Source organism: Mustela erminea, chromosome 1 (assembly GCF_009829155.1).
Source record: "Mustela erminea isolate mMusErm1 chromosome 1, mMusErm1.Pri, whole genome shotgun sequence".
Taxonomy (NCBI): Eukaryota; Metazoa; Chordata; class Mammalia; order Carnivora; family Mustelidae; genus Mustela; species Mustela erminea.
The window spans coordinates 66840756-66984934 of NC_045614.1; the positions used below are offsets into that span (position 1 = coordinate 66840756).

The 144179-nt window shown below is 40.2% G+C and overlaps 1 protein-coding gene and 1 pseudogene across 3 annotated transcripts; one reads left to right on the top strand and one right to left on the bottom strand.

Annotated features, from left to right (window-relative positions):
• Positions 1-31455: 31455 nt before the first annotated feature.
• Positions 31456-112010, bottom strand: PDCD6IP (programmed cell death 6 interacting protein). 3 transcript variants are annotated; one of them, XM_032360679.1, is made up of 18 exons: positions 111668-112010; positions 90186-90240; positions 88242-88311; positions 84314-84441; positions 80854-81007; positions 79579-79679; positions 77002-77133; positions 71576-71798; positions 70441-70564; positions 68227-68404; positions 59861-59972; positions 57960-58129; positions 50496-50744; positions 50023-50157; positions 48508-48602; positions 37294-37417; positions 35986-36176; positions 31456-35061 (listed from the first exon to the last, which is right to left on the bottom strand). In XM_032360679.1, the coding sequence occupies exons 1-18, from the start codon at positions 111874-111876 to the stop codon at positions 34887-34889; spliced, it is 2625 nt and encodes an 874-aa protein (XP_032216570.1). In that variant the 5' UTR covers positions 111877-112010; the 3' UTR covers positions 31456-34886. The 3 variants fall into 3 exon arrangements, with proteins under 3 accessions (XP_032216570.1, XP_032216652.1, XP_032216736.1); XM_032360761.1 differs by having other exon boundaries at positions 77002-77118; positions 111668-112009; XM_032360845.1 differs by lacking the exon at positions 77002-77133.
• Positions 112011-141325: 29315 nt separating this feature from the next.
• LOC116600753 lies at positions 141326-141709 on the top strand (annotated as a pseudogene).
• The last annotated feature ends 2470 nt before the right edge of the window (positions 141710-144179 follow it).

Sequence of the window (144179 nt, forward strand, 5' to 3'; positions counted from 1 at the left end):
TTTTTTACATTGTGACATGGTTGCATAAGATGTCCTTAGCAAACAGTAACATCTTCCATAAAACATGGTATCACAGGCTGGTCATCTGATGATCCTAGCTACTCCATATAAAGCTCTTAGTTGGACCATCATCAGTGGAAGACAATGGAGATGAAGTGTTAGGGAAATTTCCAAATTTCGGGAGCCTCAGCTGCCTTTCTTTCTCTTTTACCCAAAGTTACAAGAGAGATTAACTCTGCCTAGAGATAGCCACAAACAGAATGGAAGGGGACATAATTCTGCTAGGAGAGGGACTTTCTATCTGTGGCCAGCAATCAACATTGACTGGGAGTTGAGTACTTTCATGCCCTTGAAGAATAAAAGACAAGGGAGAAATCTCCCACAGGCAGAGCTGGGGGACTTTAGCAGACAATAAACAAAGGCCTTCTCCCCAGAGACCAGAAGTAGGTGACCTGAGTGGACTAATCATGAAATGTGGTCTACAGCCAGAAAAGGAAATATTTGGGGGTGCCTGGGTGGCTCAGTGGGTTAAAGCCTCTGCCTCTGGCTCAGGTCATGATCCCAGAGCCCTGGGATTGAGCCCTGAATCGTCGGGCTTTCTGCTCGCTGGGGAGCCTGCTTCCTCCTCTCTCTCTGCCTGCCTCTCTGCTTACTTGTGATCTCTCTCTGTCAAATAAATTAAAAAAAAATCTTTAAAAAAAAAAAAAAAAGGAACTATTTGCCATTACATCCCAGTGTTATCTCTGCCAATGTCTACAGAATTTCACTTTTCAAGATGGAATTTGGATTGTGATTGTGCTGTGTTTACTGAGTCATATATATTGACCACGTTGTGATTAGATCATTTCCTTTTTAGTTTCAAGACCACCAGATGAAGGGAAGCCTATTGTGATCTGATGGACAGAACTGTGCATTACCCTAAAATCCTAGGCTTTGCCCCAGATGCAGGACCCAGTGGGACTCTATTCCCTTCAGGGGATGGATGAGTATGTTCTACATTAGGAAAAGGTACATGCAGATATTTGGCTAGCCAAATTAATTGGCTATCACAGAAGCTACTAATGATGGATATGTCCCTAATGTAATAAATATATCTATCTCAATTTCTTAAACCAGCCTCCTGTTTAATGAGAAAACACAAGAAACTCCCATTAAAGTCAGGGACAAAACAAAATGCCCACCATCACTCTTATATTTTAATATGATTCTGGAAATATTAACCAATGCAAATCAACAATAAACAGAAATAGTTTTAATACAAAAAAATTCTAATGAAGACAGTTATCCATAATTGTACTTGGTGGGATTATCAACTAGTAAAAGTCTAAGAGGATTACAGAAATCTATCGCAAACATCTATGAAATAAGAATGAATCTATACAGTGTAAATATACAGCAAATAAAAGTTTTAGCAGGTTGAATAGATACAAAATTAATATACCGAATTTAATAATAGCCAGTTAAAAGGTATCAGGAAAGAAAAATCTCACATGTAATAACAAAAAAAAGATAAAAATAGAGAAATAACCCAATATGTGCAAAAATCTATGTGAAGAAAATTTAAATCACCCCTGAAGGACACAGACCAAAAAAAGACTTTTAAAGTAGGTTCCATGCCCAGCATGAAGCCCAACGCAGGGCTTGAACTCATGACCCTGAGATCAAGGCGTGAGCGGAGATCAAGAATCAGAAACTTAACTGACTGAGCCACCCAGGTGTCCCCCAAAAAAGACTTTTTTTAATAGGAGGTGTACCATAGTCTTAAATAGGAAGTGTCTCATTGAAAATTTAAAACACACACACACACATACACACACACACACACAAATTCTCCAAGAAAAGTCTCCTTTTAAAAGCAATATAAGAAGACAGCCAAATATTAAGATATATTACAATACTGTAGGAACTAAAATAATTAGGTATTGGTGCATGAAAAGATAGACAGATCAAAGGAAAGAATTTGAAGCCCAAATAAAGATCCATGTATACATGTGCGTGTATATAAATGAACACTTAATGGATGATGAAGATGTTTTGAATCAGCAAGAAAAAATATTTCTTCAACAAAATGATGCTGGGGATGGCCACAGTCGCCACACTGTGGAAAGAACCAAGATACCCTTCAACAGACGAATGGATAAGGAAGATGTTGTCCATATACACTATGGAGTATTATGCCTCCATCAGAAAGGATGAATATACAACTTTTGTATCAACATGGATAGGACTGGAAGAGATTATGCTGAGTGAAATAAGTCAAGCAGAGAGAGTCAATTATCATATGGTTTCACTTATTTGTGGAGCATAAGGAATAACACGGAGGACATGGGGAGATGGAGAAGGGAGTTGAGGGAAATTGGAAGGGGAGATGAAGCATGAGAGACTATGGACTCCGAAAAACAATCTGAGGTTTTGAAGGGGCGAGGGGTGGGAGGTTGGGTGAGTCTGGTGGTGGGTATTATGGAGGGCACGTATTGCATGGAGCACTGGGTGTGGTGCATAAGCAATGAATTCTGGAACACTGAAAAGAAATAAAATAAAACAAAATAAAATAAAATAAAATGGGGGGGGGGGAATGATGCTGGGAAAACTAAACAACCAGAGAGCAGGCCTGCCACATCACAAATATTTCTTCTTCCTAATTTGTGATTTGGGGCGGTGGGGGGGGGGGGGTGGTTTGGTTTTTGTTTTTACTTTGTATATGGTGTTGTTTGCAACTTGGGTCTTTTTTTTCTTTTTCTTTTTGTTTTATGGAGTCAAATACATTGATCTCTTTTACTGTGACTTCTGAGTTTGCATCATTCTTTGGAAAGTCTTGTCCATTTTGAGGTTAAAACTATTCTCTTATTATCTAGTCATCCTTTATGCCTTAATTTTTTCAATACTTAAATCTTTAATCCACCTCGACCTTACTTTGATGGAGGATGTGAGGTAAGGTCATGTTTATTTCCCCAGTGTGTTCAGACAAGAAGAGCAGCTCTTCCTCTGGTTCAAGGCCAGGAACCTGTTTCCAACAACAGGAAATCAAAGAGCCTGCCTTGGTCAAAGCCACCCTCTTCAGTAACAATTCAGAGAATCTTCCCAAAAGCACGAAGTGTCTATCACCAGTGGTCCTGCATTGTCTCCATGACAAAGGCAAAGGCACTCGGGACTCTGCCTTGCTTTTCACGCTGGTCTCACTGTGGCTTGCTCCCTGCCCCAGAGCACCCTCATTACCTGGGATGAAATGCTTGTGCCCATTGAAATTCACTCTTCACCACAACTGATGTGCTGCTCACTCATTTTTCAAATCTAAACCCAGCCATTACCCTTCGGCTGCCGTGCCTTACACATCACACACGAGCACACATTCCCCACCCACAACCCTCCGTCTGGGCCGCATGTACAGGTACATGCCCTGGATCCCTCCCACACACCACTACCAAAGCAGCAACCACATTCCACATTGTGCTGTTCATTATTGTGAGTCTTCCCTGCTGGCCTGCCGACAAATGTGTCTGCCACTTCTGATATCCCTCCACCCAGGGCAAAGGGATGCTGCAGAAATGATTCCCGAACCAGTGAGGATCCCCAATCCTGTTCCATTTGTATTTTTCTAACGCCAAGAGTGGCAAAATCATCAAGGAGGTGAAGTTCCTAGCAGTGGTATATATAGTGTCCCCAAAAATGCAAGCTATAAATGCTTAACTGAGCTGACAGTCGGCCAGCCCTTCTGCTATACAACAGCGTGGTAGTTTGCTACAAAAAGGGCCCAAAGTCTTCTCTTCCCCCGTACAGACACCTCTTTTCATTGTGATTTTTGCAGAGGTAGAGTCGGCTTCCTTTTCCTTGAGTCTGGTCTTAGGATTTGCTTTGGGCATTTAAGTGTGGCAGAAGAAGTCCTTGTGTGTCTTTCTTTTTTTTTTTTTTTAAGATTATTTTTAAGAGAAAAATAATGGTTTTTAAAGGGTGAAAACCTTTATTTTTAGCATGTAGGAGGCATTTCCCCTCATAATTTTGTTCCCCTTCCATTTTAGCTGTCTCATGGACCACAATTTGAGTTTTCCTCAACCATTTTAGGCTAATTTTTATCTCAGCCTAATGTTTATGTAATCTTATTTTTTCCTCACAAATCAAATGGATGGACTGTAAAAGGAATAGAAATTGTGATCTCTCATGAATAAATAGCATATATAGAGGGGTCAGGATTCACTAGCTCTGTTCCTAGAGCTTCTATTAGAACTCTCAGACATGTTTGAATGTTCCTGTGTCTTCAGTCTGAGGGAGTAGTAATACCTTGTGGATCTAAACATATGGCAGATCCATGAAACCCAAGACGTGTCATGAGTTGACGCGTATGTGGCAGAGTTCTGTGCTCCTTTCTCAAGCCTCAAAATTTACATACGTAACGCTCTGAGAAGTTACCTAACACAGACCTGCTATCGAGCTGGTGTGTGTGTATGTGTGTGTGTGTGTGTGTGTGTGTGAGAGAGAGAGAGAGAGAGAAAGGATTCCTCTCTCCAGTTAATTAAACACATTTGTCACCTCACATTTTGTGTGTGGGAGAACATTTAAGCTCTACTCTCTTAGCAAATTTCAATTAAGCAATGCAATGAGAGCAACTATGGCCGCCATGCTTTACATTATATCCTAAGGCCTTAATCATCTTATAGCTCTTATAGCTGATGATCTGTACCCTTTTACTGACCTCTCCTTATTTTCTTCACCTCCCCCGTGTCCTTGGCAAATTTTCTACTCTCTGTTTCTAGATGCTGGACTTTGTCTTTTTTAGATTTCACACGTAAGTGATACCATGCTCTATTTCCCTTGCTCCATCTGGCTTACGCCCTTAAGGTCCACCCATGTTGTTGCATATAGCAGGATGTCTTCTTTCTTAAGGCTGAGCCATATTCCATTGTAGGTATATACCGCATCTGCCTTATCCATTCATTCATTGATAGCAACTTAGGTTGTTTCCGTATCTGGACCATTGTGAACAATGCCACAATGAACATAAAAATGCAGGGACCTCTTCCAGGTCCTGTTTTCATTTCCTTTCAATACACACCCAGAGGTGGGTTTGCCAGATCATATGGTAACTCTATTTTGAATTTTTTGAGGAATCCCCATACAGTTTCCCATAGTAGTACCAGTTTACATTCCCACCACCAGTGCCTAGGGTTTTCCTTTTCTCCACATCCTCAACACTTGTTACCTCTTATCTTTTTGATGAGTAGCCATTCTAACAGGTGTGAGGTGGTATCTCACTGTGGTTTTGATTTGCATTTCCCTGGAGATTAGTGATGTCGAGCACCTTTTCATGTACTTGTTGGCCATCTGTATGTCTTCTTTGGAAATTTTTCTATTCAGTTCCTCTGCCTATTTTTTAATCAGATTGTTCATTTGTTTGCTTTTGGTATTGAATTATATGAGTTTTTTATATATTTTGGATATTAAGCCTTTATCATATGTAAAATTTGCAAATATTTTCACCCATTCTGTAGGTTGCCTTTTCCTTCTGTGGCTGGTCTCCTTTGTTGTGCAGATCTTTTTAGCCTGATACAGTCCCTCTTGTTTATTTTTGCTTTTATTGCCTTTATTTCTGGTATCCAGTCCAAAAACTCATCACCAAGACTGATGTCAAGGAGCTTGCTGTGTGTTTTCTTCTAGGAATTTAATGGCTTCAGATCTTACATTCAACTTAATTAACCCATTTTGAGTTGACTTTGTGTTTGGTGTAAAATAGTGGTAAGTTTCATTCCTTTTCATGTGACTGTCCAGTCTTCCCAGCACCATATATTTAAGAGACTCTCCTCTGCTATGTATGCCTGTGCATGCACACAAATGCACACACATGCACACACACATGCATACACGTGCTCACACGAGCACATAAGCACACATGTGTGCACGTGCACACGCACACATACCTGTTGGTTCCGCTTCTCTGGAGAATGTTGACTAATACAACAGGTATTTTTGCTGGAAATAGAATTCCAGCTTTACTTTTTTTCTTTTTTTTAATATTTTATTTATTTATTTGACGAAGAGAGATCACAAGAAGGCGGAGAGGCAGGCAGAGAGAGGAAGGGAGGCAGGCTCCCTGCTGAGCAGAGAGCCTGATGCGGGGCTCAATCCCAGGACCCTGAGATCATGACCTGAGCTGAAGGCAGAGACTTAACCCACTGAGCCACCCAGGTGCCCCCACTTTTCTTTCTTTTCAACAATTTAAATGTGTCGCTCCATATTACTCCCTTTCCTTTTTGTTTGGATGATTTTGAGAAAAGATTGCTGTAACTCTTAGCCTTTTTCTTCTCCAGGTAACATGATTTTTCTTTTTACCTCCCTCTGGCTTCATTCCTAACTTTGTCTTTGGTTTCTGCAGTTTGTATATGAAATGTCTGTGTGTGTGTATTTATCTTACTAAGCATTTTATGAGATCCATTGATCATTAGTGTAACACCTACCACTATTTTGAAAAATTCTCACCCATTATTTCTTCTGCCTCTTTCCCTTTTACTTCTCCTAGGATTTCCTGTTTTGTGCATGTTAGGGTGGTGGCTGTTACGCCATCTCCTGGAAATTGTGTCCTCTGTTTTCTTTCCCTGTATTTCTCTGCATCTCACTGATTTGCACTAGCCAGTTCAAACTCTATTTCTTTCTTCAACTGTGTCAGGCCTAGTGATAAGCCTGTTGAAGGCATTCTGCTTTAAATTTCTGTACTTTTGATTTCTGAGTGTCTTTCTTATTATTTTTATAACTCTGCCAAAATTACCTCTCTGATCTTGCATGTTGTCTGCAAAGACTTTAACATAGTAAGCGTTGTTACTAATCCCGTGTAGTAGTTCAAGCATGCGTGTCACATCACAGTTTGGTTCTGAGGTTTGCTTTTACTTCTGAAAATGTGGTTGTCCTGACATTTTATTATTCCTTATAATACTTTTATTTCTGTTCAAGATGGAGATGTAAGAAGATCCTGAACTCATGTCCTCCCACTAACACACTGAGTCTATATAGCTCCATGTAATACTATTTCCTTTGAAAACAACAACAAAAATAAAGATCACTGACGTTCGGTTGAGTGACAACTACATATTGGGCAAACAAAAAGAAAACCACAATGAAGTGGAAATGGAGTCTAGAACACAATCTCACCATAAACCCCACCCTGACATGGTTTCCTACAACTGGCAGGAAACTCAAAACCCCAGAGCTTCCCCAAGAGGAGCAAAGGGTTCAAATCCCATGTTGGGCATCTGAACTTTTAAGACATACTGTTGAGAGAGGAGCTTCCAAAGTACTTCACTTTGAAAAACAATGGGAGTCATGTCCCAAGACCTATAAAACTCTAGCAGTCTGAGAAACCACTCTTAAAGGACTCACCAGAGTGCCGCCTGCACTCACCCACCTTAGGGCCCAGCTGACAGGCAGCAAATCACATCCAGACTTAAAGTGAAGGAGACTCACCTTCTTACATTAAAGCTTCAGCTTGAAGGTCAGGCATCTAATTTAACACATACATGTAGGAGCCTGCTGGAATAGTCTCCAGGAACACAGACTGGCAGGTGCCATCTTTGCATGCTCACTTTGACGTGTTTCAGAACCAGTATCTCCCAGAAGAGAGATTTTACAAGCAGCTGGTGCCCTGATTTTTAAACCTGCCACCTAGGGGGCATCTCCTGATTGCTTGGCTCTGAAAGCTAAGGAAATTTGGATTCCTGGCACCATGAAACTGTAATGACTGGTGTCACCCAGAGAGGAGGTCATACCCTTGCCTGGCACCTGATTTTCACAACTGCCATCTGGAGGCACCTCTATATTGGGGCTTATACTTTCGGACCTCACAGGACAATAGCCAGTGAAGAAATATTGCTTAAATAGCTCCCACCTCTAGGACACTGAGGAGGCAACAGATCCAGAGGTTCAGACTGTCTGTGAAGAAGACCTATTAGCTAATCATTCTGACCATGGTTGATGGATATGCTTTTTTTTAATTTGCTTTTTTTTTTTAATTTAAATAAAAACACTGACAGGTCATAGCACATCCTCAGCTACTGGGAGCTGTTAAAAATATAATAGGCTGCTTTGATAAGAGCTGAGCTGGGAGTCCTTTGTTGTGAATATTATCCCATTTGATGTTGTCCTATAAGTCTTTTAAGCTATCTTCACTCTTTTCACCCTTTTTTCTTTTTCCTTCTCTGGTTAGGCATCTTGTCTGCTGTCTTGTCTTTGAGTTGACCGATCCTTTCTTCTGCTTCATCCAGTCTGCCGTTGAACGCTCTAGTGTATTTTTCAATTTGGTTACTATATTCTTCAGCCCTGCAACTTCTTTTTGGTACTTTCTTATATTTTCTATCTCTTTGTTGAAGTTCTCACTGTGTCATCCATTCTTCCCTCCCACGTGGTGAGCATCTTTATAACATTACTTTGAACTTACTCTCAGGTAAGTTACTTATCTCTGCTTCATTATGGCTTTTCTTCTGAGGTTCTATCTTGTTCTATCAATTGGAACATATTCCTTTGCTTTTTCATTCTCCTTGACTCCCTGTGTTGGATCTATACAGTAGATGAAACAAACACCTTTCCTAGTCTTGAAGGAATGGCTTTGTGTAGATGACTCTTGTTCAAAATTGCCTCAGCTCTTCATTGTGTCTCAACCTCTGCAAATCAATGTGATAATCACATTAATAAAATGAAGAATAAAAATTACATGATCCTCTCAATAGATGCAGTTAAAGCCTTTGAGAAAATTCAATATCCATTTATGACAAAAACTCTCAATAAAACAGATATAGAGGGAATGTATGTCAATATAATAAAGGCTCTTTATGACAAGTTCATAACTAACATTATATCAATGGTGAAAAGCTAAAAACATTTCCTCTTTAAGATAAAGAACAAGACGGGGCACCTAGGTGGCTCAGTGGGTTGAGCCGCTGCCTTCGGCTCGGGTCATGATCTCAGGGTCCTGGAATCAAGTCCCGCATTGGGCTCTCTGCTCAGCAGGGAGCCTGCTTCCCTTCCTCTCTCTCTGCCTGCCTCTCCATCTACTTGTGATTTCTCTCTGTCAAATAAATAAATAAAATCTTTAAAAAAAAAAAAAAGATAAAGAACAAGACAAGGATGCCCATTCTCACCACTGTTATTCAAAATAATTCTGGAAATCCCAGCCAGAATAACTGAACAAGAAAAAGAAAGACAAGGTACCCAAATTGGGAAGGAAAAAGTAACATTGTCACTACTTGCAGACAATATACAGAGGACCCTAAAAACTCTATCAGAAAACTGTTAGAACTGATAACCAAATTTATTAAAGTTGCAGATAAAGGGGTGCCTGGGTGGCTCAGTTGGTTAAGCGTCTGCCTTGGGTTCAGGTCATGATCTCAGGGTCCTGGCATCAGGCCCCACATCAGGCTCCTTCTCAGCAGGGGGTCTGTTTCTCCTTCTACCTCCCCCTCCTCTGCCCATGTTCTCACTCTTTATATCTCTCAAAGAAATAAATAATTTTTCTAACTTAAAAATTTTAAAAAATAAAAACTAGCAGATCTGAATAGACATTTTTCCCAAAGAAGACAAACAGGTGGCCAACAGGTACATGAATAGATGCCTACATCATTAATCATCAGGGAAATGGAAAACCACAATGAGATACCAACCTCGTACCTGTTGGAACAGCTTTTATCAAAAAGGCTAGAAATAACAAGTGTTGGCAAGGATGTGGAAAAAGGGAACCCTTGTACACGGTTGGTGGGAAAGTAGATTGGTATAGCCACTATGGGAAATGTATGAAAGCTCCTCAAAAAATTAAAAATAGAACTATAATATAAGATCCAGCAATTCTACTTCTGGGTTTTTACCCTAAAAAAAAATAAACCCACTAATTCAAAAAGCCATATGAACCTCCATGTTCATTGCAGCATATTTACAATAGCCAAGATATGTGCTCGCTTCGGCAGCACATATACAATAGCCAAGATATGGAAATAACTTAACTATCCATCAATGGGTGAATGGATAAAGATGTGATATGTATATCATATATACACAATGGAATATTATCCAACCATAAAAAATGAAATCTTGCCATTTGTGGCCATGTGGATAGAACTTAAGGACAATTTACTAAGCAAAATAAGTCAGACAGAGAAGGAAAAATACAATATGTGGAAGCTAAATATATATATAACCAAGCTCAGAGATACAGAGAACAAATTGGTGATTGCAAGAGGTAAGGGGAGTTGGGGGAACAGGTGAACTGTTTTTGCTGTTTTTATCTCAAATAAACTATTTTTTTAAGGGACAGAGATGCACAAAAATGGAAAACCAAACAAAATCTGAATCAAAATGTTGCTTGTTTTCTTAGAACTCCATCCAGCCATGTGAAAAACCCAGACTAGCCTGTTGGAGAATAAAATATACATGGCCAAATCACTCCCATCATACCAGGTAACCTTGCAACACCCAGAAACCAATTATCTAGCCATCCGGAAGCAGACCACAGACACGTGATTGACCCTAGTCAAGATCAGAAAAATCACTGACCCCATCACAAATTACCAAAGCACAGAATGAGCTAAATGCATTTTTTTAAGTCACTACGTTTTGGAATAGTTTCTTCCACAGCCTAAGTTAACTGATAAGACTGGTCATTAAACTGTTACAGTTTTTCTGTATCAGTTAGTAAATATTCACTACTTAATTCCCCAACCACTAACAAATGGACCCCTGGACTGCTCTACATTCCAACAACAACAAATTTGGTGCTTGGTCCACAGGGGCCTCCAAGACTTGCTCTGTGTCTATAGCCTGGTCTATTCCGATTATTCAGTGTTAATGACAAATTGGTTGTTAAATATTTTGAAGACTATTTCTGACCAAAGGGGAGTGCCTATGTCACCTATAACATATCTGAGTATTATATTTTTGCTAAAAAAAAACTATGTTGAACCATCAGTCCATGAAATCATACCTATAAAATAATATTAAATGGAAAAGAGCAGGTCACTATCAAAGGGAACGTACCCATTGTAATATTTGTCTATTGTACATTGACTATTTGCACAAAATACAAATACTATTTGACAAAGGTGAGAATTGGAATTACAGTTCTAAAAGCTTGATGATATTATTCTCTGTAATTATTTTATTTTAGTGTATAATAAGAGAAAAACAACTATACTCTTTCTAAGCAGACTGTATTTAGAAACTTGTCTTTTTGAAATCGAGATCTCTCAGAGTAAATCCTAATGTTGGGTACAACTCATTAAGAAAAAAAAGTTGTTGGGCACCAGGGTGGCTCAGTGGGTTAAAGCCTCTGCCTTCAGCTCAGGTCATGATCCCAGAGTCCTGGGATCGAGCCTCGCATCGGGCTCTCTGCTCAGCAGGGAGTCTGCTTCCTCCTCTCTCTCTGCCTTCCTCTCTGACTACTTGTGATCTCTGTCTGTCAAATAAATAAATAAAATCTTTGAAAAAAAATTGTCATAGAAAGCATTTCCAAAAGGAAATGAAATCCCATTCTGTTTTTCAGGTAATATATGGAAAAGTTCATTTTCAAGGAGCCTGAGGTCAGACTGAGGATAATAAAGCTCTTCTGGCTATCTCAAATGTCTAACTCTTCAGTAAATAATTATATATTTCTTTAGCACCTTAAGTTTACAAATTATTTTCACTTTTGATCCTTATGATGGTTCTGAGGATGTATAAATAGTATCATTCTCCTTTCATGGAAGAGGCTACTGAGGCCGGAGCCTAGCACAAGTAACTAAAGTCATTAAATATTTAAGGTCACTATGAGAGTGGTGACAATAAGAAAGCCAAGGTTTTGACCAGAATATACTTAAGATCCCAACCCGGCCACTTCTGTGCCAGCTGAATGTCATTGGTACTGTTTCCGAACCATTCTCCATATGTACAAAGAGAAGATAATACCTATTTCAAGGACTTGTTATAGAATTAAATAAGAGAATTAAAGAACATGTCAGCACTTGCCAATAGTATACTGACAAGTATTAAACAACAGGCTCTGTGAAGAAAGTAAATGTCTGCATGTGTATATGAACATGAGTTTATTATAAATTGCTACTACCATAAAAGATGTTTAGCATACAATTGACAAATCATAATAAAATACACAATACTTAGCATTAAAAATTCTACATAGCCAATTGATGCTAACAGAAAGCTTCCATTGGTATTTTCCGAACTCTTATATTGGTAGCCAAATTATACCTCCAATTCAACCAGGATTTGACAAACAGAATTGGATCCCAGTCTGCCATCTCTTTCCCCAACTGATGTATCATCAATAAATCTGATATGTGACAAAGAAGAAAAAAGGAAAAATTTCCTATAGGCAAATTATCATTAATGTCTATTTAAATTTCCAACTTATTTTTATAGGTTAAAAATTTGCAAAATGAGGGATGCCTGGGTGGCTTAGTCGGTTAAGCCTCTGCCTTCGGCTCAGGTCGTGATCCCAGGGTCCTGGGATCAAGTCCCGCATCGGGCTCCTTGCTCGACAGGGAGCCTGCTTGTGTGCACTCGCTCTTTCTCTCTCTCTCTCTGACAAATAAATAAATAAATAAAATCTTTTTTTTTTTGATTTGCAAAATGAGAACAAATCAATACACTCTAGAATGGATCATACTCATTTAAGCAAATATTAATTCACTTGTGAATAACTTTACCTCATTAGCTTCTTATCCCCTTCTCAACATGGAGAAGAGCTCTGTTTTCGCCAGATCAGTCCCCGAGAATTTTGCAATGTAAAATCTAAAAGATGAATATGCCAGACATTGCCAGCTTCTTATCCAAGGTCTGTTCTTCCCTTCTTTATTAACATGACCTTGATTTTTTTTTACAATGTTCAAAGTAAACAATTATACTTATCTTCCCAGGCACCCTTGCAGGTGGTGATTACCATGTGACCATTTCTGGCCAATGAGATGTAAGTGGAAATCTACAAGATGTGGCTTCTGGGAAATCAACTGTTTTCCTGATAAGAACAACATATTCATCAGGCACATGTCTTTTGCCTTTGGCTAGTCCCCCTCTTCTGGCCTTGACTAATCCTTAAGTGCCCAGATCAAGCATTTTGAGAAAAGCAGCCCTGAGAGACTTTATCCAGCAGTTGACCTAGTTGTTATCAAATAGGCTGTGATGTCCCCCTGATGAAAAAGCAAGTTCATAGAATATCAACATCGGCACAGAACTCCAACAAGACAAAACAATACGACACCATAATCACCCCTGAACAGAGATAAAAACAAATACACTGTGCAACCACCGAACAACAAATCATTCCCTCCCTAGGATAACATGAGTCTCTATTTTTTTTTTAAGATTTTATTTATTGAGGCACCTGGGTGGCTCAGTCGTTAAGCAGCTGCCCTCGGATCAGTTCATGAGCCCGGGGTCCTGGGCTCGAGCCCCACATGGTGCTCCCTGATCCACTGGGAGTCTGCTCCTCCCTCTCCCATTCACCCTACTTGTGTTCTCTCTCTCACTGCAACTCTCTGACAGACAAATAAATCTTTTTTTTGAAAAAGATTTTATTTACTTATTTGAGGGAGAGTAAGAGAGTACAAGCATGAACAGGGGAAGGGGCAGAGGGAGAAGCAGATTCCCTGTTGAGCAGGGAGCCTGATGTGGGACTTGATCCCAGGACCCTGGGATCATGACCTCAGCCAAAGGCAGATGCTTAACTGACTGAGTCATGCAGGCATCCCAACATGAATCTCTATTGCTTCTTTTCCAATGGTATCTCTAATCCCACTCCATTCCTCCCACTTCCTAGATTGAAAGTTTTAAGATGTCCAGTTACCATGTCTCCAAAGGCAAAGGAAACAAAAGTGAAAATGAACTTTGGGGACTTCGTCAAGATAAAAAGCTTCTGCACAGCAAAAGAAACAGTCAACAAAACAAAGAGGCAACCCACAGAATGGGAGAAGATATTCACAAATGATACTACAGATAAAGGGCTGATATCCAAGATCTATAAAGAACTCCTCAAACTCAACACTCATAAAACAGATAACTATGTCAAAAAATGGGCAGAAGACATACAAATGGCTAACAGACACATGAAGAAAATGTTCATCATCATTAGCCATCAGAGAAATTCAAATCAAAACCACACTGAGATACCACCTTACACCAGTTAAAATGGCAAGAATTGACAAAGCAAGAAACAACAAGTGTTGGAGAAGATGTGGAGAAAGGGGAACCCTTTTACACTGTTGGTAGGAATGCAAGTTGGTGCAGCCACTTTGGAAAACAGTGTAGAGATTCCTTAAGAAATTAAAAATAAGCTACCCTATGACCCTACAATTGCACTACTGGGTATTTACCCCAAAGATAACCAAAGATACAGATGTAGTGAAAAGAAGGGCCATCTGTACCCCAATGTTCATAGCAGCAATGGCCACAGTCACCAAACTGTAAAAAAAAACCAAGATGCCCTTCAACAGACGAACGGATAAAGAAGATATGATCATATATACAATGGAGTATTATGCCTCCATCAGAAAGGACGAATACCCAACTTTTGTATCAACATGGACAGGACTGGAAGAGATTATGCTGAGTGAAATAAGTCAAGCAGAGAGAGTCAATTATCATATGGTTTCACTTATTTGTGGAGCATAAGGAATAACACAGAGGACATTGGGAGATGGAGAGGAGAAGGGAGTTGGGGGAAATTCAAGGGGGAGACGAACCATGAGAGCCTGTGGACTCTGAGAAACACACTGAGGGTTTTGGAGAGGAGACGGGTGGGAAGTGGGTGAGCCTGGTGGGGGATATTAAGGAGGGCACATATTGCATGGAGCACTGGGTGTGGTGCATAAACAATGAATCTTGGATCACTGAAAAAATAAAATAAAATGAAATTTAAAAATAAAATTAAAAATGTCCAGTTACCAAATTGCCCCACTTTCCAACAACACTATTCCAGAAAATATCCCTTATTTCCTTGTACTCAAATCACCAAACACAAGCCCAGATCCTCTATTAAGCCCCTCCAAGCCCCCTCTAACCCAGACCCCCCATGCTTATCTGCCGTGTTCTCCTTTTGCATGGCAAGTTACAAACACAACTTTAACTAGCGTGTGTTCCTGGGAACCTCTGGCAGATGGCTGTGGACCATCCCATCGTCTCTGACCTTCCCCAACCCAGCAGAACAAAATGCATATTTTTGTGTTTCCAGTGTAGACGTCCCGCCTCCCTGAACTCTGTTCAGAACAACACCCTGCAGCGACATTTCCTGCTGTGTTGCCATTCTTGCTGTAACTGAGAGGTCCCACGACCTCTCCCATAAGACTGCTTACTCCCTGGGCAGGCCACTGGGATGGCTGCGGAATAAATATCCCAACATTCCACACGCCAAAGCAGCACAGAGAACCTCTGTGCCCAGCACCAAATGGCTCCTAAGCGCTCATCCTTCTCCACCCCCGCCTCACGTGGAGCCAGAGCACGGGACCACGAGAAAGTTGCTCCTCATCAGCACTTCGGATGCGGCTTCCCATTTTTGCCTTACATGCTGTTCTTAAATTGGCCAAGTCGCCACGACCGCTGATCACTCATCGAGGCCCCTCTGTGACTCTAGCAGCCCCCGACGGTGCTGTGCCACTTTATTGAAAGCGAGGACAGCAGCAGCAGGCAAATAATGGGAATACGACTTAATGAGTTGATAACACCGAGATCCTTCACCAGAGGGAGGAAGGGAAGAGTCTTAGGGTTTAAATCACCTCCATAAAACATCTGCAAAGAGGAGCCGGAGAGGCTGCCCGGAGCCTCTGGTTCTTGTTTAACATGCACAATTAGCAGTTTTAGGAAGCAGCCTTTTGGAGACAAGCGCGTCCTGAAGTGTACCCTTTGGTTCTTTCTTCAGCTTGGACTCAGCGACCTGAAGGCAAGCGGCATTGGCCCTGGTCCCCGAGCCACCTAGCGCAGCCTCTCAGCATTCTGGAAGAAATGGCAGCTGCTTTTTTCCAAGGAAAACATCATGTTTCCCAGCTTTACTGAATGTGGAGCAAAATTTTTTAAGGGTCAAAAATATCAGGTTTGGTTGTTATGTTTTTTTTTTTTCAAGATTTCTTTTTTTCAAGATTATATTTATTTATTAGAGAGAAGGAGAAAAGAGCACGAGCAGGGGGATGGGCACAGGGAGATGGACAAACATACTCCCCGCTGAGCAGGGAGCCCAACGTAGGGCTTGATCCCAGGACCCTGGAGACATGACCTGAGCCGAAATCAAGAGTTGGCCACTTAACCGACTGAGCCACCCAGATGTCCCGCTTGCTTTCTTTTCTGTCCAAAATGGTTCCCTAGTTGGTAAGGTCAGTGCACATACCACTCGCTCACCCAAGTTCCAAATGAAAGCTTCATGTCTACCCACCGTGTCCTCACTTCTGCAGCAGCCTCTGCCCCCGTCCCAGTACCTGGTCCCATCAGGAAAGAACTGGTCTCACAGACAAATACACAGAAGACAAGGTGCCCAGCAGGACTCTGAAGTCAAAGGAAAGAAAGCTTTTCTTCTCTCTTTTTCCATAGTTGAAGGGAGGTAGGAAGATAACAACATGGTCCCATTTTTTTCAACACTAATTAATTCTGCCAGCCACAGGAAGACTTGTAAACCAGATGCCACTTCTCAACAGTTTAAGAAACATATGACCCGGGGGCACCTGGGTGGCTCAGTGGGTTAAGCCTCTACCTTCGGTTCAGGTCATGGTCCCAGGGTCTTGGGATCGAGTCCCACGTTGGGGGGGGGGGTCTCTGCTCAGCAGGGAGCCTGCTTCCCTTCATCTCTCCCTGCCTGCCTCTCTGCCTACTTGTGATCTTTGTCTGCCAAATAAATAAAATCTTAAAAAAAAATTTTTTAAAAAAAGAAACATATGACCTGTCACCCCTGAAGGTGAGGTTCTTTTTTCTGAGCCCAAAATCAAAGGAATATTACAAGAAACATTTATACAAAATCTTTCAAGTGCTTGTGGTTCTCGGGGGGTGGTGGGATGGTGGAGGAAGTGAGCCTATAAAATAAGCATCCAAAAATGAATGATGCAAGCTCTTACATGACACGCCAGAACTGATCTTGCTGCTTGTGTTTCCAGCACACCAGGGACAGGTCCCTCTGGGAGCACAGTCAGGGACACAGCTAGTTCCTGAAGTTAACCACAGCATGGACGGCCTCCAAGGAGTCAGAGAAGGTCTGGCCTCCTACCTCGCCACCTAGCCCTCCTAGGGCCCTCCTAGCTCTGCCTCCATTGCTCCATTGCCACCTCCCACCTCGGCTACCAGCAACTCCCTGCCGTCACTCCCCCCGAGACCCATCCATCATCACCCCCACATGATGGCTCATGGATCACCCCTGCATATAAAGCAGGGACAGACGGAACACAGAGGCCGGCCACACCAGCAGCTGGCAAGTCTGATGAACAAGGAAACTTACCAGGCTTGTCTTGGGTAGCGAAGGGATGAGCGGACCTCCACACTTGCCATCAGGATCTTAAGGTTTCTAGAGAGGCTTTAACGGGGTTCAGTCATGTATACCATCCAAAAGGTCTCAAAAATGCAGTGCACTCTCAAGGCTGCGTCCTTGAAAACAGCCCCACCGGGGGCAAGGTAGGCGGATGGTATACTCCAAGGACAGGAGGGGGTGAGGAGTCTCTGACTGCCCACGGGCAGCTCACCCGCCAGTCCACGGTCATGTCCTCTCCACGACCTCCTGCAACACCACCCCACCAGGACTCCTACACTGCTACCACTCACCATAGAATATCGAGGAACGGGGTCCAGGGACGAGAGACCACTAGTCTCAAATGCGTAGTAGATTCTCACAACCCTTTAACTTTGTCATCAGAACATATGTAACAAGTTCCTTGGGCAATACAATAATAATAATAGCTCAGCGTTGTGAATGCTTCCTACGTGCCAGGGACCACTCCAAATGCTTTGCATGTGCGAATTCATCACCAGTCCTATTCCAAATAGGAATAGGGGAAACCGATGCGCAGAGGGGCTCAGTGACTCACTTAAGTGCTGCAGCTAATAAGTGTCAGCACTGGGACTTAGCCCAGGCCACCTGGCTTGAGAGCCCACGCTCTTGACCACTTTGTCACACTGTCACCTCACCCAATAAGCCTATGACACTTATATGAAGGGTATTCATTAAGTCCCCTGCTTATTGGAGGTACCACCTCATAAACAGCAGAAAGCTGCCACAGCTCCCACTCCCGGCTGCTAACACTCGCCAGGGAACATCACGAGCTTCAGGAACAAAGCTATCATCTTTCCTAACAACTGCCAGGCTAGCTCGGTACTCACTTTGTTTTCTTAATTCTCACAATACTCCCATGAGATAGGTAATATTACTCTCATTTTATATTTGAGGAAACTGAGGCTCAGAGCAGATCAACAACATGCCTCCCAGTCATGCTGAGGACATACGTGAAAAGCCTCTATTTGGGTGGCTCAGTCAGTGAAGTGCCTGCCTTCGGCTCAGGTCATGATCCCAGGGTCCTGGGATCCAGTCCTGCATTGGGCTCCCTCCTGTGCAGGGAGCCTGCTTCTCCCTCTGCTGCTTCCCCTGCTTGCGCTCTCTCTCCTTCCATCTCTCTCTGACAAACAAATAAATAAAATATTTTTAAAAAAAGAAAGACCCCTACCTATTCAGAATGGTGGTATTTACCCAACATGTGCTAAGTAAGCACTCCGTGGCACACTGTAGAGCCACACAGCATTGTGGGGGAGGGGGAGCCCCTGCTGTGGCCCCAGCACCCGGGATGGTGCCGGAAAAGGCACCTCGCAATAGATGACGTCCTCAGGAGATGAGTGCATGCGTGCACGGGGGGATGAGTACACGGAACAGTACTGCCCATAATTAGGACCGCAAAAATAACAGCCAACCGTCGTCCAAGGCCGGAGAAGAAGGTTGTGTAGCAAATGTTACTTTTAGAGTCACTGCGGGAGGTGGGATCACAGAGCCAGCTGCAGAGTGGGAGTGACCCCACCCCCACCACACCCCACACAGAGACCTCTTGCTGGTGCTTCTTCAGCCTGACCCAGTTCAGCTCTAGGGAGGGCTTGGAGAGCTGTTCCTTGATTCCATGCTGACTTGTAAAAGTGGCTGCTGCCCTTTGCAATTACACAGCCTAGACCTCCATTCTGAGTCCTTAAACATATACAGTGACCTAAGAGCTGATGCGGCCAAAGGACAAGGAACGTGTGAAACTGTTCCCATTAAAATCAGCCCTGGGGGCAACCACTGCATAAGCAAGTGGTGGGGCGGGCCTGGCCCAGGCCTCAGATTTCTGTTAGGTTTGTGTCCCCTCCTCCCTCCCACACAAACACAGCACCTTCTCCTAACAGTCATTGAGTGCTTGGCAAACTTTTTGCAGCGTCTCTGATTGAGGGTCTGCGTCTACTAGAATAACAAACCGAGTGTACCGTCTGCTTTACAAGCCTGGGATTGGCGGGGGGGTGGGCTGAGAAGACAGCAAATGCGACCTGGGCACTCAACTTCAGGTCTCAGCTAGGCCTGGGAGGCTCTCTTGTTCATAGCACATCTGCCCAGATTCACAGAACAAGAATGCTTCGGCGCTTGGCAAGGTCTCAACGACAGAGCCTCATGACAGGGCCCCAATTACATTGCTAACAGTAAAGAAGAAAACTTGAACCAATTTTAGAACAAGAGTTAAAAAGGAATACAGAAAATTCCCTGCTGTGCTCTTCTAAAACATGAGTGGGGAAATATTTCCCTCTTGTGGTCGAACTGGGAATTGCTACTCTTACCCAGAAAGTTTTCCACTGCTTGAAATTCATAAAAGTTTTTGTGCCATAAACCATACCGGAAGGTAAAGCCAAGGGACCTTTTCCCAATTCATAAGTCAAAATACATAGAATTACAAGGAAAACCAATTAAATCTAGATTTGTTCACCCAATTATTAAATAAATAGGAGCTGTATAAATATATGTGCTTCTTTAACACAATAAATAACAAAGCCTTATTACCAAAACTCTTACTACCATAAATAAAAAGTAGTGATGAGAATAAATGATAGTTTGAGAAATCAGGGACAACTGTGACACAATATGCAAATAGCTAGAATTTGCGGGAGTGACAAAGTTATGGGTTCTGATACTACTACATAGGTCAGTGTTTGACCTTTTATTGTCATTTGCAACTGAAGGAAATTCTGTATTTCAATTAGAGGTCCAGCTCCAGTCCTTCCCCATTCCAGTGCATGGGTTTCCTGAGTTCATCCACAGACCCCAGGGGTCGGGGGAGCCCAGCTGGTCTAACCTAGCTTAATCTAATCAGTGAGCAGCTTTGCCACATGAGGCAAGGTTGCCAATTTGTAATACATCAGGAACAAAAATGCAATTGCTATCGCCAGGGTGTGTGCAAACTAGGGATGCTGAAGAAAACGGCCAATCCAACATGTTTAGTGTAACAGAAACGACACTGGTCTAAAAGCCAGAAGCGCTAGCTTCTGACCCAGCCTGGCCCGAACATGCAGGGAAAGGAAGCAAGATCAAGTAGACAGAATCAGAAGTCATAGAAGGCCAACAATCCCATCCAGTTCCCCACAGGTTAGGGGACATTTGCCTGTGTTAGTGATGCGGGAGTTCTACTCTGTTGGTGCCTGAGGTTCTTGGTCACAACGCTTGGAAGAATGAAGAGGGAAACCAGATGAAGTGTGGTGGGCAGCAGAGCAGAGTTCACTGAGCGACTGTACAGGATCCTGGAGGGGGAGGGGAGGCCCAGAGTTTCTTTTTTTTTTTTTTTTTTTTTTTAAAGATTTTATTTATTAATTTGACAGAGAGAAATCACAAGTAGACGGAGAGGCAGCCAGAGAGAAAGAGAGAGGGAAGCAGGCTCTCTGCTGAGCAGAGAGCCCGATGCGGAACTCGATCCCAGGACTCAGATCATGACCTGAGCCGAAGGCAGCGGCTTAACCCACTGAGCCACCCAGGCGCCCCAGGCCCAGAGTTTCTAAGTTTAGGGAGTTTTTATGAGCTCTTCTGTGGAACTATCTTAAGCAATCAGGGTGTGCTGAGTCGTGCCAGTCAGGGCTTTGGTCACGCATCTACCTATCAATATTAGGCTCATATCAAGTACGGATGGTCTTTTTTTGCTGACATCTAGGGGCTTACGTTTTAACTGCCCTTGCCCATGATAGTGACAAGTGCATTGCGGATAATTGTCTTCTTTTAGAACATTTTGCAGAAGTCATTCCTGCAAAGGCTGCAAAGCAGAATGTCAGTGTGTCCTGTCTAAGCCACAGAACAGGATGTCAGTGCTGTTTTGTCTTAGTTGTCCTGATTCTGTGTTGTCTTGTTGGGGACACTGGCCTGGAATACCTCACTGTCCAACCAACTGCCAACACTAGTAATAATCGAAATGGCCAAGTGTTGGAGCATCTACTGGGGCCATCTTTCAGGCATTCTGCCATTCTGAGGGAGGGATTATTACCTGTTTCAGCAACAAGGAAACGGGGGGCTGACAGCAGAAGTGTCTTGCTCAGAATCACACAGCCGGCTCGTGGTAAGGCCAGGACTGCAGCCCAGGTCAGTCTGGTTCTTACTACCAAGTCTTCAATCCCTGTTGGTTTGTAAAGCCAGGAGCTTCCCAGGTGAAATCCAAAACCGCCCCCCTGTACTCAGAGCGCAGGGAGAGGCCATAGAGGCCGAGCACCCCAGATCAGTACATGGCAGGTGGACAAGCCAAGGAATTTACGAGGCGTGTCTTAGGCAGCTGCAAAATGAGTGGATCTCCACACCCATGGCCGGAATCTGAAGGTTTCTCAAGAGGTCTTCACAGGGGTCAACTAGCTTATACCATCCAAAGGGTCTTACTGCCCTGTCAGAGCTGCACCCTTGAAAATGGCTCCCAGGGTGAGAAAAGTGGGCGGAATGTACATTTCGAGGCCTGAGGAGGGGTGAGGAGATTGTGAGTGCCCTCTCCAGTTCGTGGATCAACAGGATGACCGCCTCCAAAATTGTGCCCCGTGACCCGCTCTTCCAGTCCTACAATCCCCCTTACTCCACAGGGGGCCCCGAGTGGTGGCAAGGAGTTTCAGTCAGCGTGGAAATGGCTGGTTTGCAGCCCTCAGGCTGCAGTGGAGGCAGATACCATAGCAACAACACAGGCACGTGTAAGAAAACAGAGTAAGATAATGATCCCCCAAACAAGTAACAGTGTTTTCCATTAAGAGCTCCATGATCCAAAGCACTGATTTATGAGGTCCCTAAGAGTAAAGGGGAGTCCAATCCCTCACGTTATCCACTTGTATCCTCATGAGATGTGATAAGGAAAATGCGTCTGCAGACTCATCAGGTGTGAGCATGACGGTTGGGACGGCAGCACAGATGCCTCCTTGCGAGGCAGCAACAATGTCCAAGGCCATCCTATCTTGGAAGACAGCTTTTCTCGTTAAAGACATTTCAGTGTTCAGCCAAGAGAGGTTTCGTTGGCTCTCATCTAAGACTTACTGGGCGAATTCAGCAAGGGCTTCTACTTGTGTGATAAAGGCTTCCAGGCCAAGGGAGGGAAAAAAGACAGCAGCCAAATGGTTGTGTATATACGTGTATCATGTATAGTGTGTTTCAGCAGGTCTGGCTACAGCAAGACAACGGGATCCCAGGAGAGATGGAGCAGTTCCCTCTCTCCCTCACCCAACCTGGAGGGACATCCCCTTGCACATTCCCGTAGGTAAAACATTTCCCAGTCTCGATGGGACTCGCTGTTCTCAGCATCCTCGGCGAGAGTCAGGGCAACGGCAGTCTCCTTCAACTTCCATACCTTCATGGTGTTGGGTGCCTCGGCAGGGGTCTCCAGTGTTGCCTATGGGGCACCAGGCCCAACTGGTCGACCATTTAACGTATTAAAGCTTGAAACTTTAGTCCCCCGGCCCCGCCAAGGTGATTTTACCTGTTAGCAAATTAATCTGCTGCTTTAATATTCCATTTTTTTTCTGCTTGTGGGTTTTAGGGGACATGCATCTCCATTCAGTATCATGTTCTTCTGCCCAGTATTGCATATTTTGCCTTCTAAATGTGACCCCTAATCAATGTCTAATCAGTGAGGGTGTCCATACGTGGTACTCAGCTTCTCTAACCCCTCAGTGGTGGCAGGCCTGGTTTGCACAGCGACAGGAGAAAGCATGGGTTAGGCCAGCCGAGGTGCTCACATGCCAAGGCCTCTTTAGAACCCTCACTCAGAGGGAGAGGGCCAGTATAATCGATTTGTTGCCTCAACAGCTGCCTCAGTGGGAAGGACCCCAAACCCAATGGACCCCTGTGATAGCCACTACTTGGAATGATAAATTGAAGGGGAAGCCAGACACAGGGCAAACTTCTGTCCCATCAGTGCTTCTAGGAAAGGCAACATAGGAGCAGGACTTAGGTCAGCGGAAGGTTCCCCATGGAGAATGACCCAACAAACATGGCAACCAGGGACCTCCTAGCTAAAGGGTCTGGTCCACTTTCCACAAGCCTCTAATCGACCAAGCAAATTCCACAGCAAGTCCAAATGTGTCCCTTCTCCCCACTGGGCTGTCTAAACTTGGTCCCACCACATCTCTCTCTGCCTACAACCCTCGTGGGGCCTTTTATAGCCGGGTGAGGTCTCTCACCTGCTGCCCTTTCTCACCTCTGGAACTTCCCAAACATCGCCTTTGTCTCCCAACAAGCACCACTACCTGCCCCGCCCCCGCCACACACATGCGCGCGCGCACACACGCACACACACACAGTGAGGGGAAGCCTCTCTCGCTCATCTAGACATCACAGGAAGGAACGTGACTGGCCACACTCAGTACACCCACCCTGGATCCCACTCCAAGTCCTCCTCAGCCATTTCACCAACTACGGATTTTCTCTAGGGCTAAGAACCCTGTTCAATACCCTTGTGTCCTCCATGCGCATGCCGTGCCTCTTCAGGACCACCTTTTCTGAGGACGGGTCCGCCTGGTTCACCTCACAGTCCTTCCTGAGCAGGTCTCTCCCCACAGCATCCAAGCCACCCCACCAAGGACAGACTGAGGGTCACCCTCACCCAAAATTCAGGTTCCACAACCCATTTCCCGGGAGTCTGAAGCACATCTCCATTTGTTGGCCTACTCTATCAGGACCTGCTGTGGAGCCACCAAAACCAGCCTCGTTAACTGGTTCCCTTCACCCGCGAGTACGCAGTCTTTACAGCATCGGTGGCTGGCAGGTATGAGGTGAGGGTCTGTCAGTCAGAACCTGGGATGGGGTGTGCCACTCAAGTCAGGCAACACCTACTGTGAATGTACAGGCCTCGCTTGTAAATTCCAGAACTCTCCAAGGAAGGGCCTTCCACACCCTCTCAACTCATCTGTCGGTGCGAACGCCTTTCAACAGCCAGCTGTGTGCTCTGAAGGCCTGCTCTGGCTCTAAGGAGCAGGTCTCAGCAACTGAACCTTTGCTCCAAGAGCCCTGGGGGCCTGAGGACCTCACCCTTGGGATTTCATGGTCTCTTGGCCACCCATCGGCTGCACCTCAGACAGGGCCCAAGTAAGACTAAAAGACTTCTCCTGGGACCAAGCCAGAGCTTTATCTCCCCCCAAAACTCATGGTTTCTAGTGGGCTCATTTCTACCACAGAATAGCTATCCCCACAATTTGGGCAACCACCTGGCCTAGGCCTTCCATGGTATGACCAGACTAGGGCCATGTTAAGATCCAGGCACCTACCTCCCAGGCACGCGGCACCCTGCCTCCTGGGAATGCAAAAAATCAGTCTCCTCAGCCCTGCCACACACATGACTTACCTCCTCTGCATTCTCCCAGCCCCCATATCTAACCAGAGCACAAAACCATTTAGTCTTTTGAACCCCGTCTCATCCTGTACCGGACCGAGGACCTGAGAGCCTCCATACTTCTGCTGGCCAATCCTCCAGCGGGATCCCAGCCAACCCACCCAAATGAATGCGGTGCTGCCTGAGACCATGAGTGCGGGCGTGCACAGCAAACATCCTTCGCTGTCCCGGGGACAGCCCCGATGCGGCAGTAGGTGGCTGTCAACCACAGCTAACCACACCAGGTGCCCAAGGAACGTCCATTTGTTTAGACAGTAAAGCCCATCCCACAGGCTGGTGAGAAATTCAGTCTCAGCCATTACTGGCTCCCCATACAAATGCCAAGCTGGTGCCGGGTCCGGGGTCCCCACACCATGCCACACAGCCTCATGGACGCCCCACTTCACGTGCTGTGACACCCTCTCTGGGAAAGCTGCAATCCCTCTACAACAAAGAGCTAACTTCTCTGAGATTTTGCCACTTCATCTCCTGCTCCCAGAGACGCCAGGGGGGTCTGCACCCACCCCACACAGTAGGCAACCCCTGCACAGGAATAAAGGGCTTGGCTACCTGGCTGGAGCTGAAAACAGGGAGGAAAACATGGAGAGCACCCTCACACAAATTCATAATGTAACACCCACCTTAAACCCACCATTGTTCCCAGGTCAACTTCACTCTCCTAGAATAGAAATTCCTTGCAGACACAGCTGCATCCCAGGACCTCGAACAATAAGGAGTCTCTCAACATACAACGTTGAATTACTAGGGAGAAGAAAATGAATGGGTAAAGACATAGATGCATGTTGGCATCTATGCATTGGTTCAGGTCACAATCTCAGGGTCCTGGGATCAAGCCCCGCGTCAGACTCCCTGCTCGGCGGGAAGCCTGCTTCTCCATCTCCCACTCCCCCTGCTTGTGTTCCCTCTCTCACTGTCTCTGTCAAATAAATAAAATTTTAAAAAGAGAGAGAGATAGATGCATGTAAGAAATGGGAGCAAATGCCCTCTTATAAAACACACTCCAAGCAACAGGGGAAACTTCAGAACCTCTTTAACTTTCATCTCGATGAGGGCTCAGCTCCATGACATGCCAGCCCCCAGGACTCAGTCTCTCTGACCCTTGTTTCTGCCTCTCCTATAAACTGGGGGGAAGCTAGTGGCCACCTCGTAAGTGGTTGTTCAGATAAGGCACTGGATTTTGAATGCCTAGAAGAGAACCTGGAAGATGACGGACACTCAATGAACGTTAGCTATTTTTGGCGGCTGCAGCAACAGCAGCACAGAAGAGGAAGCGCTGCTTATCCTTAGAGATGTTGAGATCAGAGGCCAACAGGTGAGCGAGAGCCCAGGCCCAGCTCATCTATGAAGCAGCCATGTGACCTCAGACGAGTGGCTGGACTTATCCACAGCCAGTGACTCCTCTGTTTGGAGTGTGAATCAAATAATATCACATTCATAGGGTTCTTATGAAGCATAATGAATTACTATTGAAAGACAGAGTAGCGTGCCTAGAAGTTGAACTGGATAGTCCATGCTGAGCAAGTCACTATTAGATGAAACAGAGTAACTACTAGGAACACAGTGGTTGGCCATGGAGGGAAATGTGAAACTGGTAAAGACAGCAACAAAATAGATCTGCGGCAGCCAAATTAAATAGGCTTTGGAGATGGGGTGTGGAAGAGTAAATGCTGCAGAAAAAATGAATTCTGAGTTAGAAGTCTCTGATGGCTAATGTTACCTGTCGACCTGACTGGACCAGGGGGTGTCCACACAGAGTTGAACAGTATTCTGGGTGTGTCTGTGAGGGCGTTTCTGGATGAGATTAACACCTGAACCGGTAGACTGAGTAAAGCAGACCGCCTCCCAAATAGGGGCAGGCTTCATGGAACCCACTGAAAGCCTGAACAGAACAAAAAGCTGAGCCAGAGAGAATCTGCTTCCTGCCTCATGTTCTCGGAGGCAGGCATGTCTTCTCTCTCTCTGGAATTCCTATCGTCAGCTTTCCTGGTTCTCAGGACCAGAGACTGACGATCTTGGAACTGCTCAGCCTCCATAAATATGGGAGTCAATTTCTTATAACTAATGCAAAAACCATTTCTGGGGCCCCCGCGTGGCTCAGTTGGTTAAGCATCTGCCTTTGGCTTGGGTCGGGCTCAAGCCCCACATGGGGTTCCCTGCTCAGTGGGGAGTCCGCATCTGCGGACTCATGCATGCTCTTTCTCTCTCTCTCAAATAAATAAAATCTTCTAAAAAATTCTAAAAAAAAAACAAAAAACAAAAAACAAAAAATCATTTCGGGGCACCTAGGAGGCTCAGTCAGTTGATTGTCTGACTCTTGATTTTGGCTCAGGTCTTAATCTCACTGTTCTGGGTTCAAGCCCCATGTCCGCACTGGGTATGACGTCTACTTTAAAAATAGCAGGGAGGAAGGGGAAACCAATTCAAGAAAGTCTCCCAGAACTGAGAGAAAAAAAGTTTGAAGATTAAAATAATGGGTAAAAAAAAAATGACTAATATTATTGAATATTATATGCTAGGCACACAGAAAACATACGGGGGGTGGGGATGAAGCATCATAACAATAGGAATTCCAGAGGGCAATCAAAAAGCACATGGACGAGAGATCATTCTCTAAGTTTCAGAAAGGCTTGAGTTTTTTTTAAGAGTGTGCGCGCGTGTGTGCACACTCGCACATGCACACACAAGTGGGAGGAGGGGCAGAGGGAGAGGCTCTCAATCTGCTGAGCACAGACTCCTGTGCAAGGCTTGACCTCACAACCCTGAGATCATGTTGGGAGAGGAAATAAGAGTCTAGATGCTTCACTGACTAAGCCACCCAGGTGCCCCAGGCTCCAATGTGTTTTTATCAAAAAGTTCATTTGATCTCCAGTTTCTGCTCTGACATGTGACCACTCCACACACACAAGGAAAAGGCCGAACAAACTGAAAACCAACCATTCTTCTTAGAGCATTTGGAGCACTGAGGTCACAGGGGACACAGACTGGAGGCCCCAAACTGGAGCAACAGGCAAAGGCAAGAAATCACCGCTCCCCGGGATCTGGGAGGAAAATAAACAGGAATGGACCGAACACTGAAACAGAGCAAGGACTAGCTCAAGAGTTAAAAGCTCCTGGAGGCCCAGGCTTAGATGGAAGGGCCCTCCTATTTCATGAGTTTTGGCTCCAGGAGCCCCACCAGGTTTCCATGGGGAAGACTGAGAAAACCTCCTCTGACTACCAGCAGAGGAGAAGGAGATGAACCAAAGGACTGTTCCTTCTCTGCTGGCCCACAGGCGGAGCCGCGTCATCAGAGCCGAACCAGCTTCAGCAAAGGGCTACGCCCGCCGGGTTCCGGGGTCCTCAGCCGTCAACTCATTATTGCTTCTGCAATAAATGACCACAAACTTAGTGACTTCAGACAACATAAATTAAGGGCACCTTGGTGGCTCAGTTGCTAAGCATCTGCCTTCCACTCAAGTCATGATCCCAGGGTCCTGGGATTAAGCCCCCACATCAGGTTCCCTGCTCAACGGGAAGCCTGCTTCTCGGTCTCCCACTCCCCCTGCTTGTGTTCCCTCTCTCAGTCTGTCAAATAAATAAATAAGGTATTTTTTAAAAAGACAACACAAACTAGTAATCTTAGAGCTCTTGAGATCAGAAGTCCAAAATAAGATTCACTGAGCTACAGTCGAGGTGTTGGTGGAACAGTGTCCCCTCTGTCAACTCTGGGGGGGAATGTTTCCTCTCCTTTTCCTATTTCTAGAGGCTGCCGCTTTCCTTGGCTCATGTTCCCCTGGCCCCATCTTCAAAGCCAGCAGGGTTGATGGAGTCGAGTCGTTCTCAGGCTGCCATCCGTTTCTCTCTTGCCTGTCTCGCTCATTTCACTTTTAAGGCAACCTGTGATTACACGGGGCCCACCGGTAATTTAGGATCAAGTACCTATTTTAAGGTCAGCAGAGTAGCAACCTTAATTCTACCTACAACCCTAATTCTCCCACTTTGCAGCCTAATATACTCATGGGTCCCGAGGAATAAGACAGAGACATGTTTGGGAGGTCATTATGCTGTTACCACAAAGTAATATTAAATGTGCTTATGCTCTGTTCTTTTAGGTGCAGTTTATTTTCTGTGCTCCAATGTTAGAAAGTTTTCTTGCTGAATAAGTTAGGAGTCTGAAATACAAATACTGTCAGAAATTGTGAGATCTACTCTGGGTAATTATGAAAACTCATAAAGCATAATGGGATTAGAGATTAGTGATTGTTCAAGACGTCATTAGTGCAAATAATGCCAGGTGTATCTGCACTTCAAACAAAGTCGTGAAGTTTCCAGCTAAAAAGGCAGTCTTTGGTCTTTATGAAAGAAAGGAAGCCAAGGCAGATTTTGGTTTTAGATACAACTGTCACAGTTCACTGCCTCCCTTCCACAGAAGGTCACATCACATCTGCTGCTGGGAGTTGATAAGCCTAAAGACAATTTGAACTCTGTGCCTGCTGGTAGCAGACACTGTCTCCAAGGAAGGAAACTGGATGACACATTGTTTTATCACATGCCTTTTCTTACCTCTTGTAATTTATACCACGTGTATATACTTCCTCCAAAAGTACACTAAATTTTAAAAGAACATATGATGCAGCCCAATCTATTGTGGTGGGTGGTAAAGGTTGAAGGGATGTTCTTCTTTATCCCTTCTTCTAGGTTCTGGTAGAAAAAGGCGGCATTGGCCCTTCACAGGGGTCCCTTGTCTGGGATCAGGTGCTTACTGATAACAGAAAAGCCACAAGACTGGAAGCACTAGGGGATCTGAAGTAAGACAGACAACAAGATCAAACATCCTAAATGGTCAAAGGCCACCCCAAGATGAAAAAAGGAGGAGCCCAGCTCTGCCGTGTTAATGTATTTTGTAAACTGAGTAATATAAAACTGAAGAGAAACACAAACAAAACGCAAAGCCCAATTATTAAAATCCAGAGAGGATGCCTACTGTAAAAATAATAGTGCATTAACAATAGCAATCTAAATCCTGTTTATAAAAAATTTTAAAAGACAAGACTTGGCTGGGGGTGGTGTGGTAAGAAAAGTATTAATGTTCCAAATAACTAGAAGAGAGAAAACATAATCCAACCAATTAAAGAGAAGAAAAGGAAACAGAGAAGACAAAATATACCAAACAAAATGATCAAAAGATCATATAATTACAATTTTAACAAAGTTGCAAGTGAAACTTTCCTATTCAATTATCCACAAAAAAAAAAAAAAAAAGAAAGAAATCTGACTGGATCCAGTAACTATATCTAAACACCTGTAACTAAGGCAAGCACACACAATTTAGAAATTTTGCTAATGCATCCAAAAAGAACACAATGGTGGCAATTTTAATAACAAAAGATATTACAAGGTGGAAAAGAACAGTCATTTCATGTTCACAACAGACATAATTAACATGAATATGAATCACATGACTTCAAAATACATAAAGAGAGTTAAAAATACAGTAAAACTGAAAAGTAAATTAAATGGTAACAGACGTGAGCCTGTTCACCTGTACCACTTGAGTGTTCATTAGTTGAAAAGGAGGACTAAGCAACTTTTAAACGCGAAGGAAGAGTATCGGGAGCCACAGAACTGACAGAAGCCAGGGTCCCTTGTAGGCGGGATGCTAAGGCAGACACTCAGGATGTGCCTGGACTGATTATCTACACAGGGGAGCCTGGCAGCCAATGGGGACACTGATTGGCAGTAGCCTGAGGCTCTCTGGTGTACAGGCTCTGGGAAAGCTGAAGCCTGCTCCCTGCAGTTCCTAAGCCAGCCCCCTGCGCCGTGCTGAAATAAATGCTGAAGCCACCCCAGCACACGAAGCTGCTCCTTTCCCTTTAGACTGCAGCACAACCCAAGCACCAGGCACTGGCCTCTCACTGCAGACATCAATGTGTCCAAGACCCTAGTGTGAACTCTGTACTCTCCAACACAGATGCCAGATAACTAAAAACAGAAGTCAGATTTAACTATGCCCAGTTGATGTATTTAAAATTTACATAATAGGGATTTAGACTATTGATTCATTCCTGGAGCCAGCTTGTTCAACAAATTTGGAAGACATACAGCATCAACACATTTTCAGATAAATTGTGCATTGTGACCTACATAATAAAAGAGTTGCATCTGACCTTAAAACACGGAAGAAGTAGAAAGAAAATGTTTTAAAAGACGAACACATTTCAATAAATTTAAGAATAAAACATGAACACAATTCACCACCTCCCCTTTCCTAACCAACTGAATAATATGCCATACATTTCCAAAAATTAACCCCCCAAGAAATGACACCTGAAAAGATTCCTCACAGACCTGCACCCGTGAAACAAATAATACGTTATATGTTAATTTAAACACACACACACACACACACACACAAAATTACAATGGGTTTTGCTTGTTTGAAAAAAAAAAAAAAAAGAACTGGGGCAAATCACAACTAATGAAAAACATAGTCCATCCATGGATCAAGTATGGGGCTGACCACTCTAAGAAAACACTTAAACACAGTCTCACGCATTTAGTCAGATTGGGTATTTTTTTATTTCCCAAACCACCATCTGTCAAACTGCAGAAACTATAAAGCTGAAGGATAAACACTTCAAATAAGAATTCATACTCCAAGGAAGTAAGAATCTTTCAACTTTTATTTCTAGGATACATTCATCTGGAACCTTTTTGTTGCTTTACAATTTTCCCCCTAAGAGAAATGAATACAATAAAAATATAATCCAACTACCAGCAGTGTTTTTAACCAGAAAAGAATCTAAAATCTCTGGTGTGATAATATAGGATTTTTTTTAAAAAATATAAACTTCATACCAGAAATAAAGCCTGAATATTCTCTTTTTCTTTAAAAATATAATTTTTCCTTCTTAGCTCTTCCAGGTAAATCTTATAATCAGCCATTTAGTTCTACAATCTATTTTTATACTAGTAATTTTAACACTATAGCAGTTTTTCCCTACTTTGCATCCTGTTCTGAACTGTGAATCAACTAATAATTGCAGAAGTGTTTACAAAGAGAGAATGAGAGAGATGCCACTAGGTTGTAGCAAGATTCTTCAAGATATACCAATCATTAAAAGAAAAAAAAAAAAAATCCCCATTAGCAAACTGCAACCTACTGAACAAACTACATTTTATCATGTTTATGAAATTAGAAAATGTGTATAAAGCACTTTTGCAAACTTTGTAAAGCTCTAATGGAAACATTTTTAAAATCTGTTTTAACTAGAAAGGCTGCTGACTGGAATAGAGTGTCAAGGTTCTGTGAAATCTTGGTCTTTTTTTCTGTTAACTACTTACATTTGTGGAAGGAGGGATTATAAACTGCGAAGAAACTGGGGTTATGGGTACAAGAATGTCTCATAAAGACTGACTGGTTTGCAGTGACATATAACTGTTCTTCTCAACTGAGAATAAAAATCAAAGGACATGGGAGCAAACCAATACTTTACACCAGACTGAGAAGTCAAGCTATTTGTCTCCAACTAGGAACAAGAAATAGGAGAAGTGAGGCTTTTCCCCCACTTCTGACTAGCTCCTCCATGCAGAGCTTCATTACCTGCAGTCCTTTTAAAAACAGTATTCCAAACCCAAACTTAAATGGTCTGGGAATGGTTTCTTTAGTTTAGGAAAATTATCAAAAAGTCTAATTATAATCATAGGTAACAAAATACCTAAACCAGAGTTGACACCTTCCTACCTCGAGATAAATACCATTGTCCATAACACCTTTTTAGGGTATTCTGTGGAATATAAGAAGTTAAACAAAGGACAAAAAAGTTTGATAACAAACATAATCCCAGTGGGGGCTTCCTTGTTTGTTAGAATGCAAAACAGACTAACAGAAACTTCTTACCATGAGCTACCCTAATGAAACTAGAAACGCTATGAGGACAGCCCCAGCAAGGACGGGCTGCAGAAATCTGATCATCTGTACCCAGACAAAGGTGACCAAAACAACGCATCCACAGTTACCTAAAGATGAGTGAGCTGACCAGAGAGTGGGTCTGCATTACTGTGTAAAAAAGTCTTTGAGCGAGTCAGGATGATGGAAGAGGCTGCCACTTGGGGCTTTGGAGCCTCCTTTCTAACAGTTTCTGAATAATTTTCCCATGGATCTCTAGGAGCAGGCCTAGCTTAGCACATAGAATGGGCTAAGTGGCCTTATAACCTCTTTTGCCCCTCTGATGCTCTTACTCTTCTTAGTGCCTTCTTTCCCCAAGAGAATATTCAGGCCAATTTGTTTTTTGTTTTTTTCTGCATTAGTAAGAATAAACTAGCAATTTGGAATACCCCTAACTCTGAGTATCTCCTGTTAGTATAGGATACCATGAATAATAAGAATATTAAGAATGTAGAACTTTAATGCCTTTTACATAAGTGTCAAAAAAGCCTATGTCATAGTTTGATGATTCCACATTAATAAAATTTAGCTATGATATGTAAAAAACTACTTTTGCCAAGGTTTTAACTATTGGACTTTAAACCAATTTCAATATTCCATGGAAAGGTCATTTGTAACATGCCTTCATGTTTTCTACGTACAACAGCGAAGTAAGATTTTTTTTAATGTACATATAATTTTTAACCAATGCACTCCCTTTTACAAGCACACCTCCATTCCAACATTTAAAATATAAAACCAAAATGTCAATGAGAAGAACAGTGGACCAAATGACAGTATCATTTAAATGTAACAATAATGCAAGAAAAGGTGAGCATCAAAACTTAGAAAATAAACATAAACAGATTCATTGGAAATCTGCTCATATGCCTGATGTGTTCAGAAATGAACCTCACACAAAACAAATCCCACTATTAGACAACTCATACCTTTCTCTTTTACTCACTCCATGATGCATGTCTCACTATTTTTACTGAGGTTTATACAGTGATTAATTATCCTAACAGCAGAGCTTAATATTAAATATACAGCCTATTCCAGAATTGGCATATGCTCCCAACAATTGTTTTGTACGCTCCCTGAATTATAAAATAGTCTAATATTTTAGGAGCATAAAATGAAAGGGCTTAGATTGACTCAGATACATTGTGCATTAAATGTTCCTAGGTTAAGAGAGTAAGGTGGAAAAAAGGAATAGAAGGGTACAGCAAATTTTCTTTAAACAATTCCATTACATTAGACAGTACTGTCAATGATATGTATATATTTTAAATAGGTTATGAAAAAAAGGGAAAAAATTATCAGAATTTGTTTCAATTTCTTGGAGAGGCTAATAAAACTTTAAATATACATATTTATTTGTATATTTATTTGAATAATCTTTGGTAGCAATTGTGTTTCTTCCACATTATAGGACTTTTCAAAATAAATGTCAAAATTAATTTACTAATCAGCAATGAAAGATAAATTATGGTACCATTCTTTTGGTTTTCCTATAAAACTGAAATATTAACTTGCACTAATCATGCACTTAAACACAGTTATCTGTTTAACTTATGTACATATAAAATGAGAGACTAATACCAGAAAGAAATTAGACAGTAATGAGAATCAATGACAAAACATAACAATGACAACTGTTCTTAAGTAATTTATTTTTAAATTATAAGATTTACAACGCTTTGATTATGCAAAATAGTATAATGGAAATTAAACCAAACTGATAAACCAAAAGAGAAAGAAAACTTAGTTTTCTTGAATATCAGTACTTAAACCATCATTGTAAGTATCTGATGTCCCAACCACGTCTTACGTAGACATAAGTATAATAATTTCAAACGTTTCACTTGTGGGTTTAATTTCTCATTTTCAACTTTTATGCGCTGAAATGTAATTTATTTCAAATCCTATTATACCTATTATAGTGTTTATACTGCAACAGCAGCATCTCTCAGTGTGCAATCAAATGTGGAACTGGGGCACAGTTTTTAGCTTTCAGCCACAGACAGAAATTATACACTGTGTTCAGTATAACAGAGTACATTATATTAACCAGAACATAGAGTTTAGTACACTTATTGCAGGGTTGGTACTTCTTTCCCTTTGAACTGAACCAGCTGAGCTTCTGAGCTGACATATTACTGCTGTGGATAGTAAGACTGCTGTGGGGGCTGAGGGAAGGGGTATGAAGGCTGCTGGGGTCCTGGGTATGGAGCCTGTCCAGGGCTCTGGTGATACACTGGCGGATATGGCATATTATACTGGCCGTATGCATAAGGATTGTAGCCCATGGGCATGGGCATTTGGCAATACCTGATGAAAAGAAAACAAACAAACAAAAAAAGGGATTGGTAAATCAAATACTGGAAAATGAAATGTAACAATTATTCTAAAACCAAGTTTTTTTCAAGAAAGTCATTCTTCTCTTTCTCAGTCTAGCAGAGAAAACTAGGGAGATAAAAACAGCCATTTCAAGGTACTTATTAGAAAAAAAGTGTTCCTATTTGTTAATACTTGAGATAAAAGAATATCGAGTATTTAACACTATCCAGAAAATAATACTGTAATGGAAATAAGACTAAATATTTAACTATTAACAAACAATAAAAATTAAAACCCTTAATTTTAATGTACCAAACTAAGTACCTTCCTGATTCACAAGACTCAATACTCACTGTAATGCACATAAATTCACTGTTAACAAAGTTTTAGTATTTGGAAGACAGAATATACTTACAAAGCAAAGTCTGGAGCACATCTTAAGAGGTAGTCAAATGTCTGGATTTTTAAGATTAAAAAATTATCACAAAGAAAGATGTTCTTTAAGAAAGCACATGCCGTAATTAGAGTCGTGTTCAACAGTCTGTCAGAATGCCAGTATTTCAAAGTACAGGTACATAAGCAAGGCCTTATTAGTCTTGCTAAGTTCAGAAAAGGTGCCTATCCATTTATCACCAAAATAAAGACGACCAAGGAAACACATTCCACATCCCATACAGAAGAGATTTAAGATGAACCCAACATGTAAAAACTAAAAACATAAATAAGCCTGGGAAATAGCCATTCAATTGCTCAAATAAGTGCCTGTAAAATTATTTTCATTTCTGTGTAAGCTGACAATGCAGATTATTCATTCATGACACCTCCATTAGAGAAGGGGTAACCCTGTTTTTAAAAGTCTAACCAGAGCTAGAAACATTAATCAATTCATTCAGATATTCACAGTTGCAGCCTTACCCGGGATATCCTGGATAGGTAGGATATGGGGGTCCCTGGGCCTGTGGAGGGGGAGCTGCTGAACCAGGAGTGTGTGACGGAGCTGGCGGGGCGGTGCCTGTCCCCACTGGAGCTGGAACAGTAGCAGGAGGAGCTCGATTTGCCGGAAGCACAGGAGGTGGAGGCCGGGCTGGGGGTTGGGGCTTAGCAGGCTATAAGAAAAAGTCAACATTGACTACAAAATGTTTTATGTTGCTGTCAAATTACTGTCAGTTAAAATAAGTGAGGGTATATGAGAAACTCTAGAATCCAACCAAATATATTTCTAGTTTCCATTTTTAAATGTTGATTGTTGCTCTAGAAATGTAACAAGTTGAAGAATAATTCTCCAATTTCAGGAAACTGCACAGCTACTGCTCCGTTCCTAATGCCTAATCATTTCTGTAGCTCATTACTGCTCCCATCAATGGTTAGACTTTTGAGATGGGAGGAAGGAGCAAGTCAGGTACAGTTTATTACTGTAATCTCCTCCTAGCCACATTTTTTATGCAAACATTTTCAAACACTCGAAAACTTAAAAGAATAGTATAATAAATATAGTATTTACCAATTAAATTCAGTAATTATTAACATTTGGTCATGTTTGCTTTATCTATAGCTATATCCATATATTTATCTACCTAAATGTTTGCAGAACCATGTGAAAGTAAGTTGCAAACCTCATGACACCAGCCCTAAAGACTGTCATACAAGTCCTAATATTCTCCTACATAATCAAAATACCATTTCACTCTAAGAAAATGAACAGTTACTTCCTAATGTCATTGAGAATCCACTCCACATTCAAGTTTTCCTATCTATCACCAAAAAAAGCTCTTAAAGGAATTTTTATAAACCAAGATCCAATCGAGGTTCATGTACTACATGATTATTATGAACCTTTCCTCTTTTAAACCAGAATGTCCCACACCTATTTTTTTTCTTTCCATGACATTCACTTTTAGAAAAGACAAAGTGCCTCAGAATGCCCCAGTTCTGGATTTGTCCAATTATTTCCTAATGGCACAATTTAACTTCTTATTTTGTAACACTGTATTTGCTATAAACTGAGAGGTGGCTCTAAAGACCTGATAAGATTCAAGTTGAACCTTTTTGGCAAGAATTCATGAGTGATGCTGAATCCCTTATATTGCAAAACATCAAAAGGTTGGTCAATCTGATGAAAACTGGTAACCACCAGATCTTCACAATATAAAGCATGTTTCATTCTTCACAGCAAGCAAGCACTAATGTAAAACTTCCATTTACAAACTGTGGTTGCTTACTGACCGGCATGGTTCTTGGTGCTGGCGTTGGAGGAGCTGGCGCATGTCCCCCAGCTGGGGAAGACTGATACGCAGGTGTAGGAATTGACGGAGCACTAGGTTCCCTGGCAATGCTTTGTTGCAAGTCCCTTATTAAAGACAGAAGTGTTAGGAATTAACACAATTTTAAAAAACAACATATATAAAATACCAGATCCTTTTTTTTCATAGTTTTTTTAAATTTAAACTCAATTAATTAACATATAGTGTATTACTACCATCAGGGGAAGAGTTCAGTGATTCATCAACCTTATATAACACCAAGTGCTCATTGTATCATGTGCCCTCCTTAATGCCCATCACCCATTACCCCATCCTCCCAAATCCCTCTCCCCATCAGTAACCCTCAGTTTGTTTCCTATGATTAAGAGTCTCTTCTTTGGGGAGGGTATGTGCTATGGTGAGTGCTATGAAATGTGTAAGCCTGATGATTCACAGACATGTACCACTGGAGCAAATAACAGATTACATGTTAATTTAAAAAAAAAAAAAAAAAGAGTCCCTTGTGGTTTGTTTCCCTCTCTGATTTCATCTTGTTTTATTTTTCCCTCCTTTCCCCTATGCTCCTCTGTCTTGTTTCTTCAAGTCCATGTATGAGTGAGATCGTATGATATATGACAATTGTCTTTCTGATTGATTTATTTCACTCTGCGTAATACCCTCTTAGTTACATCCACGCCATTGCAAACACCAACATTTCAATTTTGATGGCTGAGTAGTAGTCCATTGTAGACAGATACCACATCTTTATCCATTCATCTGTTGATGGACATCTAGGTTCTTTCCATAGTTTGGCTATGGTGGACATTGCTGCTGGGGTGCAGGTGCCCCTTCAGGTCACTACATTTGTACCTTTGGGGTAAGGGTCATACGGTGCTCTATTTACAACTTTTTGAGGAACCTCCTTATTGTTTTCCAGACTGGCTGTACGAGTCTGCATTCTCACATGCATCCTCACCAACATCTGTTATTTCCTGATTGTTAATTTTAGACATGACTGTGTGAGATGAATACCAGATCTTTTTAAATTTTTTCTTCTCTTCATATAGGAAACAGAAAATAGACTCAAAACAATGATGGTATTTTAAAATATACTTCATTTCTGTTCTTGACTAGAACGAACTCAAATCTTTTTTCCTACTATTTAAAAAAATAAAATTAGTTCTTTTTCTATTTCTGAAGACTAGGAAAAGATCAGAGATTAGTTATAGAGTAAGGAACATGTCAAACTTGGCAGGCAGTCCTAAAAGACTGCCCACTATTAAGAAGTCACCCCTAGATGGAAACTCCTAATATACTGGCCTATCTAAAAGTTATCAGAATACCACAACTGTACACAGTCAGCCAGGTGTTTCATACTAGTGTTTTAGGAAACAAAACAACAAGTGAGAAATCTAACCTATTCAAACCATTATGCAAATTTCTTGGTGAAAATTTTCTGAAGATATTCAAAGAAATGCAGCACTGAGATATTTTATGTTAAAAGATAACCCTAACAGGGCGCCTGGGTGGCTCAGTGGGTTAAGCCGCTGCCTTCGGCTCAGGTCATGATCTCAGGGCCCTGGGATCGAGTCCCGCATCGGGCTCTCTGCTCAGCAGGGAGCCTGCTTCCTCCTTCTCTCTGCCTGCCTCTCTGCCTACTTGTGATCTCTCTCTGTCAAATAAATAAATAAAATCTTTAAAAAAAAAAAAAAAAAGATAACCCTAACATCTATAACTAAGGTAAATGCATGACAGACTGTTAAAAGGACTATTAAAATAGGGTATTAAATTTTAGGAAAATAATTTAAAGTCCCCTCCAACAGTAAACTGAAATCCATCCCAAAATCTCACTAACCAAAACCCTAAGGTAAAATGCACTCTATGAAACACATGGTATTGACCAATTCTATCTGAACTGAGTCATATACACAAAAAAGTAAATATGGCAACAGCACCTGATGTCCTGACTTAACAATTAACTGCAACTCCCAAAGTCCCCACCGGACCACACTTTCACCACTACCAAAACAGGGTCCCAGTTAGAAGATAAATTAGTCACTCTCTATATAAAGAAAGCTAATACACACTCATCAAGAAACCAAAACTACAGAGCAGCTGGGTGGCCCAGTCGGTTAAGCATCTGCATTCGGGGCTCAGGTCATCATCCCAAGGTCCTGGGATCCAGCCCAGCATCAGGCAGTCCACTCAGTGGCAAATCTGTTTCTCCCACTAACCCTCCCTCTCCCTCTGTGATCTCTCTCTCTCGCTCGCTCGCTCGCTCAAATAAATAAAATCTTTAAAGGGCACCTGGGTGGCTCAGTGGGTTAAGCCTCTGCCTTCAGCTCAGGTCATGATCTCAGGGTCCTGGGATTGAGTCCCGCATCGGGCTCTCTGCTCATCGGAGAGCCTGCTTCCCCCTCTCTCTCTGCCTGCCTCTCTGACTACTTGTGATTTCTCTCTCTGTGTGTCAAATAAATAAATAAAATCTTTTAAAAAAAAGGGGGGGGAGGCAAAAATAATTCCTAACATTTGTAAGTTTGTAATAACTGCTTACAACATAAATTAGAAGTTTTTAATCAATATTAAAATTCAAAAAGTTCCGATTTTTTTAAATATTTGTGTGTATATTTCATATATACAAATATGTTTAATCATATTTAATATCTAATACTTCCCTTATTATAATGGTTTATATAATTATAATTGATGAGATACTTGAGTATATTACAAATGCAATATCTAACATATGTAATTATATTATAAAGCCTTAACATAATACTTTTCTTTATCTTTGATAAACTCCAGAGATAGCTGCAATAAATAATATACTTACAGGACAACGGAGAATTTCCTAGCCATTTAGTAATAATTATATAACTCAGAGCTATTAAATCATGAGACGAATAACATAAAAAAGCAAAAACATATGAAATAAAACCCCACCAGTATTTCACTGCCAAAACCATCATTAATGACATTAGTTTCAAATCACTAGTGAAAAGAAGGTAAAGTTTAGAGAAAAATATTTATTCTTTTAGCACACTGAATATAAAGAAGACATATTAGTCATGAGGAAAATGAAAATTAAAACCACAATGAAATAACACTACACATCTACCAAAACAGCCAACTCTCATTCACAGCTGGAAGAAATATAAATTAGTACAACCACTTTGGAAAACCGAAAGCTTCAACTAAAGCTCCATATACATACACCTTCTCACCGAGCAATTTCACTATTAGATATATATCCAACAGTACTGCATGTATTTGCTCACCAAAAGCAGGACCCAAAACTAGCCCATATGACTATTAAACACCTGAAATGGGGCTAGTGTGAACTGAGATGTGCTGTAAGTGGAAATTACACACCAAATCGCTAAGACTTACGCCGAAAAAAGTAGTATGTCATACATATATTTATGATTATGTTTAAATTATAATATTTTGGATATACCAGCCTAAACAAAATATATTTGGGGGGGATTTTGTGAGGGTTTTTTTTAAGATTTTATTTATTTATTTGACAGAGAGAGAGAGAGGGCACCTGAGCAGGGGGAGTAGCAGAGGGAAAGGGAGACGGAGAGGGAGAAGCAGGCCCTCTGCCAAGCAGGGAGCCCAATGCAGGCTTGATCCTGGAACCCCTGGATCATGACCTGAGCTGAAGGCAAACGCTTAACCAACTGAGCTACCCAACAAAATACATTTTTGAAAATTTAAATTATAAAATGTGGCTACTGGAAATTTTAAACTGCATACATGGCTGCATAGTACTTTCACCATACAGACAAAGCTTTATTTCACTAGCCCTGGACATTTGGTTTGCTTCTATTCTTTTACTGCTACAGCAAAACTGGGGAATCAGATTTTAGAACATTCATCCTCACACTCATAATACAGTGGCTAAAACTATATACTATTCCAACACCCAACAGAATATGTATGTAACTTATAGCACATTTACACAATGAAATGCACCCAAATATGAAAATTAAAGATCTACAACTATACACGACTATACGGATGAGTCTCACAAACGCAATGCTGCCTGTAAACCAGATACCAAAGAGTGCATGTGACTCCAGATACACAGTGCAAAACAGGAGAAACTAGTCCACACTCTCACAGTAAGGATAATGGCTGCTCTGGGAAAATGGTTAACAACTGAGTAGATGCGTGGATGAGGCTTCTGTGGCTGACAATGTCCTGTGAACTGACCCAAGTGTTCAGTGCATGACTACACTGTTTGTGAAGAGTCAGTAAGATATACACTTATGCATACTTTCTCAAAAGATTTTATTTAGGGGAGCCTGGGTGCTTCAGTGGGTTAAAGCCTCTGCCTTCGGCTCAGGTCATGATCCCAGGGTCCTGGGATGGAGCCCCACATATTCTCTGCTCAGCGGGGAGCCTGCTTTTCCCCCCTCTCTCTCTGCCTGCCTCTCTGCCTACTTGTGATCTCTCTGTCAAATAAATAAATAAAATCTTAAAAAAAAAAAAAAAGATTTTATCTATTTGGGAGATAAATTAAATAAAATAAATTTTATTTATCTATTTGAGCAGCAGAGGAAGAGAGAGATGCAGATGCCCTGCTGAGCAGGGAGCTGACCTGGGCCTCAATCCCAAGACCCTGGGATCACAACCTGAGCTGAAGGCAGGCACTCAACCCATTGAGCAACCCAGGCGCCCCTTATATATACTTCTGTTGTGTTTTTATTTTATAATCAATAAATATGTTTGAAGGAATTTAGACCCCTGGTATTAAAAGTGATTTTAACAAAATAAACCCTCAGATTTTTAAAAGCTAATGTTATGTCTATTTGGCCTACCTTTTTTTTTTTTTTAAGACTTTATTTATTTATTTGACAGAGAGAGACACAGCAAAAGAGGGAACACAAGCAGGGGGAGTAGGAGAGGGAGAAGCAGAATTCCCGCCTAGGACAGAGCCCGATGCGGGGCTCGATCCCAGAATCCTGGGATCATGACCTGAGCCAAAGGCAGATGCTTAACCACTGAGCCACCCAGGCGCCCTGGCCTACTTTTCCATCCTTCATTTACCTTTCAATCATCAAGCTAAAATCACCTGACAAGTTGATGAATGTTTCAGAACTGATTTTGTTCATAGTATATAGAGATACACATGCAAATAGTAACAAGCCTAATTTTCAAGTTAGATATTTGAAATATGAAATATCTGAAAACAAGAATATCCCCAAATGTCTTGCTAAGCCATGAACCTGTATTATACTACACAATTCTGAAGAGAGTTATGTTAGCCTATTTTACCCTAAAGATTTAAGTGGAAAAACAGTACAAACAACTAGAAAGTAAATTATCACAGGCAACAAAAGGATTTCAACTAGGAGTTGGCAAAATTTTTTGCATAAAAAGTCAGACAGCAAATATTTTAGGCTTTGCAGGATATAAGGTCTCTGTCACAAACACTCAAGACTGCTGTAGTCAGGGCAAATCCAGTCATAGCTAGTATGTACAAAAAGAACACAGCTGTGTTCCAGTAAAACTGGACTTTATAAGCAGCAAGCTTGACTTAACCTGGGCACTGTAGTCTGCCAACCTCCAATTTAAACTTAGAAACCCTTTTTTGGGGGGCACCTGGGTGGCTCAGTCGGTAGGGTGGCTGCCTTCAGCTCAGGTCATGATTCCCGGGTCTTAGGATCAAGCCCCACCGCAGGCTCTCTGATTGGCAGGAAGCCTGCTTCTCCCTCTCCCTCTGCCTGCAGCTCCTCCCATTTGTGCTCTATCAAATAAGTAAGTAAAATTTTAAAAAAGAAAGAAAGAAAAAAGAAACCTTTTTTGGCTCTCATTTGGTCCTGAGATACAGAATTTAAGGGTCCTGTACAGTCATCTCAGAAGCAGCTGCTTGCTTAGGTGAAGGAAAGGAAAGAGGGGCAAAAGGTCCTGCTCCAAGCCCCTCATCCCTCTTGCATCTGAGCCGGATTAATCTTTATCTGTTTTACAAACCAGGCTTCTCTGTAACACTAAGTTTGAGCAAAGGGTTCTGCAGCTTTAAAAAAAAAAAAAAAGTGAGCAGTAGGGAATGACTCTGAAAATTCAGCTGTACAGTCTGAAAAATAAAAATCAGACTACTTGTTGGGGCGCCTGGGTGGCTCAGTGGGTTAAAGCCTCTGCTTTCGGCTCAGGTCATGATCCCAGGGTCCTGGCTCTCTGCTCAGCGGGGAGCCTGCTTCCTCTTCTCTCTCTGCCTGCCTCTCTGCCTACTTGTGATCTCCGTCTGTCAAATAAATAAATAAAATATTTTAACAAAAAAAAAAAAATCAGACTACTTGCATGTGGCTATAAAAACATACGAAGACCCATTAATTATTTAATTTCACATAACTTTCTGAAAATGTAATGTGTTCACTTGCTTCAAAAACCAAAAAGTGAGTGAAAGATCCCTATCTGCAAGTTCCCGCTCCACCACTCACACCCCCAGATACACTATTCTTATGAACCTGTCCAGCATTACCTGACACATAAACCAATTCAAATGTATTTTATTTTCTCTTTTTTACACTAAAAGCATACTTTACACTGTTCTGTATCTTTCTTCTTTACCATGACTATCTTCAAAATCTCTCCATACTGAGTGGGGTTATGGACATTGGGGAGGGTATGTGCTTTGGTTGAGTGCTGTGAAGTGTGTAAACCTGGCAATTCACAGACCTGTACCCCTGGGGATAAAAATATATGTTTATAAAAAATTAAAAAAAAAAATCTCTCCATACCAATAAATAGAAAAAAAAGAAAAAAGAGAAAAACTGTACAGATATAGCTTTATTTATTTCACCAGCCCTAGATATTTGTTTCTTTTACTGCTACAAGCAATTCAGAAATGAATTGGTTAATGCCATTTCTAGCATATGCTAACACATACCAGAATAAATCATCAAAACCAGATTAACTGGATTAAAAGATGTACGGATTTATAATCCAGACCTTTAGAGCAAAACTGCCCCACACAAGGATGCACCAACATGCATTCACAGCCACAGATGAGACCTGTTCTCCCACATGTGCCAACAAAGCATGTTTTCAAAATCCAGATTTTTGCCAACCTGAGAAATGTTACTTCAGAATAGTTTTAATTTGTATTTACATTTATTGAATGAGGACGGGTTTCCAGTTTATTTATCTACTTTTTAGGTAAGTTCTAGGCCAAGTGGGGCTTGAACTCACAACCCCAAAATCAAAAGTTGTGTGCTCTACTGACTGAGCAAGCCAGGTGCCCCAGACAAGTAGTTTTTCATAAATGCTTAGGAACCACTTATATTTCCTCATCTGCCAAATTTCTGTTTACAGCCTTTACCAACTTTTCCATTGGGTTTTTCTTCTCCTCAGTAATATCTGAGTTCTTCACAAACCAGTTCTTCATAAACCAGTAAATTTGCCTTTCACCTCTGTGAGCAGGTTTCAAGTATTTTCCCCTAGTTTATTACAGAAAGACTCAGCTTATGTTATGATGAATTTTTCCTTTTTAAAAAATGGCTTCTAGATTTTAAGTCAGAGTAAGAAAGACTTGTCCCATTTCAGCTTTATAAAGGAATTATCTCATAAACATTCTATTTTATCCTACACATTTCAAGTTTGATCCACTTGGAATTTATTCTGGTATAAAAATAACTTTTATTTTCTAAACAGCAAGGCAATTGTCTCTAACATCTTCTGATTGGCTAGGATCTTTTTTACACTAAATTCACAATGTATCAGAGTCTATTTGTATTTTCTATTTGGTCTTTGGTCTGTCTAATCATGTACCAGTACCACTGTGTTTTAATTAGACACAATGTTATATATTTTAATATCTCATTGAATAAGTTTCCCGTACTGTTCTTTTTACACTATTTTCCTGGCTAATAATTTGACAGTTTTTCTAGCTAAGTTTTAGGATCAACTTACCTAGTTTTAAGTGAAAATCTGTTTATTTTAAATCAATAAATTATGTTGAATGTGTAAGAACTGACATCTTTATGAAGTTGAGTCATCCTACCCAAAAACATGACACATCTTTCAAATTCAAGCCCTCCCCTGTGCCCTTGAACAGTGTTTCAAAGTTTTCTATACATAGGTCTCATAGAAAACAAATTAATTCCTATGTATTTTATGGTTTTTGTTGCTATTACAAGTGGGGGTCTTTTCTTCCATTGTATCTCCTATATTTATTTATACGAAAGCTACTGTTTTCTATAAATTATATTTACAATCCATTGTCTTCAGTAATAATTCTATTATTTGCAGAGTTTTGGGGTTCTCGTGGATTTTTAAGCTGTATTATCATAAAGTTGTATAGTGAAGATTTTAACTTCTCTTTTCAATTTATCTATTTCAAATTTTACTCTTTTGTCTAATTATGCTGGCTCATACTGCCAGCATGGTATTAAATAATAGAGTTGATAGTGGACATTTTGTCCTTTCTTTTAGAAGGAATGTTTACATTGTTTCTCCATGAACCATGATGCTGAGTTTTGCGCAGATATAAAAAGACTGGTACACACACACACACAGTGTTAAGGAAGTATCTACCTACTCCTCTTCTACTGAATACCAGAAGACTTTTTTTTTAATTTAAATCAGCCAACGTATTAGTTTTTGATAAAATGTTCAATAATTCATGAGTTGCACACAACACCCAGTGCTCATCACACACATCACATCACGTGCCCTCCTAAATCCCCAACACCCAGCTACCCCATCCCCCCACCCACCTCCCTATTTGCAATCCTCAGTTTGCTTCCCAGAATCAAGATTCTCTCATGGTTCGTTTCCCTCTCTAATTTCTTCCCATTCAGTTTTCCCTCCCTTCCACTATGACCGACTCTCTGCACCATTTCTTACATTCCACATATGAGTGAAACCATGTGATTAATTGTCTTTATCTGACTGACTTATTTCACTTAGCATAATGCCCTCCAGTTCCATCCATGTCAATGTAAATGTTGGGTATTTATCTTTTCTGACAGCTGTGTAATATTCCATTGTATATATGAACCACATGAGACTTACTTTCTCAATTGTTTTTTCCTCACCTATGAAAACAATCTTCTTTCCCTTACATGTAAAAAAAATACTGAACCAATCATCGCATTACTGGAATAACCACCCTATCCCGGCTTGTTCATGGTTCTTTTTCTTTTTTTTTTTTTTTTTTTACTTTTTTTTTTTTTTTTTTTTTAATTTTATTTGACAGAGAAGAAGAGACATCTAGAGAGGGAATACAAGTGGGGAGTGGGAGAGGGAGAAGCAGGCTTCCTGCTGAGCCAGGAGCCTGATGCGGGGCTTGATCCCAGGACCCTGGATCATGACCTGAGCTGAAGGCAGATGCTTAACAACTGAGCCACTCAGGCGCCCCCATGGTTCTTTTTCTAACATACTGGTATCAATGGTTAAGTATTTTATTCAGGACTTTTGCAACCATATTCATAAGTGAAATTCATCTGAAGTCTGGTTTGTCTTATTCTTTGTCAGATTTTCTTATCAATAATTTGGAGGGTTTTTTTTTTAGTCTCTAAAGCCATGTTAAAAGTTCATTAATTATTTGCTTTTCAAATGTTTAGTAGAAGGGGTGCCTAGGAGGCTCAGTCGGTTAAGCATTTGCCTTTAACTCAGGTCATGATGCCAGGCTCCTGGGATCGAGTCCCACATCCGCATTCCTGCTCTGTGGCAAGCCTGCCCTATGTCTCTCTCTGTCTCTCATGGATAATTAAAAGGAAAAAAACATTTTTTTAAAAAGGGTTTAGCAGAAAAAACTCTAAAAACAACACTGCTGAGAGAGGTGGAAGGGGATAGCTCTTTGACAGTATCTCCAACAACTTCTATGAAAAACAGTTTAAATGTGAACAGAGGGGTGAATAAGGGTGGGGCTGGTTGAAGGGTTCAACAAAGACTCATGAATATAATAGTCTCTGAGTTCTTTACATTCATGACTATCCTGAAGGACAGTTTGACTGGATATAAAATCCTTGGCTCATATTTGCTTTCCTTGAGTTCCAGTAGCAATCACTCTACTCTCTCCTAGCACACAGTGCTATTAGCCTCAACTTTTTCACCTTTTTATAAATGGACTTGACTTTTTTGCCCAATTGCCTAAAGGACTCCGCCATTATCTTGTAAGGCTAAAAATTTATACTTGGTGTTGACAGTTCTTGTTCATTTTTCCTGACCGTAAGATAAACCTTTCTGATAAGCTTTCACTTATTTTAGGAAAATGCTCTTCAGTAATACTGTTAAGTATTTGTTCTATTCAGGGTTTTGGTTTTTCTTCTTTCAGCAGAATTCAATTTTGCAAATTTGGATCTTCTTTGACCATCTTCTCTTTAATCCTTAATTCTTTTTTTACTTTGGTTTCATTTTCTTTGATTTCCTCTTTTCTACTCTGTGCTCCTGTTGTCGTCTTCATGTCTATTCCCCTTTTCACTCCTTCCCATTTCATCTGGTTTCGGTGACAGTTTTATTGTTCTCTCTTCTACTTGTTTCCTAAATCCTGGCACCTCACATTTTATCATGTCCTGTCTTTTCACCTTCTTCCTTGAGTTCTAGCATTTCTGTGTGTGGCATTCCTCAGGGTGATTGCCTCCTAACCCTCTTCTCTTTTTTTCTTAACTCATAATGAAATGTTCATTCAGAATTTTCATCTGTTCTGTAACAATATGATTCTGGGGAATATTCTCCATCTATTAGATTTTATTAAATTTTGTTCATTGTTCACCATTTTTAATAAGCACTGTATCTTGTACCAATGCTGTGTCAACTCTACAGGTCACTCACCATGGAATAAGTCCTATGCTATGGCCCACCTTTCTCAGCTGCCTCCCTCTGAAGGGTCATAGCTGATGTTTTCTAAGCTATTCACCCGGTCTTCCCATATTCTGTACCTCTAGTTTTACATGAGGAACCTGTCTGCCATTTCAAGGTACACTACTTATGTTTATTATTAGCATTTCTGATATCTGCCACCCTGAACTATTGTTTTAGCATTTCTATGACATCACTGTGCTTCCAGCACCCGGCATTTCTGCTCCTTTTCATCTTTAATCTCAGATCTCGCAGCTTGCTTGTTATTTTGTAAATGTCCAGGAGAAAAGGGAGGAAATTGCTATTTCATACTGCCAAGTTCACCCCAAAGTCTCCACATACAACTTTTCAAAAGAAAAATACAATTCAATACACAAAATAAACTTACTTTAAGAGTTCATCTCTTTCTGTCTTGCGCGCAAACACTATATCACTGCATTTATTCTGGAATCTGACCAAGATTTCAGTCAGTTCATTGTAAAACTGTAAGCAAAAGAGAAATACAAGTAATAAACTAGAGTGATTTTTTTTAATCTATAGAGGAACATAATCTAAAGTTCATTAATCATGATTAAAGCTAAAGAACTAAAATAATCTTCCTAAGATAGTCATACCCCTGAGGTTCAACAACTTAATATTGAATATGACCTAACTAAAAAAAATTAAAATTAAAAAATTACTTTTAGAGAACATTTGTCATCAAAAATTAAATGGAACAAGTTGTAAGTTCCACGATGGTGACTATATTCCCAATTCCTAGAGAAAAGTCAATTACTTAATAAATCTATGATAAAAATATGAGACCTAATTAAATGGAAGGATTAGATTTGTATATTCACTTCAGAAATATAGGTATCACTTCATAAACCCTTAGAAGTATTTCCAAAGGCTCTCTGAAGAGTTTTCTCAGTTATCTATTTCAACAAAGCATTTTAAACCAAATAAACTGGTGTCTTACTCTTCTATTTTCAAGGCTGTATAGTATTTCTACACCCTGTTCACAGGGTTTTACATTATATCCACTGTATTTGTATCAAGATAACTGTACTCAGTGATCATTATGGAGTTAAAAAACCACAAGGTATGATGTACCTAAAAAAATTAAAAATCACCTGCTCTCTCAAAAGCAAAATCAATGGTAAAAATAAATATAATCACTTCCCTAAGCTATTTAAAGGCAAAGCAAAAAAGTACTTAACATACTTAGTAAGCACCCTAAGACTCAGGCAGATCACAAGTCTATCATCATCCATCAGCACCATCAGCAAAGAATATAAAAGCCATACTCCCCTCCTCCCTTCCCCACCACAGATCAACTTCACTTCAACTACTCCTGTTCCCTCATAATTCACTCAAAATAATCAACTTTCGGCACACCTGGGTGGTTCAGTCAGTTAAGCCTCCTACTCCTGATTTCGGCTCAGGTCATGATCTCAAGGCTGTGATAATGACCCCCATGTTAGGCTCCATGGTTAGCACCAAGTCTGCTTGTCCTTCTCCCACCCCCCTTTCTACTTCTCCCCACTGCTCACTTTGAAAAAGTTCTCTTTTCCCTCTCTCTCAAATATATAAAATCTTTCCAAAAAAAATTTTTTAATTAGTCAATTTTCTTTCTTTTCTTTCTCCTCAGAACGTATCATTAGCCTTTGACATCTCTGTGCTAATTCTTTTGCCTGAAATTCCTACACCCTTTTTGCCTGATGGAATTTACAATTCATTCTTCAACATTCCCATGAAATATTGCCACCTTTAAGCTTTCTCTTGCTCACAATAAACCTCTCAGAGACGAAAGTCATTAGAGCTAGGATTTCAAGAATAATGTGGCACAACTGGAAACACAATTTACTTCTCAAACCATATTTTTACATCTGTGCTGGTGAACTATTATTTTTGTACATCATACCTTCGTGCCCTCCTTCAAATTGGCTACAAGTTCAACAAAGTTGTCATATGCAGTAGCTAAATTCTTCAAAACTTCTTCTCTTAAGTTAGCTTCATTATTAGATTGCTTCATTTTTGAAAACTCCTGGTGTGAGACCTTGTTAAAGGAAAGATTTATTGACCAAATTAATATAGCTCATAACATTTTTATTGTTACTGTGCCAACTACATATGAAAATCGTATATGACTGCATGCCAGAATTACTAGAAATTTACCAAATATGTTATTTCTTCTGTGATAACACAGTTCTTTAAATCTTTCCTTAAAGTAAAAATCCCACAAATTCAGTGGGTATCAAACACAATCAACAATGACTGCAGATTTCTATGAACATGCATCACTTGCCAAAAAAAAAAATCCTAAACAGATATAGATTTAGTCCAGGTTTACCCTATTTTCTTTACATAAATCTTACTAAAGCATATAAACTTTACCTGAATATTTTTAAGAAGTTCTTCCTGTTTCTTTAGAGATTCTTGGACTTTGGCCGTAAGACCTCCATAGATTCGATCCAGTTCAGTGACAGAAAGAGCTTCTTCATTTATGACACCATCTTGAGCCAAAGCAGTCAAAAATTTGCTTGTCATGTCGAAGTTCACTGATTTCAGGTCATTCTCCAACCCTTCTCTTTCCTTCTTTACTTCATCAAGATTTGTCAATAAGGATTTTAATACATTTACAACCTAAACAATTAAAACAAAATAAAACCCCTTTGTTTAATTGCCCAAAAAACCCAGAAGCCAATTTCCAGAAGGGAATTATATACAAAAGTTCATTCAGAGTTGGATGATTTCTCAAAGAGCCAAGCATCAACTGTACATCAAGTTTACTTAGAGACAGACATTGTACCTTTAGTGGACTCAGCTTGTAACAGGAGGCAGCAATAATTGTAACAGCAGCAAGCACAACGATTTACTGAACATTTACTATGTCCCAGGAACTGTCCTAAACATTTCACAAATATAATTTAACGTAATCCTTCCAAAATTCCATTGGGTACATATTTATTACTTCTATTCCACAGTTGCAGAAACTGAGTTTCAGAAAAATTAAGTAAGCTGCCTAAGGTTACACACTACTAAGGAGTAGAGGTAAAATTTGAGACCTAAGTCTGCCTAACTCCAAAATCAATCTCTTAACCACTCAATACTATATACCATGTCCCTGTCATGGCTGCAAGGCAGAGGAAGGTGTGTTTCTGCCAAGTAAGGAGATACCCTATTTGCTGACAAAGAGAGACTGACAGACATACAGACAGACATGTAGATACAGATACAGATATATAAATATGGACAGAGCATCTTAGATAAAGAGAGCCAGAGATGCAGATAAAAAGCTATAAACCATGTGTTTATTTTATATACTGAGAGAGAGAGAGAGGAGAGGGCTCTTGTACATCTGTTCATATCATTAAAAGTTTTCCATGAGAGAAGGGGGGCAGCAGGGAGGCATCTACGTGGCTCAAACAGTTAAGCGTTGGCCTTCAGGTCAGAAAATGATTCCAGTGTCTGAAATCAAGCCCTCTCAGCAGGAGTCTGCTTCTCCCTCTCCCTCTGCCTTTGCCCCTGCTTATGCTCTCTCTAATAAGTAAATAAAATCTTTTAAAAAGGGGGGGGGGACACCTGGTGACTCAGATGATAAGCATCTGCCTTCCTGAAATTAGTTTAGCTATAAGAAAAATGCCACCTTTTAACTTTCTCCCAGTTATGTCCAAAAAAACTAGAAAGAAAAAAAATTAAAAATAGTCAATTAAAAGAAAACTGGGGGAGAAACAGGAATATGCAGAACTGGTTTTTAAAAAAAAAAAAAAAAAAAAAACTAGGGGCACCTGGGTGGCTCAATGGGTTAAAGCCTCTGCCTTCAGCTCAGGCCATGATCCCAGGGTCCTGGGATCGAGCCCCACATCAGGCTCTCTGCTCAGCAGGGAGCCTGCTTCCCCACCTCTCTCTGCCTGCCCATCTGCCTGCTTGTGATCTCTCTGTCAAATAAATAAATTAAAAAAAAAAAAACACTAGTCTACTAAACAAAGCTGAAAGTCAGGTACACTGTAACACTATTATCTACAGAGAAAGAGACTGGGTGCTTCTTCCACAGTATAGCAAATAAGAGCCTCTCATCAAATATTGCAGTGACAGTACCCCAAATTAGCTAATAAATAATAAGAGAAGACAGACACAGTTCACATGAATAAAACCTCCTCTTCACTGAGGAACACCACACAGGGCAGCAGAGTAACATGGGAAGAGAACCCCAGCAGAATCTGCAGAATCACAAGTTCTAATACCACTTCCACTATGCAGAAAAGCTAACTTCCTAACTTTTATGGTAGTCAGGGGTTTTAAAATCAGTGATAAAAAGGACCAAGTATGTATTTAGTAAGTCCTATTCTATTCCAAAATGCTATGATTCTAAGTCTCTGGGGGAAAAAATGGCATTTGAAGCAACCAATTTATAAATGAACTTTTAGACCACAGTACCAAGTGTCCTTATATGACAAGCATCCTCTTTTTTTATTTTTTTTCAAACTGTCATATATACTAGTTTAGCCATATTTTAGATTATATAATACCAGCCTTATTTTAAAAGTGACTACAGAAGAAAATGAATTAAACTGCTTCCACAAATGAATGACCAGAATAGTAAGAAAAGTAAACCACTACCTACATTTTCTTTCTTTCAACATCAATACATTTTCTTATTCACTCATTAAGTTTGAAGCTTAATGTGTCATCAAGTTAAAGTATATCGATAGTTAGAATCCCTCTGCATCTCCATGTTCACTACCGCATTATTTACAACAGCTAAGATATGGAAACCTAAATGTCCATCAATGGATAAATGAATAAAGATAATGTAGTGATATACACACATATGCATAGACACACACACACACACACACAGTCTATATTCAGCTATTAAAAAAGAATGAAGTCTTGCCATTTGCAACATGAATGCACCTTGAGGGCATTATGCTAAACGAAGTAAGTCAGACAGAGAAAGACAAATACCACATGAACTCATTTACATGTGGAATTTACAGAAAACCAAGCTCACAGATATAGAGAACAGAGAGACTACTGCCTGAGGTGGGGCATGGGGGTGGGCGAAAGAGATTAAGGTAATCCAAAGGTACAAACTTCCATTAATTAAATACATTAAGTCATGAGGCTATAATGTACAGCATGGCAATTATACTTAATAATACTATGTTGTGGAGCACCTGAGTGGCTCAGTTGGTTAACCATCTGCCTCCAGCTCAGATCATGATCCCAGGGTCCTGGGATCAAGACCCGCCATCAGGCTCTCTGCTCTGCACGGAGCCTGCTTCCCCCTCCCTCTCTGCCTGCCTCTCTGCCTACTTGTGATTTCTGCCTGTCAAATAAATAAAATCTTTAAAAATAAATATACATACATATATACATTAAGTTATGAGGCTATAACGTACAGCATGGCAATTATATTTAATAATACTATATTGTGGGATACCTGGGTAGCTCAGTCGGTTAAGCATCTGCCTCTGGCTCAGGTCATGATCCCAGGGTCCTGGGATCGAGCTCCATGTCAGGCTCTCTGACCAGCAGGGAGTCTGCTTTTGCCTTCCCTCTTCCCGCTCCCCCTACCCCGCCTTGTGTTCCACTTTCTGTCAAATAAATGAAATTCTCTAAAAGAAAATAATAATAATAATAATAATAATAATAATAATAATAATAATAGGGGAGCCTAGGTGGCTCAGTCATTAAGCATCTGCCTTCAGCTCAGGTCCTGATCCCAGGGTCCTAGGGTCAAGCCTTGCATCAGGCTCCCTGCTCAGCGGAAAACTTGTATCTCCCCCTCCCACTACCTCCTGCTTGTGTTCCCTCTCTCACTATCAAATAAATAAATAATCTTAAAAATAGTAATAATACGCTGCATTCTTAAAAGTTCTCACCACAAGAAAACAAATTCTGTAACTATGTGTGATAACTGATATTAACTAGATTTACTGTGATCATTTTACAATATATAAAAATACTGAATCATTATGTTGTACACCTGAAACTAACATAATGTTGTATGTCAATTATACTTCAAATAAAAATATTTAAAAATTTATTTCAATGTTTTAAAAACAGCTCCAATTACCTCTCAACTGCAATTAACTGAATCCCTTTATTAATAAGTTAGGCTGCCAGTAGTTATCACTGCATCAACACTTTTTGAATCCTTACATGTTGGGTACTGCTCTAGGTTCTAAAATACAATTATTAACAAAAGCAGAATTGGTTCATGTGGGGACAGGGGAAGGGAGGAGGAAATTAAACACACACAAAAAAACAGAGCAGTATAGTAGACAAAGACAAAGAAAGGCAAAGGGTGACATCTGGGGCTTTAATGAAAAAACTCATGGTAGCCATGGAAAGGGAAGAAAGACCCCAATAGAAGGAAAGCAAATGTTAAAGTCCTAAGGCAAAAACAAGCTTCCCATGTTCAAAGGCAAAAGACCAAAAAAAAAAAAAAAAAAAAAAAAGGCCTAGTATGACTTTAACACAGTAAAAAAAAAGATAAAAGGGAGAGAGATGAGGTCAAACAGAAAGGCAGGAATGAGATCACCTCAGCTGTCTATACTTCACCTTTAAGACCAAGAGCTACAAACTTTTCTTATAAAGAACCAAACAGAAGGGGAAAGGAAAGAACTATTTTTGGCTTTGTAAGCCATAGTCTCTGTTGCAACTATCTCTCCCTTTCTAGTGTGAAAGCAGCCACAGATGAAATGTGAAGGAGTATAACTATGCTCCAACAGAAGTTTATTCATGGATACTAAAATCTGAATTTCATGTAACATTCACATGTCATAAAACATTATTCTTTTGACTTTTTTCAACCATTTAAAAATGTAAAGGCATTCCTGGCTCACAGGCCACACGAAAACAGGAGGCAGGCTGGATTTAGCCGCAGACCATCGTGTGCCAGCCCCATTAGATGATAAAGCTCTCTGTAGCATCTAACAGCACCATACATACTTAGGCGTAGAACAAATACTCTCAATGAGATTTTCAGCTTTACTTTTCAGTCCCTGCCATTTTATTTTCAGAAAAGGCAGACATGAGAATATCTCAACAACAGAACAGTGGGAACCTGATTACACTTGCCCTACACTAAAGCAAACCTAGAGTTTTGCACCCCTCTCTGTTAGTAACCATGGTGCCATAATTCCTGGCATACAAGAGGCCTTCAACAAATTTTTAGTGAACAAACCTCAACACCTATCTAGATACTTCCTGTTATGAAAAACAGAGAGTAAAAGTAGCATTTGCAGTTCACCTACTAGATGACTTTGTGTGAACCAGGAAAAAAAAAAGGCCTACAAAGCTTTGGACAGTGCTAGTTTATGCACTATCTCTGAGGAGATGGACACTTTTTTTTCCCCAAAGGGACCCCTTCATCACCCAAGACAGATGAAATACTACAAGTATAAATGGATATCACTTTTGTACCAAAAAATAAGATGCCCCTTCCTCTGGGTAGACTCAGCCCTACACCAGGGCCAAGGCTTGGCTGGCCAAGTGTAGACTAGATTCCATCCCCTGCTGATCAGACGTGCACAGTCACAAGCAATGGTCCTAAGTATTTAAAAAAGGATCTTTAAATACAAATTACCCATAGTTTGCAACATTTTTCAGAGTATCTCAAGATGTAAAAACAGATGCCCAAAGAGACTAAAGATAAAAAGTAGAGTAGTAAGTCACTTCACAATTTAAATTTAAAAAAAGAAAAAAAGAGCCCTATCATTAAGACTGGACTTCTTAATAAAACATGTATGTCCTTTGTGTTCACTTTAATAATCAGAATTCAAATGACTATGCTTTTATCATAAAAACTCTGGCTAAAATGTGTCATCAACAACTATGACAATTACCTGAAAGAGCTTTAATAAACATGGTATTAATTAGTCTTTTTGATAAAGGCACATAATTAATGAATATATAGAGCACTGAATATTTTTGATTGCTTCTATCTAGAAAATCTAGCTTCAGTAAAATAACTTCATATTGATTATAAAAGTTTTCTTCCCCTATATAATATCATTACTAACAAAAACAACCGTGACAACTATATAAAATAACAAAGTAGTGCATGCTAATTCTGATTTTGCTCAGCAGAAACCATTTTTGCTTTTCTACTGAAAGCGGGAGAATCAAAGGACAAAAGCCACATTAAGTTCTGAGTCCCGTACAAGACACCAAAAAGAAAAAGGAGAAGCGGGGGTGGCTAGCTAGCTTAGTCAGTAGGGCATGCGACTCTTGATCCAGGGGGTTTTAAGTTTAAGCCCCAGGTTGGGTATAGAGACTACTTTTAAAAAAATGAGACAGGGCGCCTGGGTGGCTCAGTGGGTTAAGCCTCTGCTTTTGACTCAGGTTGTGATCTCAGAATCCCGGGATGAGTCCCGCATCGGGCTCTCTGCGAGCCTGCTTCCCCCGCCCCTCTGCCTGCCTCTCTGCCTACTTGTGTTTTCTCTCTCTGTGTGTCAAATAAATAAATAAAATCTTTAAATAAATAAATAATGAGAGAGAGAAGAGGATGGGAAGCAGGATTTTCTTTTTCCTAAAATAAAGAATTTGCTGTTCAGTGGGTCTGCAGACTCTGCTCCTCACAAATTAATCTAACCACCTTCCTTCTTCCTTCTCTCCTTTTCCTTAAAGCATCTAATTGATATTCTTTGCTCCATCAGGTTCCCCCTACCTTTAGAGCTTTGGGTTCTGCACACATTCAACTATGCAGTCTTCACTGTGGGGGCTCATTTCCACCGAACCTCTGGTAGCATCTCCGACACACCACTCTCTCGATCCTCCTTGGATTTTGTATGTGTACACTTTGTCTGCCTGTCTACTCTGTTCTCGTCCTGTGCCAATCTCTTGAGAGGCCTCTAAAGAGATAAGCTCCAAAATACTGGAATTTAAGTGCTTCATCATCTAAATCCTCACAGCATACTTTCTATAGTCATGACACATATCTACCCTGTACTACAGTTCTCCTTGTATAGGTCTAATCTTCCCACACTGGACCATGAATTGAGGGTAAAGGCTATGTATGATTCATTTGCTGATTTTTCAAAGTACCTAGCATAATGCCTTACAGAGCAGGTATCCAAAACCTTGGTTGGAAAAATGAAATGTTTCTGTGGAAAGGCAAGGCACAACACTGATAACTTTTGAGGACTACTATCCCAGGAAATTCACCTTTTTCAAGAAGTTTTCAGCAAACACTTTTTGCCCTTTGGCTTATTTTCCTATGCACTTCATTCAGGATCTATCTTATTCAATTAACACCTACTACAGTGATCAGCCACTAAAGCCTATTTGCACCTTTGGACTTTCTGACTGACATGCCCCACTACTGATTTTCCCCCTCCTGTCACAAAGAGAAATGCTATAATGATGTTACCCTCTTATTAACAATCACAGTTGGTTGATTTTTCCCTTTAAAGACAGTCCCAGTGGAATACAGTGGATGGCAATAGAGAATGATGTAACAAACAACAAAGAATTTATGGTCGGAAGAGCAACTGGTCAAATCCAGTCCTTTCACTTCAGGGAAGTTTCTATGTTTCCAAGCCTCTCCCTTTTATAAAACCTGAATGAATTGAATACTGAACTTTTTATAAAGTATCTAGAATATAGTACCAAGCTCATAGGAAACATTCAATAAATAGAAATTAATTATTATTACAAGATGGTAATATTATTAATCTAATTACCTATTACACAGTATATGTATCATGCTACTTCAAATATAACCTCAATTTACATCTGCATTTCTGAAAAGAGGACAGTAAGGAATTGGCAATTAATGTATTCATAATGGCTTGAACATAGTTTTCCTAAACAGATAACCACCCACATCAAAATGCATCTGCTTACCTCACTGCCCTGCATAGTCTTCGCTGGGTTAGCAGAAGGGATGGCAGCATTCAGTTCAGGCTCTGGCTTACACAGAAGTGCAATGGTGTCACGGTGAGACTGATAACGTTCTTTCACTTGCCCATCTGCTTGCACAGCTTTATCCAAAACGGCTCTGAAGTTGGTTCCCTCTGTGGGGGAAAAAAAATGTTGCCAGAGTAAGCAATGACTTTAATAGTAACATTTATAGGCTGATTATACTTTTAATTCTGCTCTCCAACTTTACTTTTCCCCCCTCTTCTATGGACCCTGATTCATTCATTATATAATGGAAACTGAGCTCCTGTCGCCCTTGGCATTTTTGTTTCTGGCAAAACACATGGGTATACCTAAGCATATATTTTTGGTTACTATCCACCAAATAAAAACTAACCGGCATTAGTCTAATCCTTTCCTACAACTCATTAATATAGAGAGAAACCATTCACTCCAGAAATTGTTGCAACTTACTTAAAAAGTATTCCCCTCTCAAAGGATCACTGACTGCTTCAACTTGACTTAAAAGAACAGCAGTTAACATTTTTAGGAAAAAATGTCTATAGTACTAATTATATAATAGTAAATAAATAAATAAGTCTCTAGCTACCATAAAGACACTTACCTTAACAAACACAAATCTTAGTAATTAAATTCTTAAAAAAATAATAATTTGATTTCAAATTAACTCACCTTCTACCACCCACTACTAAGTGAAATGACATTACAAAACCATATGCATATAATATGATCTCATTTAGGAGTGCCTGAGTGGCTCAGTCAGTTGAGCATCCAACTCTTGTTTTTAGCTCAGGTTACAATCTCAAGGTCACTGAAATCAAGCCCTGTGTCACACACCACATTCAGTGGAGAGTCTTGAGATTCTCTCTCCCCTTCCCCCAGCTAGCACTTTCCCTTTCTCTCACTCTCTCTCAAATAAATAAAATCTTTAAAAAAAAAAAAAAATACAGAACTGATCTCATTTATTTTAAAAATATGCTTAGAGCTTAATACCAGTTCCTGGAACCAGTGATATCTAGTGGTTATACAGATGCTCTAAGAAAAAAAAAAAAAGGCACAGGGCTTAGAATATGAAAAGAGAGATACAGAATCATTTCCGTTTTTACTCTGTATTTTTTAAGAATTCTTTAGAATTTGGGGCGCCTAGGTGGCTCAGTGGGTTAAAGCCTCTGCCTTTGGCTTGGGTCATGATCCCAGTGCCCTGGGATCGAGCCCCACATTGGGCTCTCTGCTCGGCAGGGAACCTGCTTCCTCCTCTCTCTGACTGCCTCTCTGCCTACTTGTAATCTCTGTCTGTCAAATAAATAAATAAAATCTTAAAAAAAAAAAGAATTTTTTAGAATTTGGGGGGCACCTGGGTGGCTCAGCCAGATGGGTGTCCAACTCTTGATTTCGGATCAGGTCGTAAGATCAAGCTCCAGGTCGGGATCTGTGCTCATAAGGAGTCTGCTTGAGATTCTCCTTCTCCTTCTGTACACACACCCCTACCATGTGCTCAATCTTTTTTAAAAAAGAATTTTTCAGAATTTTTAAGAATCTGAATTTCTTATAATGAACATGAATCACCTCTGTTATTTATTTTTTATCTCACCCTGAACTGAGGGGGAAAAAACCTGTGTTTTCAAAATAGCAGTTTCAGTAATAACAGGTTTACAACAGACCCTAATTTAATCAAGCAAAAATGTGGATCCAAACTGGGAATTTATATGGGCACCTGGATGACTCAGTCAGTAGAGCATGCAACTCCTAATCTCTCAACTGTGAGTTCAAGCCCCACGTTGGGTATAGAGATTATTTAAAAATAAAATCTTAAAAAAGAAAAATTGGGAATTTATTCAAGTAAAAGCCACTTATATACATTTTACCTGCTCTTAAAGGCTTATAGAGTTCATTAGATGGTGTCCTTTGCCAGCGTTCCTTGAATTTTGCTCTTAAATCATTGTCAGTTGCTTCTTCTTCATCTAACAATCTTAATGACTTTTAAAAAGAAGTAAAATAACAATGAAGTATCATTTCTGGTATAAAAAAATTAAAACATTTTTTAAATGATCAGACTCAATACTGGTTGAGAATTAATGGATGGGAATACCTCTACTTTACTGGCTGAACTATAAAATGGTACAATTTTTGTTGCACAAATCCAAGTTATAACATATTTAACAAACACTTGTAAAATTTAAGGCTAGGTTAGCCATTACCTTACTCAATAAATTAAAAAGTAAGATAAACTAAGAGATTATCGATATCCATACACAAAGGCTACTATGAACAAAGATTCTTTCTAAGATTAAAATAAATAGAAAGCCTTAAGACCTTAGATGCCATAAACAAAACAAAGAGAAAGACGTTAACTTATCCACATGAAAATCAAAGATTCAGACTTTTATCCCAGTACAACAAACTAAAAAGTAACATGTAGAAAATGGCTTCTGAATGTGTACCTGAGAAGACAGAATAGTCGGGGGCCAGAACACAAGAAAGTGTTAATAATCTACCAGGAGAAATAAGTGCTAAAGCACAGGTACCTGCTAATCCCTGGCATCTTAGAGCAGAAGTCTACAAACTTTTCTGTCAAACACTAGAGTATTTTAGGTTTTGTGGACCTTTGTGGACCATCTCTGCCACATTTTTTTTTACAGCCCTCTAAAAACAGATTAAAATCATCTTTAACTAGAGAATCTCATAGAAACAGGTCACAAGCCAGAACTGGTCCACTGTACATAGTTCACCAACTATACAGTTCACTACTGGCTTAGAATGTGAAGGTAACAGAACAGGAGCAAGACACAAGAAACATGGGTGGGGCTGCTATGAGTGGATGTCCCATCAAAGGCATTACCCTCCCACAGACTGGGATACTTCCACATGGGTGACACTCACTGGATGAATTTTTTAAAACGAAGACTGCCTGACAAAGGAACTTTACTTGTGTTGGCTCTAAATAGAAAAGAAAAGAAGTATCACCTAAGATTCCTATCAAAAGCCTATACTTAGGACTGGAAATCACACTACCTGTGTGAACAAAGCCTTAAGACATACCTCTGACAAAAAGGTTAACTACAAAATTAATAATAATAATAACAGTATAAAATAAAAAATAAAAATTCTCTAGAATAATTCACTTTAAAACCTAGACCTCAACGAATTCCCACATATAAAGTTCCAGGAAATGTGAATTCATAATTAAAAAAAAAAATCACTGAACATTAAATGCAACGGAGTATTTTGGACTAGATCTTGAAAAAGAAGGGCACTGATGGACTAACTGGTAAAATCTGAGTAATAATATTGTACCAATGTTAACTTCTGAGTTTTAACAAATGAACCATGGCTACCTAAGATTTTAACTCTAAGGGAAGCTTGGTAAAGAACTCTGTACCAGGGTGCCTGGGTGGCTCAGTGGGTTAAGCCGCTGCCTTCGGCTCAGGTCATGATCTCAGGGTCCTGGGATCGAGTCCCGCATCGGGCTCTCTGCTCAGCAGGGAGCCTGCTTCCCTTCCTCCTCTCTCTGCCTGCCTCTCTGCCTACTTGTGATCTCTATCTGTCAAATAAATAAATAAAATCTTTAAAAAAAAAAACAAAAAAACTCTGTACCAAATTTGAAACTTTTTTGTTAAGTCTAAAATTATTCAAAATTAAAGTTTTAAAATGTAAAAGCAAGAACACATACAAAAAAACCACCAAACTCAAGAGGAAACAAACCATGGTGAGCAAGAGTCAGCAAAAGGAACAAATCACAGAACCAAACCACAAAGACAAGAGATACTGGAATTATAAGATATTGGGGCACCTGGGTGGCTCAGTGGTTTGGGCTGCTGCCTTCGGCTCGGGTCATGATCTCAGGGTCCTGGGATCGAGCCCCGCATCGGGCTCTCTGCTCCACAGGAAGCCTGCTTCCCTCTTTCTCTCTCTCTCTCTGCCTGCCTCTCTGCCTACTTGTGATCTCTGTCTGTCAAATAAATAAATAAAATCTAAAAAAAAAATAAAAATAAAAGATAAAGATAAAATATATTTAATATGTGTTTAGAGTAAAAGATAAATTGAAAGTGTGACACAGGAGACGGAGAACAGAAAGAACTGAAAAAAGGACTAAGTTCGAATTTCTAGAGATGAAAAACATAATAAAATTAGGAAGCTAATCACTACTTAAAAGCTGCTAAGATTTAACTGAAAAGGATCAGCAAATGGGAGAATAGGAAGAAATTATAGACAATAAAGCAGAGAGCAACAGAAAATAAGAAGCTTAAAAGACATGGAAAATAAAGTTATGGGCTCCTGGGTGGCTCAGTAGGTTAAGCATCCAACTCTTGATTTTTGGCTCAGGTCATAGTATCAGGGTCCTGGGATCCAGCCCATTTCAGTCTCTGTGCTCACAGGGGAGTCTGTTTCTCCCTCTACACCACCCCACTAACTCTCTCTCTCTCAAATAAATAAATAAAATCTTCAAAAAAAGAAAGTTAAGAAGAGTCAACTTAAATATAATTAGCAACCCGGAAAGAATTACTAATGACAATAGGGAGAAAGAAATGTTCCAGGAAATGAAAACTAAGAATTTTCCAAGATGGATGAAAAGATTCAATTCCTCAAATTCACTGAATCCAATAAAGTATCAGTATCAAGCAAGTTAAATGGAAGAAAATCCATACCCAGACACAACATAATAAACTTTAAAGAAGAAAAGAGTCCACAACTTCTATGCAAGTTTAGAAAGAGAGAGAGAGAGAGGAACTATGCAATAAAACCAGGAAAAAGTGGAGATGGGGGTGGGAAAGAATAAAAGAGAAAGAAACATATAGGAAGAAAAAGAGACAAGTAGAAATTACAAAATATAGCAGAAAATGAATAATATGAATAATCAGTTAATATAAATGGACTTAACCCTCCACAGAAACATATAAAGGCTGTCAAACAAAATTAAGAAGAAAACTTCTGCTACGTGCTATTTACAAGACACAGCCACAAGGGTAAACAAGTTGAAAGTCAAAAACATTACAAGAAAACTACAGATCAAATATATAAATACAGATGCACAGTGCTCAAAAAAATACTACCAAAGCAAATCCAGCAGCAAATTAAAAGGATTATATTCTGGGACACCTGGTGTCTCAGTCAGTTATGCATCCAACTCTTTGATTTCAGCTCAGGTCATGATCTCAGTCATGAGATCAAGTCCTGGCATCAGGCTCTGCACTGAGCATGGAGCTTGCCTAAGAGTCTCTCTCTCTCCCCCTTACCTCCTGCCCCTCCCTACCCCACTTCCATATGCAAGCACTCTCTCTAAAAATAAAAACAGAAACAAAAGACAAAGGATTATATATCATGACTAAGTAGAATATCCTAAGAATGCAAGGATGGTTAAAATCGAAAAACCAATTAATATAATACTCTGTATTAACAGAATGAAGGAAAAAAATGTAAGAACATGTCAAGATGTAGAAAAAATATTTGACAAAATCCAATGTCCTTTTATGATTAAAACAACAACAACAACAACTCAACAAACTAGGAATAGGAAAGAACTTCCCTCAACTCATAAAGGACATCTATGAAAAACCCACAGCTAACGTCAACAGAGTGAAAGTTGGGAAGCTTTCCCCTAAGATCGGGGACAAGACAAGAACATCTGTTCTCACCACGTCCATTTAACACTGTACTGGTCAGGGCAATTAAGCAAGAAAAAGAAATAAAAAGACATCCAAAAAAGAAGTAGTAGAACAATCTCTACTTGCAGATTACATGACCTTAATGAAGAAAATTCTAAGGAATTCACAATATAACCATTAGAGATAATAAACAAACTTAGTAAAGTTACAGAATACAAAATCAACATACAAAATCTATACTCTATACACTATACTCTAGCAATAAACAATCCAAGAAGGAAATTAAGACAATTCCATCTACAATAGCACCAAAAGAATTAAATACTTAGGAATAAATTTAACCAAGGAGGTGCAAGACTTGTACATTAAAAGCTACAAAACACTGCTGAAAGAAATTAAAGAAAACCTAACTAAATGGAAAGACATTCTGTTCATATTCATGTATTGGAAGATTTAATATTGTAAAGATTGGCAATACTCTCCAGGTTGGTCTAAACATGCAGTGCAATTCCTATCCAACTATTAACTTTAGGATTTCCTATATATAAAGGTTAAATCAAAACCACAATGAGATACCACTTCATACCCACAGGATGGTTATAATTAAAAAAACAGAACAATCAGGGGCACTTGGGTGGCTCAGTCGGTTAAGCGTCTGCCTACAGCTCAGGCCACAATCCCAGAATCCTGGGATCGAGCCCCATATCAGGCTCCCTGCTCACTGAGGAGCCTGCTTCTCCCTCTGCCTGCTGCTTCCCCTGCTTGTGCTCTCTTTCTCTGACAAATAAATAAAATTTAAAAAAAAAACCTGAACAATTTAAGGGTTGGAAAGGTAATGTAAAGAAACTGGAACCTTTACACACTGCTGGTAAGAATGTAAAATGGTGCCACGGCTCTGGAAAAACAGTTTGGTAGTTCCTCAAAAAGCTGAACATTGAATTCCTGTATGACCCAAAAACTCCCCTCTTCTGTATATACCCAAGAGAATTAAAAACAGGTGCTTAAGAAAAAAAAACCTGTTCACAAATAGCATTATTAATTACCAAAAAAGCAAAATTACCAATATTTATTACTGACAAATAAACAAAATGTGATATATCCACACAATGAAGTGTTAGCAATAAGAAGAAATGAAATGCTGGTACTACAACATGGATGAACCTGGAAACATTATTCTAAGTGACAGAAGGTCAAAGTGCACATACCATTTCTGATTCCATTTATATGAAATGTCCAAAATAAGCAAATCCACAGAGAGAATCAGAGTAGTGGCTGCCAAGAGCAGGGGCAAGGAGGAATGAGTAGTAACTGCTAGTGAGTCTGGAGTGAGTGCTAGCGAGAATGGAGTTTCCTTGGGGTGATGGAAACTGAAATTAGACAGTGTTGGTGCTTGTACAATACCGCAGACATACTAAGAACCACAGTCCTGCACACTGTAAAGAGGTTAAAATGAATTTTGTTATGCAAATTTTAACCTCAAAAACAGACATGCAGTTGTGAAATAAATACAGGAGATTTTTTTAAAGAATCAGGTATGTTGAAAACAAGAGATATCAACAAATGAAAAACAACTTTCAAGGTGGCTGAAAAGCACAAAAAGCACACTAAATAACCAATTAATGAGCTGGAAGGCCAGCCTGAGCCAGTCTTCCAGGAAGAATGAGAGCACAAAGACAAAAAGAAGAAATGTTGAAAGATAGGAAAACTGATCATCACCAGAAGAACTACCACCCATCTGACAGAAATCCATTAAGAGAGGGCGGAGAAATAAAAGTAACTAAAGAAAAGAATCCACGGGCAGGAATCCAAGGTTAATAGGGCCCCACAGTTCCCTAGTGAAGATAAATTTATTATTTTAAAAAAAAAAAAAAGTGAATACTTAAATATTTTTGAAAATCAGCCCTAATTTCTAAAAGCTACCAGAGAGAAATAAACACTCAAAAAGAGGTCCAGCTTCACAACCTTACTTCTCTCAACTCACAACTTAATTAAAATGAGATTTTCCAAGTACAGCTGACAGAGTAACAGTGACTACTTCACAAGGCTGTTAGAAACATCAAGTAAGATAAACAAAAGTACCTCATATTAAGATAGGCAAACAACAGACATATACCATACACGCTAATAATGCCAGTTTTTAAGTATAAGTTTTTTACACATTAGTATTTCTAATGAAGATGCTGCTCACAACTGATACACAGCATTTCAATAGACAATGTTCTTTTCCAAAACTTGTTTCAAAATCAAATACGATTCTTCTAATCAATGACATCTTAAAATCAAGGATATATAGTAATATTTAAATAACTACTAAGCAGCAGGCACATGCCTGATCCTACTTCACAGCTATTTTATGTGATAAATATTATTATCCCATTTTTTTCCATAAGTAAACTGAGACATGAAGATGTTAAGTAATCTGCCCAGGGCCACACTAACAATAAAAACTGGGGATCAAGTTCAAATATAAGTCCAATATTCAATAATGGTTTATTATAACTTTTACCTACTAAATGCCCCAGACTGCTACTGACTTGCTATACCTGCATTTTCCAGTGTTTGTCTTTTCCCATCAGACAATTACTTCTTGCTGCTTTCACAAACTTGTGATCTTAAACACTACTCTCCATTTTTTTCTCTCTTTATCTACTATTCTAACATCCTTTCAAGTGCAACACCAGATAACAAGCTTGCTTAATCTAACAATCAACAAATTTTAAAGGACTATAAGGCATTCTCATGAATAAATCTATGACCTTAAGAGCGGTCTCTGTCAAATATTAATGTGCAGGGGTACCTGAGTGGCTCAGTGGGTTAAAGCCTCTGCCTTCAGCTCAGGTCATGTTCTCAAGCCCCAAATCGGGCTATCTGCTCAGCAGGGAGCCTGCTTCTTCCCCTCTCTCTCTCTCTCTCTGCCTGCCTCTCTGCCTACTTGTGATCTCTGTTTGTCAAATAAATAAATAAAATCTTTTAAAAAAAAATATTAATGTGCACATGGAACACCATGGGATCTTGTTAAATGCAGCTCCTAATCCAGAAGGTCTGAGATAAGGTCTAAGATTCTGCATGTCTAGCAAGCTCAGCACAGCAAGGCTTTGGTACTGAACTACGTAACATCAATTCTGTTTGCTTTCAATTTTCTTTTTATTGACTACATCTACATAGATGAGGTTGATAACACTGCTGGTGTAATTAATGTAGAACCCCTCATGAATCAGATTCCAAAGGCCAATACTGCAAGTAAGTTTTCATTTAAGTTTCCAATAGCTAATATGCCACTATCAATTTATCATTTAGTATAATCATAATAATCCTTTTAAAAGGCAATCCTTTAAAAAAAAAAAAAAGGGAGGCAAATACTCTCATCCCCAAGGTTCACACTGTCTCAAGTACAGATGACCCCTGCATAACATATTTTGAACTTTATAGGTCCACTTGTAGGTGGATTTCCTACAGTACAGTATTATAAACGTTATGATTTTTATGATTTTCTTTGATTTTAATAACGTTTCCTTTTTCTAGCTTCCTTTAATCTAAGAATGCCATATATAATATATGTAACATATAAAATATGTGACAGTCAACTGTTTATGTTACCAGTGAGGCTTCCAAAGTCAACAGCAGGCTATGAGTAGTTATGTTTGGGGGAATCAAAAGTTATACTCATATTTCTGACTGCATGGGGGGTTGCCACCCCGTGTTGTTCAAGATAAACTATACTTAAGTACTATACCCCGGCCCCAAAGTACTTGGAAATGATAGAAACATTCTTTGAAAATTAATTGAAAAATTAAAACATGGATTAAAGCACTGACAACAGAAGTTAACTAAAAAACGTGACTCCTAGGGACGCCTGGGTGGCTCAGTTGGTTAAGCAGCTGCCTTCGGCTCAGGTCATGATCCCAGCGTCCTGAGATCGAGTCCCACATCAGGCTCCTTGCTCCGCAAGGAGCCTGCTTCTCCCTCTGACTCTGCCTGCCACTCTGCCTGTGCTCGCTCTTGCTCTCTCTCTCTCTCTGACAAATAAATAAATAAAATCTTTTTAAAAACAAAACAAACAAAAAAAAAAACGGACTCCTAAACTGGTAAAAGCCAATGTAACCATTCTGACTATATTTATCACTAAAGAAAGAAGTGAATCAATGTGGGGAAAGACATGAAGGCACAGTAAAAGAATAATACTGTCAAACAGCTGACTTCAGCCAAAAAACTTCCTATTGATAAAAATGTTCTCTCTACTGAAAGATGGATGTGGTGGGCTTATAAAACACTTGAAGGCCTAACTTCCTTAGTCTGATTCCACATTTACCAAGAAATCTAATATTTCAAAGAATTCATTAGTTATGAAGGCTCTGAACAGTTTGTATGATTGTAGTTTCTCACAGTATCATGGTCCATGAGTTTCATTAATGTGCATTTATAAACCCTTAAGACATGTATGAACCCGTTCTCACTCAATGAGAATTCCTCTGGGAAGCTGAAAGGCAGATCTGGGTCACATTAAGTTCATCAGGATGGTGAGTATTACCCTACAAAACCCAAGAGAAGAAAGCATCCAGTCCTAATCCCTGCTGGACACCAAGTGGCAAACAGTTTTTACTTGAAAAAACAAATCTCTTAAAACATACCTCATCTAGGATTTCTCTATTTCTTTGTAGTAGTTCAGGAAGCTCTTTAATCAGCTGATCAACAGTCTGGATGCCTCCCTGTTCAATCACAGATGTGGACTTAGTCAATATAGACTGAGGTACAGTATCTCCAGATACATCTTCAATTGCTGCTGGAAGATTAAGGGAAGCTAACACCCTGAAAAAAAATGAGATACTGTGTCATCTAGAGGTCTAAATCATCTTTAAAAAATTAATCTCCTATATATCCTAATCAATAGCAATGAAGTTTTAGCACCCCAAAAAAGCTGAGTACCCTCATCAATGGAAAAATAAAGATAAAGGGGGAAAAAAGGAAAAAAAAAATAGTGATTGATAAAATGAAAACAAAACTGTCAAATAATTAAGTTCACAGTTCAGAATTAAAAACCAAAAAGTAAGAAATGCACATTAAAAAATACTAGCTACAGGGGCACCTGGGGGGCTCAGTGGGTTAAAGACTCTGCCTTCGGCTCAGGTCATGGTCCCAGGGTCCTGGGATCAAGAACCGAGTCGGGCTCTCTGCTCAGCAGGGAGCCTGCTTCCTCCTCTCTCTCTCTGCTGCCTCTCTGCCTACTTGTGATCTCTGTCTGTCAAATAAATAAATAAATAAAATCTTAAAAAAAAAAATACTAGCTACCTTGGGCTCACAGCTCAAACTTAACTTCTTTCAGTCTAAGTAATTAAAAGACAAAATCTGAGGCAGCTGGGTGGCTCAGGCAGTTAAGCATCTGCCTTAATGATCCCAGGGTCCTGGGACTAGTCCCCCACTGGGTTCCTTGCTCAGCAGGGAGCCTGCTTCTCCCTCTCCCTCTGCCCTTCTCCTTTTGCCCCTCTCCCAGCTCTTGCTTGCTTGCTTTCTCTCTCTCCCTAATGAGAATAAATACATAAAATCTTGAAAGAAAGGAAGTCTCAAAGATATGTATCTGACAAAGGACTTGCTCTAAAATACATAAAGAACACGAAAAACTCAATTTTAAAAAATGAGCTAAAAATTCAATGGACACTTCACAAAACATATATAAATGCTAATAAGTACATGAAGAGTTACTCAACACCATTAGTAATCACAGGAATACAAATTAAACCACAGTGTGATACTGCTACACACACGCACTAAAATGAATAAAAATGAAAAGACTGACAATACTAAGTGCTGCTGAGCGGGTGGGAATATGAACTGGAATAACCACTCTGGAAAACAATCTGGCTATTCTGCATAAAGTTAAGCATACACCAACCACACAACTCAGCAATTCTAATCCTAACTATTCACCCAGGGAACTAAAACATGTCCACACAAAGATTTATGCATCAGTGCTCACAGCATCTGTAATATCCACCATCAGTGAATACAGAATTAACAAACTGTTATTTAACTATAAAATGAAAACTGCTCAGTAATAAAAAGGACCAAACTGATATAAACATAGATGAATCTCAAATTATTATGCTAAGTGAAAGAAGTCCAACACATTCTGAGTATATACTGTATATGCAATAGGTACTATAAATACTATAGCAACACTACAATATGCTACACATTGTAATGTACATATGATATAATACACATGCTATAATAATTACATTTATAGTAAACTGTATAAAAAGTAAAACTAACCTAGAGTGACAAGGAGCAGAGAGCAGTGGCTAAGGGCCAGGGGAAGAAGGACTAAAGTGAAAGAGGCATGAAGGAACTTTTTAGGGTGATGGAAACGTTCTCTACCTTGATCATGGTAGTGGTGGTTACACGGGTATGAACATTTATCAGAAAGAAGTGAACTATACACTTAAAACAGGTGTATTCTGTTGCATTTTATTGAAAATTATACTTAAGATATTTTAAAAAACCAATGAATTATTTTAAGCCTTAATCCACCAGCAACAAAAACTGGATAAGAATACTGAATATACCATGTACTTTAACTTACAAGTATAAATATTCCCTAAAATGCAAATCAGTAGCCAAAACTACTCTCTTTGTTTCAGTAATCAAATTTATTCCAAATACATTTACTAGGACTTAATAAATACACAGCAGCCACAAGAAGTGCACATAGGTGTGTATCACATATTCTTGACATTCATCTGCAAGCTCAGAAAACTAAAATGTTCATAAACTATTTAGTTATAAAACACTCAAACAGAAACATTAGAACTTTAGAGATACATTCATGGAAGTTAAGCTCTACCTACCCATTTGCCAAAGTCGTGGCTTCTCTCATTTGAGCAATTGATCTGTTAACCAAGTCAGCTTTCCTCTGATTATAGGCAGCCAGTGACTGCTGTACTGACACAGGAACCATAGTCTCAAACAAATCTAATTTTAGGAATGAAAATTTCAACAAAATTTCAAGACAAAACACTTGTAAAGTGAATGTTCATATTCCCTTTCCAATATTCACATAAAAAGTCTACAAATACTTAAAAATCAAAACCAAATCACTATTAAAAGTACAATAATGAAGAGGATTTTTAGATCACTATATTCAGGGACAATGACAATGAAAGCTTTCTTTTTCTTTGATCTTAATTTTCTTAACTTTTTAAGATGTGTCTGTCATTGACATTTTAAGATCTTTGGTAAAGAAGACTTACATGTAAGAAAACACACTGTTCATTTGCTGATTAAGTAGCCTACAGTGCCATGGTTTGATTTCCAGCTCCTTCCACCACTTCCTAGCTCTGAAACACTGGGCAAAATTACTTAAGCACTCTGTGAATCAATAACCTCATCAGTCAACTGGGGATAACAGTACATATCTCATGGGACTACTGCTAGAATATAAATTCTGAGCTAGCATCTGTACTTAAGAGAATCCCTGGCACACAGTAAACACATCTTGTTTGCTAAGTAGAAAACAGTAAGATAATCATCCTTTCCCAATAATTTAGAATATTAATCTTGGGATTTCAGCTAGACTACTATATACTGAATGTATCTACAACATTCAAGGATAATATTTACTTCATACAACCATGACTCCATAAGTTTATATATTTAAAGTCATATTTATGAATGTTCATTTTTAATGGCAGACTCTTAAATCAATAACAAATGTTAACAAAATGACAAATGCTTCAAGTCTGTCATTACTCAGTTTCAAATTCTCTGACTGTTGTATACAGATACTTTATTACCATTTACTCTCCCTCTTGAAATTTCACTATAGATACACCACTTCATTTTTATTCTCATATTCATTTTAAACATGAATGCAAATCATATTCAAAGCATACAATAGCAGTTATATGATTTCAGCTTTAAAAAAACAGATTAAACTGGGGGAAAGATGAGTAACATTAAAGTGTATTTGAATACTTGACATACCAGTGAATTTCTGGCTGATGGGTACACTGACTGGGGTAGATTTCACAAGTGTGGCTTTGCCAATAGGGTCTAGATCTTTAAGGTCTGGAACTCGATCGTGATAAATGAAGTCATTATCCTTCTTTGCTGCAGAAAGGGCACGGCTGATTTTGTCAGAAAAATCTTTCACATTAACATATTCATCATAGCGAGATGCCACTGTCTTAATCAATTCTGCTGCATGCTAAAGAGAAAATGTTAAAAAAAAAAAAAAGAAAAAAGTTTTCTTTTTTTCAACCAAGGATCCAAGCATTAGTTTTTCAAAACAATCTTTGAGGACTTGTATTTCCAGCAATGTGGTCAACAGAATAATGTCGAAACTACCCCATCACAAAATACCAAAATATCAAAAATAAAGAATAAACATAGCCAGCATCCCTCTAAACACATGGGTGAATTACCAGTAAAGTAAAAGAAACCCATGGGCCAATAAGTATAAACTGACAGTGAGGGAGGCTGGCTGTCAAATATTTCTGTATCCCAAAAGACTAGCAATTAAAACGCATTAGAAGTGGGGCACCTGGATGACTCAGCGAGTTAAGCATCCAAATCCTGTTTTCAGCTCAGGTGGTGATTTCAGGGTTGTGGAACTGAGCCCCACATCAGGCTCCATGCACAGCAGGGATATTGCTTCTCTCCCTTTTTCTCTCCCTCTCCTTCTGCCTCTCTCCCAGCTTGTGCATGCACTATTTCTCTCTCTCTCTGATAAATAAATCTTTGTAACACACACACACACATTAAAAGCTCTCATGGAACCTGAAATACAGAGACATATCGATCTACTGAGAAACATGCCCTCACCTCACATAGAGGCAGGAACCTTGAAGAGCTACTCCAACAGTGAAAGGATGAATCATGAAAAAATGACCCAGCCAACACAGGAAGGCAACGAAGCAGCATGTTATCTCAGTATCAACAGGAGTATATATATATATATATATATATATATAAAATCATCATTAGGGATAAATTAAGTACTTAATGCTTAACATCTGCCAATTTGCCAGAAAGACATAAAACTTCTTATACTTTGCATTTAATAAATCTCTATGTATATAAACAATTAAAATGCAAAATGGATAAATCTACCCCTCATCAGAGGGGAAAACTTTAACATTCCTGTCTCAACATGACAGACCAAGTAAACAAAAAAATTATTAAGATTACAGAAGATCTGAACAGCACAATTAATGAGTTTGATTTATGAGATATTGAGAACCCTGGAATCCACAATTAGAGAATATATAATATCCTCAGACACAGGGAACATGTATACAGAATAACCACTGAAAATAAAGCAAGTATGAAACACCAAATTATAGAAATACATGAACGGCTTAATGATATAGAAATACAAGAATGGTTTAAGAAAACCTACTTCTATAATTCTCCAAATAATAAATTTTTAAAAATCAAATTATCTACACAGGTATTGAAAAAGCACTGATAATATTCAATATTCAACACTGATATTTTTGAAAATCTTGGTAAAATCAAAATAGATATTCAATCCCTTAACATGATAAAATCTTAACCCCCAAAGCTAATATACTTAGCAGAAAAATTTAAGAAACATTCCTAGAGTCAAAATAAAATGGTATCATCAACAACCACAGAATATGTCAAAACAAGACCAAAAAAAAAAAAAAAAAAAGAAATCAGACATATGAAATTTAAAAAAGGAAAAAAAAATCATCATTTACAGGTGATGTATTTGTATATCAGGAAAACCTAAAAGTCAACTACACTATTCTAAATAATGAGAGAGGTGGCTTAGATGCAAAATCAACAGAGCAAAACAAAAGCTCCATCTTCAATGGAAACTAGGAGACGGAAAATATACAAATTTAAATCACTTATCACATTTGATCTGTAAATATGTGGTCAAATAGCAAAGTTAGTACTACAGTATTCAGATATACTGAACACACTGGAGAAAAAAGGGACTACTAAGCTCCCCTCCCCCCATGAGCGGAAATGACTTTAAGCAAATCTGAAAATGATGAAATGAAATGAAGTAACAAGTGCCAACAGATGATAAAGGCAAAGCCAAATGGCCCATGTCAGCCACCAGGGGTCACAGGAAAAACCAAAGTGCTAAGGGACCTCATCCCAAGCGGGGACTGCTGAGAGCAAGAGGCTGATTAATCAAAGCCAGAGAGGCTGGGGGAAGTAGACAAGAGGAGTGAAAAGCAGGGAGAAAGAAGAAAGGGGGTAAGCACTCAGAAAAGGCCAACAAAATAAACTCTCAAAGCAGACACACCACTCTACAAAGCAAAGGCTGTGAGGGATTCAGGGAAACACAGATTTGGAGGTTAACAGTCCTTCCTCAACCAGTCTAGGTTTATAGAGACAAAGAAGTGAAACTGAGGAGGGTGCCCTTACACAAAGAGGCATGAAACACTCCCAAGGGCCATTCCCCCACTCAGGAGCCTCTTGCTATCTATCAGAATCAATCCTCATTCAAATACAAGTAACCAATACGGCATGCCATCTGCCTCAACACAAAGAAACCAAGAGGAAAAGGATGAAAATGAGCATATAAGTAAGTTTCCAACAGGTAATAAAAATTCACCGAAGAAAGGTTGTCACAAAGCAGATGAAAACAGCATGCTAAAAAAACTAAAATAAACTAAAAAACTTAAGGGTATAATCATAGTATCAAAAGAACACAAAATATGAACAGAGGACCAGATGGCCCAGACAACAGTGAATGAACAGCAGATAGCAAGAGAATGTGCAATAGGAACTGACAGAACTCAAGCAAGAAAATGAAGAAAAACTCAAAATCACTTTTAAAGATTGAAATATTTACACAAGTAACAAAAAAGAGATGAGACATCACAGACACCATTTAAGAAACACACAATCCAAGAAAGTGAGGAAAATTCAATATGACAGTCAAGGAGAGGGAGGCCATTACAAATTAAAGATTTGTAAAACACATCAATCAAATACAATGTGAGGACCTTGTATGGATCCTGATTTGCACAGACCAACTGTAAAAAAACAGTAAGAAAAAATCCGGGAAAACTAAACTAGGTCTGCATAATATTATATTACTAATAACAGTTATTAACCAGTTATTAATCTTGCTGAGTGGGATGACATTGTAGTTCTAGAGTTTTAAGTCTTATCTGTTAGAGATATATATAGTAAAGTACTTCAGGATGAAATATGTGAAATACTCCAAAAAAATAAGAGGGGAAGGGGAAATAAGTAAAACACAAATAGCAAAATACTGATAACCATGGGCACCAAATATTTGATGATTCATACATTACATAGATTTTTTTTTCAAATTTTCCATAGTAAATATTTAAATCAAAAAAAAACATATAGGGCGCCTGGGTGGCTCAGTGGGTTAAGCCACTGCCTTCGGCTCAGGTCATGATCTCAGGGTCCTGGGATCAAGTCCCTCATCGGGCTCTCTGCTCAGCAGGGAGCCTGCTTCCTCCTCTCTCTCTCTCTGCCTGCCTCTCTGCCTACTTGTGATCTCTCTCTGTCAAATAAATAAATAAAATCTTTTAAAAAAATATATATAGAAGCATATACAAAAAGATCAGGAAAATTCAGAAATGAGAGATGGATACCTATCAGGCATTAAAACACTCTAAAGAGTCAATGACTAAAACTGTATAGAACTAGAACAATGAAAAAGAATAAAGGTTTAGAAATAGACCCAAATATATATGACGAATTTAGTGTGTGACAAAGCCAGAATCTCAAGTCAGCGGAGTAAGAAAGTCACTGTAATAAATGGTTTGGGGAGGGGTGCCTGGGTGGCTCAGTGAGTTGGAGCCTCTGCCATGATCATGATCAGGTCATGATCTCAGGGTCCTGGGATCGAGCCCCCCATTGGGCTCTCTGCTCAGCCTGCTTCCTCCTATCTCTCAGAATGTCTCTCTGCCTACTTGTGATCTCTGTCAAATAAATAAATAAATAAATATGAATATATATAAATAAATAAATGGTTTGGGGACAAATGGGTAAGCCATCTGAAAAAAAGGAAAACTGGATCCATACTTCACATATCAGGATAAATTTGAAGTGGATCAAAGATCCAAGTATAATATACAGTAAATTACAGATGCATTATACTTTTATTATCAGCAATCCAATTTCTAGAAATTTAAGGTATGCCTGCTGCTGTGGACTAAACTGTTCACCCCGCCCCAAAAATTCCTATGTTAACACTCTAACACTGAAAGTGATGGTACTTGGAGATGGGACTTTAAGAGGATTATGTTCTGATGAGGCCATTTGGGCAGAGCCCTCATTATGGAATTAGTGCCTTTCAAGAGGATGAACCAGAGAATGTGCTCTCTCTCCTCCCCTTACCCATGTAAGGACACAGAGAGAAAATGGCCAACAGTCTACAAACCAGGAAGAGAACTCTCACAAGAACTCTCAACGAGAACCTAACCATGCTGACATCCTGGTCTCAGCCTCCACAACTATGAGAAAACAAATTCCTGTTGTTCAAACTCTCAATCTATGATTACGGAAGCCAGAGCCAAGACACCTGCTGAAATACAAAATGCCATGCGTACATAATTATTCACAGCAGTATTACTTGCACGAAACCTTGCAAACATGCAAGTATCCAGCAAAAGGGGACAGCAATAAACTTCTATTTATACAATGAAGCACACTTCAGCTCTAAAGAAAAATTAGGAAGGTGTCTCTACTGCTATATTATTATTGTTATTATTATTATTATTTTAAGTGCTGCCAAAGCAAGCACCGTATTGCTATATTAAAATGGAGATATTCAGGATATGCTGTTGCATGCTTAAAGCAAGACACACAACGCTATATGAAGCACAGTACCTCATATGTAAGAATGGGGAGAGTTAAGAACATGCATTATGTATGCAAGTGCATATATTTGCTTATATTTCAAAGAAAAAAATACTGAAAGGATTAAATGAGAATCTAATGGAAATCACCTTTAGGGCAGTGGGGAAAAAAGATGGAGGAAACAGACAGAAGGCAAACAGAGAAAGATAAAGTATACACCTTTACATATACCTAATTTTCCCAATTTTAAATTTCAAAAAATTTCTGAAAAAACAGAACAAGGAATAATAATAGAACCACACTTAGGTTCAACAAGTGTTAGCAATTTGTCATATTTGCTTTATCACTCTTTCCCATATATACACTTACATGTATTTTTTTTTTTTGCAGGATCATTTGGAACTAAAGTTCGTCCATAAATATGTAAGCATACATCTGGTAAGAACAATCTCCTTAATATCTACAAACTACTATCACAACTAATAACAAGCAATACTTTCACAAAAACAGTTTTCTTAGGTTCTTCATTAATAAATTAAGTATATCTGACAGATACTCATTCTAGAGTAGTCCAAGAGACTCACCTGTAACCTTGCGATCTCTTCTCCAAATTTCTTCTGTTGCTTTGCCAGGATAGACTGGTGGTACTCAGCGTTGGCCTGCATGATACAGTGCTTTGCAGCCAAGACAGGGAACACCTCCTGGAAATAAAAATACTGACCAGGGGAGAGTCCAACCACACAAACCACCACAGACAACATGGGATGCAGGAAGAAAAAGGAAAAGGAGACAGAAATTAGAATCACCCCATTAATGATTTAGAGATAGGTTAGTCATTAGGTGTAAACAGAGAAGACCACATGATTCTGCAGGAACTGAATTCAATGAATCCATCTTTTTTCTTCCAATTAAAATTAAGGGGTTTTTCTTTTGAACTGTAAAGCCAATTTAAGTTTCTTAAGTCTTCAATCAAGCCATGAAGTCAACATTTTGTTTACAAAGAAGACAAGAAAGCATGCATTAGAAAGAGAAGGGAAACAGACATTCACAGAGGAATACCAAGCACAGGGCTTTAGAAGCTTTCTTATGAGTCCTTACCCAGCCCATAGAGTTAACTAAACCACCATTACTCACATACACTAATGAAAATGCTCTATAGCTGACTGTTTCGTCATGTTTAAAAGACAAAAGACAGTAAATTAAGTTCCCACTTACATTTATATCCTAAGAGAATTTTTTAATAAAGATGATTTCTAGCCATATAAAAATTTAGTATAAATGCTAACATTTCAGATCATATACTCAAAAACACAGAGCAAACAGACAAATGTACTAAATTAATACCTAACATGATGAAGTGTTATTTTTGCCCTAATTTGCTTTGAAAAAAATTCCAGTCAAAATTAGTTTTAAAAGACCCAAACACATGAACCAGAGAAGTACTTATTTCAGTAGATATTCTTCCAAAATGTCAAATCCTAGCCTGCAATCTTGCTGTCTTTAGGAAGTACATGACATATGAAATCCAAGAAATATACTAGGCAGTCATGGTCTAGACAAAAAAATAAAGACAGTCAAAAACTCAAGTACTACCTGGTATGCTTTCCTGTGTCCCAGTGAATAATTTGCTAGCTTCCTGGATCACTACTTGCAGATATTCCAGTTTTATAACTAGAATATGAAAATACCTTATGAGCTTTATTAGTAAAAAGGCAAAAAGGACATCTGAATCTCAAGCTGTACTCATGCCAGGTCTCAAGGTAAGGCTGGAGCAACTTGCTATTTAAACAGGAGATTTTCAAGGAATACCAGGAATGCTGGAGAGGTAGTTTCCAAGTCTTTGAAGGTGACATTCTTCTCTCCGTGACACGACTGAACTAATGGCCCAGCAGGATGTAATGGTACACTGTGCAGCTGAACATGAGGTCTTTCAGATGAAAAAAAGGTGAGAGAAGATCCCAAGGCTCTTTTCAGGAGTAACAGTATTAACATCCAAGAGTCCTGGGCAAATATCTACTGATCTCTTGGTGTACTTTAAATCTCCAGGAATTCCTTCACATGAATTCCTAATTCTCTAATTTGCGCTGTTGAGATAATTTATGTGCTTTTTTACTTCATTAAAAAATTGTCCGCAATTTCATAATTTAAAAGATTCTTGAATGACATAAATCAATAAATTCTCCTACAAAAAATCATGTAACAAAAACCATATGCAGATATAGATAAAACCAATTACCTGAACATTTCTTTTTTTTTTTTTTTAAAGATTTTTATTTATTTATTTGACAGACAGAGATCACAAGCAGGCAGAGAGAGAGAGGAGGAAGCAGGCTCCCTGCTGAGCAGAGAGCCCGATGCGGGGCTTGATCCCAGGACCCTGGCTGGGATCATGACCTGAGCCAAAGACAGAGGCTTTAACCCACTGAGCCACCCAGGCGCCCCAATTACCTGAACATTTCTGAAAGAGTAGTTGAAACATACATTTCACACAATCTGTTAATTCCTTTTTTTAACCATTCTGAGTTCACTTGTCAGTCTAATCATCTGCTTTGTCATTTACAAATGATCATCACTGACTAGTCTTTTCAAATGCCATTCAGAAAAGTTTACATTAAAACAATTAATACTCCCTGTGATGTGTGGTTTAAGATGGTTGTTTCCTTAGCTGTCCAACAGCAGCCCAATTTTCTATCCCTGTTGGCAAAACTTACTTCTAATCAAAATATTAGATGAATTTGTTTCTTTTGCTTTTGTCTTTATGTCTGTTTTTGTGCCTTAAGACTCATCTTTAAGAAAATAGGACAAAAATTAAAAGAGTGACTAATCAACATGCTCAAGTATTCATGCTTATAACCAAATCACCAATGAATGAGAACTACACAAATCTTCATGCGGTAAAATTACTGGAGAGGTTCAAAAATTTCCAGAAAGAGTTTTAGCTTGGAAAAACAAATTTAGTTAAGAGTAGAGACAAAGGCATACCCTAAATATAAAAGAATTTTCCATGCATCCTAAATAATTTCTACAATACATTCTCCAAATGCCTCTCCTAAAATTTCAAGTTTCTTTATAAAACGTAATTTTCAATGCACCTTCTTATAAAACATCCAAGTTATTTCCACATGCAAAATAACCAAGTGTTTATAAAAACAATAACTGACCTTGGGGAGAGTATCTTTGTACTGACACTGTTTAAAAGCATCACCAAAGTAATCTGCAGCCTGATTAGCCAATTTAGCTATGATGGCATCTTTCATTTTATCTGGAATAAAATATTAAATTGACCATTATAATTAAAATAAATATAAAATAATCATGTTAACAGTATAAACACCAAGATCACAAGTTTGTATATTTGTCTAAAAAAAGTCCTTACTGATTAAATCAATTCTTCCACATAAAATTTAACCACTTTATAGGCAAATCCAGAGTCAGAAAATAGATTAGTGATTGCCACGGGCTGGGAAAAAAGGAGAATGGAGAGGGGGTTTGGAGTTTGTTTCTGGGGTGACGATAATGTTTGAAAATAAGGGATAGTGCTAGTGGTTTCAAAACTCTGAATATACTAAAAAACAATCAACTGTAAATTTTAAAAGGGTAAATTTTACTATATATTAATTCCATCTTACTATCTTACTATTAGCTGTTATAAGATAAAAACTATACCAGTTCATATTGCTTCCATAAGATGACTGCTCTCTTATTTTCAATTTCTATGCACTTCCACAATCAGACCATATCCCAATCTCTCATACTAACTTACACGCCTCCTAAAAATTGTTTTTATTTCCTCATTCACAGGACCAGGAACTCTGTCTAGATGCTCCTTCTTATTAATTACATCTAGTTTAGAGTAGATCTCTTCGAAGAAACTCCTCTTGACTAATCAATCTAAAATTACCATGACTCCCCCAGTATCCTCACCCAGAGCCAGACCACCAGGCATTATCACATAATCTATTTTATTTTCTTTATACCAATTATCTCCCTTTAAAATCACCTTGGCTACTTAATTTCTTGCTTATCATCTTTCCCACACTAAAAATGTAAGCTTCCTGAAAGTAAGAATCTTATTTGCAACCTGTATCTAGAGCCTAGAGCAGTGACTGGCACACAGTACATACCCAATAAATATATGCTGAATGAATGAATTTATGACCCACTACAAACCTACACAAATACTATTCCAGAGTTTAGTATTTTAAGACAATAGCTATCCATTTCATAAAATGCTTCAAACACAGCCTACATTCATAAATGTTCATTTGTACCACTTTAATTTCAGAAAAAGAAAGTTGAAAATTTTCAATTACCCATGTGTTAAGTTCAAAGAGGAAAGCTCTACACTGAGCATATTATATTCTAATCACCTTCCTATTTTAAAAGCTTATCACTTCTTTTCACATGCAACAAAATGGAGGAAAAATTACAATTACCTCTTGTGGCTTTTAAAAAAAATACTTCTTGGGCCTGTGCCAACATAATAAGACTGAGGGTCCCAACAGTATCTGGAGATATGTCCACAGTAGGCTCTCGATTTAAGGCAGATAAAACTGTCTCTTTAATATGTAAAAAGGCACCACTAGCAAACTACAGGGAGGAAAAAAAGAACTTCTTTGAAATCTACAGAAACCCAGCCAAGACTTAATTTTCTATTACACACAAATCATTTCAAATGTTAATTTAGTTGAACAGTTACTATTTTTAAATTTTTATCTTGTTACAAATCTAAAAACAACTGACCTACAGACAACAATGCTGTACAGTTAACAAAAGATTTAACAAAGATTAAAAGTACACTGCAACAAAAATACAGTAACTTCAGAGGACAAATTGGTTAAATTTATTTTTAGATATACTTCCTCAAGACTAACATAAGAATAGAGGCAGGGATAAAACATGATTAAAATGCATTTTTTTTAAGATTTTATTTATTTATTTGAGAGAGAGACAGTGAGAGAGAGCATGAGCGAGGAGAAGGTCAGAGGGAGAAGCAGACTCCCCGTGGAGCTGGGAGCCCGATGCGGGACTCGATCCCAGGACTTGGGATCATGACCTGAGCCGAAGAAGGCAGTCGTCCAACCAACTGAGCCACCCAGGCGTCCCTTAAAATGCATTTAATACTAAAATGATTTTACTTTGATCCCAAACAAATCCATCTGTCAAGTAATTAAACATGCCATACTTAGGGAAAACCTCAAATAGTACAGGTGCCTAGTCCTCTGAAGAACAGCGTTATTATCCACTGTAATGATTTCTATTTGGCTTTCAAAGGTCCCTGGTGAAATGTTCCCCATCAGATTTTTTATTCCTAATTATATTTTGCTGAAGTTAACACAAAAATAACTGTTTTTATGAAACAAATGATCCTGGGAAAAAGAAAAACATCAGTCTGGGTTTAAAAGGTGTTGTGCGGGGTGCCTGGGTGGCTCAGTTGGCTAAGCACCTGCCTTTGGCTCAGGTCATAATCCCTGACCTGAGCAGGGATTATGTCCACCACATCAGTAGTGTCAGGCTCCCTGCTCAGCAGGGAGTCTGGTTCTCCTTCTCCCTCTGCCCTTCCACCCTGCTCACGCTCTATCATTCTCTCTCTCAAATAAATAAAATCTTTAAAAATAAATTAAGTAATTAAAGGTGTTGTGGATTATAGAGAGATGCTCTGCAGAGATAATTCAAGGTTAACTGTACTGAAAGTGAAAATCATGTTTTCTGCAGTCAGAAGTATAAAACTAGAGCATGTGCAAGAGGCGATGACCTGACCTTGCTCAACAAACTAAGAGAATCACAGACTAGAACAACAAAGAATCCAGTCTCTCTCACCAATCTTGGAAATGGAGGCCCACAGAGGTTATTAAAGAACACAACTAAGTCCACACAGCTTCTTGGTGGCAAACAGCCTAGACCGGCTTAGGATCTAGGTCTTCTTACCAATATTACCCCTCCCTTTCCATCACAGTAGGTGACCTACTGTGAATCACAGAAGTGACTCACAGGATGTAATGTTCTCAGTAATTAAGAATGCCCTCTAAGATATCACATGCCAATTAACTGAGTTACAGTTAACAGAAAAGTAAATAATTAAGTTTACTTCATTTTCACATTTTATTTTTTTAAAGATTCTATTTATTCATTTGACAGAGAGAGATTCATTAGGCAGAGAGGCAGGCAGAGATAAGAGGAAGCAGGCCCCCCACCGAGCAGAGAGCCCAATGTGGGGCTCTATCCCAGGACCCTGGGATCATGACCCAAGCCAAAGGCAGAGGCTTTAACCCACTGAGCCACCCAGGCACCCCCATTTTCACATTTTAAAATACTGGCCCTCTATAGCCTCAAAAAGAAAAGGGATGCGCATCATGTTTGTCATCCATGCCCATTCAAAACTACAGGGCAAGCCACAATTTGGAGCACCTTGTTTGCTTAAAATGTACTTTCCTCTCACTTCTTTATTTTTTTAAGATTTTATTTATTTATTTAGAAGAGAGAGACACAGTGAGAGAGGGAACACAAGTAGGGGGAGTGGGAGAGGGTGAAGCAGGCCTCCTACAGAGCAGGGAGCCTGATGTGGGGCTTGATCCCAGGACCCTGGATCATGACTCAAGCCAAAGACAGACACCCAACAACTGAGCCACCTAGGCACCCCCCTCACTTTTAAAAGAGCATTCCTCACCTCACTCATAAACTTAAATATCAGGAAAAAAATCAGACACTCAACCTCTAAGACAAGCAAATTCCAGAGCCAAAGAAGACACTAGAAGCACCATTTGGAATTCCATAAAATTTGGAATCAGAACACCTGAAACCCCAGTGGACCGATTAACACTCTGACCTTTTAGTCTCCTTGCATATTAAATGAGAAGGACATTATGTAACATGCATTACAAGGCTTATAGGATAGTAAAATAATGTCCATGAGTACACTTTGTAAATAACAACGTAATATAAAACATGAGAATGTAATTATACATATCACTCAGCAGCAATTTGTTCTTTAAATAAAAACAAAAATAAAAGTTAATACACTGCCACAATTATGCCATATTAGTAAATGATAATATCTAAAATCTAAATTTAGCCAACTTAAGAACATTACATATCTGACCACCTTTAAATATGACCTCTTTGTTTCTCAGAGTTAAAATTTTCTTAGGTCTTAACTTTTTTGACAATGGTGAAATTTTATATGTGTCTCACTCTAATAAAAAATATATTAAAAATAATGTACATCTGACCCTTGAACAACAGAGGTTTGAACTACACAGGTGCACTTATGCATGAATTTTTTTTTCAAAAAATACACTATGGTACTATATGGTACTATGGTACTATAAATATATTTTCTCTTATGTAGTTCTTAATAACACTTTCTTTTCTCTAGCTTACTTTAAGAGTACAATATAAAATACATGTAACATACAAAATGTGTGTTAATTGTTCATTTTATGGGTAAGGCTTCTGGTCAACAGTAGGCTATGAGTAGCTATGGTCTAGGGGAGTCAAAAGTTATTACAGTGTATTTTTTGACTGTGAAGGGGGTCAGTACCCCAATCCCCATGCTTTCAAGGTTCAACTGTACAAAATTTTTACATGAGATCAGTTATTTGAAAGGGATTTACCAAGAACTTCACCTAAAACATTCAATCATTTGTTGTCCCAACATTTATTGAGCCTTTCTTATGTGCCAGGCACTGTGCTAGGTGCTGGGTATACAATGGTGAAGAAAACAGAGCTGGACTATAGGTATGACATTTATCAAAATTCAAAAGTATTCAGTAACTCATTAAAAAGTACATTACTTTTCAAGAAAAGTATAAAGAAACATCTATAAACCTCAATATAGATTATTTCCAATTTAATACAACGGAGTGTGAACCATTATATGGTTACTTTTCTACATACCTGATAATGCTTAGCAGCCATTTTCAATCCTTCATCATTATCCAGGTTCTGTTCCGCTGCAATTTGGCTAGCTAGGGCTGCACAGTTGAACAACACACAGCTCTTTTCATATCCTAAGCTTGCAAGAGCTGTAAAAAATTAAGAAGGAAAAATTTTTCATTTATTTTTCTAAAAAAAATGAATGTTTCAGAGATTGACTCACAAAAACAAGTTTCCAAACCTCTTTTCTCACCCAAAATAGTGCCCATATTTCTAATGCTGTCCTGCCAGGCATTTATTTCCACAGCAATATTCCTATCCTCTAAAATTCAAAAGATCAAGGAATTATTCTTTCCTTCCCTTTATGTCCAAAATGTTGTGAGGTTCCAAATGAAGTCATTTGTCACTTAAATCCAAATAAATTATTTCCATTTTCTCATCACCGCTCTCAAAATTGTATCTTCTCACTGCATTCAAGCCAATTCTTCACTACCACAAACCTAACCCAATTCAAGCACCTCCAAGCCTGACTCCGTTATGCCAATACATCTCTCAGAAGGCTAGCAGATAATGTGGTTAAAATACAACTCTGCTCAAGAAACTACACACTTCACATCCACTGGGATAGCTACTATCAAGAAGAGCAACAATAAAAAATAACAATTATTGGCAGACATAGGGAAAAACTGGAACTGCTGTGCACTACTGGTGGGAATGTGAAACACTGCAGCTGCTATGGAAAACAATATGGCAGTTCCTCAAAACATTAGAAATAGAATTCCCACATGATCCAAAAATTCCACTTCTGGGTATATACCCAAAGAACTGAGAGCAGTCACAAAAAGATATTTATACACCCATGATCATAATCAAAAGGTAGAAGAAACCTGAAGTGTCCACTGATGGACAAACAGATAAACAAAATGTGGTATGTACATACAATGGAGTATCATTCAGCCTTAAAAACGAAGGAAATGCCATCACATGCTACATAGTGGATAAACCTCAAGAACATTAAGTTAAGTGAAATACGCAGATCACAAAAAGACAAACTTACAGGCATACCTCATTTTATCGTGCTTCACTTTATAGGGCTTTGCAGATAACTGCATTTCTTTCTACAAACTGAGAGTGAGTTAGTGGCATCAAGCAAGTCTATCAGTGCCATTTTTCCAACAATATTTGCTCGTTTTGTAGCTCTGTGTCACATTTTGATAATTCTCACAATATTTCAAATTTTTTCACCATGATTATAATTATATTTATTAGGGTGATCTGTGATCAGTGATTACAAGTCACTGAAAGCTCAGGTGATGATTAACATTTTTTAGCAACAAAGTTTTAAATTAAGTTATATACCCAGTTTTTCAGATATAATCCTATTGCATACTTAACAGACTATAACATAGTATAGACGTAACTTTGATATGCACTGAGAAATAAAACAAAGCTTTACATGTGAACAAAAATATATTTGCACTCTTATTTTTAGCATCGTAAAATTACACAATATTCTAATGAGTGGGGAGGCCATGCTTTATTTAAGCAAGACATTACTGAAGGACACCTGATTCCCAGTATTTGCTACTGGATGTGCCTTCATAACTACCTCCTGCTTTATTTACGCTAAGTTTTTTGCTTCCCACTTCTTCCAGCAACTTGGTTCGTCACTTAATCTATCTCACCATCAACTCCTTTTCAGCCTATCAATTTGGCATTAAAAATCCTTTTTCTTGACCTGGTCTCCCTCTCAGCATAATGCACCCTTGTCCTTAAATCATTACTGCAAATTTTCTGAAATAAGCAATTCATATTTGCTGTTTTCATTTCCTCACTTCTGGTCCACACTTCAACCAGATGCAATCTGGCTTCTTGAGCATCCCCTTAGTGAAACTTCTTTCATTGCCGAATCCAGCAACTTCTCCAACTTTACATGACTTGACCTCTGCCACAACGACTCTGTTGGTGACATCCAACCTGAATGAATATTAGAGTTACCTGGAAGTATCTTCAAAGATACTAATTTCAGTGGCCCACCCTGAAAATTCCTCCTACCCTATCACATCTGGCATTCTACATCTTTACATCTATACCTTTCACGTTTTCCCCAGGTAATTCTATTGTAGCCAGGCTCAGAAACCACTGGACATGACCTCTGAAATTCTCCTGGCACTTAATTCCATGTCTCTATTTTCTCCTGGTTCCTCTGAGATTTGAAGGCTTTGTCTCATCCTCATTCCCAGAAACCTCTTCCCCTGTTATCCTTAAATGTTATAATCCCTACCTCTTTCACACTTTTCCCAATCTACACACTACCAGAGGAGACAGATTTATCATTTAATGATAACTGTTTTCAAATCAGTGCCTCTGCCACTTCTGAGTTTTAAATCCAATTCCCAAATGCCAAAGAAAAATGTCTACCCAGACATAACACAGAAAGGTCAAACTGAACTAGTCTATCTTAAGGAAAAAATATCCAACAAGTCAAACCAAGTTATAAATCTGAGAGTCAACCCTCAACTACTACTACTCTTTTCTGAGAAATAGTCAGCATATCCAGTTAGTTTCAACTCTGAAATGTCACTCACACCCACTCCTCCTCTTCTGACCCACATATACCACCCTGTCTAATCTCACCAACCTTCACCAGTCTCTTCACTGATCTATCATATCTCCTTTAGTCTCTAGAGTTAGACTTTCAGGAATCACATCCCACTTCATTAAATCCTTGCCTTATGACCTCAGAAAGTCACTTAATCTTTCTAAACCAGTATGTCCAACTGGTAATAATAGTGCCTTTCTTAAATGAAACAAGATGAAACCAGAGAGGAAGACAAACCATAAGAGACTCTCAGGAAACAAACTGAAGGCTGCTGGGGTGCAGGGGGGTGGGAGGGACAGGGTGGCTAGTTGATGGACATTGGGGAGGGTATGTGCTACAGTAAGAACTGTGAACTATGTAAAACTAATGAATCGCATACCTGTACCTCTGAAACAAATACATTATGTGTTAATTAAAAAAAGGTTTTTTGAAAAAAAAAAAAAACACAGTGCCTTTCTTCATTGGGCTTCTGGGGAATTCAGTTAGATAGTAGTGTGAAGCCCCTCCACAGGGCCTAGGTGTAATAAATACTCAATAAATGTTAGTTATTAATGTGTAAGAGAGAAGAATACAAATTCAGAGTATATTTTCAACTGTTCATAATCTACTTTCCAATGTCTTCACCCTCCATCATCCTCAATTCAACCTATGGTTTCAAGCCTTAACAATAATTATATTAATATGTATTATATATAATTTCTATTGTATGTTATTATATATAACATATACTCTGTAACGCATACATACTATAAATAATACATTACATTTAATCATTTATAAAAAAACATATTACTATTGTTTATTGCAGCTAATATTTATTGCATACTCCTCTAATGACTTCACATATATTCACTCATTTAATCCATGCAAGAACCCAGTGAGATAAATAGTATTTCACAGTACTATTTATTCCCCACTTATCAAAAAAATGACCTTTTGTTCTAATGTTCAACCTGTAAGGTTATTTTTTTAGGTGAGAAAACCAAATTCACCCTTCAGAGCCTAATTTGAACACTGCTTTCTTTCAATAAGCAGAATTCATGTCTTCTTCATTTTTGCTCCCACAACTTAGTTCATATACTCATATACTACCCACTGTATTTTAGAATGATCAGCTGTCATCCTAGTCAGACTGAATACATTTTTATAACTAGGACAGTGCCTGGCAAGGTGTAGGCTCTCTATAAATATTTGGAAATTACATTAAAATTTTAAGTTAAAAAGAAAATAAAATGTAAAATTTTTATTATTTACAAAGAGTTGTTAGGAGAGCAATTTTAAAAACCTAAAATAATACAAAGTGTTTAGACCTAGTTTCTTATCATTTTTATTAAAATAATTACATACCCAATTTTACAGATCCTCCAAAAAGCGAACCTTTATCAAAAGCATCCTTCCACGTAAATGTCAAGCAGATCTTGATAGAAAGAGAAAAAACAGAAAATTATCCTACTTTCTTGGATCTTATAAAATATTAGGTCTCTTTTGAAGGAAAATCCACAATGAGGAAAAGGACCAAAGCTTGTCAAAACATTATCCTCTCTAGTCTAACTAACTCCTTTCCCTATTCCTGGACCGTAAAATTTTCTTTTTTTAAAGCAAAATTACTGGCACTAAGATATTTCCAAAGGTAATTCTGCCTCAGTAATTATACATATATCATCCTCTCCAGAAAACACTATCTTATGCATCTTTACAACATACAATGGTTTGAACAGAACAGGCACTTAAGTAACTGTCAAATAAGCCAAGAGAAGCAAAGGCAACAAAGTAAGTACTATATAGGTTTCCCAGAAAATAAAATTAAAAACGATTCCATGTTGACAAAGTAGGAGAGAGGTTACTATGGGGGTAATGAGGTGAGATAATATGTTATTTTTTGATTTGGGTTGTGTTCATACGTGTATATTCCCTTTGTAAAGATTCAAGTTATAGGGACACCTGAGTGGCTCAGTCGTTAAGTGGCTGCCTTTGGCTCACGTCATGATCCCAGGGTCCTGGGATGGAGTCCCCACATCAGGTTCCCTGCTCAGTGGAAGGGAAGCCTGCTTCTCCCTCTCTCACTCCCCCTGCCTGTGCTCCCTCTTTCACTGTGTGTCTCTCAGTCAAATAAACAAATAAAATCTTAAAAAAAAAAAATTCAAGCTATACACATGACACATACGTATGCGATACATAAATAAAAAGTTCACTTAATAAAAAAACTACATCTCACCCTGCTTCTAAAATATTCCATACATAAAGTTTAAAAAGAACTTAACCATCTTTTAAATCATGTATTGGAATCCCATACAAAAATTTTGCAACTCAGAATTAAGAGAAATTTTCTATATATATAAAACCAGACAGAGTAACATAATGAACCCCACATAGTCATCACCAGTTTTAGCCATTTGTCCTTCTTGGTTCACCTACCCCCCACTTTCCCTGCCCCACCTCCAACCCCTAAGCATACACTTCTTTCCTTGAGTATTTTAAAGCAAATTTCAACATACTATGTCACCTGTAAAACATCAGTACAAGATTATTTAAAGTATTTTTCATAAACTACATTATTTTAAAACTTAGAAATGTCACAAAAATAAAATCTCGTTTAACAAGTCTCTCAGTTGGGGCGCCTGGGTGGCTCAGTGGGTTAAGCCACTGCCTTCGGCTCAAGTCATGATCTCAGGGTCCTGGGATGGAGTCCCACATTGGGCTCTCTGCTCAGCAGGGGGCCTGCTTCCCTTCCTCTCTTTTGTACAGTCTGCTTGCCTGCCTCTCTGCCTACTTGTGATTTCTCTCTGTCAAATAAATAAATAAAATCTTAAAAAAAAAAAAGTCTCTCAGCATTTCCAATATCTAGCCTTTAAGAGAAAGCAGACATTCTTGTAGTGTAACACCTAATCATACCAGAACTTGCAACTTCATATGCAACTATATGTGTCAAATTTTAAAACACATAAACTGAGACTAATACTTCCTCAATTATAGTTTCCTTCTTAATTCTGTAAAAGCCAAAGAGAAGGACCTCACAGATTATGTTAATCAGTCAACAGATCATACTGATATAAAATGTAGGGGGAAAAAATGCAGCCCAACGTTCCACATAAACGTAGTAACTAAGCACAGACAGCAACAGAATTCCAAGACATTCTTCAAAAAGACATCCAATTTTTATGAAATGGGCTTATAAGCTTCTAATTTGTACCAAAAGGTATCATAAAAACATAAAAATAGTAAAGTGATACCATGTGTGGGAGGAAAGTTTATATTATACAACTTTAAAACAAATTAAAATTAATGACTTACTTGATTTTCAGAGAATGGGAATTTGGGTTCAATGGAACAAATCTGATCATAATACCTAAAAAACAAGAAAATTTATAATTACCAGAGCTAAATATTATGTACATTTATGTATATACAACTGGTTTAAGAGTACACAAAACTTACTCATGCTTTGAGTGGCCCACAAATCAAATTCAGTCATTTTAAAATTAATAAACACAACCTTTCAATGCATAAAAAAGAATCTAAAATGCATTCAATAAAAAAAACTGTACAAAAGACACATACTCACCACCAAAAAAAAATACTTAAGTATTAATGACTAAAAGCAAACTAACATCTGCCCAAAAGCACTGTATTTCTTAAAATACTATTTCTTATTAAGGTAACTATTTGTATCCATTGGGTAAATTAATATATCTGGCAAAATGATATTTTTTTTAAACATTTATTTATTTATTCCAGAGAGTGCATGTGAGCAGGGGGGTAGGGCGGGGGAAGCAGACTCCTCACTGAGCCCAGAACCCAAAGATGGGCCTGATTCTGTGACCCTGACATCATGACCCAAGCCAAATTAACACTTAGATGCCTAACTGAGCCACCCACGTGGCTAACTTTGTTAATAAACTGCTATTTAAAAACAGGTTTACTAACTTTCAGATATGCTTTGGTTATATCCAAAAGATATAACCACTCTCCACCACTGTCACAACAGTACATCAAAGCTTCTACCCTCCCCAGAAATAATCCCATGATTATATTGGACAGTTAATCTTCAACAATGAAGGTAAGACTATCCAATGGAAAAAAGATAATTTCTGGGATACCTGGATGGCTCAGTCAGTCAAGTGTCTGCCTTTGGCTCAGGTCATGATTCTGGGGTGTTGGGATCAAGCCCTGCATCAGGCTCCCTGTTCCTCCCTCTCTGTCTGCCCCTCCCCCTACTCGTACTCACTCGTGATTGCTTTCTATCTCAAATAAATAAAATCTTTAAAAAAAAAAAAAGAAAAGAAAAGAAAAAAGACAATTTCTTCAACAAATGATGTCGGGAAAACTGAACGGTTTTTGCAAACTATGCAAAAAGAACAAAACTGGATCACTTTCTCAGTGGAGGATAGTGGGGACAGGTCACAAAGGTGATGGGGATTAAGGAGTCCACTTGTGATGACACAGGAATTGTTGTCTATAGTTAAGAGTCTGCTTGTTTGTTTTTTTTTTCTTTGTTCATTTAATGTTTCTCAAATTCCACATACAAGTGAAATCTCATGGTATTTGTGTTTGTCTGACTTATTTTGCTTACTATTATACTCTCTACATCCATGTTGTTGCAAAAGGCAAGATCTCATTCTTTTTATGGCTGAGCAATATTCGTGTGTGTGTGTATATGTGTGTGTGTGTGTGTGTGTGTATACACCAATATCTTCTTTATCCATCATCTATCAATGAACAGTTAGTTAGGCTGCTTCCATAATTTGGCTATTTCACATAATGTTTAAATAAACACAGGAGTACATATATCTACTCAAATTAATGTTTTCATATTCTTTGGGTAAATACTCAATAGTGGAATTACCACATCATATGACAAATCTATACTTAATTTTTTTTTTTTTAGTGAGGGGGAAAAAGCAGAAGGGGAGTGCGGGAATCTTAAGTAGGCTCCATGCCCAGTACAGAGCCCAAAAAGAGTCTTGATCTCATGACCCTGAGATCATGACTTAAGCCAAAACCAAGAGTGGAGAGCTTAACTGACTGAGTCACCCAGGCACCCCTATTTTTAATTTTTTGAGGAACCTCCACCCTGTCTTCCACAGTGGCTGTACCAGTTTGCACCAATACTATACAAGGATTCCTCTTCCTCCACATCCTCACCAACACCTGTTTCTTGTTTTTCTTATTTTAGCCATTCCAACAGGTGTGAAGTGGTGTCTCAGGATAGTTTTTCTTTTTAAAGATTTATTGTTTGAGGGGCACCTGGGTGCTCGGTCATTAAGTGTCCACCTTTGCCTCAGATCGTGATCCCAGGGTCCTGTGATCAAGCCCTACAACAAACTCCCTGCTCGGTGAGGGGCCTGCTTCTCCCTCTCCCACTACCCCCTTTCTCATTATCTCTCTCTCTGTCAAATAAATAAAAAAATCTTTAAAAGAAAAAAAAAGATAAATTATTTGAGAGAGAGAAAGAGCACATGTACAAACACAAGCAGGGGAAGGAGCAGAGGGAGAAGGAGAAAAGCAAACTTCCCACTGAGCAGGGAGCCAGTTGCAGGACTTGATCCCAGGACCCCAAGATCATGACCTGAGCCAAAATCAAGAGTGGGATGTTTAACCGACAGAAACACCCAGGAAGCACTCATAGTTTTGATTTGTATTTCCTTGATGATGTGTGATGCTGAGTATCTCTTCACGTGCCTCTTGGCCACCACATCCTCTGCCATTTTTTAACTGGATTGTTTTTGGGGTGTTAAGATTTTAAAAATTCTTTATATATTTGCATACTAACCCTTCACTGGATATGCCATCTGCAAGTATTTTCTCCTATTCCATCGATTATTGTTTAGTTTTACTAACTGTTTCCTTCACTGTGCAGAATGTTTTATTCTGATGTAGTCCCAATCATTTATTTCTGCATTTGCTTTCCTTGCCTCAGGAGACACATCTACAAAAAGTTTCTATGGCTAATGTCAGAAAAGTTACTGCCTGTGCTCTCTTCCAGGATTTTTTTGGTTTCACATCCACACTTAGGTCCTTTTTTTTTTTTTTTTTAAGATTTATTTACCTATTTTAGAGAGAGACAGCGCCCACATGTGCAGGGGAGGGGCAGGGAAGAGAATCCCAAGTAGACTCCAAGCTGAGCACAGTGTCCCAAAGGCTCTACCACATAACCCCAAGATCACCACCAAACTGAAACCAAGAGTCAGATGCTCAACCAACTGCGCCACCCAGGCACCCCCAATTAATCCATTTTATTTTTGTGTATGATGTAAGAAAGTGGTCCAGTTTTCCCAACACCATTTGTTGAAGAGACTTTTTCCCATTGGATAGTCTTTCCTGCTTTGTCGAAGAGGAATTGACCATAAAACTGTGGGTTCATTTCTGGATTTTCTATTCTGTTCTATTGATCTATGTATCTATTTTGTGCCAGTACCATACTGTTTTGATTATTATACCTTTATAATATAATTTAAGTCCAGAATTGTGATGCTTGCAGCTTTGCTTTTTCCAGATTGCTTTGGCTATTTGCAGACTTTAGCAGTGCCACACAAATTCTTGTTTGTTTTAGAGGTGCCTGAGTGGCTCAGTTGGTTGGGCAACTGCCTTCAGCTCAGGTCGTGATCCTAGAGTCCTGGCATCGAGTTCCACTTTGGGTTCCCTGCTCAATGGGGAGTCTGCTTCTCCCTGTGACCTCTCCCCTATCATGCTCACGAGTGCACGTGTGCGCACGCTCTCTCTCGCTCTCTCTCAAATAAAAATCTTTGGGAAAAAAGAGAGAGAGAGATTGTTCTAGTTCTGTGAAAACTGCTGTTGGTATTTTGGTAGGTATTACAATAAATGAGTGAACTGCATTGAGTAGTATAGACATTTTAACAGTATTTGTTCTTCTAATCCATGAACATGAATTTTGTTCCCACTTCTTTGTGTCATCTTCAATTTCTTTTTCTCATTACAGGGCTTGCACTTCTTTGGTTAGGTTTATTCCTAGGTATATTATTATTTTTGGTGCAAATGTAAATGGGACTGTTTTCTTAATTTCTCTTCCTGCTGCCTGTGCTCAATATTGGCGCATAAAAATGCAACAGATTTCTGTACCCTAATTTAGTATCCTGTGACTTTACTGAATTTATCAGTTCTAAACAGTTTTTTTTAAGATTTTATTTATTTATTTGACAGAGAGAGAGATCACAAGTAGGCAGAGAGGCAGGCTGAGAGAGAGAGAGAAGTAGGCTCCCTGCTGAGCAGAGAGCCCAATGTGGGGCTCGATCTCACATCGACCCTGAGACCATGATCTGAGCAGAAGGCAGAGGCTTAACCTGCTGAGCCACCCAGGTGCCCCTCTGAACAGTTTTTTGATGGAGTCTTCCAGGTTTCCTATATAGGGTATCATGTCACCTGCAAAGAGTTAAAGTTTTACTTCTTACTCACTAATTTGGATGCCTTTTATATCCTTTTGCTGTAGACTGCTGTGGCTAAGACTCCCTGTACTATGCTGAATAAACGTGGTGAGAGTTACCATCCTTGTCATATTCCTGACCTTAGAGGAAAAAAACTCTAAGTTTTTCCCCATTAAGATTACACTTACTTGATGAGCACTGAGTAATGTACAGAAATGCTGAATCACTATACTGTACCCTTGAAACTAACACTATGTTACCTATACTGGCATTAAAATTTAATGGGATATCTGGATGGCTCAATCAGTTAGGTGTCTGCCTTCAGCTCAGGTCATCATCTCAGGGTCCCGGGATGGAGCCCCATAGGGCTCCATGCTTAATAGGGAATCTACTTCTCCCTTTCCTTTTGTCCCTCCCCATGCTCATACTCACTCTGTCAGACTCTCTAAATACATAAAATCTTTAAACAAAAAAAGAAAACAAAAACAAAAACAAAAAACATCTAGGGCTTCTGGGTGGCTAAGCTGTTAAGCATCTGCCTTCCACTCAGGTCATGATCCCAAGGTCTTGGGATCAAGCCCCACAACAGGTTCCCTGCTTGGTGGGAAGCCTGCTTCTCCCTCTCCCACTCCCCCTATTTGTGTTCCCTCTCATGTCTGTCTGTCTGTCTGTCTCTCTCTCTCTCTCTCTCTCCCTCTGTCAAATAAATAAGTAAATAAAATCTTTTAAAAAAAATAATAATTCTACCCTCCCTTTAGACTAATGAAAAAGTCACCTAGCCAACCTCCCTGTCTCCTTGAGTCCTTTCTCTTTTTTAAGATTTCATTTATTTGAGAGAGAGAGAGAGAGCGTGCGTGTGCATGTGCGTGTACACAGGTACTCTCTCTCTCTCTCCCTCTGGGGTGGGGGGCAGCCAAGGGGCAGAGGGAAAGAGAGAAGCAGACTCCCCACTGACCAGGGAGCCCAATTAGGGCTTGATCCCAAAACCCCAGGATCATGATCTAAGTCCAAGGCAGACACTTAAACAACTGAGTCATCCAGATGCCCCTTCCTCATTCTTTTCAACCTATTCTCCACACAGCAACCAGAACAATCATCAAACACAAAGCATTCTTCTCCCTCACCAGGCTGACCTTTGAGCTAGCAAGGAGTGCTGGGAGTATCCAAGGCCAAGCCTTCTAACTGGCCCATAATCTTTCCTCCTTCCCTTACTATCGCCTCCCTCCACCCTCCTTCCTCAGAGTTATCATTCCAGTAACTGTTTCTGAGGCAAATTTTTCAGGGAGAGAGGCAATACATCTGAGACCAAATATTTTCTCTGACACAGCCCTGAGTTTGATTACAAACAGGAAGTATTAATAAGCACTTAAGTAAATACACTGAAGATAATGTAGGCTAAGATTCTAAACAATCAGACAAAGGAGTTACAAATACAGGAAGAAAGATGGCTAGAATAAATTCTGTGGCTTCTGCCTGGAACTGGAGGTATCAGTATTAACTTATTTTTTTAATATAGTGGAGAAATACAAAAACAGGTATACATGTGTGTGAGTGATTTCCTAAGTGTATATACCGAGAGAGCCTAGAAGCAATAACATCTCAGTAGCAATAAGCATACCCAAAGCCCTGATGAGTAATGCTCTGTTTCAGAAGCCAACACTCTCAGAAATGGCAGACTCCATGGCTGAGACCAAGAAAATTCAAGATTCAAGCCTAAAACATCTTGCTGTGTCAGAAAGCCAAAGAAGTACTCATGGGGTGCCTGGGTGACTCAGTGGGTTAAGACTCTGCCTTCGGTTCAGGTCATGATCTTAGGGTTCCAGGATGGAGCCCCACATCAGGCTCTCTGCTCAGCAGGGAGCCTGCGTCCCCCTCTCTCTGCCTACTTGTGACCTCTCTCTCTGTCAAATAAATAAATAAAATCTAAAAAAAAAGAAGTACTCAAAAAACGAGAACATGTCAAAGACACAAGAACTAGCTTTTAAGGGGCTCCTGCTAGCAAAATCCAAAAAGTTTCAAACAAAATAACAAATCACAACCCACTGAGAAAAGTAAGAACGTCAATCTGAAGTAAATAAAACAAATAAATAGGTGAACAGAGAAAGCACCACCTTACTGTACAATGCCAACTAATAACACGAGAATATAAGAAAGAGTTAGTAAAATCAGCATTTGGCACCTTCCTGAGTATAATATCTATTTCGGGTAAGATACATCAATGGGTGCTAACGCAAAAAAAGTTTGATGGAAACAGGGTATTACAAAGATTCAAAGTATCTCCCTACAACGTACTTACTAATTAATTAGTTCAACATACTCATTAACTGTCAGGTCAAGAAAACTAGCAGACATCATCTTGACGAAGTGATACAAGTTAAACATTAACAGCCCAGGACAAATCAACTTCAAGTTCTTCCTGACACACACACACACACACACACACACAAAAACAAAAAAAAACAAAAACACAGCTGTACTTTGGTGGTACTATTGCCCAAAAATGCATAAATCACAAGAAAATATAAGACAAACTCTAACTGAGGGACAGTCTATGAAGAAATTAGCCAATACCCTTTAAAAATGTCAAGGTTTGGGGCGCTTGGGTGGCTCAGTGGGTTAAAGCCTCTGCCTTTGGCTCAGGTCATGATCCCAGGGTCCTGGGATGGAGTCCCGCATGGGGCTCTTTGCTCACAGGGAGCCTGCTTTCCTCCTCTCTCTGCCTGCTTGTGATCTCTGTCTGTCAAATAAATAAATAAAATCTTTAAAAATAAATAAATAAATAAAAATGTCAAGGTTGTGAAAAACAAGGAGAAACAGAAGAACTATTCCAGACCGAAGGACAAAAGAGCCAACCAAATGCAGTGCAGAATCCTGGATTAGATCTCTAATCTGTACATGACTCTGTCCAACAGCATTATTGGGGGAACTGGCAAAATCTGAATGTGTTTAATGGATTAAATGGTAATATTAAACCAATGTTAATTTCCTGATTTTGAAAGTTGTACTATGGTTATACAGGAGAGTATTCTTATACTTAAAAAATGAACTCTGAAAAAAAAAAATGAACTCTGAAGTTTTTTGTTTTTTTTTTTTAATTTTATTTATTTGACACACAAAGAGAAAGCCAGGGAGACAAGTGGAGGAAAGAGCAGAGGGACAGGGAGAAGCAGACTCCTCACTGAGTAAGCAGCCCAATGTGGGGCTTGATCCCAGAACCCTGAGATCCTTACCTGAACCAAAGGCTGACGTGTAACTGACTGAGCTACAGGCACCCCTGAACTTTGAAGTACTAAACACTTAAACCCTTTAATGGATTCCTATTATACTCAAAAGTACATACAAAATTTTTGACAAAGTCTGGCATTATCTAGCTCATTCAACTCTCCAGCCTCATTTGAGAATTACTGACTACACACTTTAGTCATTAGTCTATGCTTTCCCCTAGCTTAGGGACTTCACCTCTATTTTCCTCTGGAAATTTTTTTTCTCTGGGAACTTTCCCATTGTAACTCCCCACTTTTCTTGTCCAAGCTGATTATGTCATCAAAAAGTCTTCCCTCGGAACACCTGGGAGGCTGAGTCAATTAAGAATCCAACTCTTGATTTCAGCTCAGGTCTTGATCTCAGGGTCATGAGATCAAGCTATGCTTGAGGCTCCCTGCCCAGCAGGGAGACTGCTTGAGATCTGAGATTCCTTCCCTCTGCCCCTCCCCCCCCACCCAACTCACACACCCTCTCTGGCAAATGATGAATCTTTCAAAAAGAAAAAAAAAAGTCTTCCCTCATTCACTCATCCATTCAACAAATACATACTAAGAATTTCCTATATGCCAAACACAGTTCTAAGACATAGAAATTCAGTAGTAAATAAACACTTAAAATTTTAAGCCTTTGTAAAGCTTACTTTTAGAGGGAAAGACAAGATAGCTAAGTAAAAATAGAGCAAAGGGGTGCCCGGATGGTTCAGTCCGTTAAGCATATGCCTGTGGCTCAGGTCATGATCCCAGGGTCCTGAGACCAACACCTATAACAATCCAAGTCCCTGCTCAGTGGAAAGCCTGCTTCTCCCTTTTCCACTTCCCCTGCTTGTATTTCCTCTCTCACTGTCTCTCTGTCAAATAAGTAAACAAAATCTTTAAAATAGAGGTGACTGAGTGGCTCAGTGGGTTAAGCCTCTGCCTTCAGCTCAGGTCATGACCTCAGGGTCCTGGGATCCAGCAGCCCATCCAGCTCTCTGGTCAGCGGGAAATCTGCTTCCCCCTCTCTCCCTGCCTGCTGCTCTGCCTACTTGTGATCTCTCTCTCTGTCCAATATATAAATAAAAAACCTTAAAAAAAAAAAACTAAAATAAATAAATAAGAAGGACAAAATGTTATACAGGGTGATGTGAGAAGACAGTAGTCTTAAATCTCTACATGTGGTCACTTGCCTATATATAGAAGTAAAAATTTTAATAATTTAAAACATCATGAATAACGGAGAAGGCAAGAAGGAGGTGATGTGATGAGGCAAGCAGATAAATGAGATAAAAGCATTACCAGTCAAGGGAAGATCAAGTGCCAAAAAGCTGGGACAAGAGTATGCCTGAAAATACGCTGCCATGGCAAGGAGGCCAATAAGGTCACAGAACAAGCACAGGAGAAAACAGTAGGAGATGAAATCAAAGAAGTAATGATGCCTTGAATACAACTGTAAGACTTCTGGCATCTACTATATAAAATAGGAAGGGGACCCATCAAAGAGTTTGGACAAAAGAGTAACACGAGCTAACCCATTTTCAAGTCACCATTCATAGCTGCTGTGTGGAAAACTGACTTGCAGTTGTGCAAAAGCACTAAAGAAACCAGTCAGGAAGCTATTACTATAATCCAGTCAGAAGATAATGGTAGCGTGGACCAGGGTGTTCCACTTTGGTGGCAAAAGTGTTAAGGGCATGGGTGCCTGGGTGGCTCAGTCGGTTAAGCCTCCAACTCTGAGTCTCAGCTCAGGTCACGATCTCATGGTTCACGGATATAAGACCTGCACTGGGCTTCCGGCTCAGCGGGGAGCTTGCTTAGAAGATTCTCTCCCAGTGCCCCTTCCCTCACTGCTCACTTACTCTCACTCTCAAATAAATACAATCTTAAGAAATTGAGGTGCCTGGGTGGCTGGTCATTAAATGTCTGCCTTTGGCTCGGGTTATGATCCCAGGGTCCTGGGACTGAGCCCAACATCGGGCCCCCTGCTCAGCAGGAAGCCTGCTTGCTCCCTCTCCCACTCCCCTGCTTTCTGTCCTCTCTTGCTGTCTGACAAATAAATGAGTAAAATCTTTTTTAAAATAAGTAACATAAAATCTTCAAAAATAGAGGAAAAAAAAAAAGATTTGATACAGGCAGTCGATCTAACTCCTACTTAAAATTAGTTCCTAGGGCGCCTGAGTGGCTCAGAAGGTTAAGCCTCTGCCTTCACCTCAGATCATGATCCCAGCGTCCCAGGGTCCTGAGATCCAGCCCCACATCAGGCGCTCTGCTCAGCAGGGAGCCTGCTTCATCCTCTTTCTCTGCCTACTTGTGATCTCTCTCTGTGTCAAATAAATAAATCTTTAAAAAAATAAAAATAAAAAATAAAATTAGTTCCCCTCATCCTTTATAATCTCTTAGGCCTCTGAACTCTTCCTTCATAGAACTTAACAGTTTGCAATACATTTAGTTGCAGAATTATGTTTAACGTCTTTTCTCTTAAAAGATTCTAAGCTCCCTGAAAGCAAAGACTGGGTCTGTTTGTTCACTATTTTACTACTACCCTAAACAAATAAATCAGTAAAATGTAAAGTTTTTAAAAGTAACTTTTTTTTAATCTCTGAAAAATAAACCCAAGATTCTCTTACTTTGATAATGAACAGACCCTACTAAAGAACACGGCCATAAAGACAGAATACCAAGTACCAAGGACCTGAGGCAACAGAAGGCAACTGCGTGCCTAAGGGTGTTCATGGCACAGCAGGAAGCCTCATATGGCTATAGGGTGGGGATTTACAAACTCTTTCTGAGAATGGCTATTGTAGGCTTTGCCAAGCGAAAGGCAAAAAATCAAGGATAACATGTTGGTCCTTATAACAAGAAAGAAAAATCCTGCCTAACCTATATCCTTTTTACCTAAGTCAGGCCATCTCAGATGGTGGGCACACTAGGTACAACTGTCATTAGCTGGAGCCATTTCCAAAGGAAGAGTATCCAGTTCCGTGGAGAGGGCACCACTGGGCAGCTGGGGTGAGGGGGTAGGTAGGATAATACTAAACACAACTTCATTCTCTGAACTTCATTCTACTGAACTTCATTCTCTGCCCCAGTGACAACCAAATTCCAGGACGCCCTTCTCTTCTCCCAGAGAGCCCAGCCATCTCAATTTGGGCAGCTGGCTCAGCTGCTGGAGACAAGGCAATTTGCTGAGTCACCAGTTCCCAGTCTGAGATTCTACATTCGCTGCCAAGTGTAGGTGGCACCAGAGCAAACCCTGAGCAGCAGCAAGGTGCAGCCAATGGACAGGGAGGCAGGTGCAGGGAATAAAGGGGACAATGGGACAGAGGGAACAGTCCAGCGAGGTCTCCAAGGCTCAGAGCACTAACCAACTAGAGTGGTGGCTATGGAAAATATAAAAATAGGCAGCTGGGCAGGCCTTAGTTTGTTGACTTCTGCTCCAAAGAAAGCAGGAAAGGAAGTAGTAGGAGATAAAGCTACTTCCTCTGCAAATGGACCAGGGACAAAAAAAAAAAAAAAAAGAAAGGCTAAACAGAATGTCTTAAATTTTTTACACCTACTCTATTCAAAGTTTTTGGGGTCAACTCTCAAAACAAGTTGTGTGGGGAAACAGTGCATTTGTAGCCTATATTTAACTGACTAGAAGCTTTATGATGGAATCCTTAAAAACAGCTGTCTCAGGAGAGGTTATATAATTTAAAGTAAGTACTGTGGGACGGCAGTCATTGGAAATCAACAATATCTGATTCACATGAAGTAAACGCCAAGCGAGACGAAATAATGCTTTTCAAGGAAAGGAGCCATTGCTAACTACAGTTAAAATGCTGTTCCTACAGCACCAATTACTCCTTTGATATATTTCCATCATACGACCCCTGGTAATTCAGCTTAAATCTCAGGTCTCAAAATTCCTAAAGAGGGAACAAGAGCAGAAACAAGAGAATCTACCCACCTCTCTATCACTTAAATATGATTTACTAAGGGCGCCGGAGTGATTCAGTCCTTAAGTGTCTGCCCTCGGCTCAGGTCGCGATCCCAGGATCCTGGGATGGAGCCCCGCATCGGTCTCCCTGCTCGGCAAGAAGCCTGCTTCTCCCTCTCCCACTCCCCCTGTTCGTGTTCCCTCTCTCGCTGCGTCTCTCTCTGTCAAATAAATAAATAAAATCTTTTAAAAATAAATAAATAAATAAATATGATTTACTAGATCAGCAGATTCTAGCTTAGGCTACACCTCTAAAAAAGTAGACCAGGACTGCAACTTTTCCACAAGTAGGAAGAATGAAAGCCAGTGTCCTATACCAGAATTGGCCAAAAAAAAAAAAAAAAGTGCATTATGATTATGATAAATATGTACTTCAGTATTTTAGAAATAAGTACTTTTTTAATCAAATATAAAACCCTAATCATGCTTAAGAGGTATAATGTCACAGCGGGCAATAGCTCAGGCTTGCAAGTCAGACAACCCTGAGTTTGAATCTCAACTCCACCAACTCAAAGCTGTGTGACTGTATGAAAGTTATGAATAACTTCTCCAAACCCTTCCTAATGTGAGGTGATAGCTCATTAATTTAAGCATGAGGAAAAAGATGATACAATACATACTAAATACTTAAAGCAGTATTGATATATAGTACATTTGACATAAATGGTAGCTACAGATTATTTTGCAACTATCCAGAAAGGCCTTTTATATTCTCCAGTAATTTTATAAACCTCAGCCACCTTAGAGCAAATATTCAATAGCTCAATTTTTAAAAGCTCACAATGGGGAGGAAAAAAAAAAAAAAGAACCCTAGGAAATGAATTCATTTCTCTAAATATAAAAAAGACCAAAAGACAGTTATAGGACAAATTCCCATCAGAAATTCTAGTTTTAGGTATACCTGCATAGCTCAGTCAGTTAAGTGTCTGCCTTCGGCTCAGGTCATGAGCCTGTGGTCCTGGGATCAAGCCCTGAATCAGGCTCCCTGCTGAGCAGTAAGCCTGCTTCTCCCTCTGCCTGCCACTCCCCCTGGTTATGTGCCCCCCCACTCTCTCTCTCTGACCAATAAATAAATGTCATATCAAAAAAAAAAAAAAGAAGATAAAGCTTTCTTCTAAAATTTTTTTTTTAATTTTACTTATTTATTTGGCAAAGAGAGATCACAAGTATTCAAGAGAGGCAGGCAGAGAGAGAGGAGGAAGCAGTACCCACCGAGCAGAGCCCAATATGGGACTCGATCCCAGGACCTGAGCCAAAGGCAGAGGCTTAACCCACTGAGCCACCTACGTGCCCCTCTTCTAAAGTTTAAAAAAAAAAAAAAAAAAGCAAGTTCTAGATTTGGGGTTTTTTTTTAAAAAGATTTTATTTGACAGAGATCACAAGTAGGCAGAGAGGCAGGCAGAGTGGGTGGGGGGAAGCAGGCTCTCTGCGGTGCAGAGAACCTGATGCGGGGCTCAATCCCAGGACTCTGAGAACATCACCTGAGCGGAAGGCAGAAGCTTAACCCACTGAGCCACCCAGGTGCCCCAAGACGTTCTAGTTTTAAGGGCACCTGGGCGGCTCAGTCAGTGAGCATACAATTCTTGGTTTGGGCCCAGGCTATGATCTCATGGGTGATGGGATCAAGCCCCATATTAGGCTCCCTGCAGAGATTCTGCTTATAGCATCTCCCTCTCCCCTTTTCCTGACTCATGCACATGTACCTGTTGCCTGTGTTCTCTCTCTCTTTCTCCACATCCCCCTAAAATAAATAAATGAGTCTTTTAAAAAAGAGAGAGAGAGAGGAAAAAAAAAAATTCTAGTTTTAAAGTTTGAGGGAAGATGTGGAGATTGAGAACAACCAATCCACACTAGCCAAAGCAACACTGGAATGCAAATTTACATGACCTATAGAGCTCTAGTCACTACTTAGGGCTGTGCAACTCCTGAACACCCACCAGAGAGAAACAAGAGAATCCAAAGAGCTGGACCACTTATTGGTCAGAGTTAACAGATCCTTCTGCATCCTTATTTTTACACTTCTTCACCCAATTTTATCACATGAAGAATCATTAATGACGCATTTTACAGCAAAATAGAGTAAAAAGTAAATAGTCAGGGAGTCAAGAGGTCAGGATCTTAGTCTAACCCTACCACAAAGTCCACTGTGTGGCCTTAAACATCCTGTGGGCAAAGGATTCTTCCTTAAGGTTACACAGAATGAAGACAGTCCTAACAAGCTTTTTTATTTACTAAACATTAGAAGTCAAAACACAGGAGTGCCTGAGTGGGTTAAGTCTCTGCCTTTAGCTCAGGTCATGATCTCAGGGTCCTGTGATAGAGCCCCATGTCAGGCTCTGCTCAGCAGGGAGCCTGCTCCCCCCCTACCCCCGCCTGCCTCTCTGCCTACTTGTGACCTCTGACAAATAAACTTTAAAAAAAAAAAAAAAAGGAAGTCAAAACACAGAAAAATCAGATTTTTTTTTTTTAAGATTTTTATTTATTTGACAGAGAGAGAGATCACAAGTAGGCAGAGAGGCAGGCAGAAAGAGAGGAAGGGAAGCAGGCTCCCCGCTGAGCAGAGAGCCCGACGCGGGGCTCGATCTCAGGACCCCGGGATCATGACCCGAGCCGAAGGCAGAGGCTTAACCCACTGTGCCACCCAGGCGCCCCAACAAATCAGATTTTAAATCTTCCTTAAAACTGCCTATTCAAGCTATCCTACAACCCAGTAATCACATACTGGGTATCTACCCTAACAATACAAATGTAGGGATCCAAAGGGGCACGTGCATCCGAATGTTTATAGCAGCAATGTCCACAACAGCAAAACTATGCAAAGAACCTAGATGTCCATCAACAGATGAATGGATAAAGAAGAAGTGGCATACACACACACACACACACAAAACAGAATACTATGCAGCAATCAAAAGAAATGAAATCTTGCCACTTGCAATGACATGGATGGAACTAGAGGGTATCATGCTAAGCGAAATAAGTCAATTAAAGAATTATCATATGATCTCTCTGATATGAGGTATCTGAGAGGCAGGGTGGGGGGTTATGGAGGGTAGGAAGGGAAAAAAATGAAACAAGATGGGATCAGGAGGGAGAAAAACCATAAAAGACTCTTAATCTCAAGAAATAAACTTAGGGTTGCTGGAGGATGAGGGCGTAGGGATAGCGGGGCTGGTTTATGGAATTGGGGAGGGTGTGTGCTATGGTGAGTGCTATGAAATGTGTAAGCCTGAGGATTCACAGACCTGTACCCCTGGGGCAAATAATACATTATATGTTAATTTAAAAAAAAAAATTTTTTTAATTCTGTCTATTCAGGGGAACCTGGCTGGCTCAGCTGGTTAAGCTTCAGACTCCGGGTTTCAGCGTCATAACCTCAGGGTCATGAGACTGAGCCCCAAGTGGGGCTCTGTGCTTGGTGCAATGTCTGAGATTCTCTCCCTTCCCTTCGTGCATGCTCTCAAAAAAATAAAAAAATATTTTTAAAGATTTTATTTATTTATTTAACAGAGAGAGAGAGAACACAACCAGGAAGAGAAGTAGGAGAAACAGGCTCCCTGCTGAGCAAGGAGGGAGCCCAATGCCAGATCTGATCCCAGGACCCTGCGATCGTGACCTAAAATTACAAACTATTAAAAAAACTATTAAAAAAAAGTCAATGAAAATACTAATATCAAAACCAGTGAATGTTGGGCGCCTGGGTGGCTCAGTGGGTTAAGCCGCTGCCTTCGGCTCAGGTCATGATCTCCGTGTCCTGGGATTGAGTCCCGCCATCGGGCTCTCTGCTCAGCAGGGAGCCTGCTTCCCTCTCTCTCTCTCTGCCTGCCTCTCCATCTACTTGTGATTTCTGTCAAATAAATAAATAAAATCTTTAAAAAAAAAAAAAAAAACCCAGTGAATGCAGCAGACTGAGGAAAAGCACACAGTTCTAAAATAAATGTATAAGAAAAACAAGAGGGGAAAAGTTGATCACTCAATACAAAAAAGAAAAAGTAAACGACAAAGGCAGAAAAAAAACATACACTTCGTTAAAACATTTATTTGATAGGGGCGCCTGGGTGGCTCAGTGGGTTAAGCCTCTGCTTTTGGCTCGGGTCATGATCTCAGGGTTCTGGGATCAAGCCCCAAATCAGGCTCTCTGCTCAGCAGGGAGCCTGCTTTCCCCTCTGCCTGCCTCTCTGCCTACTTGTGATCTCTGTCAAATAAATAAATAAAATCTTTAAAAACACACACACACACACATTTATTTGATAAAATAAAATAAAGCCATATTTATTTAAAAAAAAAAATGTTTGAGAGAAATAGAGAGACAGAGTGCACGCACGTGCAAGCATGGGGAATGCAGAGGGCAGAGGGATAAGCAGACTCCCTCCAGAGCAGGGAGACTGACTCTGGGCTCCATCCCAGCACTGTGAGATCATAACCTGAGCCAAAGTCAGACACTTAACTGACTGAGCCACCTAGGTGCCCCTTGACTTGATTTAAAAAAAAGGTAGTTCCAAGCCCTTAGCAAATGTGATCAAGGGAGAAAACCACATTAATACATGCACATTAGGAATAAGAAAAAATTTCAACTACCAATTATGAAAATAAAAAATTCTGTGAGGACTTCTGTATGACAAAAGGTATCATAAATGCAATTAAGAAACAAGACACAGGGGCGCCTGGGTGGCTCAGTGCATTAAAGCCTCTGCCTTCAGCTCGGGTCATGATCCCAGGGTCCTGGGATCGAGCCCCGCATCAGGCTCTCTGCTATGCAGGGAGTCTGCTTCCTCCTCTCTCTCTGCCTGCCTCTCTGCCTACTTGTGATTTCTCTCTCTGTCAAATAAATAAATAAAATCGTTAAAAAAAAAAAAGAAAGAAAGAAAGAAAGAAACAAGACACAAAATGCCTGCGTGTCTCAGTGGGTTAAGCCTCTGCCTTCGGCTCAGGTCATGATCTCAGGGTCCTGGGATTGAGGCCCGCATTGGGCTCTCCACTCAGCAGGGAGTCTGCTTCCCTCTCTCTCTGCCTGCCTCTCTGCCTACTTGTGATTTCTCTCTCTGTCAAATAAATAAATAAAATCTTTAAAAAAAAAAAAAAAAGAAACAAACAAAACACAGGTGTGGATATTTACAAATATACATAATGGGGAAAAGGGTAAATAACCAGAAAATGTAAAAAGCTCCTAAAAATCATTAAAAAAAAAAACAAGCAACCCAGAAAATGGGCAAAGAAAAAGAACAGGCAATTCACAGAAAAAGAAACTAAGTGACCAGTAAACATAAGATACTCTAATTCAGAAAAACCCAGGCAATGCAGCCAAAAACAAGATACCATCTCTCATCCAACATTTCACAAAAAGCAGTAATTTAAATTAACTAGGAAGTACCAGCAAGGATGTGGAGGAATAAAAACTCACATATACCTGTTGATGGGAATGTAAATTGATAAAACCACTGTGAAGAGCCAAAAATACAAGTAACTCTCTTCCAGTTAACCAGAGATCTGAATGAACATCCTCTGCTTCCTCCCAAAATTCCACTAAAAAAGGAATAAAAAATTTAAAAGATGTAAATGCACAAGGACAAAGACAACAGGAAACAGCACAACACCATATAAGAGGTTTCAGGAAATTTTCTAAAAGATGAGAAGTGGATGAATGAAGCAGAGAGAGAAAGCTGAAAATCTGACTCCCTAAAGGGGAGGAGCTAACAAAATAAAAGTCAAACCATCCCAGAAAAGTCAGAAAGGATATGAATTAAAAAACGTAAGGTACCACTCAAGAAAGGAATTTAGGGGGTGCCTGGGTGGCTCAGTGGGTTAAAGCCTCTGCCTTCGGCTCAGGTCATGATCTCAGGGTCCTGGGATCAAGCCCCACATCAGGCTTCCTGCTCAGTGGGGAGCCTGCTTCCTCCTCTCTCTCTGCCTGCCTCTCTGCCTACTTGTGATCTCTGTCAAATAAATAAACAAAATCTTAAAAAAATAATAAAGAAAGAAAGGAATTCAGTGTAAGTCTGGGAAGAGAATGGCTGAAAATCTGAAAAAAACATTCAGGCTCCCAGCTCCTCTACTCTGAGAAACATGTTAGGTACACCAAGCACAGCTAAGGTGGGAATCAAGCACAACTAAGTGGGGAGGAGGATGCAGACTGAGAGGCTATGGCTGGGAGAGCTAACTGCCTGCATCATTCTCTCTCCTTCTTCCTTCCTTCTCTACAAGTTAGTAATGATAAGAAAGCAAGTTCATCACTAGACCTCTACATGGTGCTATGTACCAGTACTCATCAAGCTAGCTTCTGTTCCTGTTCCTTCCTTCTTTCTTCCTTCCTAACAGAACGCCAGATTTCATGTGGCTATATGGCTGCCCTTAATAAAAACTCCCTTTTCTATCCTACCCTTCTAGGAGATACAGACATATGCTAACATATGAGCAAGGTGTTGTTATGGGGCAGTTTCCAGGGAATATTCTGGAAACTGAGCCCTCCGCCTTTCTCCCTTCTTCTTTCCAACTATCTGAACCTTGGGTATGACTACTATCTGGGCCTTAAGAACAACAACTCTAGGTTTTACAGAGCAGACAGCTAGAAGACACCTGAGCCTGATGAACTTCACAGAACCACTATACCAGCCCCAGACAAGCAGAACTTTTTACAAAGGAATACAATCATAATTTAACTCACTAATAATGTAAGATCTCATACATGCAGCTAAATCCAACCCTAATACAGATGTCACACTAGACTAGGTAATGTATATATGACTACTAAAATCCCCAACCTCCATTCCCCTTGATCAAATTTCAAAAAGCTGACAACCAGGCTTTTTCATAGGAGACTGGAAGCTTTCTCTCTCTAATTGCCACAAAAGACGCAGACACTGCTATCTGATGTTTCCTTCCCCAAAACCATGGATCCTCTCTGACCATCCTGAAGTTTACCAAGGCTCTTCTAATCAGTTTTAAGTTAAAGCCACTTTGTAAAGGCTGATGTCCATTCTCAACATGATACTCATAAATGTATATTTTAGGAAATTTTAATAGAGCTCTACAAGTTAGTAATGATAAGAAAGCAAGTTCATCACTGGACCTCTACATGGTACCATGTACCAGTACTCATCAAGCTAGCTTCTGTTCCTTAGAAATTAGCTCCAATCTTCTGATTCAAAAATTTTATTTAGAAGTTCATTATGTACGCCTTCTGGGTGGCTCAGTTAGTTAGGCATCTGCCTTCAGCTCAGGTCATGATCCTGGAATCCTGAAATCAAGCCCCGTGCCCAGCTCTCTGCTCAGGAGGGAGCCTGCTTCTCCCTCTCCCTGCCACTCTCCCTGCTTGCGCTCTCTTTCCCTCTTTCAAAAAAATGGTAAAATCTTTAAAAAAAAAAAAAGTTTGTGGCTCATCCAGGAGTTGGAGTTAAGTTCCAATTCCTGATTTCAGCTCAGATCATGATCTCAAGGTCATGGGATGAGCCACGGATCATGCTCCCTGCTCAGCTGACGCCGTGTGGGGAGACTGCTAGAGATTCTCTCCCACTCCCTCTCCCCTTCCCCCAGCTCGCACTTGCGTGTATTCAGTAAGTCCTTTTTTAAAAAAATAAAAGTTCACCGTTAAAAATATGTAAAGTAATGTTCAGTTTACACAATTACTTAAACACAATTATTAAAGTAAAATATTCCAGGGATGCTTGGCTGGCTCAGCTGGTAAAGCATGCAATTCTGATCTCCAGATCATGAGCTCGAGCCCCACGCTGGGTGTGGAAACTATTTTTAAAAATTAATAAAAATTTTTAAAAAAAGATATTCTGCTTACTTGATTGAAAAAACATCTCACAACTGTCTGATTTTTGCATACTCAAGGAAGTTTTATATACATCCCCATGCTAAAATTTAATAGATTACAGTATATCTGTTAGCTTACCTTTAACACAATAAAAAGGCAAGAAGTGAAAAATATATATACATAGCTGTTCAATGAATGGGCTAGAAGAGGATAATACAGTGAGCTACTAATGAAGCATGGTTACTTTCAAAGAAGACTATCTCCGGAACAGCCCCAGTACCTAGGAACAGTTCTCACATTTATGCCTGAGAAGAGAATAAAGGACTGAACAAATGAATGATGTTTTAAAATTCACAGCAGAACCCTATCACAACCACTATCCACCATTCCCTCTTTGCCGTGAGTCTTAAAACTATGCACCAATTGGGGCGCCTGGGTGGCTCAGTCGTTACGTGTGTCTGCCTTTGGCTCAGATCATGATCCCAGGGTCCTGGGACTGAGCCCCAAGTCCAGCTCCCTACTCAGCAGGAAGCCTGCTTCTTGCTCTCTCAGCCCCCTGCTTTGTTGCCTCTCTCAGTCTCTCTTCTCTGCCAAATAATAAATAATCTTTAAAAAAGAAAAAAAAACTACCATGCACCAATTGTCTCTGAACACTCCAAGCTCCTTAAGGTTTGGGATCAAATTTAATCTACTTATTAACAAAACTGCTAAGTCTATAAGGAGATGTTAAGGTATATAAGGAGATGTTAAGGAGATGTGTATAAAACTTCCTTGAGTATGCAAAAATCAGACAGTTGTGAGATGTTTTCTCAATCAAGCAAGCAGAATATCTTTTTTTTTAATTTTATTATTTTTTAATGATCTTTGCAATCCAATAGTCATATCTTTAAAAATGACACCAAAGGGTCATAATCTCTCTGAGCAATCTATTCAGTATACTTCTTTCGGGGAACCAGCCCTTCCCCATGCCAATATTAATACCACTTTGATCCATGTGGGATGGGAAAGTTAAACCAGCAGACTGACTCAGACAAAGGCAATTAAATTAGCTTATTTCCCCTATTTTCCATCATCATAAATGGGCACAAGCCAACCCAGTCAGAGACCTCCCATGGACTTTCGCCAGAGATAAAATTACTCCTCATTTAAGATCCTGAGTATTCGGGACCACTGTAATTACAGTAGAGCTACGTGGGACCATGTCCTCCAGAACAGGAACAAAGCTCACCTAAACTTAGGGATCACAAACCCAAGATGATCTCCAGTGATGTGTAAAGCTAAAGAAGTGATACTCCTAAAATTCTCAGACACAGGAACAAACTAATTTAATCTAGGCTTCTCTTTGCATCCTAATTCAGCTGTTTCTCCTGTGAAACAAGGATAATGTGTTTCCCATAGGTACCAACTAGGCAAAAGAAAATTTTTAACTATGAAGTACTATAAAAATGTTGTCATCCCATCCGAAAAGTACCACAAACGGAACCCTCATTAAATAGAGCATGACCTCGGGACGCCTGGGTGGCTCAGTTGGTTAAGCAGCTGCCTTCGGCTCAGGTCATGATCCCAGCGTCCTGGGATCGAGTCCCACATCGGGCTCCTTGCTCGGCAGGGAGCCTGCTTCTCCCTCTGCCTCTGCCTGCCATTCTGTCTGCCTGTGCTCGCTCTCTCTCCCTCTCTCTCTGACAAATAAATAAAATCTTTAAAAAAAAAAAAAAATAGAGCATGACCTCAATAAGCACTGTTAACAAATCACTTCCTTATGTGCATACCTTCCTGTGAACAAACTCATTTTAAGCAACCTATCTTGAACGTTCTGTCACTGAAGCTTAATTTCAAACAAGCACAGCTCCGAACCTTTGGAGTTCTCCATCATTGGATTATGATGAACTTAAGATAGCCCACTGAAAGTAAAAACAATGTAATGAGTACTAGACGTTTGTCCCAAGGCCCCAATTCTCTCACTTTCCTCAAGCAACTACTATTATGAAATCTAAACCTGGCCAAGAAAGTTTTGCGGTGATGCAAAAATGGGGAAGGGTGGAGTCTCAGAGACCCACCCACCTACCCCCCCCCCAAAAAAAGTGAGGAAAATTAGTTCTGGAAAACGTGGCGAGCGAATAGGACGCGGCCGACTGTTCCCCACCCCCCACCCCCCGATAGAGAACGGACGGAGTCCCAGCAGACCTGGGGCTGAGGCTAGCCGGCGGGACGAGTGGGCAGGGTGAGTGGTGGCCTACCGGGCCGCTCCGGCTCACCAGGAAGGAATGCAGACCACACCTACGCTCCCCGCCAAGCCAGGGCGGGGCGGCCCGACTCCGACCTGGGTGCGAGGGCGGGACGCAGGAAAGGCAGAGGAAGAAGGGGGGTGGGGAGAGCAACAGGCCGCAGACCACCTCCCCTTCGCTCGCCCCCGGGCCCACCTCAGGAGCGTCTCGAGAGCGCCCTCGTGCTTGTCCAGCGGGCGGCCGAGGGCGGCGCGGCGCAGCTTGCTGAGCTCCTCCGCCGCGCGGCAGTACTGGGCCTGCTCCTCCCCTCCGCTCGGGTACGTCTGCTGGATGAACTTCACCAGCGGCTTGGCCAGGTCCACCTCCGAGGTCTTTTTCAACTGTACCGAGATGAACGTCGCCATGGCGAGCACCTCGGCCGCCGTTCGGGCCAAAGAGCGCAGGACCGCGACGAGAGTCGACTCGCGCGGACTACCCGGCTGGCGGACCGGCGGACCGAGGAGCCGACGGACGGGTTCTCCGCCGGTGCTTTGGATCCGGCCACTTCCGGGAGCTTCCGCGCAGGCGCACTGGGCGCGCCGCCTGCAGTCACGTGAAGCGGACGGGCGTCCCCGCTGCTCTTCTCCTGGGCCCACTTTCGTTTGGGCTGAGCGGTAAGAAGCTGACTCTTTTCGGAAAAGGAATTCTCCCTTTCCAGCTCGCTGTCGCAGCGGGTGGACCGAGCGTTTTCACGTATAAGTAACTATTCCTCCGTCCGAACAACTGTTGAACTGCCATCTAGGAGAGTTTTCCGCGATCTGTCCAAGACGCAGCTTCAGGGTGGTTGTGACCTATGGTAGTTCGTTCAACGGACTGCTCTACACAAGGACTGAGCCTTGTAGGCAAGGTGTCCCTGCCATTGTGCAGCTTACAGTCAGGTAAGGACACAGATACTCAGGTGGACGAACAACAGTGTGTTTGGACTGTAGGGTATTAGGGTCCCTTGGAAGAACCTGATTTAAACAAGATAATTAGAGAAGGCTTCTCTGAGAAGATTAACTTAAAATGACCCACACTTTGAGAAGTGCTTGACGTTAGAAGAACGGAAGAGTGGCAAGGGAGAGCCTCCCAGACCAAGGGAGTGCAAGTGCGAAGGCCCTAGGTGGCAAGCACTTCCCTTCTTCTGAGAGTTGAAGCAAACTGTGGCAAAAACTTAAAAACCACACGGGAAATGGAATGAGATAAAGTTGGAGGAGTAAGCAGGCATCAATCATCACAAACTTACAGGCCAAGTTAGAGAATTTGTATTATAGAATAAATGCAAAGGAAGCAATAAATGGGATTTAAGCAATATTGACATGATAGAATTTGCATTTTAAAAAGGTCATCGTATGCATCAATCTGATCTCTTGATGGGTTGTAGTATGAAGTATACGATATCATCTGTGATATATTCCAAGCAAAAATGTTTAGCTTGAGTCTATCAAACCTTTGCATCCAACACAATTATTAGAAATACCCGGGATAGGGACACCTGGGTGGCTCAGTTGGTTAAGCAGCTGCCTTCGGCTCAGGTCATGATCCCAGCGTCCTGGGATGAGTCCCACATCGGGCTCCTTGCTTGGCAGGGAGCCTGCTTCTCCCTCTGCCTCTGCCTGCCATTCTGTCTGCCTGTACTCGCTCGCTCGCTCGCTCGCTCTCTTTTAAAAAAAAAAAAAAAAGAAATACTGGGGATAGAGGAGCAAAATACATAGGAGGCAACCAAACATCGAGGAGGTAGAATATTCTGCAGAATAATTGGCCCCATCTCTTCAACAATGTATTGTTATGAAAAAAGCCACTGCTGTATGAAAAGAAATCTAAGGTACACAAGAGTAGATTAAATCCTGGTATGAACAGACCACCTTATAAAATGCATTTTCAGGAAAGCTGAAGAAATTTCAGTATAAATAGACTGACTAGGATGAAAATGTATTGCCATGGAAAAATGGAGATTATTAACTGAAAAGAGCAAGTCACAGCATAGTACGTATGTTATAATCTCTCACTTTGGTTACAAATACAAAATACATGTGTTTGTGTACTACAAAAAAAATCTAGGATTATACCATAAGTGTGTTAACAGTTGTAATCTTTGGAAGTGGAGTACATATTTTTATTTTCAGGTGTACAGTATAGTGATTTGACAAGTCTGCAAATTATGCTATGCCCACCACAAGTGTAGCTACCATCTGTGACCATACAATGCTGTTACAATACCATTGACTGTATTCCCTATGTTGTACCTTTCATCCCTGTGACTTACTCATTCCATAACCGGAAGCCTGTCTCCCACTCCCCTTAACCCATTTTGCCCATCCTCCACCCCCCTCCTTTGACAGCCATCAGTTCTCTGTATTTATGGGTTTTGCCTGTCTTTTCTGTGTAATTTTTTTACAGCATATATACTGTTGTTATAAAAGTTTATCTTACCAAATTTTCATTTTTTAATAAAAGATTCTAGGTTAAAATAAAATAGCCACTTAGCTGCTACATAGCTCTACATAGAGAATGTATTAAAGAAAGGCAAGGTGAGGGGCACCCGGGTGGCTCAGTGGGTTAAAACCTCTGCCTTTGGCTCAGGTCATGATCCCACGGTCCTAGGATTGAGCCCCACATCTGGCTTTCTGCTCAGCAGGGAGCCTGTTTCCCCCTCTCCGGCCTGCCTCTCTGCCTACTTGTGATCTCTCTCTCTCTCTCTCTCTCTCTCTCTGTGAAATTTAAAAAAAAAAAAATTTTTTTTCAAAAAGAAAAGCAAGGTGAAAGTTATGAGATCATGTCAGAAATCCAGGCAAGAGATCATGAAAGCCAGCATTAGCGGGAGTGAGCTAAGTTGATGTGTTTTTGAGTTAAAAATTGAAGAATTTACTGATAATCAGGATAGGAAGGTGAAGAGAAGGGAGGGAGAGATCAAGGAGGCTCCTGGTTTGGGTGCCTGATCTTCTGAGTGGTCAGTAGAATCATTTACTAATAGAAGAACTGATGTATCCTCCACTGATGGGGGCAGGGGGTGGGGAGTGTTTGTATCCAGCCATTCAAGTGGAGTCAAGAAATTGATAGTTGGGTTTATGGGGGATTAGAGCTTCAGAGAGAGGTTTTGTTTGAGAATCGGCCGTCAGCATACAAATTATTTTTAAACCCCTGGTAATATAAAGGAAGACAAACAGAAATAGATCAGAAGCTATCAATTAGGGATGCCTAGGTGGCTCACTCGGTTAGGCATCTGCCTTTGGCTGAGGTCTTAATTGGGATCGAGGCCTGCGTAGGGCTCCCTGCTCAGCAAGGAGCTGCTTCTCCCTCTCCTCCCCGCTCATACTCTCTGTGGCTATCTTTCTCTCTCTATCTCTCTCTCTCAATTAAATAATAAAATCTTTTAAAAAAAAAAAAAAAGCTGTAGATTAGGAAAGATAGACTCAGATTACGAATTTTTTTTTAAGATTTTACTTATTTATTTGATAGAGATCACATGTAGGCAGAGAGGCAGGCAGAGAGAGAGGAAGAAGCAGGCTCCCTACCGAGCAGAGAGCCCAATGTGGGGCTCGATCCCAGGACCCTGGGATCATGACCTGAGCTGAAGGCGGAGGCTTTAACCCACTGAGCCACCCAGGCACCCAGATTAGGAATATATTTAAGGCAGAAGATGATAGAGTATCTTGTAAGGTTGGCTGACAGAACTGACGTACTGCAGAGCGAATGAACATTCAGAAGAGCCTGAGGAGCAAAGCATGTGAAAAGTGGAGAGGAAAGGGTCACCAGAACTGGGAGGGTAGAAGGGAGGGATTAACTATCAGAAATATGTAAGATAAATCATTTGTTGAGGCAGATGGAGAATGAACATAGATGTGCCTAACTATATTGCATTAGTCAAAGGAAGATTAGGGGGATCCTGTCTGATGGAACTTAAAATCCAAACTACCCCTGAGGGCTGCTGGGGGAAGGAGGTTTGTGAAGAGGGTGGTTGGGTGATGGACACTGGGGAGGGTATGTGCTATGGTGAGTGCTGTGAAGTGTATAAGCGTGATGATTCACAGACCTATACCCCTGGGACAAATAATACACTATATGTTAATTTTTAAAAATCCGAAGTCCTTACTGTAGCTTGTTTTATTTCTGCATATCTCTTCAATTTCATATTTTACCACTTGTTCCTCATTTATTACTGCGCAGTCACATTGGTCTTATTTCAGTTTTTCGAATTCACTGAGATCTTTCCACATAAGACTTAGAATACTTCCCCCCTCGCTTTTCTTCATATGAAATGTCTCCTTCCCATCATAGCATTTAAAGTAGATTCCCCCTTGTTAATATCTAACTCAGCCATTGTTTATTTCTTTCAAAACCCTTATCCTGACTAGCAAGTATTTTTGTTGTTGTTGATTGAATTTTTGTGACTTCCCCACGAGAATATAACCTCTATAAGGGCAAAATTGTGGGGTTTTTTTTTTAATACTTTTATATCCAGCACTTGGCACATGGTAGGTACTCAGTAAATAGGTTTTTTTTTTAATTTTTTAAAGGTTTTTGTTTGTTTGTTTGTTTGTTTTTTGACAGACAGAAATCACAAGTAGGCAGAGAGGCAGGCAGAGAGAGTGGGGAGGCAGGCTCCCTGCTGAGCAGAGAGCCAGATGCGGGGCTCGATCCCAGGACCCTGAGATCATAACCTGAGCTGAAGGCAGAGGCTTTAACCCACTGAGCCACCCAGGCGCCCCTCAGTAAATAGTTTTAAATGAGTAAGTGAGTTTCACTGCTTGTAAAAGGAAAAATTAGATTTCTATTATCAAAGTAACACATTTCTCAAAAACAGATACCTTCATTAATTTGGCAATAAGCCAGTGTAATTAATTAGACAGTAGATCAGTGGCCAAAGAAGGATTGCATATTAGGATAGGCTAGCTTTGTGTTCTGATAATAAACAGTTTCAGAATCTCAGTATTTTAATTTAGTAAACAGTTGCCCCTTATCTACATAAAGTCTTACATAAGACAAGCAGCTAGTTATCACAACATGAGATGACACATTCGAAGGGGAATAGGAAATCTAGAGCATTATGCAACAGCTTTTCACTGCCGGAGCCCTCACTTCCACTCCCATTTCCCTGGCCAGAACCTCTCACTTAGACCCATCAAACTGCAGTTGGACTGGGAAGGGTAACCTTTGTGCCCAGGAAGAAGAGGTGGGCTGGATATCAAGGACCACCAGTGATGCATTCTAAGGATGAGTTTCACTGCTTCCAAAGTTACTTAATAGTAATGATGATTTTCTATCTGTGGAATGAAACTCCATTAAATACATTCTAGTATATATATATAGAGAGAGAGAGAGACAGAGTATAGTCTCAGTGTAATGTTTGGGGAGATACTAAATCAACAGATTTTCCTCCCTGATAATCCGTAGTTCTGGTAGGCCCATCATTACCCCCACTGATTGAACCAATGGAAATAATTGCTTCTTTGGACGGGTAGAACCCACTGAAAATGGGTGAGTTTCAAACCAGAGTTCTTGAAGTCCATATTGAGACAATAGCCTGAAAGTAAGGACTTGTGATTTTTGGAGGAGTCAAGATTTTTTGTCGTTGTTGCTGGTGGTGGTGTTTGTTATTTTTTAAGATTTATCTTTTTGAGAGAGACAAAGAGAGTGAGCAGGGGGAGCAGCAGAGAGAGAGGGAGAGAAGCAGACGACCTGATGGGTCCATCCCAGGATCGTGACCTGAGCTGAAATCAAGAGTGGGACACTCAACCAACTGAGCCACCCAGGCGCCCCCGAAATCAAGCTTTGTTGAGGAAAGAGGCTTATAAAAGCCAAGCCCAGAAGGCCACAATAAAGAGTTTTTTAAATAAATGAGAGGGTAAATAGGGCAAGGGTTTGATGGAAGGGAAGTTCATGCAATGTAATAAAGAGAAAAGCCTTTGGGTGCTGAGAGGAAGGGTCTGAGAAAGAGTGAAGGGCAGAAGGTAAATGAGGTGCCCTCACTTCCTTACTCTACACTCTATAATGTTGGGTAGATAGGGGACGGGGGAAGTCCTCAAGGGAAGGAGATGAGTAGAAACAATGAGACAGTGAAATCAAAAACAGCAAGAATGGTACCCCATGTCACCTGGGAGACACATCCTGTGTAAGGAATGGAAAGTGGGGAATGGTATGGGGCAGAGGCACAGGTTTTTTGCAATATGTAATAGAGAACCATTTGTCTTTTTAATCTATTTGCATATTTAACTTCCAAAAAAATTAAAAAATATGCAAAAAAAAAGAAAATTAGTCATTTTTCACATATGGGTGTATAAATTTTGTCCACATGGCACCAGAATTTTTATTTTAATCCAATTAATATATAGTGTATTATTAGTTTTAGAAACAGAGTTCAGTGAATCATCACTCTTAAATAATACTCGATGTACACCACTTGACCTCCTTAATGTCCAGCACCCAGTTACTCCATCTTCCCCCACCCCCGTCCCCTCCAGCAACCCTCAGTTTGTTTCCTATGATTAAGAGTCACTTATTGTGGGGCGCCTGGGTGGCTCAGTGGGTTAAAGCCTCTGCCTTCGGCTCAGGTCATGATCCCAGGGTCCTGGGATCGAGTCCCGCATCGGGCTCTCTGCTCCGCGGGGAACCTGCTTCCTCCTTTCTCTGCCTGCCTCTCTGCCTACTTGTGATTTCTCTCTGTCAAATAAAAAAAAAAAAAAAGAGTCACTTATTGTTTATCTCCCTCTCTGATTTTGTCTTGTATTTTTCCCCTCCCTTCCCCTATGCCCCTCTGTTTTGCTTCTTAAATTCCACATATGAGTGAGATCATATGTTAATTGTCTTTCTCTGATTGACTTATTTCACTTAGCATAATACCTTCTAGTTCCAACCATGTCATTGCAAATGCCAACACTCATTTTTCTGATGATTAAGTAGTATTCCATTGTGTGTGTGTGTGTGTGTGTGTGTGTGTGTATACTCACCACATCTTTATCCATTCATCTGTTGATGGATATCTGGGCTTTTTCCATAGTTTGGCTATTGTGGACATTACTGCTATAAATATTGGGGTGCAGATGTCCCTTCAGATCACTACATTTGTATCTTTGTGGTAAATACCTAGTAGTGCCATTTTTAGGTCATAGAGTAGCTCTACTTTCAACTTTTTGAGGAACCTCCATATGTTTTCCCGAAAGGTTATACCAGTTCACATTTCTACCAACATTGTAAGTGGGTTCCCCTTTCCTGAGTGGTTAATTTTAGCCATTCTGACAGGTATGAGGTGGTATCACATGGTTTTCATTTGTATTTCCCTGATGATGAGTGATGTTGAGTATTTTTTCATGTGTCTGTTGGCCATTTGTCTGCCTTCTTTGCAGAAATGTCTGTTCATGCCTTCTGCCCATTTCTTGATTGGATTATTCTTTGGGTTTTGAATTTGATAAGTTCTTTATAGATTTTGGATATTAGCCCTTTATCTGGTCAGACATTTGCAAAATATCTTCTCCCATTCTGTCAGTTGTCTTTTGGTTTTGTCAACTATTTCCTTTACTGTACAAGAGATTTTTATCTTGATGAAGTCCCAAGAGTTCATTTTTGCCTTTGTTTCCCTTGCTTTTGGAGACATGTTTAGCAAGAAGTTGCTATGGCCGAGGTCAAAGAGGTTGCTGCCTGTGTTCTCCTCAAGGATTTTGATGGGTTCCTGTCTCACATTTAGGTATTTCATCCATTTTGAGTCTATTTTTGTGTTTGGTATAAGGAAATGGTCCAGTTTCATTCTTCTGCATGTGGCTATCCAATTTTACCAACACGATTTGTTGAAGAGACTGTCTTTTTTCCATTGGACATTCTTTCCTGCTTTGTTGAAGATTAGTTGACCATATAGTTGAGGGTCCATTTTTGGGCTCTCTAATCTGTCCCGTTGATCTATATGTCCTATTTCTGTGCCAGTACCATACTGTCTTGATGCTTACAGCATTGTAATAGAGCTTGAAGTCCAGAAATGTGATGCCACCAGTTTTAGTTTTCTTTTTCAACATTCCCTTGGCTATTTGGGGTCTTTTCTGGTTCCATAACATGACATGGCATGACATTTTCACAATATTTATTCTTCCAATCCATGAGCATGGAATGTTTTTCCATTTCTTTGTGTCTTTCTCAGTTTCTTTCATGAGTGTTCTATAGTTTTCTGAGTATAGATCTTTTGCCTTTGGTTAGGTTTATTCCTAGGTATCTTATGGGTTTGGGTGCAATTGTAAATGGGATCAACTCCTTAATTTCTCTTTCTTCTGCCTCATTGTTAAAGTCCAAAATTTTTAAAGAGAAATAGGGAAACTATTAAACCTTTTATCTAGAATTACTCCCTAGGTAAGCCCACTCTCATCCTATATACTACTGCTCCTATTTCCATCAGTTGCCAGTTCTCTAACACCATTCACAGCTATTGTAATAACTACTGCCCTTGTCGCCACAGTGTCTCCCGACTGAGTCATTTCACTTGAGTAAGATAACTTCTAAGAATAAAGTATCAGAATTATTTTTTAAATGCTTTATAGAATAGAAATAAATATTTCTAGAGAGCTAAAAATTATCTTGTGAGCATCTCAACATTGAGGGCATGTTTTAAGACTCCTATTTTCACTAAAATCCAATATTTGTTTAAGTATTTTAGGTTGAAAGAGAAGCACCCTCACCCTCTCCCCCTGACTTTTATTGTTAATTTGCTTTTACAGCTATATGAGAATGTGTTTTTAGTCTGTTCCCTGAGGCACACATTAGCTCTGTTTCAGATCCAAGGAGCAGTCAGTAAGTGTTTTTAGTGTCTCTTCGTATTAAACACACTTGAGTTTCTTTGTAAGAAAATTATGTGTAGGGGTGCCTGGGTGGTTCAGTCAGTTAAAGCCTCTGCCTTCGGCTCAGGTCATGATCCCAGGATCCTGGGATTGAGCCCCGCTTTGGGCTCTCTGCTCTGCGGAGATCCTGCTTCCTCCTCTCTCTGCCTGCCTCCCTGCCTACTTGTGATATCTCTCTCTCTCTCTGTCAAATAAATAAATAAATAAATAAATAAATTTTTTTAAAAAGAAATTTATGAGTATACAAAGAGTATGAATAATTTCATTTATCTTTTCTTATTTAATATTTATGACCTCATGCTAAAAAACAAACCCTGTAAGCTTTATTGGTACAAAGCATCAGTAACATTTGGATGACCATACTAAGTTAAGCAAATGTCTCTGAGTTCCCACTATATGCCAAGCAAAATTTAAATCAAGAGAATTCTGTAACCAACCTATCAATCTATTGTATATATTTATAGAGGTCTTGATTCCCCCCCTCACAGAGAATAGTTTGGGAGATAGTTGTTCATAGGAAGAGGTCTAGAAGAACAGTTAAGGAAAGTCCTAAAACAGCAGCTGTGCAACAGACCTAAAGATTAGCCAGCCCAGATTAAAGCAGAAGGATGAAGGGCTCCAGAAGGAAGGTCCAGAGAGAAGAAAAGATTGATGGGATTATATAGACTACCTTATATGATGGAGTCTTCAGAAATATATATATTATCAGGAAGAAGGAAAGAATGACAGTAATATTTTAAGGAAAAAGACTGAGCAAGTAAGGAAATAAATCATAGTGCATAGCCTAGTATGCTATTAGCAAAATTTACACTCATAATTAACATTAATTTTTTTAAGATTTTATTTTTAAGTAATCCCTAAACCCAACTTGGGGCTCGAACTTACAATCCTGAAATCAAGAGCCACATGCTCTACCAACTGAGCCAGGCAGGTGCTTCTAAACAGTAATTTTTTAAAGTGATATCCACCAGTTTTTTTCCTGGAAAAATTACTGTTTTCTCTTTGTAACTAACAGGTAATTTGTGGCAATATACTGTGAGACTGTATAAATATGTTGTTTCTCATTAAACATTTTTCCACTGTTTTTTTCATGCTTTGATGATTCTTGCCTGAATCTATTATTATGATGATGATTGCAAAATGGAAATGTTTTTTTTTTTTTTAAGATTTTATTTATTTATTTGACAAACAGAGATCACAAGTAGGCAGAGAGAGGGGGGAAAGCAGGTTCCCCGCTGAGCAGAGAGCCTGATGCGGGCTCTATCCCAAGACCCTGGGATAATGATCTGAGCTGAAGGCAGAAGCTTAACCTACTGAACCATCCAGGCGCCTGCAAAATGGAAATGTTCTTACCCATCATTCCAAACAGTATTTATTTGTTGGCATTATTTTGTAAGGAAGAGGTTTTTTTTCTCCCATTTATTTGTTGATTCATTCAGTTATATATTTATATCATCAAAGATTCATGAATTTTTATTTTATCAAGTAGATCATAATCTGTTCCTATTATGATATAATTTAAAACTCTGTTTTGTCTAAGATTGAACCAATGGAAGCACCTTCAGGCTGTTTCCTATGTCCTTTTTTTTTTTTTTTTTTAAGATTTTATTTATTTATTTGAGAGAGAGAGCACAAGAACATAAGAGTAATAGAGGGCAAGGGACAAACAGACTCCCATGGAGCAGGGAGCCCAACAATGCTGGGCTTGATCCCAGAATGTGGGGATCATGACCTGAGCCCAAGGCGGATACTTATCTGACTGAGCCACCCAGGTGTCCCTCCTATGTTCTTTTACCCCAACATTTGAATTTAAAATTTCAGGGGCACCTGGTGGCTCAGTCTGTTGAGCATCAGACTCTTGGTTTAGCTCAGGTCATGATTTCAGGGCTATGGGATTGAGCCCTCCATGGGGCTCAGTGAGGAGTTTGCTTCTCTCCCTCTCCCTCTGCCCCAACCCCCACCTATATGCACTTTCTCTCTCAAATAAATAAATCTTTTTCAAAAAAGTTAAAAAAAATTCAAACACAGTATAGAATTTTGAAGCGAACATCTATATACCCACCACCTAGATTCTAACATTAATATTTTATTATCATATGTATTTATAATATCACACATCTATCTAGTCATTTGTCTATCCATCTATCCATTAATTTACCTTTTTGGATATATTTCATGGTACATTGAAAACATAAAAAAGGAAAAGTAGAATAAGTAATTTGATGAATAGGTGATGAGAATCAAAAGATATTTAAATGATATCATCAAATGTCATTTAAAGCCAACTAATCAAATAGCAGAAGGAAGTGAGGAAAGGGGAGACCAAATAAGAAAAGGGCATTAGTATAAAGGTAAATATTAAAATATATATATAAACTTTCTAAACACCAAAAGAAAACTAAAAAGAGCAAGTAGGCCATATGGGGGAAAAAAGTAAAAATGATACACTCAACAAATAAAGCACAGAAAGGTATGACGAAATTGATATCAAATATAACAATCATATAATAAGTGTAATTGGGTTTATATGAACCAATGAAAGGAGAAGACAAAATTTTATATTGACTCAGAAAGGAAAACCCAAATGTGATAGATTATAAAATTGGCCACAAATTCTTCCATCCCTTCATCTCTGGCTTTGCAGTGTGATATTATAGATCTTTCCATCAAGGGGTGGAATCTTTTTCTCCACCCCTTAAGTCTGGGCTGTTGATTTTAATTGCTTTGGCCAGGGGGCATTAGCGATTGTCATGCAAGTGAACACTTCACTCATTAGGGCTGGTCCCCTCTAGCAGCTCTTGAGACCCTATGACCTCTATGTGTGCAGTCTACCCTGTCAAGTTATGAAAGACACATGGCCCAGTCATTCTCCTAGCCCTTGCCAACAATCTGCTAATCATCAGACATGTGAGTGAGGCTATCTTAGATAATCTAGCCTCCAGCCAGACCCCTGCTGACACCAGACACATGAGCAAGCCCATCAGAAATTGGGGGAACCAGCCCAGACAACACATACCACCCAACCAACAGAATCATGAGCTAAATAAATGACTCGTGTTCTAAACCACTAAGTTTTGATATGGCTTATTAGGCAGCAAACATTAACTGACATACCACCACTGTGGTACATACAGGTGATACACCTAAAGTAAGTGGTTCAGAAAGGATAAATAGAAAGGAACAGATGACTATACACTGGACAAATGGAAAAAACAAGAATGCAAAGGTTGGGGTGCCTGAGTGGCTCAGTCGGTTAAGATCTGCTTCAGCTCAGGTCATGATCCTGAGGTCCTGGGATGGAGCTCTGAGGCAGACTCCCTGCTCAGCCAGGAGTCTGCTTCTCCATCTCCCTCTGCAGTACCCCCATTTGTGCTCATTCTCTCACTCTCTCTGTCAAATAAATAAAATCTTTAGAAAAAAAAATGCAAAGGTTGTTATCTTGATATCAGACAATTGAAGTCAGAAAGACTTAAATACAATTAAGAACACTTCACAATCCTAAAAGATAAAATTTCCAAGGAAAAAAATGTAACTAAAGACTACAAGTAAAACTTTTTAATAACTGTGTATCAGACAACCTAAAATCCATGTACCAAATATGTTTATACTATATTTGGTACATACCAAATAACAACTGCCATCACAAAAAAGCTACACGATTAAATTTCCAAGTAATAATTTCAAATCTTGTGGCTCAATGGGTTAAAGCCTCTGCCTTCAGCTCAGGTCATGATCTCAGAGTCCTGGGATCGAGTCCCACATTGGGCTCCCTGTGCACCAGGGAGCCTGCTTCCCCTTCTCTCTCCGCCTGCCTCTCTGCCTACTTGTGATCTCTGTCTGTCAAATACACAAATAAAATATTTTTTAAAAATAATAATTTCAAATCTTTGGGCCAAGTCTATTGCTCAGGGATGATTTAAAGAAGATAGACTTGGAAGCAAGGTAGGTGGATTAAAAGTAATAATGTATAATACCTCATTCTGAGACATGTGGCCTTGCAAATTATAGGGCAGATGAGAAGGTATATTCTACTTTGTTATTAGGCTGCACTCTATGAAAATTAGTATTTGTCTTTGGGAGTTGATGATTCAACAGTAATCTGCAGTACCTTTAAGAGAACAAAGTGACTCATCTACCTACTTTTTGTGGTCTGGATAGTCAAAGTTCCCCACCCAAACTTGGACTATGAGGGGACTTTACTGCTCTTACCCACCACACTCTCCCCGAGGGTACTGGTCTAGTGGTTCTCAGTAAGAAGTAATTCTGTCCCCCAGAGGACGTTTAGCAATGTCTGGGGACATTTTTGGTTTTCACGGTTTGAGGGGGTGGAGGACGATGGGGGAGGCATGCTCCTGGCATCTGGTGCATAGAAGCTAGTCATGCTACCTACAGTGCACAATACAATGCTCCACAACAAAAAGTCATCTAGCCCAAAATGTCAATAGTACCAAGGGTGAGATTGACTCTGGAGAAATGCCCTTTTCATAACGGGCTCCAAATGTTGAGGAATATGCTGCTAGGGGTATAATCCAATCCATTGGAAGGGGTGGGTTGTTCCAAAGAATGAAGAAGACTTTCTCTGAGAGGCAAGAAAGAAGCATTGTTTAGAGAGATTGGTGCTTAAGAATAGGGGAGAAAAATTAGGAAGTGGGTATAACAGTGAGGGTTGAATTTCATAAGGACTTTTCCATTAAACTAAAGAGAAAGGCATTATCACTTGCTGTAGTTTTTCTTTTAAGATTTTATTGATTTATTTGACAGACAGAGATCACAAGTAGGCAGAGAGAGAGGAGGAAGCAGGCTCCCTGCTGAGCAGAGAGCCCAATGAGGGGCTTGATCCCAGGACCCTGGGATCATGACCTGAGCCGAAGGCAGAGGCTTTAACTCACTGAGCCACCCCCACTTGTTGTAGTTTTTGTCCCAATTCTCACTAAATCAGAATGAAGGAGCCCTCTGCTGACCCCAGGAAGAAGCAGCTACCTCCTATCCTGGTGACTATGTCCAGAAGTTCCAGGTGGTAACCAGCAGCAATGTGACAAGTGTTCACACGGAAATGAGAGCACCAGAGAGGAATACACATGTGAGAGCAGGGTACAGAGTACAACTAAGGGGTTTAAGATAAGTTGTTCTGTCTGGTAAATGTCAAGGTCCTCTGACCTCCCAAATACCTTCACTTATAAGGATAATAGCCTTATTCTCCAGTTTGTTTTTTGCTTTTAAATTTGATTTATGGAGTTTAAAAGCACCAAATTGGAGGCACCTGGGTGGCTCAGTAGGTTAGGCGTCTGCCTTTAGCTGAGGTCCTGATCCGGCTCAGCGGGGAGACTGCTTCTCCCTCTCCCTCTCCCCCTGCGTGTGTTCTCTCTCTCTCTCTGTCAAATAAATAAAATCATTTAAAAAAATAAAACAAAATACTCAGGAATAAATTTAGTCAAGAAGATGAAAGATCTATACACTCAAAACTAGGAAACGCTGATGAAAGAAACTGAAGAAGACGCACAAGAATGAAAAGAGAACCTGTGTCGATGGATTGGAAGAGTTGCATTGTGAAAATGTCAATACCAGGAGCCTGGGTGGCTCAGTTCATTGGGCAATTGCCTTCGGCTCAGGTCATGATCCTGGAGTCTGGGAATCGAGTCCCGCATCGGGTCCCCAGCTCCCTAGGGAGTCTGCTTCTCCCTCTGACCTTCTCCCCTCTCATGCTCTCTCTCACTCACTCTCTCTCAAACAAATAAAATAAATAAATACAATAAAATGTCCATACTGTACATCTGTAGATGGAATGCAGTTCCTATCAAAATTCCAATGGCTCAGTGGGTTGGGCCTCTGCCTTCGGCTCGGGTCGTGATCTCAGGGTGCTGGGATCGGGCCCTGCTCAGCAGGGAGCCTGCTTCCTCCTCTCTCTCTGCCTGCCTCTCTGCCTACTTGTGATCTCTGTAAAATAAATAAATAAAATCTTTTAAAAAATTTTCCAATGGCATTTTTTACAGGAATAGGAAAACAACCGTAAAATTCATATGAAATTACAAAAGACCCCGAATAGCCAAAAGAAAAAAAAAAAAAAAAACCTGGAGAAAGCCAAAAGAAAAAAAACAAAAACAAACCTGGAGAAAGAACAAAGCTAAGACATCACTCTGCTTTCAAGTTACATTACAAAGCTGTAATAGTCAAACCAGTGTGGTATTGGCATAAAAGCAGATATGTAGATCAATGAAACAGAACAGAGCCCAGAAATAAATCCATGCATATTTAGTCAATTAATTTTTGACAAGAGAGCCAAGAATATACAAGGAGGAAAGGATAGCCCCTTCAGTAAATGGTGTTGGGACAATTGTATATCCATCTGCAAAGGATGAAACTGGACCTCTGTCTTACACTATACCCAAACACCAACTTTACATGGATTAAAGACTTGAATTTAGGAAAAACTCTTAGAAGAAAATGCAGGGGATAAGCTCCTTGACATTATTTTTGGCGATGATTTTTTTGGACTTGACATAGAGCAAAAGCAACAAAAGCAAAAATATAAAAATGGGACTAAATCAAACTAAAGCATACCAAAAAAATAACAGGAAAAAAAAAAACAACCCATCAACACAACAAAAAGAAACTATGGAATGAGAGAAAACACTTTGAGACCATATGTCCAATAAGAGGTTAATATAAAAAATCTGTAAGGAATTCAACAACTCAACAGCAAAACAACCAAACAAAACAGATAACCCAGTTAAAAAACAAAACAAAACAAAACAAAAAAACAGGCAAAGGACCTGAATAGATGATAAACAAATGGCCAGCAGGTACATGAAAAGACGCTCACTAATCATCAGGGAAATGCAAACCAAAACTACAGTGAGCTATAAGCTCACACCCGTTAGAACAGCTATGATAAAAAAGATAAATATTAAATGCGAGCTAAGACGTGGAGAAAAGGGAACCCTTGGACATTTGTGAGAACGTAAAACCACTCTGGAAAACAGAATGAAATTTTGTCAAGAAATTAAAAATAGAAATACCATGTGATCCAACAATCCTACTTTTGGGTATACATCCAAAGTAACAAAATAATTATTTCAAAGAGATATCTGTACCTCCCTATTCGTTGTAACACTATTTGCAATAGCCTCAACCTAAGTATATGCTGACAGTAAGTATGACTTTATGTATATATAAGTTCAGCCATAAGAAGAAATTAATCCTGGGGCGCTTAGGTGTCTCAGTGGGTTAAAGCCTCTGCCTTTGGCTCAGGACATGATCCCAAGGTCCTGGGATGGAGCCCTGCATCTGCTCAGCAGGGAGATTGCTTCCCTTCCTCTCTCTCTCTCTCTCTGCCTGCCTCTCTGCCTACTTGTGATCTCTGTCTGTCAAATAAATGAATCTTAAAAAAAAAAAAAAGAAGTTAATCCTGTCATTTGCATCAATATGAGTGAACATGGAAAGGCATTATGCTAAGTGAAATAAGCCAGAGGAGGAGAAATACTGCATTCTATCATTTATATGTGCCTCAGAGAAAAAAAAAAAAAAAAAGTCAAACTCCTAGAAACATAGTAGGATAATGGTAGACAGAGGCTGGGGAGGGGGGATAAGGGCAGGTTGGTAAAGGGTACAAACTTTCAGTTATAAGATGAACAATGTATGAGGATCTAATGACAGCATGGGGACTACAGTCATTGAAATTTGCTAAGAGAAAACTTAAGTGTTCTCACACACACACGAGAGTGATGGAAGGTGGGAATTCTTTCACAATGTATATAAAAATATCACATTGCACAATTTAAATATATTGTAATCTCTTGGGTCCTGGGTCCTGGGATCGAGCCCCACATCGGGCTCTCTGCTCAGCGGGGAGCCTGCTTCCTCCTCTCTCTCTGTCTACTTGTGATCTCTATCTGCCAAATAAATAAATAAAATCTTTTTTTAAAAAAGTGGGGTTAAATATATTGCAATCTCACTTGTCAGTTCTACCTCCATAAAGTTGAAGGAGAAAAAAAAAGGTGAAAACGAAACGATGAGAAAGATGGGGAATCTGCTCATTCTCACAGACCGCAGTGTCTTCTACCTCTGCCCCACAAGGTGTCACTGCTGAAACACGGAAGATCGGCTCTGTCACCAATGCTCACCAGATGGAGCTGTTACTGAAACAAGTACTCAGTTCCAACGTTACAAACACCAAGGTTCTTTCTCTTAGGACACACAAGAGCGAAATTTATAAAGACTGAGCAGGAAGCCTGTCCTCCGGGCCAGCAAGGTTAGGTCCAAGCCACCCTCTCCTTTGTGGTGAATTGCTCCTGGGTGGCCCGTGTGTCTTGCTGCCCTCTCAGGTTGGGGCCCCTTGAGGGCGTTGAAAGTGCTGTCATAACACTAACCCTCCTGAGGAAAGCGGCCTGGGTCTCAAAAACTTCTTCTGAGAACTTCCTTCCTTCTTCCCGGGAGACCTCCCAGAAGTCTTTGGGAAAGTGGCTGACTTGCTCCCAAAGAATCTGACAAGAGGAGCAGCATTCACAATTCCCAAAGTGCCCAGCTACATCCTTCCCCTGCTTGGCTTACTCCTACCTAATTAAAAGGAATCCCCCTTCCAGAACAAAGGATAAGTGGAGGACCTCGACTAACAGAGACACAGCTGTCAATTTTATTTTTTAAACTTAGTTATCTCTATAGCTAGTGTAGAGGGGATTGAACTTAGGACCTGGAGATCGGGAGTTGCATGCTCTTCCCATTGAGCCAGCCGGGTCGCCTACACCTGTCAATTTTTTTTTTTTTTTTAAGACTATTTCTTCATTTGAGAGAGAGAAAGAGAGCATGAGGGAGAGCAGCAGAGGGAGAGGGAGAAGCAGGCTCCCGCTGAGCAAAGAGCCTGATGCCGGGCTTGATTCCAGGACCCTGGGATCATGACCTGAGCCGAAGGCAGATGCTTAACCGACTGAGCCACCCAGGCACCCCAACAGCGTCCATTTTAAATGGTATTAGCTCTGTAATAAAAATGCAAAATTCTACCTTGCTGAGCAGCTTATTACATACCGAAACGGGATTTCCGAAGCAGTGGGAAGGCCGCTGGGCAGCCAGCAGAGCCAGATCCTGAGGGCCACACAACTCCGCACCCCCACCCCCACCCGCAACCAGCTCTGGGCCTCTCGTGCCCGCCTCCCCCACCCACCGGCCCCAGGTCCCTAGGCCCCCAGGCCTCTCCCACCCACCCAGCCCAGGACAGCGCCCGGCCGCAGCAGCCTCTCCACCTCCCGGGGGAACGCCCCCATCCCCCACCTCCAGGCGGGAGGGACCTGTCAGGACGTGGCCACCGCGAGCTCTAAGGATTCGCCCTTGGCTGGGACCGTCCTCGGGGGGAGGGGGGAAACTTCGTCAACATCACGCCAGCGGATGTTGGTGTCCTGGTTGGCAAAGACCCGTCAAGTTCTTTCGTGAATGGACTGACACTGGGGAGCCCCAGATGTTCTGTTAAGCGGGACTCGCTGCTGCAGGACCGGGAATTTCTGCGGAGCTCCGACTGTCAACATCACTGTTAACACACTGCCAGGCCGCTAGTCCTGCTGACGGACAAAGGTGTCCACCGCGGTGAGATCAACAAGAAATGGGATGAAATGGCCTCCCACCTGCAGCGCTCCCAGTTACCTGGGCTGCCCCTTTCCCCCCCATCCCCCCTGCTTTTTCACCCTTCCCATACACACACCTTTTTTATTTGGAGGGCCGTTACCCCACAGGCCTAGCTGCTGCCAAAACCATATGGACTGGGGCTGGGGCTGGATGGACAGACACCTACCCCTACCCCTACCCCTCCTGTGTGTGGTTGCCAAAGTTTTTTGTTTTGACTTTTGTTTTGTTTTGAATAAAAAAGATCCTGCCAACAAAAATACAAACAACAAAAGTTGGATTTTACCACACATACTGTCTTAAGTCTGTTTTCTTTACTTGCAGTATCATCCAGTGGATAAGAATGTCTAGAATCCCAATGTCTTCATCTACTCCAACTTCTATAACAAAAATACCACAGAGTGGGTGACTTAAACAACAAACATTTATTCCTCATAGTTCTGAGGGCTGAAAAGTCCAACGTGGAGGTGTGGGCTGATTTGGTACTTGGTGAGGTGAGGGCCCTCTTCCTGGTTTGCAGATGTCCTTCCCTGTATCCTCACGTGGTAGAAAGCAGAGAGAAGCAATGCTCTCCTGGCTCTTCTTATAAGGGCACTAATCCCATCATGATCTAATTACTTCCCAAATGCCCCACCTCCAAAACCATCACACTGGGAATTTGGGTTCCAACATACGAATTTGTGGGGGAACACAAACATGTAGTATAAAACCTGACTGACAAATTTTGAATTCTAACTTCAACATTTATTATCTGTGTGACTTTGGGCCATTTATTCAACATCTCCAAGTATCACTCTTCACATCTAAAGATATGTAATACTACCTACCCCAAAGGTTTACTGCAGAAATTAAATAAAATATATTAAATACTTGACAGGTTCCTTACCACACAGTACATACTCAATGCTAGCTACTGCTAAATTATTTTGTTGTCATTATTGAAAGCCTTTCTTTGTATCCCCTCAAAGTCTGGAAGTAGAAGTAGTTCATCATTAAAAAGGAAACAACATGGGGTACCTGGGTGGCTCAGTAAGTTAAATGCTGGACTCTTGATTTCAACTCAGGTCATGATCTCAGGATCATGATCTCGGGGTCATGAGATCCAGTCCCACATCAGGATCTGCTTCTGGGTATGGAGGCTGCTTCTAATTCTCCCCCTCCCTCTCTCTCTCTCTTCCTACCTGTCTTAAAAAAAAAAAAAAAAAAAAAAAAGCAGCAATATATTACAACCCATTAATGATTTTTATACAGAAGTAAACAGAGCAATAGAAATTAATTATAAAGCAGGAGGAGAAAATGCAAATAAGGAAACAACTAAAAAATGACATAAAAGATGTTTCTCAAACTGTAGACAGACATTGTTTCTGTTCAGATTGGTGGAATAGCTATATTCTCAGGACAACCCTGGTCACCTATCTAAGGTGACAACAGAGCCAGAAGTAAAGTAGATTGTGATTCCTTGATCAATTATAGAATCAGATTACTGGCACCAAAGGAGGAAATATGACATTAGGTTTCCATACTTCTGTGGCTCCCCAATATCAAGTAAGAGAGTGGAGCCTATAGGCCTCTCACGACAGAAGGAAAACATGGTCTTAAGGATATGTTGGCAAAAGGGAACCAAAATACCTTTATTACTGCTATGCCTGTGGCTACACCTCTGACTGTGATCTTGATGTTTCCCCAAACAATTACACAAAATAGGGGAAACTGGAGGAAAGTACAGCATCTGCCAGCCTCATGCTAACCTATTATAGCCATGCAAAAACCAAGGAACTCAACATGATAAAGCATATAAAACTGAAACAGGAAATGAGTGTGATAGTAGAAGGAAAAAAACACTTCTTGGGGTTAAAGAGGATAAAGGAACTAAGCAAATAACTAAGGGAATATTTCATATTGGACTTTTGAAAGTTAATCTAATAAATGCAAACTTTATATCAGAAAACTAAAAACAACATTTCAAAGATGAGACTAATTTTGACTAAAGTCAAAATAACTTTGTAGGAATTGAAAAGAGAAAAAAAAAAACACATGCATTACCTAAAATAATGATAACCTTGGATTCTGATTTTTTGACAAAGGACTGTGTGCTTGATAGTGCTGTGTTAAGCTTGTATCCTGGGAGCTCTACTTGGAGAGGTAATTGTCAAGGAAGTTGCACAAGGTGGCTTAAGGCACTTAATTTTTGGTCAGTTGGTGATTGGATATGGCCCCATGTCGAAGAGTCCTTTTTCATGCTTTCATGATAATATTAGGAATATGGTTGCTTACACTGGTGATTAACTTATGAGTAAAAGAATGTGCATCAAAGTAGGAGGATAAACAAAATATAATTGTGTGTGATTAAGATTGCAACTGATGTAGAATCAGAGGGAGGGCTGGTATTTTTGTGAACTTGGATTTGTTAGGGCATTAGGCCCCAGCATTCATTAGTGTCTGAGTGACTTGAAACCACAGGATGGATTGTTGTGGTTTGATATGATTTCAAATCCCCTCATTTATGGCAAAGACAAAATTGTGGGATTTGGGGGGGGTGTTAAAGATTTTATTTATCTACTTGAGAGAGAGCGGGAAAGTGAGAGAGAGCCCAAGCTGGGGGAGCTGCAGAGAGAGAGGGAGAAGCAGGCTCCCCGCTGGGCAGGAAGCCTGATGTGGCTTGATCCCAAGACCCTGGGACCAGGACCTGCATCAAAGGCAGATGTTTAACCAACTGAGCCATCCAGGTGCCCCCAAAAAGTTGTTTTTCGTAATAAAGTTGTTTTGGTCTAAGAAAGAAGTGAGTCATGTCAGGATGTCATTGTCTCTTCTATTCTCACCCATGAGAACTCAGTAGTAGCTCTGCGGCAGAGAGACCCCATGGGGGTTCACCAGTGGAAACATAGGAAGATGCCACTAGACAGACAAAGGGACATTTAGAACATGAGTCCTAGGAGCTATAAGGACTCTCCGAGAGTGCTCTCACGGCAAGGTTCCACTTTGCTCATCTAAAGTATCTTTCCAAATACCTTGGAGAAATTCACTGCTGCTACAGCAAAGGAGACACTTTCCAGGCAGTGGTAAAAGCCATGCAAAGTCCCCTCAGCAAAGTACATCTTGCCCATCAACACCAGCATCCTCCTTCCCTGAAAAGTGCTCTAGCATTCCTGGACTTTTACTCCTGCCCTGGCAGCTGGAGATGAGAACTCAATTGGCTCAGTCGGATGTCTCTCCAATTACCTACTTATAAAAATACAGCTCAAATTAATTTGAACTTTATTCTTTTCTTCTCCCCTTACCTGGACAATAGTGTGATTAATGGGATTGATCTAACGTGGAACTATGTTACTTCTGTAATGGTCAATTTTTTTTTTAAGATTTCATTCATTCATTTGAGAGAGAGAAAGAGACAGAGTGCACCCACAAGCAGGGGGAGAGGGAGAGAGAAAGGGAGAAGCAGACTCCCGGCTGAGCTGGGACCTCAATCCTAGGACCACAGGATCACAACCTGAACCAAAGGCAGATGCTGAACCATCTGAGCCCTCAGGTAGCCCTGTAATCCTGTCAACTTAAAATATGATCCTGTATGCTGTTGATTGGGGAAATCTACACAGGGAACCAGCACTAAAGAGAGTGTTGGCAAAGACATAATCAGTCTGAGCATTATTTGCCCCCCAAACCAAGCAGATGTCAGGGGAATCATGTGCATGTGTGCACTCTAGGGCTGGTTTAGGCAGACACCAGGTATCCCCAAGAGCCTGCTACTGTGATCCACCTTTACCCAACATGGCCCCCTGTCCCAGGCTACCTTGACCTGTGAGGCTCACATCTGAGCAGGACACAGCCTGTCAACTACCCATGGAGCTGGGGTCCATCCCTAATTGCCTGCATTGCCTCAGGCATGGAAGGGGCCCACCCCTGAAATTCCCTTGGAGGCAGCCCCTGAAATGGGTGGAGGCCAGTCCCCAGCGGTACTTACTGTGTTCAGCCGTCCTGGGCTTCTCCAGCAATCAAGCTTCCCAGGTTTCCCTCAGGGTGGGATCTCTCTGCCCAGGACTATGCAAGTGTTTCCAGACCAAAGGATCTCTTCAGTCCTATGGGTTCTTAGCCACCCATCCTAGAGGATCAAAAGTCGTAATGTTCATTCAGGAGCATGGCAAGTCAAGGTAGCCAGGGACCTGCCATCAGATAGGCTGATCACAAGATGAGCTGTTGGGGTACAAGGCATCTTACCTTCTTTCCAAGGTCTAAAATACACAAGTGTACATACTTATTCCCCCTTAGGATAAAGCTGGAGAATTTAGACTGCCTCGCCAAGACAGGTGCTGAGAGGCTGCAGGGATAGTCTCCCATGAGAAACACCTAGCATACTTGATTACTGGAAAGCATGGGACTTCATCAGGCAGCCAGTCCAAAGGGGCACTGTCACCAGATGAAGGATGCTGCCTTAGAAAGATTCTTGTGGGATGGACTTTCTTTGCCCTAGAGGCAGGCAAGTGATACTCAACTGATACCAGGTACACAGGTCTTAGTGTCCTGGCCCCCTTGCCAGACTGATGGAGGACATAGTGTGTGCATGCAAGCTGCATGGGTCAAGGCCCCCAGGGTCCTTGAACAGGACTGTTTATCTTTATTTTTTTAGGACTATGTATCTTGAGGCTGTTTCATGGAGGGGGTTATCAGGGGGTACCCGCATCTATCTAATTCCAAGCCATAATCTTTACAAATGCACATATTCCTTCTGAAGAGAAAGCTAGAGAAATCTCAACTACATTGCCAGGGCTGGGAGGAAATGGGACCTTGCACAGAATGGTCCTGTCGGCCTGGTTCCCAAGCCCAACATACACACATGAGCATAGATATTTGTAAGTCTATCCCTGTTTTTAACTCACACACCTGGTAATCATTTTGCTCTGTCTCAACATCTTTCACATCTCTCCCCACATTGTCTTGTTTAATCCCCTCATTTTACAGATAAAGAAAAGGAGGCCTAGATGAAAATAACAGCCATTATAATATATTTGCCACGCAGAAGTCAGTCAGATCTGAAGTTCGGGGCACCTCCTTCTCCGGGACAGTGCTGGACCTGGACTTCTTTTTTATTTTAAAGATTTTATTTATTTATTTATTTATTTGACAGAGACAGAGATCACAAGCAGACAGAGAGGCATGCGCAGTGCACAGTATGACTGCCAGGCTGTGCAGTTCAGAATTCTTGGGGCCCTAGCCTAAGTGTCTTGAGGGCATGGATTCCCTGGACAACCAGTTAGGGCCACCGGGTGTCTGCCTACTTTAAGGCCTTAACCTACACAAACAGGCATCCGTATTTCTTCTGGAAGGTGAACCTGGAGGACTATGGGCTGTTTTGTCTAGTGACTTCTCATAACTCAGCTGCTGTCATTTTATTTGCCAAACTTTGAATAAAGTCAGAGCCTTATGTTGTTTCTGCATTACTATCCACTGATAAACCTGAGGTTCGTGATCAGAAAACAAGAACTGCTTTGAATCCCACAGACCAAAAAAAAAAAAGTAGGTTAGCTCAAAGTATCTTTTCGTACTTTCTGGTTTCTCAGTTTCTGTTTTTCTCTCTCAGAAGAGTTAACAGAGAATGCAAACCAGCATATTTCCCGGCGGGTTAGCCGGAGCTGCTGTCTCTCATGGAAACTAACCTGTCAATCTCTTCCTCCACCTTCCCTACTTTCAAATCCTCTGCATCCTCTAATACTCTGCCAGAACAAAGTTCTTCACAGAGTGGCCTGTGTACAGTTCAAAAAGGGGTCTTGATATATACTGTGGGCTGACTATGCTTTGAATCAAGAATGATAGGGACATGAAATAAAGCCAAAAGTCACGACAGGAAATCAGATAGCAAGCCTTGTCCACTGCAAGTCCCATGGGACAAAATGGAAGGACACTTGGGTCAGATTTCCTAGCATTCAGTGCCACTGAGCAAGGTTAAGCTGCTTGCAGAGCTTATGAAATATGGCTACAATCATCTAAGGAAGTGAAAAAGCAACAAGGAGCCAGAACAATCAAGTTACTTACAGAGAAAAGGTATCTTGATTTATTTCCTCTTGCATTGTTCGCTATAAATAGCTTGGCATTGGCCTCCTTATACTTGCTTAAGGGAAAGGATTTTAGGTCTTATTGTTCTTGCTTCTGTTATACTGATACATGAAAGGGCAAAGGTGGAAGGTCACTCCCCATTGGCAAAGTTCTGACACCAGACCAGCTGAACTAAGGAGGAGACTCATGAGATTGGCATGGTCAGAGATATCTAGTAGTCCAGACAGAAGTAAATCACAAGAAAGAAAAGAAGAAGTCATAAGACTCATTTCTACAGAAAGGAAGTGGCCAATTCATGGTAGACAATAAATACAGAATAAACAGGGGAGAAAGAGGAGTGAGGAGACCACAACCAGTTTCACTATATGGTTACTTGTTTAAAGGTTTTTTAAAGTTCATATTGGAGGGTACCTGGGTGGCTCAGTCAGTTAGGCATCTGCCTTCACTCCGGTCATGATCCTGGGGTCCTGGGATTGAGCACTGTGTCAGGCTCCCTCCTGGGCAGGGAGTCTGCTTCTTCCCCTCCCTCTGCCCCTCTGCCCTGTTCATGCTCTCTCTCTCAAATAAATAAATTAAATCTTAATAAATAAATAAAATCTTATTAATTGATTGATTGATTGATTGATTCATATCAGGACTGAATCCACAATGTGTAAACTTGACACTCCTGAGGGAGGTTGGAGCAGACATTCTCAAGGAAAGCTTGTCTTCAAATGCCTACTCTAAATGTGGTATACTGTGCTTCGGGACAGGGTGCCACCTGGAGGTCAATGGTAAATTTGTTTTCAAGTTGGGGGTCAGTAAGCCAACTAAGTCAAAGGTCTAAACTAGTACTGTCCAATTTATCTGTAAAGCGAGCCACATATGTGGGAAGTATGTGGAGAAGTGAGGACCATGTGGGTGCTAGCATGTGTTAGCAGTTTCTGTAGAAATGGGCAAAGGTTGGGAAACATTCTTGAGAATAGAGATGATGAGAGATGATTCTTGGTTTGATGCTAGATCCTTCCCACTAGGCCATTTATCTCATCTAAGAATGTTGAATGATCCACAAGCTCCAGGAACTGAGCCTTATTCTGGGTACCCAGCTTTTTATTCAGGAATATTTTGGATCACCTCTATTGACCTGAGGTCAGAGTGGGTAATGAATGAAGACTATTTGTGCTGAGCGTACTTAAGTGGAGCCCCAGAGTACTAGTACATATTATTTAACTCCAAGTTTAATGAGGGTCACCTGGGGCACCTGGGTGGCTCTGTTGGTTAAGCAGCTGCCTTTGCCTCAGGTCATGATCCCAGAGTTGGGGGTCGAGCGCTGCATTGGGCTCCCTGCTCAGTGGAGAGTCTGCTTCTCCCTCTACCTCTGCCACTCCCCCTGCTTGTGCGTGCGCTCTCTGTATCAAATAAATACATTAAAAAAAAAAAAAAAAAAAGGTTGCATGCACCACCAACTGAGCCAGGCAGGCATCCCTCATAACCTCACCTTTTATGGTTCAACATTCCTAAACACAAAAAGACTTGAAACCATTCACAATCTTGAGATGTACAGGTCTGTACCTGCCTAATGGACTGAGAGTTCCAGAAGGAGGAGATACAACTATACTGAGAGACAGCAGGTTCTGGAAAGGAGAATGCCCACAGGACAGAAACCCTATTTAATTCACCCAGAGAGTGTCTGCATTTGGCTTTTCCTCCATCGGTACCTTCTCTGACATATGTCTGCACAGCTGTCATGCCATGGAAGAAAGTTACATATATCAAAATGTTGATTGTAACACTGAAATAGCAAAAACGTGGAAAATATCTCAGTAATTATGATCCCTATGGAACTCTTTAATATGGCTTGCATGGCCAGGCATCTAGCTTCTCCCTGCCTCATGGACCTCATCTTGTGCTTTGTTCTCTCTGCTCAGGCCACACTGAACATGTGTTCATCCCTCACACCAGTATCCCTCTCACTACAGGGCTTTTGCATCTGCTCTTCCCTTTACCTTTTTAACTCTTCCCGACTTTCAGATCTCAGTCTCCTCAGGCTGTCCCTGACCTTCTGACAAGGAATCCCTAATCTTTAAGCTTTCCACTCTTACAAATATGTACTCTCAGAGCACTTTTCTCATCCTTCTACCTCTCATTTTTCATGACGTATATTCATATGTATATACACACAACTGTTTTGATTAATGTCAGTAGCCTCCATTGGTGTGTAAGTAGACAGGGTCTGTGTTCAATTTCATTCTCTATTTCATCATCACCTAACACAATACATTCCATAACTATTTGTTTAATATGTATATCAGTGAATGCAATTCTTATTTGTGGTGATTTTCAAAATACTTAACAACTAATATGGCACGGACCCTTCTCATTCACCACTGGAGATAGCCATTATATAACCAGCATAACTACACATGTCAATGTAAGGACATATTTAGCCAGAGTGACTCCATCTTGGGTAAATAGCCATTTTGTTGTTTGTGCAGTAAACTTAAATTGACTCTCTCCCCCAGAAAAACTTACTTAGAAACAAGTCTGGGAAACCAGTAAAATGTAGTTGGCTCGTTCCTGATAATAGAGCCCAGAATACAAGGACGAGTCAGGCCAGATGGAGACATCTAATCAGTACGAAGTACTGTTTGTAACAGTGAGAAGGTCTTGCCCAAACCAAAGTGACTCCATCTTGGGAAGGACGACAATCTTATTATTCACACTGAAAATGTTAACTGACTAAGCCTTCCCAAAAACTACTGTTTGTAACAGTTTCTGATATATAGTAATCTTGAATAACACATCGCCAGACCAGATAAAACTAGCCAATCAACAAGAGACACACAAAGCCGGTGGGTTGAAATACTAAAATATGGGTTACAGTTTTACCCAATAAAAAGTAGCCTGTAAGATTGGGAGGGGTCGCTCTCTTCGGAGACGGCCCTGACCAGTCAGTCAATTTTTGAGCCTATAAACTGGGAGTGGTCGCTCTCTTCAGAGACCGCCCTGGCTGGTCAGTCTGACTTCTAATGCTTGGCATGGAATAGAGCTTTGCATAACTTTAACTTTGTTTCAGTCTCATTCCCCTGGCCGATCAATCTGATTTCTAATACTTGGCATAAAATAAAGCTTTAAATAACTTTCACTTTGTTTCGGTCTCGTTTCATTTAATAACGGACCTAACAGTCAACACCAACTATATATTAATCCTGACTGTATTACAATACCAAAGGTTCTTTCTTTTTAAGTTTATTTATTTTTTTAGTAATCTCTACACCCAAAGTGGGGCTTGAACTCATGACACCGAGATCGAGAGTTGCATGCTCTTCCAACTGAGCCAGCCAGGCACCCCCACGATCCTAAGGGTTCTAACATAAACTTATTGCTTTCATTCTGACCGATTACAGCATTTACATAGGACTGTAAATAATTAAACAATAAATTTAAAATCAAAATTTCAAAATCAGAATCAAATCAGATCAGATCAAAAATCAAATCAGATCTAGATCTACGTGCTGAGTTTGAATTAGATACTGAATCATCTAGGTTTACTATCAGCTACATATAATCGAAAATCTAAATTAGGGGCAGCTGGGTGGCTCAGTCAGTAAAGCACCTGCCTTTGGTTCAGGTCACGACCCCAGGGTCCTAGGATTGATCCACTCATCAGGCTCCCTGGTTAGCAGTGAGTCTGTTTCTCCTTCTCCCTCTGCCTGCCACTCCCCCTGCTTGTACTCTCTCTCTCTCTGTCAAATAAATAAAATCTTTAAAAAAGAAAGAAAGGAAGGAAGGAAAGAAGAGAGAGAGAGGAAGGAAGAAAGGAAGAAAGAAAGAAAATCAATCCAAGTTAACAATGAATAAGTCTTGGGGTGCCTGGCTAGCTCAGTCAGAAGAACATGTGAGTCTGGATCTCAGTGTTGTGAGTTTGAGCCCCACACTGTAGAAATTATTTTTAAAAATAAGCTTTAAAAAAATGAGTAAGTCTTGCATGCAATAAGGTTTCATCATCACACATACACATATATTCACAAATCCAGTCTGGAATTAGTATGGAGACTTCAAGATATCATCAGGAACACAGGCTCTTCAAGCTTTCTGCCCCTGCCTCACTGGAACATTTGTCTTCATGGTCTAAGATGGCTGTTGGAGTTCCAGCCATCACATTTACATTCTAGACAGCAGAATGGAATACTAATGTGAAAAGCAAAGAGAGAAAAAGACATGTATTAACCTTTTAAAGCAGTTTTCCAAAAACTGCCATATTATTTTAATTCCTTGCATCTCACTGGCAAGAATTTAGCCATGCAGCTACACCTAGCTGAATGGGAGACTGGAAAAATGGGAGCATTTGATCTAGGCAGTTATGTGACAAGCTAAAATCAGAGATTGTAGGACTTTGGAAGATGAAGACAAGTTGGGGTAGGTGGCTAACAGTCTCTACTTCAGACAGTTTCATATATTACACAATTTCTTCTAATGGGAGGGAATGCATAGAAATTTAAGAAACTGGTTTAAGGTGTGGTTGGGAAGGGGTAGAAAGAAGAGGAGAATGGGAATAGAGTAATACAGATGAGGATGGAGTTATATTTCTTTTTTTTTTTAGATTTTATTTATTTATTTGACAGAGGGAGAGAGAGAGATCACAAGTAGGCAGTGCAGCAGGCAGAGAGAGGGAGAAGCAGGATCCCCACTGAGCAGAGAGCCCGATGTGGGCCTCAATCCCAGGACTCTGAGATCATGACCTGAGCCTAAGGCAGAGGCTTAACCCACTGAGCCACCCAGGTGCACCTTCTTCTTCTTCTTTTTTTTTTTTTAATATTTTATTTATTTATTTGACAGAGAGAGAGAGATCACAAGTAAGCAGAGCAGAAGGCAGAGGGAGAAGGAGAAGCAGGCTCCCCATGGAGCTTCCCTAGACCACACGGTTCTGGGTTTGAATTAACCAATCCAGCCTTAGCCCAGAATCCCCAACGCCCTCCCTACCCATGGAGAATGATCTTGTGAGTAATAATCCTCTCTTTCAATTTCCCTCCTAATCTTTTGTTGAACCATGGCAACACTGACATCTTGCATTTCTTCAGCAAATATTAACTTAACAAAATTATAACAAAAACATATTCTGGACTTCTAGAATAAGGAAAGGAAACTACGAAATTGGAGGTATAGTGCAAGAAACCACAGTGGCAGGGAAGATTTCCACAAGCAACATTAAGACATTGTAGATCCATTCACCAGTGAAACCAGTGAAGATTTTGCTAAAAAGAAAGCAAAAAATCAGTGTTTGTCTTTCCCCACCACTGCCACCGAGTCTCTGGGAGGTGGAGGCTCAGGTGTGCTCCAGATTAGACTCTACCAGTAAACCACTGCCATGCCTGAGTGGCTGAGAGGCATGGCAGCTGGCAGTGGAATGGGTGTTGGGACTCTCCTTTGCAAAAGGTGCAGAAGACCATCCTCCTCCACAACAGCCTAGCACGGGGAATTCACTAAGCAGCCAAAGCTTTAGACAAGCTCCAAGCCCACATTTGTGTACTTGCATCCAGCTGCGATAACGCTATGTCTGTCAGCTTGGTGGAGGCCTTTGGTGCTAAACACCAAATCAATCTCATTAAGGCCAATGACAAGAGCCTAGGGGGGTGGGTAGATGGGTAGGCCTCTGCAAAGTTGACAAAGAGGGAAAACCCCACAAAGTGTTTCGTTGGAGTTGTATGGTGCTTATGGCAAAGAGTCTCCGACCAAGGATGTCATCAAGGAATACTTTACGTGCTCAAAATGAACAAATAAAAAACTTGTTCTTGTTGAAAAAGAAAAAAACAAAATCATTTAAAATCTCTAGAAATGGAGCACCTGGGTGGCTCAGTCGGTGAAGTGTCTGCCTTCGGCTCAGGTCATGTTGTCAGGGTCCCGAGATCGAGTTCCATGTTGGGCTCCCTGCTCAGTGGGAGAGCCTGCTTCTCTCTCTCCTCCCTGCTTGTGCTGTCTGTCACTATCTCTGTCTCTCTCAAATAAATTTTTAAAATCTTAAAATAAATAAAATAAAAATAAAATCTCTAGAAATTGTCTCTAGGATGTATAGCCTGTAAAAAAAAAAAAAAAAACTTACTAGAAAGAAAAAAAGAAAGAAATTAATTTACTAAAACAAAACAAAACAAAAACTACTAAAATTCAGTACAACTACTAAGAGTCTATGGTATTTAAGCTGAGACCTACTCCTCCTTACCCCACTCCCACTCAGCAAGATGAACACTCAGGACCAGTACAGCCAAGAAAGAACACAGCACTCCCTCTCCCCCCAGTTGGAGGGCTATTTCCTACACGCAGCAGGATCAACATTTCTGTCTGGTCCCCCTCAATCTTTTGTGGAGGCTTACTTCTTGTGAGTGCCACTGAGAAATGAGGGCTCCTTTCTTCTGCCCAGTTCTCACTCACAGGACTGAGGCTCTACCCTGGATGTGGTACCTCGGGAGTCCACAGCTCTGATTGTCCTCACCTCTGCTCACCAGGCAGTGGTTTCAAGCCGGAAGAGGCAAGCCAGGAAGATGTGATGTTACTACCCCCTCTCTACTGAGTGCTCAATTCCTATGGCAAGAGCAACACTGGGAGAGAAGTGTGCCACTGTCTCCTATCCCCCCTTTGGAGTAATGGCTCAGAGATTTTGCCTAAGGAAAGAAGCAGGATGAAAAAGAAAGCTCTTACTCTCTTCCCAAAGGCACTGACTTCATCTGCTATCCATGTGGAGAAGTTCAAGCTTGAGGGTTCTCTCAAAAACAGTGGAGATTGTGGTGATAGACAACTAAAAGGAGAATGACATATTTATTAGATATACAGGCAAAGTATAGGCCAGCTAGAAAACCTGGGAAAGGGAGCAGGGAAGAGCCTATCTGGGATCAGAATAAACTCAAATACCGCTCTCAAAAAACCATTCTGTCTGGGCACCTGGATGGCTCAGTAGGTTGAGTGTCTGGCTCTTTACTTCAGCTCAGGTCATGCTCTTAGGGCTTGAGGTCAAATCTTCTGTTGGCTCAGTCCTCTGCGCTTGGTGTGGAGTCCGCTTGAGATCCTCTCTCTCCTTCTGCTCCTCCCTCAGCACATTCTCCCTCTCTCTCTCTTTAAAAATAAATAAATAAGTAAAATCTTGAAAAAAAAAAAAAGGATTTGAATTACTTATTTTTCTGCGAGACAGAGACAGAGAGAGAGAGCACAAGGGAGAAGGGCAGAGGCAGAGGGGGAAGTGGGCTCCCAACCGAGCAGGGAGCCCAATATGGGCTTGATCCCAGAACGCTGGGATCATGACCCAAGCTGAAGGCAGATGCTTAACCAACTGAGCCACCCAGGTATCCCACAATAAACAAAGTCTTTAAAAAACAATTCTATTCTGTCAAAGGAGCCTGAATTGCACTGGTTTCGTCTGGAGAGCAATTTTTGCACCAGGCCTTTGCCAAAAATAATAGAGTAACCAGTGGGCAATTTAGTGGAGTCTAACAGCAGTGCGGTCCAAGGAAGAGATATTAAAGCAAGCCCCGCCAAAACGTCCACATCCCAGAGTGACTAGGGACAATGAGGGCAACATTAGAGGTTTACCACAGGTGAAGGGAAAGGTGGAGAGAGAGGAGAGTATGCTAAAATGATGCAGCCAGTCACTAAACAAATAAACAAGCAAGTAACAACAGCAAGCCCTATTGGAAGGGTTACTACGATATTATCCGAAATGTCCAGTTTCTGACCAAAAGAAAAAAATTACGGTACATGCAAAGAAACAAGAAAGCATGACTTAACACTGAAACAAAAAAAACAAAAACAAAAAAACAGGCAACACATACTGCACGTGAGAGCAACCAGATGTCAGAGTTAACAAACCAAAGCTTCCCAGTAGCCATTTGTTTCATGTTAGTGCCAACCTATAGAGAGAGAAGGTCCTGGCTAGACATGCCTGGGGGCAATGCCATTTCCCCAGTGTGGAGGCCAGACCAGCTCCTGTGGTTCTTACGACTACAAGATGCAAGTCAGCAACAGCCATGAGGAAATGCTGGGGGGAAAAAATAAGGTTTATTACTGACAAGTTCTGGAGGGTTGGTACATGGCTCATCCGGGGCTATACAGTGAGATCAGGGGTACAGAGAACATGGCCTGGGGTTTTGCAGTTACTGCAGTCAGGGGTGGGTTGCCTAGGGTTTTACAGGTTCATTCTTTATTGGTGAATTTAAAACCTAAAAGTAGGAATTAAAGTGCATGAAGAGAAAAACATA

Excerpts from the sequence above, each read along its gene's own strand:
- PDCD6IP (XM_032360679.1), bottom strand. The coding sequence starts at position 111,876 with ATGGCGACGTTCATCTCGGTACAGTTGAAAAAGACCTCGGAGGTGGAC. Across the intron at positions 59,973-68,226 it reads ATAGAGAAATCCTAGATGAG|TCATTAAGATTGTTAGATGA; the intron begins GTATGTTTTAAG and ends TCTTTTTAAAAG. Across the intron at positions 37,418-48,507 it reads GAAAGAGATGAACTCTTAAA|GGACTTGCAACAAAGCATTG; the intron begins GTAAGTTTATTT and ends GTCTTTAATAAG.